Raw genomic sequence first — 121,896 nt, forward strand, 5'->3', positions numbered from 1 at the left:
CATTTTTGTATACTGAAGCAAACTGCTGTATGTGGAATCGCTGTCGCGACATCGTTCCAGACCATTTCTTCCAGCCTGCATTTGAACTGACCCACAGGCACTCGTCTAGGATTTATGGGGGAGAACATCTCTACACCTGTGAGGGTGAATGTAACGTCATCACTTACTGGTATGAACAGAAGAGTTAGAGCATTTACAGATACACGCGTAAAAGAAACCGTTTCAATACTAGTATTATGGGATTATGAAATTGCGTTTATTGTAAACAATGATTATTTGATGGGTAACTGATAACGATTTTTAAATTAATTTCCAATACATTATTTTATATGATGTTATTGTTTTAAATTGCTCGATAAGCCCTACTGTTATTATAGTAGTACAATTGCTCTAACTCACCACCGTAGATTATCTTGAATACTAACTATCGTTGTCTTTCCGACTCAGTAACAGTACAAGGAATATTCAGCTTGCAAAAGCATTCACTAAATCGCAATGTTTAATTCATGTTTCCAGGAAAATTGCCAAAAAAGTTTCAATTTTTCACACCACTTTTGAAATACAACGCCCGATTTTCACTCGATGAAAACTCCCGAAAGACTGAAAAGGAAAACTCCCAGCGTACGCATACGCAGACAATATCCTTGCTGGGCCTTTCCCACCTCCTTCAACGGGGCTGATAAAATTCTCCACTGAGCATATATCTTCACTCGCTCCGTTGGCGTTTCTCTCAAGCGACCAGATTCGGAGAGCATCGATACCGTCATCATCAGGCAGACCAAGTAGGATGTGGAGACGCGGGTGGTTTGTCTAGCATGTGCTCGCGGAACGTCAGCAGCCACAACGAAAACAACTGATGATGACGACTTGTTGTCGCGTCGAACCGGTTCGGAGACACACAGCCAGAGAGGGAACGGCGTCTGTGTCTGTAAGCATGTGCTGTTTTGGGGGGGGGGGGGATGTACGATATACATAAACAAAAACGTCATCCTTATGTGCCCAGAGCATCTCATAGAATGGGATGGTATGCAAATTTCGCTTGGATGAACAGTAATTAGCTTGTTGCACAGGAATAATCCGATGAATATTAAAATTTGGTTTGATAGGGTTCTATGGATCGTCTGTATATTGAAACAGTAATTGTTACATTTGTATGATTTAGAGTGTGAGCCCTATTTTTAACGACTAAATATTAGGGATTGTTAACCGGTTTTACCGGTAATACCGGGTCATTTTTCATTACCGAATTACCGGTAAGTTTACCATCAATAACCGGTAATTTCGGTAATTTAAATTTTACAATAATATTTGCCTTTATGCCGCTTCGAAATATCACTCGAGAATCAAAATAAGATGGTAGTGTTGCGTTGATTCTAGGACTTCCGAGCTTCAGCTGCAGAGCTGCCCGATTTGAAGGCGAGACACAGGATAAGCTTCACCGATGAAGAACAGACAGCGATAAAGCAATTGGTTCTCAAAAATTCTAATAAAGTTCTCATCGCTGTTGAATGGTGAAAGAACTGCACCCTTTATGAACCTGACCGGCAATTTATGTTAGAACAGCCATCGGAGCAACCATCAGAAATTTCGAAGCAGCTGCTTGGAGCCCTGAAGGGAAGGATAAACGTTTTGTATAGGCAGATTTGTTCGCGTATATGAACAATCATTCTGCTCGTGGTCGTGTCTAGGATTGGGCGATCTTGGATCGATTTATAGAAGATCGATCTTTTTTTTCGGTTTTATGGATCGATTTTTTGTACTCGAAAAAATCACAAAAATCGATATTTTTCTTCCGATTTTTTCGATCTTAGAAAAACTTTTTATGGATCTGTTTTTCAGTGTAGCACGAACGAATTCCATGGGATTTTTGCTAGCGGAGTTCTGAACAAATACCAGTTGTTAAAATTCTAGTAATAATTTTCAATAAATTTATTTAATTAATTCCATGACGTTTCAAGATGAATGCCCTGGAAAACGCTGGAAATATTTCTGAGCTTTAAATTTTTTAGTGGCCTTCATAATGAGTAACAAAATTAAATGTCTTTGATGTTTGAAGAGAAATATAAAATTTGTATTCACCGTTTGAAGAAAAGACGACTCTCATATAGAATAAATAAAGAAATTGTAAAAAATACGTTTAATTTTTTAAAGATCGATTCTTTGGTACCGATTTAATTAGTGGATCGATCCCTACGCCGTTTAGAAAATCGTTTCGTCAAGATAGATCTTTTTCTAAAGAGCGCCCATTCCTAGTCGTGACATAATTAATGATGACTTAGGCGCCTTCTATCAAAAGTCACGGAATGCATTGATCAAGCAGGCATATGAAATCGTTCGTGACTTCAAACTTCAGTAGCTGAACAACGAGAGGGAAAAATCCATTGGACGATGCAGAACCTGCAGAATAGATGAGCATCAAGAGAAAACTTGAAACGATAATGGCAGCAATCAAAGATATTAACAGACATGACAATGGTATTCGATGCTTTTCGTACTGCACGCCCAACATTATTGAACTATGAACATACGTTTTCCTCTCCTGGAAATTTCGTTCATGAGATCCGATTAAGATCAGAAAACGATAAAATTAACATTATTTGTGTCCCTAAGTAGTAGCAAAATAGCTACTAAGTAGCAAAAACTTGAAAAATGTTTTCTTGTTATCAATAAAAGTCGTTTCTTCAAGAAAATGGTCTGTTTCAAAGTATTTTTTCACCGGTAATTTACCGGTTTCACCGGTAAAGAAATTTTCATTACCGAATAACCGGTTATTGAAATTTTGGCACGGTAACGCAATCCCTACTAAATATGCAATCATCAATTGCGTCATATTGTTCATATTGCTTGACTGCATAACAAAAGAAATATAACCGTTAATATTTAGATAAGATTCAAGTGATGCAATTGTCTTCTTAATCGTCTGACAGAAAACATCAAAGAGATATCAAAATGACAGATTACGGAGATTCATATGTCGCGAAATACGGCGTCGCAATGAGCCATCATTCGCAATGCATGGCGTCAGAAGTCCACAAGCTGGCAGAAGATCTGAACCCTGTTAACGAATATGTGCTACGAAATATTTCACCCAATTTTTATCTTCAGTACTAAACACAACTTATAGTTATTATAAGAGTCAAAAAAGGATACCAAAACAGAACAAATACTTCATATTTTACAGTTTTACTTCGAAGGCGTAAACGCAGTCTGGGCAGCTGAAATTGTGATCTGTGTTTATAGCCATGATAATGTAGTAGCCAATCAAGTGTAATTTCGTTTTCGTCGACTCCATTTTGGTGCTTTTGATGAACTAAGCTTGTCGAAAAGGGCAAGAAAATAATGTAACAACTATTGCCTAACAACTAAACAGGGCTGGATACAAAGGAATCTGCCATACGAGTAAACAAAAAAAAAACTCATGGACCTACGGTAATAATAGTAATAATGAAGTACTGAAATGTCGTTTACAGTAGTTTGAAATATAAAACTATCATATGGTCGACAGTATATTTCGAGGCAAATCTCATGATGTGTTGCTACGAAGGCATGGTGGTCGATTCAAGGGCACTATGCCCAGAACGTTTAAATGTGTACATTTCGTTTGAAATCCATGCAATCAAAACGTTATCGACAAGTTTAAATTGCATCATCTTTCTCCATTGTAGAATATTTCCATCCATCTCAACCATCTCCATAAAAATTCATACTATTTGTTCTGTCCGTATCAACCTCAAATATTGATATAATTCATACTTTCTCTGAACACCATGTACATACAATGAAATTTGTAGGTAGTCACATTTTCATCGCGATTTTACGTTCATGACTAAATGATTGAGCGTTCCATGAGCTGTAGATAACGTGTTCATATCGGGGTAGTGGGAGTAAAGTGGACACCTGCTTGTTTGGCAATATAATTATTGACTATAGATGTCGTATTGACAGTCACCTTATGTTTGAAGCTTTTCTTGCCTTTTGAGTAATCCTGTACTTCAGCAGAGCTGTCGCATGTCAAAATATAAATAAAAACAGAAATCGATCTCTCGGTAGCTGTTTTGTGCGCATCGTATTTAAGGAATTGTTCGTGAAATTTAGCTTATTCCATCTGATATCTTTCACAAATCACCACATCCAGTTTTGGTCCCAAATTGAAAATTGCCACCAGACGTCGAAACTGTACCACTGTCATCGCGAATGTCCAATTATAGGTGACAATCGTCTCTAATGCGACACTGAGTGATGCCTCGGTTTGTCGAATTAGAGGTAACTTACTGTAACTTATCTCATTCTGCTCTTGAAGAGGTCCCTTTTGTCGTTTTGGCTCTGGAAAAAACCACGCAAACGAAAACCAAGCTTCACTATACGAAACGTTATGTGTTGAGATATATAAGCGTGACAATTAGGTATAAATAAATGATTAAACTTTCCATCTGTAAGATCATGTACACCATTGGTCAGATAATGTGAAAGACATGACCAAAACAAAAGAGCAGGAGTATAGTTCTCATTGACAAATTTCATCATGGTCTTTAGAATAGTTATGGAACTCGCTATCGCGGATAATCTGCTCTCGGATAATCAGGATCCTACTGTATATGGAATTATTTTTCTTTCGGTGTCAAAATACCAGTTTTTGAATCTTTTGAGTAACCAGCTTATGATACGCGTAAACCAGTACATGTTCAAATTTTCTAAAGTGAAATTTTTCTACCGACTTTCTAGAGGCGGAGGAATTTTGTAGTAAAGCCTGCATAATAGGAAAAAAAACATCTCTACCGACTGACTGAGACACTGAGACACGTGTATTCTCGAACTTATCGCTCGGGGTACAGAATTACTGATATGAAATGCTGCTACTATCTGTTAATGTATAAGTGAATTGCGCTCTCGAAATTCGCTTGGTGACATTTTAATTTATTGTCTCAAATCTCAAATTGCGTCAAAAATCGAGACAAAACATTCACCAAAATTTTATTTTTCAATATATACAAAAAACCTACGAACGACGACAGGAAATTTAATGGAGAATCTGGCAAAAAAATAGAACTCCCGCCAGTTTGCAAAACTTAGTTTCGAGAAAAGCGCGTTTTTAATTCTGGTTATGCGCTCCTTACGCAAAGACTTAGGTCCACTAATTGGCTGGTTACTTTGGAACGGAGCATCGGGCAAACCTGAGACAAAAACTACAGTAAAGTATATTTTATTTTTTATTTTATTTTATTTCACCATCTTCGACAACGTCGTACAGACTGAAACCTTAAGATCTAAATTATTCTAAGTTTCTTATTCTAGTACTAAACACATTCTTGGACAGAGTAAAATCAAACACATCACTAACATTGTTAAAAGAACGTAAACACAAATTGAAACTATTGTTGAAACCATAATTCGTTCTATGGAATGGTATAAGAAATAACGATGAATTACGAAAACGACGGGGAGGAATATTCCACGGAACTTGACGTAACAGTTCGGGACAGTCCACATTGCCGGTTATTAAATTATAAATAAATATTCTTTGTAGTTTGGTACGCCTGGCTGATAGTGTTTCCAAGTCAATCAGTTTACAACGATCAGCATAACTCGGAAGATTTATCGGATCATTCCAAGGGAGCTGTCGCAAAGCAAACCGCATTAAACTTCTCTGGATTCGCTCCAACGCAACGATTTGTGTAACGAGGAATGGGGACCAAACCGGTGCAGCATATTCCATGATGCTCCGAACTAGCGCGCAGTATAACTTTTTGAGGCAATACACGTCAGAAAATCCAGAAGCATGGCGACGAATGAAACCGAGCACAGTGTATGCTTTAGCGGTTGTGATTACTATGTGCTCATTGAACTTCAGTTTAGAGTCGATCATTACTCCTAGATCACAGATCGAGTTTGCGCGTTCTATGGGCTCCAGCCCCATGTGGTATTGGTGGCGAATGACATTATTGCAGCGACTGTAGGATATGGCTTTACACTTTTTACTATTCACACGCATACCGTTATCATTGCACCAGATTAGCAAACAATTAATATCATCTTGAAGTTTGATGCAGTCAATGGATGATGCAATCTCACTGTAAATTTTGAGATCATCGGCGAACAAAAGCTTTATTTTTTCAAGTTTCCATAGTGTACTACCCCCTTAAAAGAGTATTCGGACAAGGACGAGACTGCAGGAAGAATACCAACCTACCTCGTATGAAGGTGGAAACGCGGAAAAGGCAACAGCCCGACAACAAATCTTATTGGATCACACCAGTGCGAAATGGTCCAGGAGATGCAGTTATTCAGTTACAACAAGTTTAGTCAAAAACAGTCTTAGACAAAGTTGTTAATCATGATAGAGCGCTCGTTTTCATATTTTCAAAAATAGGGTGACCAAAATTGTCGATGAAATAAAAAATCTAAATTTCTTATCTTTATAGATAGAGGTAAACATAGTTCAACAATGTTGTAGCCTCAGTTATTTTAAACAACTTTGTAGAACAAAGCTCTTTTATATCTTTTAAAATAATCGATTTAACGCTTTTTTCTAAGTTGCATGAGGGTGACCATGAAAAAACTTGTTTTTTTTCTGCTTTAACTTTTATATTTCAAATTCTACATCTAAACTGTCTTCGTACGACTTTTAGAGCTTATCGATACCAACATTTTGCAATGTAGAACTTGTCTATATCTTAATCCTACTCAAATTTATTGATGGTTTTTTACCCAAAAACTCATGATTACAATTTTAATTTACTCAAACACAAAAAATAACATTGTTTTGAAAATCACACATTATGTAGAGTGAAATATGCTCTTTCAAATGCCGCCATCAGACTTTGTTTACGTTCGCCCCAGAAAGAATGACAAACAAATAAAAAGATCATTTTTTTGGGAAGAAATATCAATAACTTTGAGTAAAGTTGAGATATTGACAAGATCTGCATCGAATCGGGATGACTCAATCGGTTCAATACACTGATTTTTTTCACCATGTTTTTTTTCAACCCTGGGGTAAGTGGAAACCAGTGAAAATCGACTATTTTTTAAACATTACTGCAGATACCGGACGTTTTTTGTCGGAGATTGCAACATGAATGAATCACAATAAATTCAAAAAATAAGAATCATTCATATTTCGTTCCTCAGTATGTTCTACATAATTTATGAATACACAGACATGATACAAGTACAATTTGTTAATTTTGCAACTAGGGGTCGTTCAAATATTACGTAACGCATTTTTTACTATTTTATACTCCCTGTTCTCTAATTAACATGATATAAATGGTCATTTGCATAAAAATGATTAGACTTATTTAGATTTATTTCTAAACAAATTTCCTCAAAGCGTCTCCTCCTCCCTTTCTGAGTGTGTTACGTTTTTGAATATTTGAATGATCCCATAAAGCTTATTAGAAGCCGTTTTGAGTGGCTCTACTTTGACATGAAAGCGTGTAAAATAGTATTCTCGATGTTATTGTTTCGTATGTTAATTCCTAGTATGTAGTACCCATTTTGCGTGTATTAAACTCTTCCCCCACATCTCACGTGTACCAAAACCCTTCTTCCAAATATTTGTATGTAACTTTTTCAATTTAGTGTTTCATAAACCAGTTGTAGTTAATTCGAGAAGCAAAATCGCACATTAAATTCATGAAAGTTCCGCATTTCAACTTACCCCGCTCTACGAACAGGTTGAAAAAAGCAACATGAAAACTAAACATTTTTAAAATTGACTTTTTTTTTAAAATACAGTGTGAATTTTTATTTTTTATCGAAAATCGTCTGTTATACCTTGTATATGCTGCAAACAGATTTCAATTTAGTGATTTATTTATTTTTTAGGATAACTTTCAAATTGAACTTCGAAAAAACCGTTCCAAGCCCCGGTGTACCTTATATCGGTTATTTTAAGAGATAGAGAAACACCTTGTTCTACAAAGATGTCTGAAATGATTGGAGCTATAACATTGTCGAGCTATGTTTACCTCTATCTATAAAGATAAGAAAGTTAGATTTTTTATTTCATCGAAAATTTTGGTCACCCTATTTTTGACAACATAAAAATGAGCGCTCTATCATGAGTAACAACTTTGTGCAGTGGCGTAGTGCACAGAAGGCGAGGGGATTGATTCGCCCCGGGTGTATCCCTCAAAGGGGTGACACCCACGACTATGATAATTATATTGTTTCGAGAAAGCAACAGCAATCTTCATTTAAAAGAGTCTTACCTGGGTTTTTTCGTTTTAGGTGGGAAAAAGGGGACGTCATTAAATTCATTGAATGGAGAATTGCGCTATAGATTTTAGGAAGTGTCATGAAGTTCGACAACGCCCCAGCCATGTCAGGACCGAACGGAGGAGTTCAGGTCTCGTTGAGAAAGCAAAACAAAAAAAAAACGCACTCATGGTTTGTAGACCACTCTTAGAACTTATAAGGACAACATGCTTTTAATAAATAAGAAGCAACAGCGAAGAACATTTTTCAGAACTGTTGAATCTATGTACTCGTTTTTCGCAATTTCTTCTCATTGATGAGATACGATTCTGAGTTACACAAGTGTGATGGCAAAAGGTTGCTGAAAAATCGTGAAGTAGATCTAGCGCAGAACTTTTGCAAATCAATGGATTGTCTCTGAGTAACGTTGTGATCAGACTCAATGCACTGGTAGCTTTTCTTCAAGAAGTAGTCGAAATTTTTGAGTCAATTCAAGCAAGACAGTAGCATCTGAGAGCGAACGTTTTCAACGTTGATCTCAAACTTGGAAAAATTTCCGTGGACATTTCAATGTCGCTGGAATTAACCTGAAGATGCCTATCATTAGAATGCGTTAGAACTTTTACAGTTTATTGTGGAATGAAATTTCTAAGAAACGCTTGCAAATTTTACAGTGAGTTTGAAGACGATTAACGTTTCCCAGCAAAAGAGGCTTGTTAACGATTTGCGTTTCCCAGCAAAAGAGGCTTGTCAAAGTTGAAAATTTTATTTTTCATTTGAGAACGAAAACAAACATTTGACTACAGGGGTGACACCCAAGACACCCGTCCTGGGTGTCACCCAGTCACGCTACGCCACTTTATCATACAAAATTATCTTGTGATGAATCCTCTGAGCCTAACATTGCGGTTTTCAACTCCTGTTGAACGAACCATAAGAGATGAAACTGACTCAAATGTTACACGTGAAGCCCACGACACCTTCCGGGACTGTTTCAACGAAGTGGAAAAAAATAATAGTGAGTATCGCGATCAGGGAAAACATCAAAATGCTTGTGAGAACATTTCGAATCGATCGCAATCACGATCCTTATAATTGGTGGTCACTCTAAGGCTTAGAGTCTGCGAAATACTAAGCAATAATACTAGCAATGTTTGCTAGTTTATTGTTCAATTGTAATGTTTGCAGCGATTTTTTTTTGTTAAAACCGAATGAAACCATTACGGGAGATCTCTACTGACGACAATTGATGCATTTGAGCCGTGCGCTGAAGGAAAACCGGCCACAATACGAGCAAAGACACGATAATGTTATTTTGCAGCACGACAATGGTCGGCCGCATGTCGTGAAACCGGTCAAAACATACTTGGAAACGCTGAAATGGGAGGTCCTATTTCACCCACCGTATTCTCCAGACATTCTGTCCGATTACTACCTTTTTCGATCGATGCAACATGGCCTGGTTGACCAGCATTTCTCCTATTTTGATAATGTCAAAAATAGGATCGATTCGTGATTATCCGACAAACCGGCCGATTATTTCCGCAAAGGGATCCGTGAATTGCCAGAAAGATGGGAAAAAGTTGCGATGGGCAATACTTTGAATATTAAATTTGTAATTTTTGCAGAATGAAGCATTAGTTTTTGAAAAAAAAGCGAAGAAACTTACCGGTACTCCTATTTATATATTTATATATCCAAAAATGGTGGCTGGATATGCCGGATACCGGATCCGTCTCATTTCTAATTAAAAGCTAAAAAATCATCGGCTCTACGAAATCGTTCTGAAGAGACTGTATTCCGGCGACTTCAGTGTCATCTGAGCGAATTTTCATGTGAAAGACGGAATAGACTTTCATCAGATAACATCGAAAATATCATGCTTATAAACCAAAATATGCAATAAAGATGATTGTGATGGGAATTTATTTGAGAAAACCTAGGATAGAGTTATATTTTTGCAATTCCATGCACTAATTGATTTTTTAAACTTTATTTTTTGACGTAGAACTACGTCTTTCAGGAAGGGTGCCAAATCAGAAAACAGGTCACGTTTTTTTGAAATAAAGTTAACGTTCATAACTATTTTCACTGTGAACGAATTCTCATGATTTGCATACCAATCGAATCGGAAATTCTCTAAGATTTGTTTTATATGCTATACAACACAATTTGCTAATCTTTAAACGGTTTAAATTCATGAAAACTGGAAGAACTTCCTTTTTCCCATATATTTGTTCTGCCGATTTGTGTGCTAACCCTACCCGTATTTTGAATACTTATAACTCGAACATTTCTTAACAGATCGGAAAGATTTGCATCAATTGATAGGTAATATTTCTATCACAAATAATAAAATGTTATTTTTCATGAGATGAACAATTAACTGTAACTGTAAAATGTCAAGCGTTATCTAAACGCTCTAACTGGCAAGTTTTGATTGGCCCGATTTACGGTTTCCCCAACACAGACTTCAAAATCGATGTACCTTTGAAAATCCGCTTTGCAAATAAACATGCAAGTCAAGGGTATTTTTTCCCACTGAGCTGTGTTTCCCTAACACGGACTTCAACATTAATGCGTCTGGGGGAATCCACTTTGCAAATACATACAAGTCGGGGATATTTTTTGATGTTGAGTACTTTTTTACTCGCTTGTCGTTGTGCAGACCGGAATATGTTTCCCTAAAACGTACTTTTAAGCTGAGAAGTCTGGGAAAATCATCATTTCAGATACTAGAGGTGAATGAATATTCGCGGTTCGAGAGCTATGTAAACATGAGATGTGCAATAATTTCAGAGGGAAATGTAAAATAAAATGATCGTTTGACAATTCTTCTGTTCACATATTTTGGTAGTCCTAGGTATCATATCAAATGTAAAAGGACATTCATCAAATTTACTTGTAACGAAGAACATAATCTATTACAAAAATTTCAATGCATTCTAAAATAATATTCGAAGTGGTAAACAAGTAAATTGCATAATATACTTGCGTAGTTCTACGTCGAAAATATGCGGTCGTGTCCTAGATACAACCCCTTACAATTTTTTGTCTTCCCTTCTTTACATATCCGAATAAATCGCTTCTTGGAAAAAGCCATCGAGCCGCTCGAATGAGCCGGCTCGTTTCATTGAACATATGGCTCTGAGCCATTCACTAAAATGAACAGTTTTGCCCACCTATACCCAGCGTTACCAATGTTCCAGGTTAAGGTGGTATTCTAGTGTAGAGACACGACGTTTTCGGACGTTTTTCCGAGCTGGGTACAAAATAAGACAAAGGATATTTTTACGATCTATTATAATATTATCTTTTTATCTATCTTTTAACAATAAAACAAAACTTGAACGGAGAAAAAATATTCATAACTATTTAGAATAGTTAAGAGCTGACGAAGTGATGGGGTTCAAAAAAATGTTGTGCCACGGCGTACACGATTCCAGCCCATCTGGTTATCTGATCCAAAAAAAATCGACCAGATTCGGAACAAGTAAAGATGCCGCTATCGGATGAACCTCGGACGAGTAAAAAACACCGTTTTTGACAAAATGACGGACGTTTGAAAAACAAAATGCGGTTTAGAAAGATTTTTCTTACGTTTCCCGATTTTTTTTAAAATCAAAATTTAAAAAATATTATTTTTAGAGGTTCATAGGCGATAGAGAGATTCATGCAGATTGTATTCATATAAATTCGACATTAATCGGTTCAGTAGAATTTGAGATATCCTGTACGCCAGTTTGAAAAAACTAGTTTCGAAAAAAACGCGTTTGAAGTTCATTGTTATGGCCGTACCAGGTTGGAAACCGCATTACTAAAATGGCTCTAACTGGTTAAATAATAGGATTTTCGATAAGTCCTTTTTTAGGATATATTCTTGAATGCCTAAACAACGGAAATGTGAAATGGGAAGGAAAAAATTGAGTTTTTTTTTTCAAATTTCTAGACTAGAATACTGCTTTAAACAGGGTTCTCAAGCTGTACCCAAGCTCAAGCTCAAGCTCTAAATAAATTAATTGGGTATGTTTTTATTTCAATTTATATTTTTTATTCGAGCTTTTGTCGTTCAAACGTTTGACAATTCCGCAAATAGTTTAATAGGTTATTTTTGTTTCTCTCATCCAGTTCAGTAGCTTCTGTTTCTATAACTTCAACATCGATGTAGATAAATTTGGCTTCTTTAGATTTGTGTATTGTTCTAAATATATTGCTCGAGAGAAAAATATTATTCTGGTTTCTGAATTAATCTGAGTGAATTTGGGTGTTTCGGTTTGTTTTGTTCAACTTAATAATCAATAGTGAAAAAACATAGTTTCACTATTTAATATTGGTCGTTGTTGAACATCTCCAGGTTATGTCTAACGACGGATTCGAGCAATATCCATCTTGTTGCGGACCGATGGTGCAGACTTTTGCATTTTCTCATTTTAGATCAAGCATGTGAAAACAGGACATCTCGCTACATATGAATGTCAAATTGTAATGATTCTTCTGACTCAAAGTGATACAAATGATTCAAAGAATAAAATAGTTGAGAAGGGAAAAAAAATATTTACATATTTACAAAAATATTCACATACAAGACATAACTAAATTTGAAACGCCATTTGAAAAAAAAAACTGTAAATTCTGTATGAATCAAAAAAAAATCTGTAACTACAGATTCTTGGTTTCAAAAAGACTGAAAAATCTGTATATATGGTAACCCTGATCCCTCCCTCATGCTTCCTATCACCAGATTAGTTTCGTTAAAAACAATAAAATAATAAAAAATATTAAAAATTCATTTCAGTACTGAAATAATATTGTGGGACGATTGTGGCAGTTTTGCGAAAATCTTCTATCAAGGGTTTTATGACAATGAAGCGATAAATACGATTTTTTTGTCCGAATAAACCCGTATTTCCTACAGGTTCTAGAAAAAAGGTCCTCAAATATTGTTTCACAGTAATGTTCGAGTGGTTGGAAACGTTATATTGATCTGCTCGAATGATAGGATTTCTAAATGGTTTATTTCGTCATTTTATGAACTGCATATAAATAATGCACGAAGCTTTAAAAGTTATTTTATTTATCAAGCATCGGAATGGGTGAAAAAATCATTTTAAGTAAATGAAATCCGATATTCGTAAAATAAAATGATTTTACAGGATCCAGTTTTCTTCCAGTTTTTTGAAAAATACTATTGGCAGCCCTGTCTGTACCTCAAATACACCGGTCCTTGTCCTTGAATGAAGTTAGCACAAAATCCTCACTTCACTTTGCATGCTAACGTGCTCAAATCTAGCCGATAACAATTGAACTTGGGCTAAGAAAAACGGGAGTATCCCGCCAAAATCCAACACTCTTTCACACTCCATCTTTCGCTCTCGGAACCGAGAGCGGCACGGGTTCAACAGAAAGGTGCGTGAGATTGTCTCTCACTGTCTCTCACAGTCCTTCCCACGCGCAGATCGATTCAGCTTCGAGAGCACCGGAGTGATGTATTTACAGCTATACATTGACTCCCGCCGATTTTCGTTCAGTCCAATATTCACGATCAGCTGAAGTCAGGTGTTTTGGAGCTCTGGACGTGTAGATCCTCGTAGATGTTTACCAACAGAATGAGCTATTCGATTGAGCATCAGAGAAGAAAGTGAGCATTGTTTGAGCTGAGGTTTGTAACTGTTCGTTGACCCTTAATTCTGTCATTGGCAAGGTAATAAAAACTATGAACATTCAGCCATGAAGTGATTAAATCAATAAAAACATATCTCGAATCGAATGATTAATCAGAAACCAATCAGTGATCAATGATGCAACTAAAATTCACAAGTGTTCGTGGATATGAAGGGGTTTGCTGGATGCAAATGAATGTAAGAGAAGCAGTGGCATTGATTGGTTTAAGTTATTTTTAGGGGACCAAAGCGGTTTAGTGTAGATGGTTGAGTGTGAATGTTGCGGCATAACTTATTCTGCAATCTCCAAAAAGGTCAAGCAATAAGTTGGAGCCAGTAAAAATCCGCGGTTCGATATTCTAGTTACAGTTGGGGGCAGTTTTAGTCGTGAAGGGTCAGCGAAATCTGTTTCCAAATCTTAAAGTTTATTCTGTAGTGAAATTTCGTTGTCAGAAAATGTCAATCATGATCATAAATGCACTAAATAATTTATTAAAATATTGTGATTGATTTGTGATGTTCAGTAGTAAAACTCAACAATGTCCACGCGTACCTATCTATCGCATGAAATCATATAATCAAAACAAAAAGCGGAAATGTACCCCCCGAGGATTTGATTATAAACTATCCCGTAGGAATCTTATCAGCTGTTTTGATTATTATTGGCAATGGAAGTAAATTGCATCAATGCTGTTATCGATAACGTATTGCTTGACAATACACGGCAAATGTTCAACGCCACAGTCAATCCATGCCGATTTATTGATAATTGTAATCATAACATCTACACAATTATGTTTGTCTGATTTCCGCTCCCATTGCAATGACTTCGCTGATTGATTTTGGACAGCAAAATAAGCCACGAGTGTTTTCGACTGCAGATCGAAAAAAAGCTCACAATCTTATCACACTTCTTCATTTTCAGTTGAGTCGACACCAAGATGCTGAACAGTACGAATGGGAAGCGTTCGATATCGTCGGGTGCTACAAGCGCTATCGGCGAAGAAGACGTATACCGACAGCTTACAATTAAGAACAATCTGCACTCGATAACACCGTCACCGGGTTCTACCAAGGGTTACGACGAGGAGAAATCGAATGGATTACACGGATCAATTGGTGAACTTGTTCGTGCTGCCAGCAACCGCTGTAATCGCATGCAGGTAAATGGGGTGATTCATTTTCACACTACATTCGCGATGTTTTGAACACATCGTGTTTGAGAGTGCATTCATTTGAAATACCAAGGGTTTTTCTCTGCTACATGCACTATGCATGCAATTTCGATGATACTAGTGGTTATCATTTTAACTGATAGTTTTTACCGAAATATGTTTACAAAATATGATTTGCATTTTGGATTTAAAATTTATTTTGTTTTAGATAACCATGAGTGTCCTGGCAACACTAACCGTCCTATCGTCTGGTATGGGATTAGGCTATTCAGCGATTACACTTCATACACTGACGAAGGAAGATGATCCGATGCGATTGAATCCCGAACAAGCATCATGGTTTGGTAAGTAATATCGCACACGAAGATTATGCACTATCATTGCACCTGTTCGATATTTCCACCGGCCGAAAGGGTCTTGCTATTTATGCTTTCAACAAGGGTGAATTCTTAAAATAACATATAGTAAAGAGTCGACGGCACCAGTGGTTGTGTGGTTAGCGTAACAGCCGCGTAAACGCGTTTTTCTCGAAACCATGGCGTTTTAAATTTTGGATCCGCACTCCTTACGCAAATACGTAGGTCAACTAATTGGCTTGTAAATTTTAACGGAGCATCAGACAAACCTGGGACAAAAACTACAGTAAAGTAGACATCCCAGAGAACATTTTGAGTCAGAAATATTTTTTAAATTTTCCATCAGGAGGAGAGTGATGCCACTAAAAAGGCGACCAAAAGAGTATCGGCCTAAGGCGCACAAACAGTCTCTTGGTGACACCGCTCATCAGCGCTTTCATGATGAACTTCACCACAACAGCGACAACATGCTCCAATCGTTCAATTATAACTGAGTGGATTCCCGAGCGGCGCTCGCTTATATACCGATTAGTGATTTCAATAACCTGTTTGAAAGCAATTTTAAGACTATTGAAACAAGTTTTTGGATCAAAAAGTAACAAGTATTTTATCTTTCGAATGAAGTGTTTAATATACCAATTCGTTCAGTTGTTTAGGAGCTTCTTCTTCTTCTTCAATGGCACTAACGTTCCTAGAGGAACTTCGCCGTCGTAACGTAGTATTACTTGCGTCATTTTTATTAGTACTTAGTTGAGATTTCTATGCCAAATAACACGCCTTGAATGCATTCTGAGTGGCAAGCTCTAGAATACGCGTGATCACAGTGCATGTCGGAGGAAATTTCTTTGACGAAAAATTCCCCTAACCAGAACGGGAATCGAACCCGAACACCCGGCATGTTAGTTATGACGCTAACTACTCGGCCACGGGAGCACATTGTTTAGGAGCTATTAACGCTCAAAATCTCGGTCTCCAGCGTAACGGTTTCGTTTTCGAAGCTTTGATTACCGGGTTGTAACGGTATAGAAAAGAAAGACGTAGTCATACGTCAAAAATCGCGGAAATCACATACTTTTTAATGATGTTCATAGTGTACTACCCCCTTAAGTGGATAATATGCTTTTGCTGAGAATACAGTATGTCATTTTTTTGGAACTTTTGGAGCTGTTTACTCGTTTTTCGTAGTTTTAACTCATCAACGGAATAAAGATCAGAGCCGTATAGGTGTGACGGTAAAAAAGATATCGTTAACTCTATGGAGTGATCATTACGATGCTGTGAAACCAATTTATGCGAACTTCGATGGGATGATCACAGTCATTGCTGCCAACGCGCCCCTAATTTAAGCTACCGTTTAATCAGCCAATGGCTGTGATACGTATTTATACCTTTTCTGGATTATAACTAGAGATGAAACGGATATCCGGTATCTGGCCGGATAGCAAATATTGGCCAGATACCGGATATTAGAAAAATATCAATAAATTCTCAATAAAACAAGATAAATCATATGTTTTCAAAATTAGATCAATATTAATATGTAACATTAAATCATTAACACTGTTACTTTTATTATGAATTATCTAACCGATCGATTACGCTTTGCTTCGTACACCAGCCAAACGATGATCATTTTTCGGACAAACCATGATCATAATTTCCCTTTGAAGAAAACCGTTCAAAATACATAAAAATTTTAATAATTTGAACACCTTTGGGGCTGTCCACATACATGTGGACAGAAAAGCATGATTTTAGACACCAACCCCCCCCCCCCCCCCCAGTGGACAAGTGTGGACATTTCTTGTACCCCTTCTCCTTATTGTCCACATGGACATTTCTCCAGTTTTTAAAAAAATATATATTTGTTTTCACAAAAATTCCATTCTAAGCTTGTTTCTATTTTTTATTCCATGTTTTTTTTTTATAAATATGATAGTCTTATTAATAGCTACGGTTCGTTTTAAAATTTTTTCAACAGTGTCTGGGAAGCTCATTATTTTCCTACAAATTCCATTTACGGTATCTCCATTTATATATCTCCATATAATATCACTACTCTTGAGTATTTTTATTAAAGCTGGTTGGCTGTTTGGGTTGTAAAAAATTCAGACAATGAAATCAAGCACATTGTTTGAAACAGTTGTTGGCATTTATCGAAGAAAAGCGAATCTCGACACAATACAATAAACAATAAAAAAACGATGTTGAATCAGCGTTGTAAAGTTGTAATGTATTGCTAGTTTTAGATCGTTCAACATACCCGAATTGTCGCTCAAACACAACTGATCCGCAGATTCATAAATAAAATTAGTTTACTATTCGAGTTAACTGCTAAAACTTTGTGCTGCGTTTTTAGGAAGGGATAATTACAATGGATTCGTGGATTGAACACACCTTGAAAATAAAACATTATTAATCAAAACTTCCATTTCCGTATCAATTAACACCAAGTCAAAATTTTTATTCCTTTTTGTTAAATTTAAAATTGGTTTTGAACCTGCTAATCTAATCGAAAGTATTTTGTCTCAAAACCCGGAAGTCACGACCAGATGTGGACATTCTTTGTTTCCTCGTCAAAAAACTGGTCACGGCGCTTTTTACGTTATACAATGAGTTGAAGTTACACCAGGAATCTTAACAGTTGATAATCTGAAGATGCAATATCTGGTAAGTATAGTGGGTGGAGTCTTAGAAGCGTCCTGAAAACGTTCTGGATCGTTGAATTTAATATGTTCAGACTTATTGTATACAGATTTCCCTCCAGTCACATCAGTCCCAGACCATGACTTCAGTCGAAAACCTACTTCGGGGTTCTATTCACTTGCCCAAGCCTTTTTCAATTCTACATCATTGTGAATGACTTGCCTTTCGCAATTCGCTACAAATATTTATTTTCGTTGCGTTTATCATACAGATTGCAGATTGAGATGCGTTTCTTCAAATGTTTTTTGGTAAAAAACCCTTATTCCAGAATCCGGTCGGATTTGAAATTAGCACAATGTTGCATTCTTTAATCTGATCGAGTTAAATTCTATCGGGTTGTGCAAATGTTGCAACTGAAGAGGTCGGTTGATCGTTTGATTAATTCAAATAATCGAATATCTACAATTTTAATCGAGGAATTTTGTATCGAATAATGAAAAATTAAAATATGAATGCATCGAATAATTATCACAGTAATAACGATTAATGAAAAAAAGAACCAATTTTTCAAAAAAAGTACGAGGGCTCATCGGACCATAAGTACTTGGCCTCATCGCCCGATGGTGTCATTATCGCAAGAGAGATTACTTATCGTGTAGTACATTCTCGTAAACGGCTACTGTCAAAATTTCAGCCGAATCGGACTCGTAGTTTGGTTTTGACCGTATGTGAAAGCCAGCGTGTCCGTGGATTTTAGAAAAATGGAAAAAATTAAAATTCCGCTGTCGCCACGGCCAAATTGGTCGAATTGCACTACGAACTGCTGCTCCATCCACCGTATTCTCCAGATTTGGCCCCGTGCGACTTTTATTTCCAAACTTGAAAAAGTCACTTGCCGGGCAGAAATTTGAATCGAATGAGGAGGTCATCGCCGCCACGGAGGTCTACTTTGCAGACCTCGAGAAAACGTATTTTTCAGATGGATTAAAGAAGTTGGAGCATCGCTGAGTCAAGTGTATCGAGCTAAAACGAGACTATGTTGAGATAAAATAAATCGCCACTTTTCCAATTTTGTTCTTGTAGGCGAAGTACTTATCGGACTGCCCTCGTACATTGCAAAATTTGTTTAGCCGTTTTGACGAAATACATCCAATATGGTAAATAATTTAGGGGAACTGGGTGGAAGCCCGTCACTGAGGGTAAGACCGGCATCTCATGAGTTTTACTAGAAAACTCTAATTAACTATGTTTTTGAACACTCCACATGTTAGTATCTATTCTTTCAGAGGTTTTAAATCAAATCCAACCTACCGTGATTCGCCAAACGTTAAAATATTGATAAAAACGAACGCGAGTGTCGATGATGTGCAACCGGATGTAATTTTTCGGTAGTGGAATTTATGTTTTTATTCTTGAATGATCCTTTTTCGTTGTTCTACAGTTTGTCCCCTGGATTGTTAACTATCACTAGGATTCGAGTTGAATTGGGTGAAAGCAATAAATTAATAGAAAGACAATCTCCTTGAAAAATGTATGCTGTTGGAGTAAGACCGTTCCTCTTTGAGTGGAGTAAGCCCGGGATGATCTCCAGTTAGTTGAAGGTTATTGGGATGCCTCGCAGCTCTCAAGTGGTTCCCAGGAGAACTTTACCCTTGCAAAAGAGGCTATCGTTGGTAGAGTTTCTGTCAATCGTGCTTCCAAGTCTTTCCACCGCGCTGGTTGGTGAACTCTGTTTTTATGTCAACTTTGAAATTTGACTATTACTTGAAAAATTGCCGTTTAAAATCACTGATATAACTTATATCTCATGGAAAATAATCTAGACAATGGGTACTTTCACTTATGGGCCGGGCTTACCCCCAGTCCCTCTAAGGTTTTCTGTTATCGCGAATTACCAGTTTACCACCAACTGACACATCGTGATGTCGATGATGAACTTTTGCAGCTTAGAGATAGTGAGATAGGCGGTGACGGTAGGTAGAGTGAGACAGCGAAAATCGTTCCATAAACCTGGTGGAAACACTCTAAATCGGACAAACCAACATCATTTACCCTACTTCTATCTGGCCGGAGACTGATTACACTTTTCTCAATTTGCGCCTTTCCTATTCCCATTGCGCAGACGCTATTTTCCTATCAGAAATGGTGATACACATTTGTACTGTTCCACTGCGTTACGGTTGAACTTTTATTGCTTTGAGGGAAGCTTTCAATCTGCAAGTAACATTTTTTCTTTTCCCGTTTAGCCTCTATCTGCACGATTGCTTGTCCGTTCGGTGGACTAATTTCAGGCTATTTACTTGACCGAATCGGGCGGAAATACACGCTGGTGCTTATCAACGTGCTTTCGATCGCGTCGTGGGGCTTGATAGCTATTTCGAGCAGCGATGACTTCGACCGGATGTACGCTCAAATAATAAGCGCGCGTGTCATAATAGGTGAGAACATGTGTGGATCTATTCTATGTTATAAAGGTTAGTTTTTCTGCATTCACAGGTTTAGTGATAGGACTGGCCAGTGCTGCCGCTTCCATCTACTCCGCCGAAATTGCAACACCAAGGATGCGTGGTCGCCTAACGGTGCTAACGACCTTCCAGATTGCTGTGGGTGTACTCATGATCTACACTTTCGGCTATTTGATCCCGGAAAATTTTCGCCTGGTTGCGGCAATTGCAGCTATATGTTGTGTTTGCTCCTTCCTGTTACTGATCCCTTTGCCCGAGTCTCCGGCATGGTTGATGACAAAAGCACGCGAGGAGGAAGCCGAACGATCGTTGAAAAAAATTCGCGGTTACGGAAGCTGTGGCACAACGATACCAGCTATAGAAAATGAACTGGCGCGTTTCAGGGACAATGTAAATACACAGAGAGCATCTGGGAAGGAACCGCTTTCAGTGATGATGAAACAGCCCCAAGTTTATAAACCACTTGTGTTGATCATAAGCTTCTTTGGGTTTCAACAGTTCTCCGGGACCTTCGTGATTATTGTATATGCGGCGAATGTTTCTTCAGAAGCTGGCGTGTCAATAGATCCATTCCTTTGTACCGTCCTAATAGGAGTCACTCGAGTCATCGCTACGATCCTGGTGGCCTATATTTTGGACACTTTGGGTAGGAAGCCACCGACAATATTCTCGGGAATTGGAATGGCCGCGTGTATGTTTGGTGTAGCGGCCTGTATTCATCACCCACCCTCCGAAAGTTTAAGTTGGATTCCAACAGTTTTGATAATATCCTACGTATTCACGGGTACTTTGGGTTTCATTACGATGCCGTTCTCTATGCTGGCTGAATTATTCCCTCAAAAGATAAGAGGACCAGCATCGGGTGTGACCGTCTTCTCCGCTTACATGATGTCATTCATAATCATCAAGTTGTATCCTGCAATGATCGATACTATGGGAAGCTCGAATGTTTTCATTTTCTACGGAGTTGTATCACTGCTGGGAGTTATTTTTGTGTGGTATTTCTTGCCCGAGACGAAAGGCAAATCTCTCCAAGAGATAGAGGACTATTTCTGCAGCAAGTCATCAATCAAACTTCCAACTCAATTGACGGATGATGCCACCACGAAATTGTCTTCGTCAGCTGTGTAGACTCATCGTTAGATACCCGTATAACACGCACTTAAGTGACTTAGTTGGAAGACATAAATGTGATCAAAATGAAGCTACTTAGAGATGACGTTTACTTTGATGAAACCGCGTTTTGCGCGGTTTTTCGGTATTGCGTGCCATAAACGGATATAAAAGAGCCGATTATTAGAGACGATATCGAGAATTGTCAATTAGCGCTCATGTGTTCTATAAATTAGTCGGCGAAACAACTTATCAATTAAAATTTATTTAATGGGGTTCATGTTGCCCAGAGAACCAGTTTGTGACACAGCTTATGCGGGCATATCATTCCAGTGGAACGCAGTTGAATTACTGCAGACGGTAACAATGCTGTGATAGCGAAACACATCAATTAACACTACTGGTAGTTATTGGGTATAGTTATTGGTAGGCTTAAATAATGTCGAATTTTATGAAAAGTTTACGACAATTATTCGAATCCTTATGTTTTAGTCCAGTAATTATCAATATTAACAGCAATATAAATGAGTAGTACTGAAGTGCGCTATCTTAGTTCTACGAAGAAGAAAGATGCTCATATATCAATAATATGGATTTGTATTAATATAAGTTTACTTAAATCTACAAACGTATAATAAAAATTAGCTCATCGAGAACGAGGATTATCAAACTATCGTGTTTTATTTCAGTAATTGTAAAACATCTTTCAATATGTTTGTGGATTAGCACTATTAAACTTCACGCTAGAGGCGAATGAACTGAAAAGTTTAAAGCAAGTTTAGCAAATAAAATTTAAATTTGGAACTTTAACCCTTTGCGGTCGAATTCAATTTTCCCGGAACAACTTTTCAAGAGCCTAGCATAATTGCTTTTAGGTAGCGGAATTTATTTAAAATTTCAGCAGCGATAACAACTGCGTCCGTGCAGTTCCAAATCTTCGCGAAGACCTTTCGATCATCTCCAATTTATCCCCTTTCAATCCTTTTTTTCCCTTTTAATTTTCAAAAAAACAATTGAAGCTTTTGACCTTATTCAGGTTCCTTGGTAACTTTTCCATTGAAGCCGGTTTCCAATGCCGATGCCCTATCCCTCTTTCGCTACGATAAATAAATAAATAAATAAATAAAATAAATAAATAAATAAATAAATAAACAAATAACTAAATATATAAATAAATATATTTCTTTCCTACTACTAAATAAATAAATACAACAAGACTACACTACGAAAAAAATAACTCTTTGTGAAACACTAACCTGGGGGTCTGCGATTAACTGTTGATTTGGTTTATTACAAAAATTGGACTCATACGTCATCTTTTCTTACATATCCCAATACTACATTTCTTTTTTTTTGTAATTTGCGAAACTACAGGAAAGTCAAACACAAATTGTGGACATTCACTGTTGGTTTCTCATATGACAATACAACACAAACAAATATTTTACCAATTTTTGTCAATAGATAAGGTCCAAACCAACGGTTGGCCTTTTCACCAAACTCCATATTGTAACCCAACGAAAACCAATCTGTGTTTCTGCTCGAGAACGGATCGTCCGGTTTAAGCTGTCTGTTTTGTTGTGTTCATTTTCACCCAACATCCCGTTCATGCGGCGAGAAAAATCGGAAAAGTGAAGTAATATTCGAAAAAGTGATTTCCCATATGCTCTACATATCGTATGTGCTGTTAGTCGAATTGGAATTTGCATTGAGGCATATAGCATCGTGTTCGGTTGAGTTTCAAGCGAAAATGGAAACAGGTTGAATAAACACCTAAAAAGTAAAAATTATAGTAGAGAATTACCTTTTCCATTTCAAACATGTTTTCTCTATAATAATGTAACATGTATTTTCTGGTGTGAAAAATGGTATATTGTGTTCGCTAATGATAATTATCTTATATTATATTGGTGAGTTTTTTTTCTTTATTCCATCCATACATAACTCAGAATTCATCTCGCCCATCTCATTCCTTTTCGGCATTTTCTATTGTGGTATGCACCATCCAGTGACTAATCGCCATCCTTTTGTCATCATCATTGTAAACAATTCATTATCAAAGAGTTAAACGATGTAATTCTTGAAACATATCCAAAATTAGCATGCGACAGGATCCTACGCATGCCTAACGGAATCCTACGTCAGCTATGCGGTCGTGTTTCGAACAAAACCCGTCTGTGACTTTTTACTTTTTTTTTATTTAACACGTTCACTCTGGCACTTGTCATCAAAGGGTCGCACAAGTCTGATTCATCGGGTGGCGTTCACTACCGCTATGCATTTGATTTTGCTATCATAAACTTTTGATTAACTCTACATATTTGCCTCTCTGTGTGCACGCATAACACGCGTGTTAACGATGACGTTGACGTTGGCGTTGGCTTTGTCTTTTGACCGTTGACGTTTGCGTGTGCATTTGTATGGGCACTTTCTTGGTCTAACTCCAAACGCGTCTAAGTTCTTCCACCTCTAGCATTATCTCCCACTCGCTCAATTCCTATCTACTCACTATAAAACTTTTTTTATTTTTTCAATTTTTCGCGCCCCATATGTTAACACTATCATTTACGAACGTATTGTGAGATTTCATGCTATCCGGTCTTTTAGTACCATTTTATCCCAAATAATTAAATTTTGTTGACAAATCATAGAACAAGGTTCATTTGTATGTGTTGAAACGCAAATGAAATTAATAAAATTAAGCATTAATGTTCAACAGTCCGAAACAGCAAAAAATTAGGTGTTTTCACGCCACAAAAGTATTTCACTGACAATAACAATGACCAATGTAACGATAAAATATTTTTCAACTGATGATTCTTGTAGGAAATTTTCTCGATTTCATCGTTTAACTTCTTGAGACAGTTCATACTTCTCTATTTATCTATACCGATCTTAATAATTTTTTTTAGTTTGTTGAACCCCATAGTTTGCTAAATGAAACACAAGTATAAAAATGTTTGGACTTGAGTTAATCTGATAAATCAAAGTTCTATGTTTGTAATTTGACAACGTTTCGAAATACCTCATTTTAAAATGCTTGTTTCTCATAAATTATAGAATAAAACCTAGGTCCACAGCTCTGCAAACAAGTATTCAATTATTCATTCAATGGTGTGTAGACATTGAAGTTTTACTGGGTACGTGCAGAGATATCTCAAGAAACATAAAAATTAAATTCGTTTCAAAGAATTCATATTATAACTAGTGTTTGTTCAGATAAAGTTATAAATTGTTTCCCAAAATTTGGTTCTTTGGTGCATAATCTCATGGAATGGGTCAATATTATATTACTGAGAAGTTCAACTTTTCTGTAACACCGTGCGCGTTATATTAGATTGGGAAAAATAATACCTTATTTTTAGGTGAAGTTCAAATCATATTTGAATATGCTTCGGATTGTCCGATTTGGGTCAAATATGCACCGTTGTTGAAAAATTTGTTGCTCTTCTAAAAATAGCTTCATAATGCCTCTCTCATAGTAATCTTGGTGTTTATTGGCGGGAAACTCTAGCAATCGATTTTTACAGTCTTCTCTCGATCCCAATTTCTTATCACTCAGGAAGTTCTGCAATGCGAGTAAAAGGTGATAATCGTTTGGTACCAGGTCTGGACTATATGGTGGATGCATTAAAACATTCCAATCAAGCACCTGGAATCTCTGGCGAGCCACTATAGACATGCGTTGTCCTGATGGAACACAACACCTCTTCTATTGGCCAATTATGGATGTTTCTGGTCAATAACTAGCTTCAAACCGGTCAGTTGTTGACAGTAGGGATCTTAATTTACTGTATTGCACCAAACAAAATTTAAAAAATTAAAATTTGGAGGGATTGCATCCGAGACACGATGCAATTGGTTTATCGAAATGATAAACACGTTGGTTTATCATTTCGGATATTATTTCGAATACGTCGAAATTTCACAAATAACTCTTTAGTAAAAAAATCCGGGAACCCTGGAAAGGTTTAATGGCTTGCGTGGTTTTGTAGAATCATTTCGAGAAGCAACGATTCTTTATTGCCTTTGCGAGAACAATACACTAATTGGTCATATGTCGCAATGTACGCATTGCATTGCACGAGAGGCATCTTCCGTGCATCGCCATTCAACAAACATCAAATACAGCGATAAAAATGAACATCGCGAGAATGACCGTTTATGAAAAATCGACTCTTCTCGACTCTCGGTCAAAACCGTAAAGAAAGCTAGGAGTCTGTTGCATCAGAACAGAACCGATGCGCACGAGAGCAAATACGAATGGCAACTAAAAGTATCGAAGGTGTGCTATTTACATATACAGAAAATGAACAAGTTCAAGAACACACACAAAGCCAAACACTGATGGCTTGAAGCGACCTATAATCATTTACACTCTTCTCTTTTTTCGCCTGCTTTGCCATGGCTCGGATGGTTGTGTTAATTGCAATGCCAGATGCACTTCAAGTGAAATATTCGCTAGCGTTCACAGCTCGAGGGAAAACATAAATCACAAAACGAGCAGAATAAGCGACCTTTAAATTAAATTTCCTATTAAATTTCATTTATAGAGGCGAATGAACTGCAAAGTTTAAAGCCTCTTAAAAACAAAGAAAGAAAGAAAGAATTTCATTCTAAAAAATCATATTAAACTTGATTGTTTCTATCAATCATATAAAATCTCTCTAACCGCTCTACCAGTTTGGTTTGGTTTGGTTGTGAATTAACCCTTTCACGACCACGGGGACGCCGATGTCCCAAGCAAAAATCATGGATTAATTAAATATTCACGTAACCATTGTAAATTATTTTTTTATTTTAATATTTCGGAATGTACCTTTTTATTATTTTTACTGGCAATACATAATAGCGACCATAGGGACATATTTGTGCCATAAATTTAACAAAAAAAAAGGTAAAAGTTTTTTGAATTTTTAGTATAAATTATGTTTTTAGGGTGCCTATTGATTCATAACATATAGCTAAATTGATTTAATAAGGTACCGTAACCTTATGGTCCTGAAAGGGTTAAAGAGACTTTAAACTCTAAGAGCTCTACCAGTTCTTTTTGACTTCTATATTTCTCAACACATTAAGGACCGCATTTTTTTGGGGCAAACTTGAACGCTTCATTTGTTCTGATTCCACGAAGGAAACGATCTCATCCTTCGATGGTGATGAGACGAAGGCGAGCCATCGGTAGGTTTTGTTAGACTCTTGGCAAACCAAGGATTTGACCTTCAAGTGTAGAAAACACGGGTTATTTCGTGATCCATCCATAACAGACGGAACGCGAAACACGAGAAAACTCATGACCGGTCCGCAATATGTTAATTTCGTTGCAGTATCGATATAAACAATTCCTGGGGAAAATGCAAGCAAAATCTTCAAAAATCACTATTTTTACCCCATTTTACATATGATAGCCGCTTAAATTTCACCTTAACGTTGAAAGGTTACGTTTTTATTTGAAATAAGTCATATTTGAAATGTAAAAAAAATTTCAAACTGTATATAATTGAGTCCAAAATTATATATAATCGAGTCCGCCCTGTATAATGAAAAGATTCAGTAACAATGTTGGAAATGTACAAACAAATGGTTATATAAGAGTCATAAATACTTGTTTCAAGTAAGTAAATAACATGATGTGCAAATTTTCATTCAAATTTTAACATTTTAAAACAGACTAAGATAGTCTTCTAATCTGGTAGCGATTACACTAACGAATTTGGGACTCAAATTATGGCCCCTAATTGAAAGTCGTCAGTCTACCACTGTCATCGCGAATTATAACTAGTGTTTATACAGATAAAGTTATAAATTGTCTCCCAAAATTTGATTCTCTGGTGCATTACTTTTATGGAATGGGTCATATTACTAAGGAGTTCAACTTTTCTGTAACACCGTGCGCGTTGTAATCAGTGTTGCCACATATACAGATTTTTGTGTAATAATACAGATTTTTAGCATTTTTTTTTGACCAAGAATCTGTATATACAGATTATAGATTTTAATATATCTATGCAGATTTTATACAGATTTTGTAACAAGAGAAATAAGAACTGATTTTGTAATGTTTGATCATTTCACGCAACAATTAACAAATTCATTTCTGCGTTAAAAGCGAAGTGCAATCAATCAATCAATTGTTTGTTAAAGGGGATGTGCCTCAGTAAGGTGTCAAACGACGTTAAGACCACATTCTGCAAGACCATGTATAAATACCATGAGGAAAATGAAGAGTGAATGAATGTTTATAACGCGAAACGAAATGGCATAATTCTTTATGGATTTAAAACTCTCAATTTAAATATTAAACATTTTCGATCAAATTAATCCTCTATGCAAGAAAGAATTGTACAGTAAAGGTAAGGTATTGTATTATAGAGACTTTAAACTTTTGCAGTTCATTCGTCTCTAGCCTTGAGAAAGGCCCTTTGAAAACTCTACTCTACTCCAGCGCTACCACCTCTACCCTCTTGCTTTGAGAAAGGCACTCGATCCCTCGCCGTCCAGCTCGTCCAGCAACGATGTTGTCCAGTCGGTGTCCACACAAAGAATGTACAGTAAACTTTTTGCATAGGCCTGAAAATTGAAGAATTTCGAGTGATCACGAGCTTAAAAATATGGGATAAGTAGAATATCTCGGTGCACCCGTGGCCGAGTGGTTTGCGTCTCACATTATCATGCCGGGAATCGAACCCGAACCCGTTCTGGCCGAAGGATTTTTCGTCAAAGAAATTTCTCGACTTGCACTGTGGTCACGCGTATTCAAGAGCTTACCCCTCGGAATACATTCAAGGCGTGTTATTTGGCTTAAGAAATATCTACTAAGTATTAATAAATGACGCTAGACAATGCATACGTTGAGACGGAAAAAGTTCCACAGAGAACGTTAACGCCATTCATGAAGAAGAAGAATATATACACTTTACTGCAAGTATGTAATTATTACTTCGTACTTAATTTTAACGCAAATGTTTTATCCTGTGCAAAATCCGCAATACAAATTCCAATACAGATTTCTATTTTCTCTACAGATAAAAAGTCACAGGAGGGTTGTGTCCGAGACACGACCGCATAGTTGACGTAGGATTCCGTTAGGCTATCTGTTGATTTTGGATATGTTTGAAGAATTACATCGTCCAACTCTTTGATAATGATTTGGTCGCTCTGAAAAGGGCCGTTTTGTCTATTTGTTGGGTATTGTTTGTTCACTCCACCAGTGTTTATCGAGTGATGATGACAGAAGGATGGTAAACAGTCGTTGAATAGTGCGTAGCAGATAAAAGATACCGAAGTGGAACGAGATATGATGAAAATCGCCCTCTGTGATCCTAGATGAGATGCCTCCTGTGTTATGTATGGATGAAATAAAGAAAACAAAACTCACCAATGTAATATAAGATAATTACCAATACCGAACACAATTATCAATTTTTCTCATCAGTAAAAACATGTTACTTTAATATAGAGAAAACATATCTGAAATGGAAAAGGTAATTTTCTTTTATAATTTTTTGACTTTCTAAGTGTTTATTCACCCAATGCGAATTTCAATTGGACTAACAACAACTAATACTATATGTAGAGTATATGGAAAATCACTTTTTCTAATGTTTCTTCACTTTTCCAATTTTTCTCGCCGTAAAAACTTTTCTTGAGTGAAAATGAACACAACAAAACAGACAGCTTAAACCAAACGACCCGTTCTCGAGCGCTTGGTATTTATTTATGAAAATTGAAATAAATCGTTTCGTATATGAAGTCATTTTTAACACAACTGCTACCATACACAATTTTTCGCTTACACTTGTGCTAAATTTTTCACAATATACGATCGGTCATTGATATGAAATTTCACGAGGCAACCAACATTTAAGTTCCAAATTCAAATTTAATTTGCTAGAATGAATCGTATCACTCACCTTACTTGCAATATAAAAATGCCTCCGACTTTCATGTATTTGCAATGCCAATTTCCCCCAGGCAGCTCGATTCTGATGTCTCTGTTAGGGACCCGCCGCATGTGTCGTCAATTTCGACCAATCAGGGTATTTCCGTTAGGATATGGGTTGAGATTTTTGAATTGTTTGATAGTTAGTTTAATGACATATATTATTTTCTTCAATATAAAAAATTGTTATGGAGTGCCGAAATCGATTGACACAAAAATATCATCAATCCATCATGAAATGACTGAGCAATAAGCGTTTGAAATTGGACAATTTTCACGATGTGCTCGATTTTCAATTTTCGATTTTTACCCCAATATGTTCCCGAAAGACGTAATCCTACGTCATTAAACAGTATTTTTTATCGGTTTTATATAGTTTTTGTGGTAAGTGGAAAACAGTAAAATAAACTCTTTTGTTTCAAAACAAATTGATAGTCATGAGAAGGACTGGAATGGTTTAATGGGTTGTACGGAATCTGCTGCGTTTCAGTCGGATGTAGCAGTTTAGTTTTGGGAGCGGTAGCTTTTACGGATTCGCTGATGCTTTCCTTGATTTTGGCGCCATCGGCTTCTGTGCGTCGATTTGCGAGGGTTTGATTGGCACCACCACGACGAGCTAAACGACGGATAGCGGGTGTGACACTTCGCTCCTCTGCCTCCTTTGCCGCATCCAATTGTTGATGTGAAGAGGATCGTACCAGCAATGCACACTAGATTTAATTCGATGCTCTCCGCTGCTTCCTCTTCTTTGCTCCCTTTGCCGCACCGCATCCATCGTTGGTTGCCGATGGCTTCCTCTCCTTTGCCGCACTGTATGGTGTTGGTTGATTTGTAGAGCACTGCACACTAGAAGCCCAGATGTTTGCCGATCTGAGCGTTGAACGAGAATGAGAAATCAATGGTAATAGTAATGGTAATGAATTAGAGAGACTTTAAACTCTGAGAGCTCATTCGTCTCTTGCCCTTGAGGGCGGGAAATTTAACTGAAGGAAAACTAAGAAAAACTATTGAAAAATTCGTTATTCTCGCTCGACTCAGTCCTAGTAACCGCTATGGATGTATGTCGTATCGCCGCACCCTACACGGCTCCGGGGCCAAAAACACAACCAAACAATTGAAGCAGGGAAAAAGCCCCTTTTAGTGTGCTTGACGAGCTCGCTTCTAAAAAGGGCGTAAAAAACCTGCTCATCTTTTGCTGAAATTAGAAGAGAAAACAAACGTAATTTTATCAGTATAGGTAGATTTAGTAATTTGATATTAGATCTGATCGAATAAACCTGTATCCTTTAGGAAATCGATGGTCCTTTTTTGCTCGACGGCGTCGTCCGATAGTGCTGTCCTTATGGTGTCTGCAACCTGAAACTTTATTCTTGAAGCATTAAATTTAGGGCATGTGATTAATATGTGTTCCACCGTGAGTCTTACATTGCACGACTCACATAGTGTTGGTTCCAATCTACGCATGATAAATTTGTGTGTTAAAGATGTATGCCCGATACGTAAACGTGTCAGACATACTTGAGTAGATCGGAGAATACTATCCTTCCAGGGAAGGGTAGTATTCTTGATCCTTCTTAAGAAGAGGTCACGGGAAAAAACCAACTGTTCTCCCAGCTCAATCTGAGGGATTGCATGACCCATTTGATGGTGTCATTTGCTGGGTGGGAGGTGGTCCATAGTTCGGAGAGCCTACCCTCCTTGGCGAGACGATCAGCCTGTTCATTACCCTGGATTCCGCAGTGCCCTGGGACCCAGCAGAAAGTGATGTCCTTCCCTGTAATTTTTTCCTCAATGCTTTGAATCCAAGGGTGTTTACTATCGTCGCTTTGTAGCGCCCGTAATGCACTATAGGAATCCGAGAAGATCACCACTTTACTGTCGTTATCACAGAGTGATGTCGCGACAAGGAGAGCGGCAATTTCCGCGGAGTATACCGAACATATGGAAGGCAGTTGGAATTTTAGCTCCGTGTTATTGGCAAAAACTCCAAACCCTGTTAGGTTTCCATCAAAAGACCCATCTGTGAAGATTTTGTGGTGGGTGTGATACTTGTTATGCAGGTGGTTATTAAAACAGGCCGTAACGATGCTGCTGGCTTCCCCAGCCCTGACAGCATTTTTGATTGACCAGTCGATCTTTGGCGGATGTGCATGCCATGGGCGTTGACCGACTCTGCTTAATGGGGCAATAGTCGGGAGGGTGACTTGGCTAATATTTTGCAGCCAAATGTTGGCTCTGGAGTAAATGGATAGAAGATCCGGGTCTTTCTCGGACGTCCGGATGGCTTTAGTGGCTAGGATATTTGTGAGGAAGTGTTCGAAAGGAACTACGCCGGCCTCCACAAGCAGAGCGTTTATTGGGCTGGTCTGAAGGGCTCCTGATGCTTATCTAATCACATTATGGTAGACAGGCTTTAAGTAATTCAAGTGATCCCAAGAGGCACGGCTGAAAAGTTCGATGCCGTAACGAATTTTAGAAAAGATAATGCTTTTGCCTATGTTGTAGATGGTTTTACGAGAACTCAAGCGGCATCGGCCACCTAGAGCATTCACCAGCCGCAGGCGGCACTTCATACTAGCTTTAGCATTTCTGAGGTGTTGTCCGAAAGATAGTTTACTGTCAACTAGCACTCCGAGAATTCGGACAGAGCTGACTCTCTTAATAGGCCTGCCATTGATTAGACATGTTCTAAACCTTTTCCTATGACCTTTACGTTTGCAGCAGTGCATTATATTAGACTTCTCTGCCGAAAACTTAAACCCGATGGAATTTGCCCAGTTACTAACCGCCGAGATTCCTTCCTGCAGTCTTCTGCGGGCCATTTCTGGGAAAGCATTTCTTGCCATCAGCAGTAGATCGTCTGCATAGGCCAGTACCTCGGTGTTTTTAGGTATAACCTCTAGAACCGACTGCATAGCAACGAGGAAGAGGGAAACTGATCGAACCGAACCTTGTGGTACTCCGTTTTCTAGGCAACGGTGATCCGAAAGTACTCCTCCGAAGTAAACTTGAAAACCTCGATTGGTGAGGAAACAGCGAAGAATGTTGAAGAGGGAGCCTTCAAAACCCCATCGGTGGAGTTGATCGATAATGTTATGACGCCATGTGGTATCGTAGGCTTTGGCTAGATCGAGTGAAGCGATTTCGCTATGTTGGCCCTTTTCGATAGTTTCTTGAAGGAAATGATCGAGTTGACTGAAGTAGGTGCCCGTACCTTTACCTCGGCGGAAGCCATGCTGTCTTGGGTCTAATAGTTGGCATTCTTCAAGGGCCGTCCTAAGTCTTCGATTGATCATTCTTTCGAAGACTTTCCCTAAGCAGTTGAGGAGGGTTATGGGACGGAAGTTGTTCGCGGTCCGTATACTCTCCTTCACCTTTGGGATAGGTATTACCAAGCCCGTTTTCCATGTATCTGGGAAATAGCTGTTAGCCCAACATTCGTTGTATATCTGAAGGAGAAGAATTTTTGCATGAAGAGGTAGATGCTTGATCATCGGATATTCGATTCCGTCTGGGCCAGCTGATTTGCTTTTGGATATTTTTATTGCCCATAACAACTCGTCCAAAGAGAACTTATCGTTGTATTTGTGGACCTGTTCCGAAGCAGGAGGAAAAACTTTAAGTTCCGCCTTCGCCTTAATAGCCTTGAATTCGTTGGTGTAGTTGGAGGTGGATCTTCGGTGAAGGTGCCATTAATCACGAAGGAATAGCAATTTGAAGCTTTCTTGCCACTAAGTAAGTTGACCTTGTTCCAAAGTTCAGATGTCGAAGTATTAGGGTTGATGCAATCAAGAAATTCCATCCAACTGTTTTGCTTGGCTTCGGTTATTACCTTCCTGGCTAGAGCTCTAGCCGTTTGGAAGTTGGTTAGGGCAATCATTTTGCAAGCGCTTCCATCAGGAAGGCGTCGTAGGATACGGAGGGATTTTCTTCTCCTTTTAATGGCCTGTGCAACTGCATCGTTCCACCATGGGACAGCCTTTCGGCCGGGTTTCCCACTGGTACGGTGGATATTTTGTTCAGCCGCCAAAACGATGGCGTGGGTAAATTCTTCCACGGAGCAGCTTTCATGTTCAGAAAGTAAGCTGTTGATTGTGGATTCGAAGCCTTCCCAGTCGGCCGACTGGTATATCCACTTCCTGCGCAAACGAAAGTTTGGGTTTCTTGACAGGGTTCGGATGTGGATGGGGAAATGATCACTACCTCTGAGGTCACTATCAACTGTCCAGCTCAACCTGGGGGCGAGGTCCCAGGAAGCAATCGTGATGTCAATGGCTGATGATGATCCGTGATGGATATCTATCCTGGTATGACGGTGATCGTTAAGTATGATGAGGTTTAGTTTTTGGACGATTCCCAAAATTGTTTTACCTCTTTTGTCACATTTGTTTCCTCCCCATGAAGAGTGGGAGGCGTTAAAGTCACCCATCAGGACGAATGGGTGCGGTAACTGTTTGATGGCATCCGTAAGTTGAGTTTCAATGGCATTACTGTGCAATGGGGGAATATAAATGGAAGCAAGGGTTACCTGTAGAGGTCCCTTCAGTTGTATAGCACATATTTGTAATGATGATGTTATGGGGATGACGGTATGAGGAAGGTCACTCAGGACAGCGAGGCAGGCTCCAAAAAGCCCCGAGGATGGCCCTTCCTTAAAATACCAAGAAAATTTGCCGCTAAATGACCGCTCTAAGAGCGATACATTGATTTTTTTAGCTTCTTGAAAAGCCAGTGCTAGTGGGAGATGTTGTTCCTCAGCTAACATTAGCTTAATTTCATTCATGGAAGTGGATAGCCCACGCAAGTTCCATTGAATAGCAAGTTTTCGGTTGGGTGTTTGGTTACGGGACGAAGGGTTGCTGTTAATAGCTATAGGAGTGAATTTTAAAAAAGAGAAAAAGGTAAGTGGGCTGAGGTAAGTAAATAGGGGTTCGAAGATGGGAGAAGGGTATGAGATTAGGAATGGGTAGATTTGCTGGATTTGTTCTTCAGTCTAGGATCATTTTTGGAAACGTTGGCAATTGATTTGTTGCCAGGTGGGGTGGGTTTGTTTGAATGGTTGGATTGGTTGGAGGTTTTAGTTTTGGATGCGATGGTTGGTTGGAATGAAGTGGATGGTTGGGGGGAAGTGGATGGTTGGAGGGAAGTGGATGGTTTGGATTCGTTGGCTGGTTGGGTTGAGTTGAATTTTTGGTTTTTGGATTTCTTCCTATTGGATTCTTTTCCTCTAAAAATTTCCTCTTCTGATGATTTGAATTCATCTGAGGTTGATCTTTTGTTTGTATTTTTCCTCTTGTTGGAGGGGGTAGTTTCAATTTCCATAGAAATATCTGGGTCGGATTCTGAATCTGACGAGGAGGTGCTGAGTTCCGATTCCTGTGGATTACTGGACGGGATTGGAACTGCTTTTTCTGAAGAAGTTTGCTTAGCCTGATTGCAGTTGCATTTGCATTGAGAACAACCTGTATTTTGAATTTTGACTAGTCTCTCTTGCAGCTTACTTGCAAAGGAAGGACCATTTTTGTTTTCAAAAATGGATTTAGCTTCCTTATACGACACACCTTGGTCAATTCGGACTCTGGTGATGTTATCCTCTGCGATCCACGCTGGGCACTTCCTACTGGTTGAGGCGTGATTTCCCTTGCAGTTCACACAAGAGGCAGGAGCATTGCAAATAAAATTTTTAATTTTATCTTTATCGTTACTATTTGTGTTAAGTTCCGGGTGGGCTACACCGCAGTTACGACAAAGTTGGATTTTTTTGGCGCACTTTTTGGAAGTGTGGCCGAAAGCGAAGCATCCGAAGCATTGCATCAGGTTTGGGTAGAAGTTTCTTGTTGAAGAACGGAGGAATCCGAAGTTAATTGCTTCAGGGATAACTGTTCCGTTAATGGTGAGGATCATTGTTGAAGTAGGAACTCTTTCCTTCAAGACTGGGTCAAATCGTAGAATTTTTTTAACGCCGATCACATTTTGGTCGGCTAGTTCCGATAGGAGGACGTTTTCGTTTAAAAACATTACGTCACGACAGGACACAACGCATTTGCGTTGGTTCAAGGTGGGATGGTATAAAATTTCGATGGGTGTTTCGTCGATCAGCGACTTTGTACCCAGAAGCAGTTGAACAAGTTTTTCATCTCGTAGATGAAGCGCATATTGGAGGCGATTTTTATCGTCACGTTGAGGTTTCGCGTCTTTAAATTCCGTACCGATCACTCCTTGGATCGATTTGGAAACGGTAAAACGATTTGATGGGAGAATATTACCTTCAGTGGCTCTCAACAGTAATATCTGTAAGTTGCCACCGAAAGGGTCAGCCCATCTGGGCAAGGTACGAGTGGTGGTAACACCTCTGTAAATATTGGTTGGCCTTCCGGCGCCGGAGCTGCTGGAAGCCATGATCGGGGCCTGGCTATATCGAAATACAGCCAGGCGCGGAAAAATATTCACGAACCAAGGTAGACTATACGACGTTCGACGGGGGACGAAAACGGCGGAAGACAGTAACGGCGGGGGACAATGCCAACGCAGTTACAAGAAACAAACACCGAAATCACTTGGCGGGAAAACACTGTTTTTAAAAACACTTGGAAAAAATCACTTTTAAATGTCTGTTAAATTAAAATAATTTGGGATATGTAGTAAAAAAAAATTGTTTAACCTATACCCTTTGGGCGTCCTATCTCTCACTAACTCCTGGTATTAAGAAAGGTTTGGTCACTCACCGATCGTGTTGAAGAACCACTCCTAATACACCACCAAATGGTAGTGGGGTAGCGGGGAAGGGACCGGATACCGCCGACGGCAGGGCAATCGCCGCAGCGGTTCGAAGCGACGAAGCGAAGAAAACCTCTTTTCACACCTCCTGAGTTGCTGGTGGTTGAAGCAGAAAATGCGCCAAAATCGCGCGTCACTGGCAGGAAAAACGTTGCTGATGAGACGGGCGCAAACAGCGGGACACGCAAGGGGCAGTGAAAACTGCCGGTCAAAGTGGCCAATCCGACCGAACCAACTTCCTGAATGGCCGTTGGGGGCTTCTCGGCTGCTTCCTCCTTTCCTGGTATCCGGACAACTGTTGCTGAAAAAAACGCTATATTTAGGACCGAAATTAGCTTTGAAAAAAGCTTTGCATCCGGTTGTAGGAGAAAACTTTTATTTCTATGATTCTCTTTTAGAATGGCGCTAAAAACATAACCGTTGCGGTCGAGTGTCAGTAGCACCATGGAGAAATCAATGGTAATGGTAATGAATTAGAGAGACTTTAAACTCTGAGAGTTCATTCGTCTCTGAGAAATCAATGATGATGATGATGTTGAATTAAAGAGGCTTTAAACTTTTCAGTTCATTCGCCTCTAGCCTTGAGAAAGGCCTTGGGTTTTTTTTTTTAAATCAAATTTCGCGCATGCTTCCTCTGCTCTCGTTTCCGGTAAATCATGTATATAGTGTAATAATTGTATAACATAAGCTGGAAGATAAGTACGTTAGTAATGGGAGGCATATTTGGTCACCTGGTAGTAGAAATAAGAAATGATTATATCAAAAACGCTGAAAGAAAATAAAATGAGAAATGATGTCTAGCCCAGGAAGCTGAAAGTGAATTATATGGTAATTAAAAGATGTTAATTGACTTGTGTGCCATCCACGCAAAATTTGAATTCGTATGTCGGAAAAGAGCCTTTTTTTTTTTACAAAAAATTAAAATCTGTGTATTTTGTTGTGAGTGTGTGTCTAAGTGTGTGTGTGGGTGTGTTTGGTTTGTGATATCTAACTACATATCTAACTAATTTTTTTTTTTTCCTGGCAGACTTATCTCACTTCTTAACTAGGCGAACCTAGCCAGAATTTTCACCTGCCCCCGGGCTTCTGAATGCCAAAGGGGGACTAGGCTCTGCGGAATGCACGTATCTGCATGCTCGTGCTGTTTTAGTCCTGACCGAGGAATTGTCGGACAATCGCGCAGGTGCTAAGGATGACCGACTTTTGGATGCCGGCCAATTCCTTCTCGATGTTCAACACCTTTAGCGCTTCCAGAAGTGTCTTCGGGATAATTCCAGTTCCAGAGAGAACGACTGGAACAATTCTTGGGACCTCCCTTAGCCCCCACAGTTCCTTGAGCTCCACGGCCAATGGTCGGTACTTGCAGATTTTGCGACCGTGGGTCTCCTCCAGATTCTGGTTCAGTGGAATAGCGACATCGATGATGGTGACTTTGCGGTCGCTCTTGTCGTAAACCATTATATCTGGGCGGTTGTGGTGGATCGAGAGGTCGGTCAGAACAGTGCGATCCCAGTACAGCTTGAAACGGTCATTTTCCAGGACAGGTGCAGGCAGGTACCGGTAGTTTGGTACGTTGTCTTCCAGTAGAGCACATTGGAGCGCCAGTTGTCGATGAACAATACGGGCCACGTTGTTGTGGCGCTCGGTGTAGGCTGCGTTGGCCAAAACGGGACAGCCTCCCATAATGTGCTCTATGTTTTCACCTGGTTGATGGCACATCCGGCAAATGTCATCAACGTCTTGATGCCAGACGTACCGCCTGCAGTTTCTCGTCGGCATTATCCTGTCCTGGATGGCTATCATGTCGGCTTCTACTACTGAAGAGAGTTCACCACGCGTTAGCCACAGATTAGATGCGGCCTTGTCGACGTGTGGCCGGTCCAGTTGATGGGGGTGGGCACCATGCACTGCCTTCTGCTTCCAAGCTGCAATCTTCTCCTCCACTGTCTGCAGATTGCAGTTGAGTTGGTACTCCGCTTGCGCCAAGTGCAGAGCGCTGTATCCTCTGTCGGCGGCGCAGACAGCCCGGTATAGCGCGTTTTGGTTGGCGCGTTCTGCGAAGTACTCGCGCAGTTGTCGTACCTGGGCAACACACAGTGCAGAAATGTCGACGATTCCAAGTCCCCCTTCTTTGCGTGGTAGTGAAACTCTCTCCAGTGCCGATTGAGGATGGTGCATTCCGGCCTCTTTGAATGCTTTCCTCATCCTCCTCTCAAGGTCCTCTAGGTTAGTTTTGCTCCATTTGACTACACCAAAACTGAAGGTCAGCAGGGGAACCGCGAATGTGTTGATCGCGCGTACCTTGTTCCCCGCGTTGAGGAAAGTCCTCAGGACACAGTTCACTCGACTCAAGAACTTGTCTCGCAGCTCCGTCTTGATGTCGGAGTGGCGAATCCCGGTGAGCTGTCGGAATCCAAGATATTTATAGGATTCGCCACGAACCATGTCTCTTATAAACTCGCCGTCATAGACCTCGTAGCCTCCGGATTCGGTAAGTTGTCCTTTCAGCAGGTGGACACAGCGACACTTGTCGAGGCCGAACTCCATACAGATGTCCCTGCTTATGTCTTCGACAACCCGGATAGCTACACCTAGACGCTGACGTGAATCAGCGTAGACCTTGAGATCATCCATGTAGAAGGTATGGGTCACTTCTTCGTGGGCGCCGTCGCCATACCTTATTTTATAGCCATGACCGTTTCTATTGAGCGTCCTACTGAGGGGGTTCAGTGCCAGACAAAACCAAAGCGGGCTGAAAGAGTCGCCTTGGAATATCCCCCTCTTTATCTGCAGCGTTCTAGACTGCAACACATTTTCCCCATCACTGAGGTGCAGAGACGTACTCCACTGCCTCATCGCATGCTGCAGGAACCTAACGACGACGGGATCAATTTTGTAGAGCTCCAATACCCGGACGAGAAACGAGTGAGGTATGGAGTCATAAGCCTTCCTGTAATCGATGTAGGCCATACTTAGGTTCCGCTGGTTATATACCGCCTGGCCGACTATGGCTGCGTCGATGATGGCCTGGTCTTTGCAGCCATGCGTATTTTTCCTGCATCCTTTCTGCTCTTCTGCGATGATGTGATGCTGTTCGCAGTGAGCAGAAACTTTGGCGGTAATTATGCTGCTCAGTATTTTGTACAGACTCGATAGGCACGTTATCGGTCTGTACTTTGATGGGTTCAATGTGTTGCTGTCTTTCGGGAGGAGGAAGGTGACGCCACGGGTGGCGAATTCAGGAAGGTTGTGTGGGTCACGTAGCACCTTGTTGAAGCACTCAGCTATCTTTGGATGTGCGACGGTCAGCTTCTTGTGCCAAAAGTTCTGGACACCATCGGGGCCCGGTGCTGCCCAGTTCCTCAGGTACCGCGAGGCTTCGCGGACATCGTTCTCTCCGACGATGATAGCTGGCATCTCTCCAATTTCACCACAACTCTCCTCCTCCCGTCTTAACCACATTTGCCCGTCGCGATGTTCTACTGGGGTCTCCCAAATACCAGCCCAGAAGTTCGTCACATCGCTAATATCTGGCAAACCTTCGCGGTAGTCGGGCTTCTCGTCGCTAATGTGGTCGTAGAACGCTTTTTCGTTATCTCTGAACATCCGATTTTGTTCCTGGCGCTTTGCAGAGTCAGAGTAACGTTTCAGCCGTTTAGTTAGGACGCTCAATTGCTGTACCAGTGTGTCGAGTTTTTCCGTCAGCTGGTGAGCTCCCAGCTGGCGAAGTTCAGTAGGCCGCACGATCACAGCAACTTGGCGACATAATTTCGCCGATCTGCTGCCTCTTTTGTACGCCATCAGTCTTCCAATTGCGGCGCGCTTGTTTAGGATCCGTTGCTCCAATCTCCTTCGCCATGGAGGCTCACGCCTTTCACGGAGATGTTGGAGCAGTCCGCCTCTTGGCCTAATACGGTATCCTAAACTTTTGGCGGTCGCCACAGCAGCACAGTAAACTTTCAGTTGCAGCTCCTCCATGTTCTCAGCATCAACCAAGTGCAGCGGAAGAACGTGCTCGTTCATGAGCTTTACTGCACTTGTCAGCCTGCGGGAATGCTGCAACTTCGGGATCCTGGGGCGCGACAAAGGGTCCGTGTCGCGGAACTGTGAGATCGCCTCGTCGTAATGGAAGACCAGATCGCGTAGTAGTTGTTGATCTGGCTGTGGATCTTCCGGCTCAGGGGGTTGTTGTACTGTGGCCTCCACTGGTGCTGATTCGCGTGCCCCACTCGCGAATGAATTGCTCAGCCGTACTGAACTTCGTCTCGACACATCGCTTGCTCTGCTTGTTCTGGAGCTTAGTTCTCTCTGCACCTGCTGCTTGATCTCGTCGACTTGCGTTTGGGAGAGCATATTGTTGCGTACAATCGCTCTACGCCTCGCGTTCATCGCGTTTTGGTCAAGCCTCCCGACGAACTCTGGATACGCTTCCTCGAACATTGCGAGTATTCGAGGGCGACCGCTCATGTCCGTCTCCAAAGCAGTGCAGATGTAATAGGCGCGGATCACGAATTCATTCATTTCATGTGTCCACATGATCCGTCGCCTAGTAGTACCCACAAGTGTGGACGACTGTCGTCTGACAGTCGCAACACGCCTCGTAGGCGCAGCGTTTCGTTGGTGATGTCGATGGCTGCTGTTTCCGTGTGGCGGTAGCTCTTCGGGTTGAACCCGGCTGGTGGCCCGCTCTTGCACATCGCCCTCCAGCCGCTGGCCGCTCGCTCTTACGCCCGTTCCAGGACCAGCTCCAGTTCGGGGACCCTCCTCGGGCGATCGCATTCTGAGTATTCTTCGTGAACGTAGCTCCATTTTCTGGGTGTATCTCCTTTGCCCGGGAGACAGCGGGTTGGCAAGGCCTCCATGACCCGGGAGGCCTTCCCCGGGAGAGATATAGCGCTCTGACTCGCTCGCACCCCCTCACTTAGCCACTTTCGACACCCGTTCTCGGAGCCAAGACCAGGTGTGTGTTTCCAGTTCACGCCCGATCTAAAAATGTCGTCATATGATCTTCGTGGAGGCGTGAGATAGGAACATTTGAGACCAACAGGTAGGCTCCTACCCTAGTGTTGATCCCCATTTTTTTTTTTTTTTTTTTTTTTTTGTTTTTTGTTTTTTGTTTTTTTTTTATATATATTTATTACTTTTTTTAATAAATAAAATGTGTGTGACCTAACATATGTAATACGTTGGTAACACATATATTAGCTCACAAGCAATAGGTGTTAGTATGAATGATGTGGTTAAGTCTGTAACATATAGTAAATAATTGTATAGTGGTTAAATAAGCTCCAAAAGATCCGTCTCCTTCAGGAAATGCAGTAATTTGTCCTCCTCCAAGTTATCTCTTGCTAGGGCTGTCCTTGGGTTGTCAGCTATCTGAAACTTAGTTCTCATAAGGTTGTAACGTGGGCAGACAAGTAGAAAATGTTCTACGGTCAGCCTGACGTTACAGGTATTACAAATGGGTGGTTCGGCTTTTTCGACCAAGAACCTGTGCGTTAATTTGGTATGTCCAATACGAAGACGTGTTAGACATACTTGAAAAGATCTTTGGTTTCTACCCATCCAAGGATGGGTAGTGTTTTTAATTTTTCTCAAAAAAGTATCTCTGCAGATGTTCCATTCGTTCTCCCAGCACGTCATCAGAGATGAGTTAACCCATCTGATTATATCATCAGATGGGACGCTTGTGCTCCATAGTTCGGATGTTCTCCCTTCTTTGGCTAGGCGATCAGCCTCTTCGTTACCGCGGATTCCACAGTGACCTGGGATCCAGCAAAAGGTGATATCATTTTGGGCAGTTTTCTCTTCAATTGCGAGTACCCATGGATGTTTGCTACTTCCGCTCTCAAGAGCAAGAAGCGCGCTAGCAGAATCGGTGAAAATAACCGTCTTTCTGTTGTGTTCGCACTTTGATGTAGCGATAAGAAGTGCCGCTAATTCAGCTGAAAATACCGAACAGATATTTGGGAGTTGGAACTTAACTTGCAGGTTATTAGCAAAAATGCCGATACCTACTTGTAAACCATCAAAGGATCCATCTGTAAAGATCTTGTGGTGAAAAAGGTATTTACTGTGGATGTGGTTGTTGAAAATGGCCAAAACTATGCTGCTGTTTTCACCAGCTCGCACAGAATTTTTAATTGACCAATCAATCTGAGGTTCCCGTTTATACCATGGTCGAAGGTTAATAATGGGAATTGGTGCCATCGTTGGAAGAGTGGTTCGGCATGTATCCTGCAACCAGTTATTCACTCTCACAAGAGAGGATTCAAATGTTGGATGTTTCTCGAGCGTTCGTATCGCGCGCGTGCTGTAGAATCTCGTGAGGAACAATTTGAAGGGTAAATTGCCTGACTCAGCGAGTAGCGCTTTACTTGGGCTAGTTCTAAAGGCCCCTGATGCTAGTCTTATTATCTTTTGATAGCTAGGCCTCAGTTCTTCAAGCGTTTTCCAGGTGGCACGGCTGAAGAGTTCAATACCGTAAGTAAGTTTGGAATAGACTAAGCTTCTTCCAATGTTGAAGATAGTTTTGCGGGATCCTGTTCGGCTTCGACCGCTTATAACGCTAACTAAGTTAAGGCGGTTTTTAATGTCCGATATTGTACTCTTTATATGTTTATTGAACGTGAGTTTTTTGTCCACCATTACACCGAGAATTCGTGCAGAATTGACTCGTTTAATGGAACTACCGTTCAGAAGATAAGAACGTAGTTTTTTCCTGTGACGCTTATTGTTGCAGCAATGAAGAACTTGAGATTTTTCAGCTGAGATCTTAAATCCCACGGAATTCGCCCAGTTATTAACAGACGAGATTCCTTCCTGAAGTCTTCTTCTTGCTAGTACTGGGAATGGGTTTTTTGAAATTAGCAGAATATCATCTGCGTATAGCAAAGCGTCAATATTTTGGGGTATGGCATCAAATAATGATTGCATCGCTATCAGGAAAAGAGCAACCGATAGCACAGAACCCTGTGGCACTCCATTTTCTTGCAGTTTACTGGTGGAGGTGACTCCTCCGAGAAGAACTTTGAAGCTACGATTTTGTAGAAAACTGCGAATTATCTCGAACAAATTACCTTCGATACCCCATTGATGGAGTTGGTCCAAGATATTATATCTCCAGGTTGTATCGTAGGCTTTGGATATGTCCAACAGAGCGAGTTCCCCGTGGAGGTGGTCTCGCGTGATCACGTGAAGGTGTTGATCAAGTTGGCTGAAATACGTGTTGGTACCATTGCCTTGACGAAAAGCATGTTGTCGAGGATCCAGGAGATGACGTTCTTCAAGGTTCGTCATCAATCTCCGTTTGATCATTCTCTCGAAGACCTTACCTAGGCAATTGAGAAGGGTGATGGGACGAAAACTAGTGGCTAGTGGTTTTTTCTCCATCGGTTTAGGGATGGGGATGACTAGCCCTTCCTTCCATGAGTCGGGGAAACATTTGCTAGCCCAAAGGTTATTATAAATTTGGAGCAGCGACGTTTTGACGTGGAAAGGTAATTTTTTTAACATGCTATATTCTATTTCGTCTGGTCCGGCTGATTTGCCTTTGGACTTACTAATGGACCACAACATTTCTTTCATAGAGAACCTGATATTGTAAATATGAGGTTCCCCTGAGTCCGAGGGAAACTCTGTAGTCTCCGCGGCAGTTTTACGAGCTTTGAAGTCGCTTTTGTAGTTGGAGGTGGCAGAAGTACTAGCAAAATGGTCAGCTAGATGTTCAGCAATGGTTCCGGGATCATCGGTAGTGGTACCATTGATCATAATGGAATAGCCTCGCGATCTTTTTTTGCCACTGATTGCATTAACCTTGCTCCACAGTTCACTAGAAGTTGTCTGAGGGCAAAAGCTATCAAGAAATTTAATCCAGCTATTTTGTTTAGCTTCCGCTATAATTTTCCTTGCTCTAGCTCTAGTGGATTGAAAATCAGCTAGGGCAAGTACTTTTGTCTCACTACCGTCCAGTTGTCTTCTAAGCTTCCTCAGCGCTTTTCTTCTGGATTTAATGGCCTGTTTGACATCATTATTCCACCATGGGACTGCCTTCCGGCCGGAGATACCACTAGTGCGGGGTATATTAGCTTTCGCAGCTGCGAAAACGGCTTGGGAAAACTCCTCTACTGAATAGTTACCCTGTGCAGGTAACAGATGCGAAATGGTTGATTCGAAACCATCCCAGTCGGCAAATTGGTACAACCATCTCCTTCGCAGGAGGATTTTTGGATTACTGGTCAGTGTTCGGATGTGAATGGGAAAGTGATCACTTCCTCTTAGATCATCATCGACACACCATCTGACTCTGGGCGCTAAGTCCCATGAGGTAATCGTTAAGTCAATTGAAGAAGTAGAGCCAGAGTGTTCATCCATACGAGTATGTTGGAAGTCGTTCAGGATGATGAGGTTAAGTTGTTCAACGATTTTTAAAATAATTTTACCTCTTAAATTGCATCTTTGGCCACCCCATACAGTATGGTAGGCGTTAAAATCACCCATGATTATGAAAGGGTGTGGTAATTGTTGAATGGCATTGTTCATTTCTGCTTCCAAATTACTGTTACTATGCGTTGGGGAAATATATATAGAAGCGAGGGTTAACCGTAACGGTCCTGTGAGTTGGATTGCGCATATCTGTAACTGTGATGAAATTTGGATGAGGGTATGTGGGAGATGGCTCAAAACAGCGAGGCATACTCCACCCTGGCGTGAGGTAAGTCCCTCACGGAAGTACCACTTGTATTTACCTTGTAGTGAAAGGTTAAAATCGGGTGTAATCTTAGTCACTCTGGCTTCTTGGAATGCAAGTGTTAGTGGGAGATGTTTCTCCTCAGCTAACATTAATTTAATTTCATCCATTGACCTACTAAGCCCACGCAAATTCCATTGAATGGCAAGTTTTCGGTTGGATGTTGAATCTTGGACAACAGGTGTACTGTTTTTGTGTGGAGTGTTGAATTTTAAGAAATGTTATGGAGGCTCTTGAAGGGTTTAATTAATTTGGAAGGAGGTATATCAGAAATTATTTTGACTGTTTGTTACCTTTGGAAGTCTTGGTCTTCAGTCTAGGGTCAAATTTTAAATAATTTGGTATTGTTCGATTCGTGTTGGGTACTGTTTTGTATGAAGTGGATGGTTGAGGGTCGGCCTGTTGTGGGGCGGCCGGTTGAGAGATTTCTGGTTGTTGGTTTTTATATCTTTTCCTTGTTTTATCATTAACACGGAAATTTTCATCTTCAGATGATTTCAAATCATCTGAAGTTGAAGTTTTTGAATTTTTGATCTTACGTTTATTTAATTTTGCTGATTCAGTTTCCATGGGAATTTCTGAATCAGTTTCGGAATCGGAAGTGGAGATGGTAAATTCAATGTCTGGCTGGTTAACTATCGGTGTGGAAACCGTTTGGATGATTGGGGTAGGGTTGGGCTGTGTGCAGTTGCACTTACAGCGATTGCATCCCGTGCTTTGAACTAAGTTAAGTCTCTCTTGGACTTTGCTTGCGTACGAGGATCCATTTACTTTGGCCTGGTAGCTTTGTTTGGCTTCCTTGTAAGATATTCCTTGGTCTACCCTCACTTTAGTAATATTGTTCTCTGCAACCCATGCGGGGCATTTTCTATTCGTAGAAGGGTGGTTGCCACTGCAATTTACACAGAAGGCAGGAGCGTTGCAAATGAAGTTCTTGGCTGTTTCTTCATTGCCTAGTTCTGGGTGTGCTTGTCCACAGTTTCGGCATAATTGGATCTTGGTTCTACATTTTTTTGAAGTATGTCCGAATTTGTAGCAGCCGAAGCACTGCATAGGATTCGGATAAAAATTGCGCGTGGGGGCGCGGATAAAGCCAAAGTTAATATATTCCGGGATTACAGTACCTCTGATGGTCAAAATCAGGGTTGGAGTTGGAATTAATTCCTTCTTAGTTGGGTCCATACGGGAAATTCTTTTGATCGCAATAACTCTTTGGTCAGCAAGCTCTTTTAAAAGTACAGCTTCTGCCATATCAATCACATCCCTACAGGATACCACGCATTTGCGCTGGTTCAAGGTAGGGTGATAAGTTATCTCCACAGGGGTTTTGTCAATTAATGACTTAATACCCAGGAGCGCATCTACATATTCCTTGTTACGAATATGGATCACGTATTGCAAATTATTGTTCTCATCGCGCTGTGGTCTCGCGTCCTTGAAATCGCGATCCGTAACAGCTTGGATGGTTTTGGAAACAACGAAAGGGTTTGATGGTAGAGTATTCTTGCCAGTTGCTTTGAGCAATAAAATTTGGAGCTCCCCACATAAGGGGTCGGCCCAGAGAGGAGAGGTGCGTGTGGTGGGCACGCCATTATAAAGGTTTGTTGACTTACCGGCACTGCTGGAAGCCATGGTAGAGGCTGGCTATACCCGGGAGGTACAGCCAGGGGGGTTGATGTAGAGATACACACTAAAAATGGCACTAATGCAGAATAAAAAAAAAAAGAAAAGGCTCAACAGTTTCGGAGCTTGTTTCAAAAAAGTTTTTAAAATTTCACTAGAAACACTACTTTTAATACAATGAAACACTACTATAATGTCTATGAGGTTTAAAGAAAAACTGTTAAAATATCACTAACACTATGTACTGCTGCTGGGGGGGTGCGCCCCCGCACCGGAGAAACGGTAGTGTGGGTACACCACCTCTCTGCAATCCAGGATCAAACACCAGCTGAAAATAAAAACCACCACCAGAGATAAGTAACCAGTAATAATAATGTGGGGTATATATAAGTGAGCTGAAAAAAACGCGCCAAAAACAGGGACCGACGCTAGGGGCAGTGAAAACTGCCGGTATCGAAAGCCACCAACCGTCTAGGCTATTCGGTGGCCTCCTCCTTGTCCTCGTCTTGTACACCTGTGGGAGAAAACTTTATTTAGGACTGATTAGAGCCTCAAGGAATTTCCTTTAGCATAGAACCAGTTGTATGAGGAGAAAACTTCTATTTTCGCTACTCTTTTCAAAGGGGCGCTACAAACATGACCGTCTCGGTTGAATGTCAGAAGCACCGTGTGAGAAATCAAAAAATGCTACCGTCCTTTTATATCAGTTGGTATGTGAGAAATAGGCGCCCCCACTCGCTCGACATGCAAATATTTGACTTATCGAGGAACGAAAGAAGCGAAGCAGGCGAAAAAGAAATGACGTTAATTTCGACCAATCAGTACCGTTTGGATAGGTGTAAGAAATCGAAAGAATTTAGCAATTTAATTTCAATATCGTAAACGATCGAAAGAAGGACAGAAGAAAAACACTATACGATAAGAGCGAACCGTGTGTAAGATCCTAAAATAACAATCCTATCGGGAGCGGGTGCAATAAAACCTGGTGCAATAAAACCTAGTAGAAAGGAAAGGAACCGAAAACAATCGCACACATTTCTTATCGCGTTAGGCTCCGTTGCTCTTAGAATGCAGTTATGGATATCGTATGTTTTGAAATACAGATAGCGATAGGTAAAGGACTTGTATGAAAAGAAGCAAGGACGTTTATAGTCTTCTCTTTCTTTCGCACGTTAGACTTAAATTTAGGGTAGATTTAGGATAAACTAAAATTGTATAAAAACCCAAGGTTCTCTGAATAAAGCAAGTAGTCTTTGGAATCGTGTCTTACGATTAAGTAGTCCGAAACCACCTCCATTGAATCGACTGACGAGAGTTCTTCAGATTCAAGTCTTCCAACGTTCGCAGCAATAGTTGTATAATTTGCGCTCGGAGTTCGTGAAGATCTTGTACTCGTTGATCCTCCCGCTTAGTTGATGTTCGATATTTTGATCAGCTCCCGTTCGTTGCTCGTTCCGTACGGAATTAGTGCGAAGGCAGTCAGTTCAATTTATTGAAAGGAATAAGTCTGATTAGCTTCCGTTCGTGGCTCGTTCCGTAGGGAATTAGTGCGAAGGCAGACAATTCAGTTTATTCCAGGAATAGGTTATTTCTCGTGACGCTTTTCTTCTACTTCAACTTTGTAAATTGCCAATCCAGACTCAGAAAGGTTGATTCCTTCGCTCAACCGAGTTTGCGTATTGGGCAACTTTTACATTTGGTGGCTCCAGAGAGGAGGAGCCTTTCATTACCAACGAACTCATAAGTGCGTGCTCATCGCCATAAGAATGAGCAAAGGGCCAGTTGGATAGAGAACCCAACAAGATTAAAAGCTTAATAGAAGCTTATGCGCGTGCTCAACGCCATAAGAGTGAGCAAGTTGGATAAACAAATCCAACAGGACTAAAAGTTTAAAAGGCCTTGTGAAAGTGCAAATCACCTTGAAGTGAATAAGTTGGATAAAGAATTCCAACAGGACTAAAAGTTTAAAAAGCTTTCTGAAAGTGTGCTAACCTGAAAGCGAGAAAATAAATCTCTCAAGCTTAAGAAAGCTTAAAAAGGCTCAACGCCTTGAAAAGTGAGCAAAGTGTAATTACAAACAACTGGAAACGGATCCTGAGAATTATACATTATTTCAACGGCTGAGTATCTTGAAAGCAACACCATGATACGTTTCGTGGAAAATCAAAACGGAAATTGCCGTTTGTGCTCGGAACCAGACCATAAACAGGATATGGTTGAATGCGACGATTGTGACCGATGGTTCCACATCGGTTGTGTTAACTTAACGGTCGCGCCGACAGCGGAAGAAAAATGGATCTGCCCGAAATGCGTGCAGATCCAACAAAGATTAGCATCATTGGAAATATCTGCTCGGAAGAAAGATGAGCAGATAAAACAACAACTGGATGCAATGGACAAATTAATGGCGACTATGAAAGGCCAATGCTCAACGTCATCCTCGGGCCAAGTAACAAATCAGCCCACGGATCGATCATTTACCCAAACAGTGAGTATGTCTAGTGACTGGACTATATATTTAAAGAGGCAATCATTGACGACCCTACCCAGATTTTCTGGCGCATCAAAGGATTGGCCAAAATTTAAGAAAACATTCCATGATACAACGGCAGAGGGAGGTTTCTCAAATTTAGAGAACCTCAACCGCCTGGAACAAGTTCTGAAAGGGGACGCGTATAAAACCGTCCAACAATTGATGATTAACTCAGAGAATGTTCCGAAAATAATCGAAAAGCTGGAAGAATGCTTTGGAAGGAAGGATCTTGTATATAAAGAACTTCTGAACGACCTGAGACGTATCAAAAAGGACAGCCGAACCGTAGTTCCGGATATATCAGACGCACTAGATAACATGGTGGTGAATATGGAGGCGCTGGGCCAAAAGGAATATCTACGTGATCATCGTTTAATAGAGGAAATCATAGAGAAGCTGCCATACACGATACAAGTGAAATGGGTTGAAGTGATCCAAAGCAACACTTCGATCCCAACACTCAACGATTTGAATAAGTGGTTATTGCCACATTCAAGAATAGCCCGTATGATGCAAAAGTCTAATAACAGTGTGTCGACTACGGAAAGGAAACCTCGAGTTAATGTTCATCAAACTATGAAATGTGCACTTTGTTCAGCCAGTCATAGGCTATTCCAATGTAAGAATTTCAAACAAATGAAAACATTGGAACGTAGAGAGTTTTTGGCTAAAAAAGGAATTTGTTTCAAGTGCCTAAACTCCAATGACCACATTATGAGAAATTGTAGCATGAAAGGAATATGTGGAATCGATGGGTGCAACAAGGAGCACAATCGCTTACTTCATCAAAGATCGGAGTATAAAAGAAATCAGGATACGGCTGCTGACGTACGACGAGGTCCCGAAGAAACCACGAATATTCATCGACAACGCAAGGAACACCTTTACTATCAAATAGTTCCTATAACAGTCCAAAACGGCGAAAGAATGATAGACACCTACGCCTTCCTGGACACAGGATCATCAGTAACACTATTGGACGAGAGAATGGCTAACATGTTAGAGTTGGAAGGAAAAGTTGACCCGCTTACATTAAAATGGACACAGGATTGTTTAAAATCCTGCTCAAGCAAGAGGGTAAAATTCTGGATAAAGGGCATAGGAAAACCAGTGATGGCCCGGACTATGCATGATCTAAATCTTCCTATCCAAACAGTTGACATGGAACAAATTGCCAAGAATTATCCCTACTTGAAGGACATTCCGCTTCAAGATTATAAGGAAGCTCAGCCTACATTGTTAATTGGATTGGACAACAGCGAATTACTGAGTGCCATCAAAACGGTAAAAGGAAATGGTCCTATGGCAGTAAAAACGCGACTCGGATGGGTGATATACGGAAAGGAGTATAACATAAACCGTCAAGATTATACAATGGTCATCCAGGAAGAACAGGAGATGAGCAAAATGATGCAGCGATACTTCTCAATCGACGATTTTGGAGTGAAATTAGTGGAAAAACTGCCAAGATCACCAGAGGAAGAAAGAGCACAACAGATTCTCGACAACACCATCAAGCTAAAAGACAACCGTTACGAGGTCGGTCTGCTATGGAAAACCAAAGATGTACAATTTCCGGACAGCTATCATACAGCCTTACGGAGATTGGTGATTATGGAGAATAAATTGAAACAAGATGAAAAATTGAAGGATTGGGCTATCAATACCTTCGCTGATTATGTGAAAAAGGGATATGCTAGAAAACTAGCACATTCAGAGCTAATTAACGCGGTTCCGAGAACATACTATCTCCCGCATTTTATAGTTCACAACCAGAATAAAATACCTCCAAAACCAAGATTGGTATTTGATGCAGCTTCAAAAATAAATGGCGTATCGTTTAACTCTAATCTTTTGTCTGGACCTGATGCTACTACATCACTCGTTGGAGTATTGCTGCGATTCAGAGAGGGACGTATTGCAGTTTGTGGAGATATTCAAGAGATGTTCCACCAAGTCAAAATAAAACCGGAGGATCAGCATGCTCAACGATTTTTATGGCGAGATTGTGAAAACAATCGAGAACCTGATGTATACATTATGGAGGTAATGATTTTTGGATCGACATGTTCACCATCATGCGCGCAAGCAGTGAAAAATAAAAACGCTGCAGCATTTATGGAATCGAAACCGAAAGCAGCCCTGGCAATTGAAAAACAACACTATGTGGATGACTATCTGGATAGTTTTACAAACATTCGAGAGGCAACCGCTATTACCAAAGACGTCATCGATATACACCAACATGGCGGATTCTTCATTCGAAACTTTATATCGAACAGTAAGGAATTACTGAGCAATTTATCCAGCGATCGGATCCAATCTACCGACATTAAGGTAATAGAGGATAAGGATTCATGTGCTGAAAAAGTTCTTGGTGTCTATTGGAACACGAAACTGGATTTGATCGGGTATCGATTATCGTTGAAGAAGCTGAGCAATGAAGTAAGACAAACGCTACGATTACCCACGAAAAGAGAGGTGTTAGCATTTGTTATGAGTTTGTATGATCCATTAGGATTGATATCAAATTATACGATAATGGGAAAGATTTTGCTTCAAGAGCTGCACAAAGACGAGTTAGACTGGGATGATGAAGTACCCAAACATTTGAGCAAACAGTGGCAAAATTGGCTTGCGAAAATTCAACAAGCCTCTAACGTAAAAATACCCAGGTGTATAATACCGGATGGAGCAGGAAAATTGGAGCTACATACATTCGTAGATGCATCTGAACGAGCATACGCTGCAGTTATATACTTACGTTGTATTGCAAACGGCTCGGTTTATATACGATTATTGGCAGCAAAGGCAAAAGTCGGACCTATTCATCAGTTGTCTATTCCAAAAATGGAACTACAAGCAGCCTTACTAGGAACCAGATTGACAAATACCATTCAGAACGAGCAACGAATTAAAATAGATAGTATTACCTACTGGACAGACTCGGAAAATGTTTTGTCATGGTTACAACCGAAGAATAGAAGATATAAAATATTCGTCACTCATCGAGTTGCTGAGGTTTTAGATACAACCAATATACAGCAATGGCGTTATATACCGTCTGAATTAAATCCCGCCGACGAAGCTACAAAAGATTTCAAAGGGCAATCTATATGGACAAAAGGACCTCAATTCCTTAAGAAGCCAGTGATCGAATATCCTAACAGGAAGATTAAGGAGTCAACGGAAGAGTTGAGACAAGTAGTGGGATTGCACCAAACAAGTTCTATATTCATCGGAATCAAACGATACTCCAGTTGGAATGTGTTGATACACCATGTATGTGTTGTGAAAAAATATGTTGATTGGCTGCAATACAAGAAAAACCAACGATTGAATATACAATCTAATTTTAATCGCAATATAACATATGAGGATCGAAAAATTGCAGAAAGAGTTGTGTTTCGTAAAATACAAATGACACATTTCGCTAAGGAAATTCATGACATTGAATTAAACGGTTATGTTGATATTAGAAATAAACAGTTATCAGCGGTTACTCCAATACTAGATGAATATAACGTAATGAGAGTTGGAGGTCGTCTCGAAAATGCAACTAAATTGCAAATGAATACAATACATCCTGTGATTTTACCTGCTGAAGACCATGGAACACGTTTGATCGTTGCTGAATATCATCAAAAATACTTTCATCGTTCGGATAACGTAGTACTTGGAGCATTACAATTACGGTATTATATACCACACATGCGTACAGTTCTCAACAAAATAAAAACGGACTGCTCTAAATGCATTATAATGAAAGCTAAACCTTTGCCACCTCAAATGGCACCATTACCGGCAGCTAGAGTAGATTTGTATGCTCATCCATTCACGAATACTGGAGTGGACTACTTCGGTCCTTTTGAAGTATTGGTAAGACGATCAATAGAGAAAAGATGGGGCGTGCTCTTTACATGCATGACTACGAGAGCCGTGCATATTGAAATGGCTGAGAAGTTAGATACAGATCACTTCCTAATGTGTTTTAAAAACTTTCAAAACCGCCGTGGAAAGATCAAACATGTATACAGCGATAATGGCACAAATTTTGTTGGAGCTGAAAAACAACTAAACAAACTAATCCACGAAATCGACGAAAGGATGTCGAAATCTGAAGCTGTAAAACTGAAGATAGAATGGACCTTTAACCCACCAGCATCACCGCACTTTGGAGGAGTTTGGGAGCGACTCATCAGAACTATTAAAGACAATTTATATTATATGATAGGTTGTAGTCGGACACCTTATCCTGAAACGTTACGAGCAGCTCTAATACAAGTAGAGTTTATCTTAAACTGTCGCCCACTAACACACATACCGTGCAATAATGATGTGGAAGAGGCTCTAACACCGTTCCATTTCCTAATTGGACGGGCAGGTGAATACGTTCCACCTCAAAATTTGGACAGCAACAACCTCACTCGAGTTCAATGGGAACTAGTGAACCACTACAGTCAACAGTTTTGGGATCGATTCAAGAAACAATATATACCAACATTAATATCGCGACAAAAATGGACGCATAAAGTTCAGCCCATTGAAATAGACGACATAGTATTGATAACAGACAGTACTATACGTTGGGGCCTATGGTTGAGAGGACGAGTAACTGGAGTTATAAAAGGAAAAGACGGCCAAGTACGTACAGCGTTCGTTAAAACACCCAAAGGGACCTTTAAACGAGCAGCACATAAGCTAGCAGTATTGAATATACGCAAGGATGCCGCTCTGAAAGACATAACGTCTAAAGAAGTAAACAAAATGAACACCTCATTTACCGCACTCCATCAAGTTATTGAAAGAAACAGCAGTGTGAATTGTGAGAAATTTGAGCCGAAGAAAAAGAAACGACGAATCAATCCTTGTACTACAACTGTATTAACAGCGGAAACTTCAAAAGTTTTGGTACAATCGGATTACTCTCAAAAAGGCGAATCTAGAAGGAAAATAAGATGGAAATCAGATACAGTTAACCGGTTAACGCTCATGCAACTGTTGATTGCTGCAATGTTATTCGTGGGATGCAGTGTACTAGGCTCAACATCTCATGGATTGATCGCATACGACTGTGCCAATGCAGATGTAAATATGACTTCATATTCTTTGTTGGATGTGGCATCTTGCTTACCGCCAACAACTAACCTGACAACAACGGAACTTCGGATACAAATGTTACAAAGAAATTCGAAAATTCAAACAAAGGTATTTCAATGTAAAGTCATCATCAAGAGGTCGATTCGACACTGTGGTATGCACTCCCACACTTCTGATTATCAACACGGCTTTGCCTACATCGTGAAGGAGTTTTCATCCGAGGAATGTCGAAAAGCTCACTATAGTGGAGCAGTTACACTAGCCGATAACACTGTTATTCAGGAATTGAATCTCAACAGCACAAATAGAGGTCAAGTATTGGTGGTAGGATCAATAACTGGCAGTTCCTGCAGTGGAGGAGTGTACAAAACGCCGTTATACACGTGGACAAACGCCTTAGTATATTATGAATATACGATTACACTTCAAGATTATGTCGCCTCTGTAGACATTGAAAGTAGCCAGATAATGTTGAAAGGAGGTTTAACGTGTACATACACACATGGACGTTGTTTGGACGCTGAAGAAGGCTATCTAACTTGGGACATCGACATGAACCGTAGATGTGAAGAAAGCGAGTTTGAAGTTATTTTTGAAGGAGTTGTCAACAAAACAACGAATAACCAAATGAAAACCATTGGAGAGGTTGTAGTGTACAGCACAATATCGGAACGACATTTATTTTCGATAAAAACTACAGCAAGGACATATATATGTGGACACGTTGGGTTTAAAACAGACCATCCCAGAATATTAGTTTTGGAGTTATCCAACATGAGATCGCCATTTGTTAGAAAACCTACGTCAGGTTCAAATAATGATCTATTTACTTACTTCAATTCGAAAATAACATTCGTCGAAAACTACATTGGTCAGAAATTAGACGACGTATACAATTCGGTTATGACAGAGATGTGCAAACTAGATAAGGCTCTACTGGAAACTAAATTGACATTAGCAAGAATCAATCCAACGGAGTTTGTATCGAGCATAATGAAGAGGTCAGGATATACAGCAGTTGTTGCTGGGGAAGTGCTTCATGTTATTGAATGCAAACCAGTATTTGTTACGCCAAGATCCGAAGCGCGATGCTTCCAAGAAATTCCAGTTGAATTTAACAACAGGTCGATGTTTTTGGCACCTGTGACAAGAATACTCCAGAACCGCGGGATTGAAATAGATTGCACACCTTTAATACCAGCAAAATTCATGTTCGGAGGAAAATGGTATACAACTGATGGACGATTACGTGAAACAACTCCACCAGAGAAATTAGTGTCGGACATAGTTACAACATGGTCCTACACACCTCTTCCAAATCTAATGCAAAGTGGTGTCTATGATGCAGACAATCTTAAAAAGATGAGGGATATGATTTATGAACAAGGAGATCGTAGAGTGGCAACGAATGTAATACACAAGGTGCTGATTGGACAACGACCCAATGATCAAGGATTCAACTTCGGAGCCTTAGTATCTGGAGATGTAATCGACGATGCAATAACAAGGTATTGGATGCGGCTTATGTCTTGGTCTACATGGCTCGGAAACATCACATCAACGGCGATTGGTCTATATATGATGGGCAGGATGATAAAGTTTATCGTCGATACAATCATGCACGGCAGAATTCTATACGACATATATGGATTCGGCTGGCAATTGATGGCATCTTGCTGGGATTCACTCACAACGTTTCTTTCTCACCGGAATGCAGTACGACATTTACGTGAAACATCAATCAATTCAAGGAAGACTGAACCATCTGATGACATCAATATTGCTACGACTAGGGAGACGGCAATACCTATGGAAGATACGACAACACAACCCATTTGTGGACGAATTTTACCAAGAGTATAAATAATGTGAATTAGTGAATTAAAATAATTAAAAGTGAATTAGATAATAGCTAACAAAAATTTATAAAAAAAAAACAACTGAATACTTATACAATTGCTAATTCTTTGAAGTGTAAATTCGAGCAGGTAGATTTACGGAAGGGGAAATGTAAGAAATCGAAAGAATTTAGCAATTTAATTTCAATATCGTAAACGATCGAAAGAAGGACAGAAGAAAAACACTATACGATAAGAGCGAACCGTGTGTAAGATCCTAAAATAACAATCCTATCGGGAGCGGGTGCAATAAAACCTGGTGCAATAAAACCTAGTAGAAAGGAAAGGAACCGAAAACAATCGCACACATTTCTTATCGCGTTAGGCTCCGTTGCTCTTAGAATGCAGTTATGGATATCGTATGTTTTGAAATACAGATAGCGATAGGTAAAGGACTTGTATGAAAAGAAGCAAGGACGTTTATAGTCTTCTCTTTCTTTCGCACGTTAGACTTAAATTTAGGGTAGATTTAGGATAAACTAAAATTATATAAAAACCCAAGGTTCTCTGAATAAAGCAAGTAGTCTTTGGAATCGTGTCTTACGATTAAGTAGTCCGAAACCACCTCCATTGAATCGACTGACGAGAGTTCTTCAGATTCAAGTCTTCCAACGTTCGCAGCAATAGTTGTATAATTTGCGCTCGGAGTTCGTGAAGATCTTGTACTCGTTGATCCTCCCGCTTAGTTGATGTTCGATATTTTGATCAGCTCCCGTTCGTTGCTCGTTCCGTACGGAATTAGTGCGAAGGCAGTCAGTTCAATTTATTGAAAGGAATAAGTCTGATTAGCTTCCGTTCGTGGCTCGTTCCGTAGGGAATTAGTGCGAAGGCAGACAATTCAGTTTATTCCAGGAATAGGTTATTTCTCGTGACGCTTTTCTTCTACTTCAACTTTGTAAATTGCCAATCCAGACTCAGAAAGGTTGATTCCTTCGCTCAACCGAGTTTGCGTATTGGGCAACTTTTACAATAGGGGTTGAGATTTTTCAATTGTTCGATAGTTAATTACATGATATATATTATTTTATTCAAGGTGAAAAATTTTTATAGAGTGCCGCAATGTTTTGATGTAAAAATCTCATCAATCCGTCATGAAATGACTGAGCAATAAGCGTTTAAAATTGGACATTTTTCACGAAGCGAACGATATTCGTTTTTCAATTTGTACCCCAATATGTTCCCGAAAGACGTAATCCTACGTCAAAAAGATTATTTAGCTCGGAAATACAGATTTCATGTGGCAACATTGGTTGTAATACATATTCAGCCCTATTCTGTATTTCGACGGATTGCCATTTCGTTCGAGTAATAATTTCGCTTTCCCTGTTTCGAACGTTTTGCCCATTTAATGTTCGAAGAGAAACAGATCGAACGAAATGCAAAAACAACTGAATGAAATACAGAATAGAATTTTATCAAGTCGTTCGAAATATTCTGAATTGATCAAAATACAGAATAGGGGTGATTGAGTATGAATTACGCGAGTTCAGGAGAGTCGATCCTTTGAATTGAACACGTATTTAAAAAGTGTAAGATAATAATTCGTTCTTTAATATTTAGAATTAGGAGCCTATCACCCTTGTTAGGAGCGATAGGCAAGAACAAAAATTTAGTTTAGACTCATTAGAGTGTCCCTCTCCACGGAAATCTTTAGTAAAAGGCGAAAGATTTATTCGACAATTGAAGAGAGACCAGAGTACCGATTCAATGCTCCCGCTAGCAAGGTCCATCTAATCGGATATGTTACCATAGCGATGTGTAGAGGCAGTCTTCGCAAGCAAACCGTGCCAAACACAAAAAACGTTATGGATAGGAGCAAAAATGATGCGATAATAGTGTGACGTACTCTGTGGTGCCCATTATATCCGAGCACAAAAAGGAAGCGAAAACGTATGGTAGCGTGAGCGAAACGTTTTCCCTCATGCTTCTCGATTGTCTCTCTCACTCTCTTTTTCGTTCATCACACTGACTGCTGTTCTTGCTATTCATCTTGACGGCATTAAACTTCGTGCTTCGAGTTTGCTAAGCGTGCAAATTTCCAGGGGGAATGAACACTTTTAAAGTTAAAATTATGAATGAAAATTTACATTTCTGTACCTAATATGTATTCTATGAGATAGAGTAACGCGTTTATTCGCAAATTGTACACGAACAAATATTACACGAATACTGTATCTGATGATGATCTAATATTATAGAGGTGAGTTATAGAAACATTAATAAATGTATTGCCAAATGGTTGGGTAAGGCCACGGTGATACTGCCTGCAGCATCTTACGGAAATAAGGCTGCACGAAACGCATATAATCGTGAGAAGTAAACAACCACATAGAATTGTATTGGTGTAGTTACATTGCTTCCCACTTGCTTCGTTCGAATTCGTCAGCTACCCTAAGGCGGCGGTGACACTGGATGCAGAAAAGTGGTCGTACGAATTGTATGCAATAGTGAAGCTAAACAACCACATTGAGTTGTATTGGTGTGGTTACATTGCTTTCCCCTTGCTTCGTTCGTATTCGTCAGCTTCTATCGAACAAAATTGTTTGTTTCTATTCGTACAATCAAATTTTCGTGCGTACTCCTATCCAAAGTAACCTTAGCCTAAGGGTAAGGTTACATTGGCTCGGAGTACGCACGAAAGCTTGATTGTGCGATGAGTGACGAAAAGAAACAAACAATTTTGTTCGAAAGAAGCTGACGAATACGAACGGAGCAAGTGGGATGCAATGTAACCGCATCAATACAATTCTATGTGGTTGTTTACTTCTCACGATTGTATGCGTTTCGTGCAGCCTTATTTTCGTAAGAAGCTGCAGGCAGTATAACCGTGGCCTAAGAGTCGTGTCAGGACGCCAATTTGTTACAAATTCTGAACAAAACATCGTGAATATGTACATCATCTTATTTGTGTGAGTTATTTTGTGTATGAAATTGAGTTGTAAAAAGTCTTCCTTTTGACAACAATTACACAGTATTTAGAGGCGAAAATAACATTTTTTCCCTACACTGTTTCACAACACTGCTAGGTGTTTTAGGTCGCCTAGCAAGTTTGTGTCTGAACCAGTGCTTGGAAATATCTGTATCACATCAATCTTTTCAGCTGAATTTCCGACCGCATTCGATCATTATACCATTGCATTCGGGATACCGAAAATGAACCAACGCCAAACCTCACAATCACAACAAGCTCCGCACAGTTGATTCATCCAGTTTTGTTTATTCTCTATTTCGTTCTGTTCTGCGTTCACGGAATGTGAATAAAAGAAAATATCATTAGTTTTGTCATTCATTGATATTAATATACCAGTTCATTCACTATCAACATCGTTCTCGGACACTGACGAAACGGAGAAATTCGTTGTGGAAGATAACGAAGTACAGAATGCTCATAATAGTGACAAGAAATTAAATTGTTCAAGCATACAAGGTTTCCGTCTCAGTTAAAATGCTTTCATTTTACATAGTGAATATGCAATTCCAATTCCACTTGTCAGAAATGCTTCAAAAGACTCCAATTCCGATGTAAAAAAATACTGTCTTGACTCAAATTTCAAACATTTAATTTTTGACTCAAATTCCGAACACACGAACATAAAATGGTGGTGTCCAAGACACGACAGCAATGCGAATATTTCGAGCTTCCTTTTGCAAACGGATCAAACTATGCTATAGGATTAGCGGATGAAAATGCCAACATCCAGCTTTGGCTGACTCGAATCGATTGTGCAGAATGCCTCCTCGCCGTCCAAGCCTATGCAATCCTTAGCTGTGAGTGTGCATGCAGATCTTGCTATTTTTTTGGCATTTCCTCTTGCGCCACCGATTTGCGTTGTCCTTTCGGAGTAGCTTTAAAAATAACTGAATAAGCAACTCAATGAGAAAATCACATACATATCGGGATATTGAAAATGAACAGTCACAACATTCCTGACCATTCAATGGCAATGAATAAATGTGAATGAATTCTCATGACTCGAGCTTTAAGGAAAGCTCAAATAGCACAGTAGGAATATGAATAAACACAGTTGTAAACTTGTTTGTCGTCGAATGAATGACAGCAGCATCGACAAGCAAAATAAACGCGTTACAACTATATTTTCAATATTACTTAACAAGCTCAATATTTCTAAGCCCAGATTCTGAACCTTCCCTAAAACATGACGACAGACTCCCAAGATAAAGCAGCGAAGGGGTCGTTTCATTATCTCTTTAATCACGAAGGGAAATACACAAAATATTTTTGTTCAACTTGAATAAAATCGACAAAGTGTGTACTCGATTGGAAAACGTTCCGTTCTGGTCGCGTGATGTGTAGGGGAAATGGGGGTAAGACGGGCATGTTAAGAAGGACTTCAATTGTATCTTTGGAAACTCATGGTTTCCAAAACTTAAAAGCAGTTTCTTACAGTTCAATATACTGGTTTTCGAAATAATTGGCCAAATGTTTAATAAAAATGTGTTTTCCATGTTTTTTACTGAAATCAAAACAAGCCGAAAAGTAGAACATTTTTATCAATGTGGATATAATGGACATGTAGTGGGGGGATATGAACAGGTTAAGGTGAAGGTGGAAGCTCAATGCACAATGGCGCTCATTTCTTTCATCTGTCTTCCTCACCCCTCGTCCGAAAATCAATGATTTTGCGAAACAGTGTGAAGAAAATGATCGTTTTCGCACACTTCCCATCAAGTAGTATCAACCAAACTCTAATCGATTACTCACAAGATATTAAATTTTCATCTGCTGTCGCACTGTATAGTGAAAAACGTCGGAAAACTCGAGCTAGTGCTGTGAAAGTTGAATTTTCATTTTTCAATCTTTGGCAATGGTTTTGTTTGTATTGGTGAAAGCATCGTTATTTTTCCGACACTGATGCCAGACAACATCATCGAAACAGCTATAAAAACTACTCAATAAAATGTTATTCCTAATTCATAGCGTTTTATGTCATGAAAATCAATAGAATAAAATTGTGTTGATATCAATACAATTATTATTTTTACGTTTAATGGGTCTATAATGTAAATTTTAGCAACTTTAACGTTGGGTAAGGAAATTGTATTGCAGAGCTCCGAACACTGCCACGGCTGCATATGCTTTTAAAAATAGTAAAGGGAAAAGTATTACATTCAATCAAAATGCGTCGGCCAACGAAGAGAAGGGTTAAGGCTCTCCAACGTGAATATGTGAAAACAATACGATCAACAAAGGAAAATATTGAGGAATTATCAACATCGAGTTACTATGCGGAAGAACTTGTTAATATCAAAAGAGCCCCAATTCGCATGTGTTATAAATTTGCTCATGTTACGCTCGCGTATATTCAGGATTTTACCTCAAATGCAAATGCACCTTCTATATATATTTCTAATTGCTTTGTTCACCGGAACACATCGTTCATACATTTCACTTTAGTATTGAATTGTTATTTTTTTTGCAAATGTATTCAAAGACTCGTGTCAATGAAGCGCCACACAGTCTCATAAGTGAATTGATCTATTTACGTGGGCTTTGCTCTTCTCTCACAAACACTATTACCCCATTTTTACACGTGGGTTTACCTATACTACTACAATGGCTAGCTTCCACCTTCACCTTTATAATATACGAAACGTAGAAGTTTATCGCTCGCGAGAGAAATAATTTCGCTCCCTCTCAGTGTTTGTGTTTCTAGTAATTGAAATAGAAAAAAAAGAGAAAGCAATATAAAAAAGAGTTGAATATTATTCCCTTTACTTTCTATCATGCATTGGATGTAATTATGGATGTGACTGTCCATTTCAACCCCACCAGTGGAATTATTTCAAAAATTAAAAATTTATCACTTACATATGAATTTACTCTTCTGTACATACCTAATATCGCTTCTCTGTCAACTCATTAACCGAAATATAACCATCAGCGAATTCGATTTTGAAATTAAACCACTCAAAATGCTTAATATCGAAGCCGCAAAAACTACACCCACACGCGGAATTATGTTTAATTTTCGGTTTTTGTTTCCCTATTCCACTTTGATTCAGTATTCATTATCATAGGATGGTTTAAATATTACAGAATAGCATGTAGATGAAGTTCTTATCAACAGAATTTTTAAATTCACAATACAACTATACACATCAACGACTTGTCCATTATACCCCCACTGTCCGTCTTACCCGCGGTTCCCCTATGTGCCAAGGTGCCTAGAAATATATCCTAAGGTGAGGCCGTTTCGTCACTAAGTTGGTTAGGGGAGCGGTATATGAAAACAGTACGGAAGAAAGCAGAAGGGGAATTATTTGCTTGAAGCGTGATAGAGACAGACTGATCAGGAACGAGCTTCGGCACTAGCGTATTGTGTTTTGTTTACAAACAAAACACAGTAGACTTTCAAGATGGCTGAAGAGTGGTTTTAGCAAGTTGGCCCACCTTAGGATATACTTCTACGCGCCTTGCAGTACGGAAGAAAGCAGAAGGGGAATTATTTGCTTGAAGCGTGAAAGAGACAGACAGTTTACGAGCGAGCTTGAGCACAAGTGTATTGTGTTTTGTTTACAAACAAAACACAGTAGACTTCCAAGATGGCTGAATAGTGGTTTTAGCAAGTTGGCCCACCTTAGAATATACTTCTACACCCAAAATTGATTTTTAGCTCATGTTTTGTCATACCGATATATGACAATAAATGAGACATAACATAACAGAAAATGTCATGACTCACAAATATCGGTAAGCATTTGTATAATATACATGGTACAGCAATATATAGCGAGATAGATATTGTTTTCCTTCATGCGCTCCTTTTTTTACTCTTAGAAACCCCTTTCCAACTTCATTATGTAATCATGTGCAATATTATTACGTATTTGCTGAACAACTGCTGAAGCATAATTAGCCATGTGGATAGCGTCGTGTTAAATAGCTTTGCATTCCAGACGGCATTAGTTCGATTCCCATTGACGTCGTATGGACTTTATTTTTTTTTGGCACAATCCCAAATGAAATGAAAAAAGAAAACAGAGAGAGATGTCTGCTCGTATACATACAAACTATTTTTAAGCCTTTAAAACAGCTCATTATTTGCGCTAGAGAGTCATCTCTAGCGGAATGGCATCATTTCTGCCAAAGATGAAAAGTTTTCTGCCAACGCTAGTTTGGATGTAGAAATTCATGACAGTAACAGAGTCAGTTCGTTTTTGTTTTTCTTTTATAATGCTGGTCTCTTAACTTTAATGCAAACATAAATACTATCTATAAGATAGATCGACCTGTTCCAACCTTTGTAGGGGTATGAGGTGGGTCATCATCATCATTATCATCACTCCTTCACAAATTAATGTCGATTTCACATGAATTACAATAGGTTTCTTATTTGTAGGTCATTTTTAGTTCTCAATTACTTCAAATAACCCATTCGGGGTGGTTTCGACCAAGCTGCACCACGTTGTAGTGTGTGTCTTGTTCCACGCAGAGGTTACTGATCTGATAAGATCTGAGGATAGATCTACTATTCGTACGATCACTCCTCATAAGTTCTTGATAGGGTTTTGATCTGGTAAACAAGCTGACCAGTCCAGAATCTTTTCAGCCCCTATTCATTCAACCATGCCATGACTTCCCGGATTTTGTGAATTGATGCCAAGTTACTCAATTATCACGGTTTTTTATCCAAAAACAAAAGCGAATGATTCTGAAGTTCTTCATTGCACTTCAGACTGTACATTCGTGTTGATGAAAACCAGGCCACTTGAACCAGGCCTTTCAGAAAATATTTTCCCCAAACCATCAATCTGCCGCCGCCGAGGTTAAGAGTTGAAAAATTACATGACACGTTACGAAAGTCCTCCAGTATGAAGAAATTCAAGTTGAATTTCTTTTTATCAGAGAAGTTCTTCTGGAATACTGAAACCTATGGGATTAGCTTCCACATTAGTTTTTGGACTCGCAGCTTTGGAGATGGGTTTTTTACAGTTTGGGGAGATTTTCTCAACAAGGCCTGTTTTAGATAGCTTTCCATCAACAGTGAACAGTCAGATGTGCAAGGAAGTACTTCAGAATCATTTACTGCTGTTTTTGCATCGAAAACACTGTGATAATTGAGTAATTTGGCATCGGAAGGTCATGGCATAGTTTAATGAATAGGGGCTTCAAATTTTGGACTGATCAGTTTGTTTACCAGTGCCCTCGTGGTCGAGTGGTTAGTGTCACAACATGGCGAATCCTTTGAATGATGTATTTATTGATTTTATTATTCAAATAAATGTGTTTTTCATGCAAAAAAAACGGAACGAATAAAGTTACACTCCCAATATAACCATAATAAAATATCAGAACGATTCTCTGTTTGCCACTATTCCAGATACGAAGATACGGTCGTTAGGTTTGTGCAGATGTACAAAAAGCATGGTTCTATCTCACCAGCTAAGCGATCAGAGCGTCCTTTAGAGACAACTGGTCGAATTGACAGAGCTATCGTGAAGGATTTTGGAGGAAGAGCTGGACCAGGGACTATCACCTCGGAAAATTGCGAAACAGATAAAAAAATGTGAGTTTTCTATTCAACTGACATCACAATCCGTACGTTATAAGGAAGATCATAAGGGCAGAGTAGCACCATTTAACGAGACGTGAGAACTAGGCATCTAAGGGGCTGTCCACATACCACGTGGACAGAAAAAGCACGATTTTAGAATCTCCCCTCCCCCTCCGTGGACAAACGTGGACATTGACTATACCCCTCCCCTGTAGTCCACGTGGACATTCTTATATTTTATTTTAATTGGAAAAAAATAAATAATTGCATTGTGTCTATATTCGATTTTAAATTAGTCTTATTTTTTTTTGTGTTTTTATAGTGATAAAAAACAATTAAAGAAAAAAAAGATGTCCTTTGTTTTGGTTTTTTCGCATTGGAAACTTTTAATAACAAATTTCTAGCGACCATACTGCATTGAATATCCAGATTTCTCTCGGAGTGCTCGTGAGGCACAATTACACTAGACAATTCTTGACTCAGGCAGCGCATCTTTCTTTCGATGCAACGCAAACTGCTTCACTTCCGGAGCCTGCAGCATTGAAATCGTTTTATTCGGATCATAATCCTAAACCCTTTTTTGAAAAGAAAAAAAAATGCGAATAGGCTTTATTAGTAGTTGCGGTTGTTTTCTATTCTTTGATTGATTGCACCTCTTCCTACCAATATATCTTGGAGTTTGAAAATATGTGAAATCGTTGGCTGCAGGAAAAGCTCGGTAATGGTAACTGTATGAAATGGTTGGTTAAAGTTGCTAAAACGAAAATTCGTTCTTTTCCATCTCATTTGTTCTAATACGTATGGAGATCTATTTAATGATTTATGTAATAATTCCGCTGTGATAATTGGTATTATGCCCAAAATATTACTCAATTACAAAATATAAATATTTCGGGAACATTCGAGAAAACCAACGACAAATGCATATCTTCTTTTCTAATGGTTAAAACGGTACGGCAGTAGAACTGCACAATCTAGCAAAAACTTTTTTTGTAATCGTAAAATCACAACTGAATCAATAACCTATAATCAAATGACGCATGAAATAACATCTAAAGAAACTTATTTGGCAATATAATCATTCGCCTGCAGAAAATCTCCGAGAAACAAGTGTCTATCGAACATAGTTTTTCTGGAGACTTCTGAAATGATTTAGCACAATTGTTGTTGTGTTGTTTTGAATGAAGCTAATCAAGATACTATTAAGAAGAGAAACAACCTATGGATTTCAGCATACTTCTTTACTGAACTTTGACAGCGAGATACAAGTTCAGATAATGAAGCGAAAATTAGAACAAATAAAACAATATTTTGGATGCCTAAAATGCTCCAATTTGAAACAAAAATATTTTCGATGCGGTTAATTCCATAAAACGTGGAATTGTCAAGTTCATTTTCAAATATAGGAAGACTTATCGCTTGTGATTTCCACTATACCATTGATCTAATTGATAGCTGTGGTGCAAAATATGTAATCTAATCCCGGATTTAAAGCCTCTTGAAAAAAAACACGAATGTTGTAATAACATGTACTAATTAACGGAAAATTCACTTGTAACATCCCAATCTTTCATTCGGTATGACAAAGTGATCCGCAAAAAACCGCTCTCCGGTGCTGAGCATGCTTAACTCAGCTGTATTAAAGATAACATCGCAAAATTCGGGAAATATTCGGGAACGAGGGTACTCAGAAAAGGTGGACTGAATCTGGTTCTTCTATTACACAAGTGCAGGTATAGAGATTTGGATAGCACTCATTTCCCTAATTATTTAGATAATCCTTCCCAAATTATTTAGATAATCCTCCAAATATTCCGGTCATTTTATCATGTTATCAACACCTCACATGTACTCTGCAGATAAAAATGTATCAACAGTTCGCCATGACTTGAACCTAGAACACAGAGTTCAGTTCATGCTCAAATGACGTAGCTTAAAAGTCGAAAACAATAATCCTCTACTTCCAATGGAAATTTGATCGCTCACCGTTTATGTTAGTTTTCTTTAGAATTGTTGAGCGAAGAAGTTCGCTGATATGCAAAAATTTTCGAAATAACCATTTCATGGATAAATATGGAGTACTCAAAATGGGCGAAAAGTTCAAACATTCTTAAAACTGCAGAACAGATTTCATTCATTTTTGAAAACAGTTCTGAATGTGCTTTTAAAAAACTTTTGTTTAACGTGTCCACGTGGACATTATCTGAACTCCCACCTCCCTCGCCGTGGACAAACGTGGACATTTTCGTTCCCCTTCTACCCCCCCTAAAGTTGTCCACGTGGTATGCGGACAGCCCCTAATCAACGCAAACTCCAACACAACGGCATGTATACAAGTTAAAATACACAAAACATTTTTTTACAATACGCAAAATAATCCAAAACATTGAAAAATTGGAGGTAATATAGTTGTCACTGCCCGGCTAGCGTAAAATGTTGGTGGCAATATAGTTGCCATCTGCCTGTCTAGCGGAAAACACTTGATTTTTTTTCGCATTGTCAAGTTTATCCTGTACATAATTAATTCATATCTAAATAAAATTCCATATTTGCAATATCTATGATTCCGTTAGTGTCATTTATGACACATTTATCACATAGTTACTAAAGATTCTTAATAATTCATCTCTTTTATTTTTTCTTATACAATTAAATGACGGTCTCCACACGATAGTTGTTGCCATCCTCCCAAGCAGTGTTGCCACACGTACAGATTTTTGCGTTATTTTTGGTACAGATTCTGTACGGTTCAGAGTACAGATTTTAGTCAAAAGTACAGACTGGTATGGATTTTTTCCGCTTGTGAAATTTCTTACATTCGAACTAAATAACATTAAGGTACATGACGACTTTTACGCCGCAATATCGTTTGGGGCGATTTTTTTTAAATTTTGAGAGGAAAACAAAATTTTTGAAACAAATTTTGAAATTATGATAGTACGCAATCTAGAGTCAAAAAAACTATGTATAAGCATTATAAAATACACGAAGGACTTGCAAATGTAAATGTAGTATTTGTAGTAAATAAATGAGTATTTTTTCATGATAAAACTCTACAACAAATATTTTCGATGGTACAGATGTTTAGGCGAAAAAGTACAGATGAGAAAGATTTTTAACCCCTTTGGTACTGATTTAAATGTGGCAACCCTGCTCCCAAGATTTCTGTCGTTGCCCGCTGCATTCTTGCCCATAGCTCGAGGGCAATCGCTTATTTTATTCGCTAATGTACCATTCTGAATCATATTTCGGGCAACATCATATTTCGGACACATTGTTCTAATATCTTGAAATGCTTAATGTACTGATAATATAACTATCAAATTAATATCACAATTGCTTCTTTAGATTAATCCCTTGGTTTCACTATCATTTCACACGAGAACTACATTTGGTCGGCAGAAATCTTACAACATTACTTATTATCGTTTGTGTTTGATGTTTCCTTAGCGTGAGCACGTAGAATTTACCCGTTCATAAACATTCAAATTTCCCCCGTGTTTCATCAGTTCTCATCATCGTTAACAGTTTATTGTGATTGATTGGTAAGTGTTTCGCAGTTGACTATAAAATATAATCAAGTGTAATGTAATTTTCGTTCAACAAATCATAAAATAAAGTGTCCGAAATTTGAATTCAATCTGTCCAAAATTTGATTTAGTGTCCGAAGTTTGATTTTTATTCGCTTCAATTGAAAAGCATTTTATTCGACGATTTATTTATGTTTTCAATCAAATGGGTACCAAAGTAGAAAGCTTAAGAGCATATTGAACTAATTTATTAAAAATATCAACCAAATAATACCTGTGCATAAAGTTTGGGCCTGTTTTCTGCATCATATGCTTTAAGCGTCCGAAATATGATTCAGAACGGTATCTTGATGGCTTGATGGTAAACATGTTTTTTTTTGTATTTGAATATTTGATGTTAGTTTCGACAAAATCAACTAATAAAACTCATAATCAGACTCAGCAGGTTCTAAGCAGCTATATGCATTGAAAACTTCAACAAAATGACTGTTTTTCAATGACTTAACGGGAAATTTTCTCTTGCTGCTCTAAGTTGGGAGTTGTTAACACGAAAATGGCTTCAAAATGAATAGTTTTTGATTTTTTTGCGCTTAAAAAAATCAGGCATGTTGCTAGACATCAGAACAAGTTGCCATATAATATTTTAAGTGATAATTTATTGTTAAAGAATAGAAAAAAATATAGGATGTTGTGTCCAAGATACGACCGCATTGTTGACGTAGAAGTACGCTGTTATTCTATATAAGTCGCTTATTCATACCTTCGGATATTATTCTATAATGCTGTGAAATTTAGAATTAGTAGAATAATCTCTGAAATGGTTTTTACATTGTAGAATTTGTTGACGATAATTGATTGATGATTCATTCTTGCCCTCGCAAAACAATATACTAGCAGATCGTAAGTCGCAATTTATTCCATGTCAATGCAATGAAAATTTACTTCGAACGCTTTTCTTTTTTTTTGCCTTTTCCGCAATTGACATAGACTCGGCTAGACTCGATTATATACATGTTGCACCAGCACCATTATTCCACATCTCATAACTACATAAATATATCTTTGACACCGCATGGAAACAACAACAATGACAACACTTGCAAGTATCAAATATCATGCTACATGTTATTTAGTATTGCCTTAAAGGAATCGCACCTCTAGGCATCGTTCGTACAACGTAAACCAAGCGCCAAACAAGCGTTCGCCATAGCATGCATACAGAGCCATACATTGGTGGCTTGAAACTACAAGGAATATAAATACTTCTCATCATTTTACGCTATTCTCAAAAGAAACGCTTCTGTTAATATTACTGGCCTCGAAAAAAATTGTATTTTTTTCTCACGCTCGAGAGAAGCGAAGCTATCACCCTTAGTGGAGGAAGTTTTGCTACTGGCAAGCGAAACCACATACAAAATTCCAGAACGACATTTACTTTCTCGGTGACTAAACAAGCAAAATAAACTCTTTTTGTTAATAACAACCTCGAAAACAGTAGCAATGCTTCATAGCGCTAATGCAATCCTAGCTGAAGGCAGTTTTGCAACTGGCACGCGAACCCAAATAACTTATAACATTCCAGTAAGACATTCAAGATGCTTTGTATTCCCCAAATATTTTTTTGACGCACAACCTTATGATGACGGAAAACAAACAATGTTAACTGCTTGGAAAAACACTGAATTATGCCACACAGCTTGTACTCTGCTGTAACACCCATTGATGCGAATTCGCTGATGAGTTTGTCAAGAACGACCGCCTTCACCACCAGCGGGGGGAGCTTGATTTTGGTTGCTGACTGGGTAACGGCGTTTACACTTTCGACCGACGCGCCGAAATCGCCTACTTCGCTGTTGTGCGATGCGGTGCCACACTCGCGAAGACTCGGTTCAGTGCGAGCGCTTTTCACTGCACCAACATCGCGTGCATCATTGGATAACGCTTGCCTCGAAATATTATTGCTCCTGGCAATGCGTTCGTTTTTTGCGGGGCTCGAGCCTGCCTTCCTCTTCTTCTTGCTCATCTCACACTACGCGAAGCGTCCAATTTATGACGCGGAAAGAAAACCAAACGACGATATCCAAGTTGGATTACCACTGGTGGAGTCAAATCTTAGATCGAAGCGCAGCGAAAGCAAAGGAAGGAAGGAAGGTATTGAATTAGAGAGACTTTAAACTCTGAGAATTCATTCGTCTCTTAGCGAAAGCAAAGTGAACTGGATTGCTCAACAGTCCGATGCCGAATGAAAGTTTGCCTCAGCGAGATCCACTGTTTATACTCTAGACATGTACTCCCCTTCATTCTTCTACTTTTCCTTTGTTCATGGGGACTTTGAATCCTACGATTTCCCCTCCGTTGGTCGTCGACAAGTTGCTCGTTATTGACAGGTCTGTTCGGGAAAGCACACAAATGGACAGAACAAATGTATGGGAAAATGGAAACGCCTCAAGTTTTCATGAATTTTCACCATTTACAAACCAGGGGATTCTAATGTATAGCATATTAAACAAATCTTACGGAATTTCCGATTCGTTTAGTATGTGAATCGCCAAAATCCGTTCGCGGCAAAAATAGTTATTAACGTTAACTTTATTTCATAAAAACGTGACCTGTTTTCTGATTTGGCACCCTTAATGAAAGACGTAGTTCTACGTCAAAAAATCGTTGGTGGCAATATAGTTGCCAGTACCCGTTAAAGGGTTAAGAAGCCATGGTTGTCCGCAAAAAAATGATAGCAGCAATTGTGGCATGTAATCTCAACTGAATGGGAAAAAATCACCCTGGCAACAACTGTTAAGCTTGTTGAGTCGGTACCACGACTACGCCGAGTAGTTATTTAAGCAATGCCAATTAATATATGTGAGCCAGAGGGGTGAATATTCTTTTTTTTTGCGTTATTTTTTAACTTTTTTTGACATCATGTCTCAAATTGAAGAGAATTTGTTTTTGATTTTGAACTCGCATGAATTGGCCTTGTTTTTACATAAATAATAGTAAACTGAACAACAATTAACCGTGTTTTAATTTTTCGGTGGATTTTTTGGAAAAATCTAATTTTTCACTGGGGATGGATAAACTTTTTTTGCGTACTGTATACCGCAATGATTCGAATGATCACGAAAGAGTTCCGAAACATCGAAAGGTATTTGGCTAAAGGCGGTTTGTACATACGTTTCATAGTCCATAGTTCCATTGTTTGAGGGTCCGATTGGGGTGCTCACTTGCTTCATACGACTTGTAACCTTGTCCCTGTACAATAAACGGTTACACTTTAATGCTTAGTTTGCACTTTGCGGACCGTCTCAAGACAAAAAATGACCAGAATAGCAAAAAGTTTTGATAATGCTTCATCACAACAGTAAAATCGTTTCGTTGACTGAGTTTGGTGTGCTAGTATTCTCGCATTCAGCTTTATTTCTTACGAAAAATGGCTTGATGATTGATTTAGTTCTAAAAAGAAACAGTTTTCTTTCTTAAAAACATGTCGAACTTATTAAAAAAAAGAAAATTGTTGCTGAAGCTCGTATACCGTTCTGAATCATATTTCGGACACTCTGTAATAATAACTTGAAATGCTTACAGAGTGTCCGAAATATGAAGCTGTCCGAAATATGATTCAGAATGGTAACTCTTGTGAGACTTGCGGTAAGCGTGTTGTGGTGCAAAAAACGCGCAGATATTTATTTAGATGCTTGAAAAACTTGTGATTACTTTGGTTTCAGAACGATCTAGCGCATCGAAGAAGCAGATTATATAGAGTACACAAATTACGTCACTGTAAAAATACGAATCCCCTCTCCCCCTTACGTAACGCAAATCGTATACCTAACACATAACACGTTACGTGACCTGAATGGTTTGCTTCTAAAAAGGAATAGTTGGAGGAACTGCCAGAGAGATGGGAAAAGTGGATAACTATTGATGAAAATACTTTGATAAGTAGAGTTTTTCATTTCAACATATTGCGGACCGCTCACGAGTTTTCTCGTGTTTCGCATTTCGTCTGTTACGGATAGATCACGAAATAACCCATGTTTTATAGACTTGAATGTGCAATCCTTGGTTTGCCAAGAATCTAACAAGGCCTATCGATGGCTTACCTTCGTCTCATCCACATCGAAGGAAACGATCCCATTCATGGAAGCAGAACAAATGAAGCGTTCAAGTTTGCCCCAAAGCGTGCGGTCTTTAATGTGTTAATGCAATGAACATGGGACTTCGTCGAAAAAAATCCATTTTCAAATGCTTTCACCGAAAACAAAAATGAAATATCACCCGAAACACACGGGAATATCATCTGAAGCCATTTCAACTCGTTCTTCTCCCGCATTAAAATAAATTGTTAGGAACCATAATCTAATAATATTAAAATCATCAGTTATTTTTGTCAACATTATGTATATTATGAATATTCAAACATCACGTTTGCGGGCCATATCATAGAAACAACGCGAAGCAGAAAAGAATCTTGCATTAGTTTGTATTCATATTTAAAAGGACTCGTCCAAATCCTGATCCACACAACAGTGCAATCCCATTCAAGGAAATTTAAATGTATAATGTGGTGCAGCTATCGTGTGAATGCCGTCAAATCATTCAACCGAATGGAACTACAAAGAAAAAGAGAATAACCGGATATTATATAGATTGAAAAATCACATCAAGGGTTGTCTGTATTAGTTTGAATGAATTCTAATGTTGATTACTATGAAGATAAGATTCTGGAAACATCAAATCATCTGTCAGAATGTAAAAATGAACAAATGCAGATGAGTACGCGTGTTAAGGAAGGTTAATATGCGGATGATTAGTGTGAAGGTAGATTAGTATTTCAAGGTGGTTTGAACCGTAGAGGCATTGGTGCAGTTCACCTTCAATGCGAACACGTTAAACGTGATAAGTCCTTTGGGCTCAATTCTTGGTCAGGCTAGGGGACTACTTCACCAGAGAAAATCTTCCGGTTTGATACAAACGTATTTTAAATTTTCACTTTGGAAACAATCGATACATGTTTTGTAAACTAAGTCTCATTCGAGTGCTAATAATAATGACGTAAGTAAAACTATGGATTTTCTTCTGGAGAAAACAATCTGGTTAGGAAGCCAGTCAAAGAGAATATCGACAACCACATCCCTTGACAGCAGCTCTTAATGTTGACTCATTCGTTTGTATTGTTAATTTTCCTTATTAACCAAAAGACCTCTGTCCGGTAAAAGAAATCATTTATTTATATGTCAATCAAATTATCGGTAAATTGCGATATGTTATGAACAAAGTGTGAAAATCATATCATATGAATCATCGATATCCACCAACCAGCAGAGAATCCGCGGACACCTTCATAACGCACCAAAATTAATACGTATCCAGTCAGATGGCAAACACCAAATCCAGTTCAAGTCACGAGCGAATGTCGTGAATATCCAGATAAAAACGAAACTAGACTAGGATTCGCCAAAAGAGGTGTTATAAATAAAATTATGTCAACTGTTGCGGATGATCGAATTTCAAACCTATATCTAGGATGTTCGATGGCCGTTCAAGTTTGCCAACAAATTGCCTCATTTAAATCAAAATAAAACCGTTAGTGGGGCTTCATCTGATAAACAAAGTAATAGAAACTTACCGATTCCAAGTCGACTCCTTGGCAACAAAAAGCATCCACTCAATTGGCCGGCCAGCGTCAACGAAAATCACGTGCCTGAAACATTTATACCATGGCTACGGAAGCAAGATTAAGCCTTTCGCGGAGCGTTGTTTTTTATACCCGCACAATATATTAGGGTTAGCTAGAGATTCCCACAGCCTCCGAACTTTCTTGAATCACCGTCTCTGTTTCCATATGGAGAACCAGTTTGTGGCATTGGACAAGTTTCGTTATGTGTGCTTAGCTTCGCTCCAATGGTTAGATAGGAGAGATGAAAGCCCCCCGGTCAGCAGGTCCATTCGAATGGAAATCCACCCGCGAAAGATGCACAAATACTCGTGCCCGGGGTTTACTTGTTAGCGAAAACAAAACTAGCCATTCGGGTAGCATTCACCTGACAATATGGAAGCAAACAAACCGGTGCAGAAGATGAGATTTTGTTTTCTTATTTTAAGCAGTTTCCAATGATCAATAAAAAGAAAGGTTATTAGCGAATGAGTTGTTAAAAGAGACGATACACTTGAATCTGATTACTGAGAAGCAGGCTTATGCTATCGACACAATACCCAGAAGTATTGGCTGTCATGGCCGAGTGTTTAGCATCATAGTGCAAATTACAATTCACGGGATTTTCGAGACATTTAGGCGACTCGAATTGATTCTGATGATTTAAAGAGCGCATCAACAACGAACTCCTTTCCAAAGTATTGGGTTGTTCGGAAAAAATCGTGTTAATTTTTGGGAGGAAATTCAAAGCAAAAGTTTTATTGATAGACATATAATAATCCAATTTTCTATGTACAGCTTTGTAGCACAATGGCTTTCCCGCGTAACTTGAAAACTCCATCCTCCCAGGACAGAGTTGTGTTCTCGACGAAAACTGCTCATTGTGTTTTTGCACTGTTTTCAGAGTCGAAATTTTTGCACTCAAGGGCAGGAGCCTGAGGAAGTGATAATCTAAAGGTATAATATCTAGTTAGTATAGCGATCCTAGCCGCCACTTGCATATCCCATCCAAAACGTTTTGTTTTTGGGTTATCAAAGAAACATGAGGTCTAGCATTGTCCTGCTGGAACATGACGATTATCATACTGACTAAATGTGGACGTTGGTCCTAGGTTGCTGTCTGCGGTTGGTCTAGTTGTGAGCAGTACTTGTTAGAATTTATCAACTAGTTGGATGGTAGAATTTCTTTCCCATTCCACCATAGCGCATAGAGCATGGCTTCCATTGGATGAATACCAATTACGGGGGAAGCTAATGTTCAAAATTATTGTAAAAATACATCACATATCACTTATTTGATGAATTTTTTTTCAAATTGCAAACCAAACCTTCAATTTTTCAATCAAATTGTTTGGACCCATACATCTTAGTAGTTTACGTAACTAAGCTTCACCAGATGCTCATAAAGGGTGGTTTTAGATATGTGTTGTGATTCAGATAATCCATCAGATGTGGTGTTCTGTGGATTATTTTTAGTCAGCGATTTGGTGATCATCAGTGTTCGAGCTTTTCGGACAACCCAATATTTTCAGTGGTTGAGTGATAATATGACAATGCATTCCGAGTAGGCCAATAAATGTTGCTTGGAAAACGTTTTATTAATCAATCAATAGCGATTACTTCATTTTTCATTAGTCACACCGTAAACCCATTGACTGGCACACACTGACGTACAATTTTACTTTTTTTCTGAAGAATTGTGTAGGCTGGTTTTGCCATCTCAAGTCAGTTGAGATATAAATCATTTATGCCAACCGTTCCACTCTGGATACCCTACTTAATGAATCATTGGTATATCCCAAGAAACTCACTGCAATAATTCCGACGAAGAATTTGTATTAATCTCCACATCGATGGTAAAGGTGGTAATCCTTGTATAGATGCTTATTTTTATTCCAATTATTGGATGTTACTAAACCAGTGTTGCCACACGTACAGATTTATCTGGGAAGGTACAGATTTTTTCGCTATTTTTGGTACAGATTCTATATGGTATTATGGTATATGGTAGATTTTTTCCGCGTGTAATTTCTTTATTTATTTACAATTTCTTTACAAGATTTTTACATTTCTTTACAAGATCTGGAGAATAAATTCCGTACTCTAAAGATGAAATTCCTCCGTGAGCAAATCATAGTTTCAGAAAATGAGCATGTGTAGGATTGGTGGACAAAAATGTGATGTCTAAAAAAATTGATGATTCACTCGCATTTTCGGAGCTTTGATGCGTTGTTTATAACGTTCTCACTATGCCTCACTCCTCGGCAATTTTTTTCTGAATATAAAGATACGATAAACGCTATTTTGAGATCAAATGATTTGATTAAACGTAGTGGCTATGAATAAGCATCATCAAACACACGAATAACTTGAAAATGTAAATTTAGTGTTTGTAGTAAATAATTGAGTATTTATTCATTCTAATAAAATATATTTTTTCTACAACGAATTTTTTCGATGGTACAGATTTGTGGTACAGATTTCTGGAAGAAAAAGTACAGATGAGAAAGATTTTTAACCCTTCTGGTACAAATTAAAATGTGGCAACACTGGACTAAACAATAATCTATATAAATAAAAAAATGTGTTGGTAAGTGAAAACCCTAAAGAAGGAATGGTCCGATGTGAGCCGTCTTAATTTGTTGTATTTGTCTCTTCCCGTAGATCAATGTTATGTTATAGTTAAATTTTGAAATTTTGTCAAACATGTATTCCATGCATCGGAGAAACCTGTTATTTGCAAATAAATCAAGAATCTTGAGCGAAAATTGTGTTTGAAAATAAATTTATACTATAATGACGAGTTTTGATAGAAGTAATTGGAAAATTATAGTGGAAGGAAAGTGTAAAGAGTCTATTAGGAGATTAATGGCGAGTTCTGCGATTGAATCCATGAACATTCGCTTAGTGAGAAAACGTGAATGATCGAATAAGTTCATATAACTCGAGAACTAATCGAGAAAATGGAACCAAATTTGGCATGTAAGGGTTTTTGGGCAAGAGGAATGTTCCTATGATGGTTTGATAACCCTTCCATCTCTGAAAATCTGAAAAGGGGAGAGTGGTCTCATAAAAATATTACACATTTTTCAACCAAACATGACAATTAAATTTTTTTTCGAAAAACTCTGAAAGAAAATGGGAAAATTGAATTCTCATATGTTCTACAATTATATCGTGACAAGCGTTGACAAGCGAAATTGATCTTTGTTCGAAAGTGAGAATGGATTCTCAGGTGAAAAAACGCTATATAAATAAAAATAGATCGCCAAATGTGTTGATAAGCGCAGATCGTCCGATTTGAGATGTCTACATTTTATTATATTTTCTGTATCACACATGTATTCCATGAAGCGGAGAAACATGTTATTTGCAAGTGATTGAAAAATCTTGAATAAGAATAAGAATTAAAAAAAATAATTTTGGGCGGGCGTTTGAAGAGTCAGCTAGTAAAATATAAAAGGAAACTGTTATAGTGAATTAAAAATACTCTTTCTACTTGAAACAAAAGTTTTTGTTTGGCAACAGAATATATTTTGCAAGTTTGTATTCACGTTGTTGAACATATGAATTTATGTCGAGCATATTCATAGCATATTCATATTCATAGGATTCATTTTTATGTTATTTGAAAATATACGAAATATAAAAATACGAAGCATGTTAATCATAAAGCTAAACTGACCAGACGTCTCGCGTTACGCGGGACAGTCCCGCATTTCAACAAAATGTCCCGCGTGAAATTACATCCCGCGAAACGTCCCGCATTTGGCAAAAGAAACGAAAATGTCCCGCGATATCAATATATTTCAATATCACAATTTGATCATGTTGATTTTATTAAATGGATGAACCACAAAAAAAAACTTTTACTTGACAGACTGTTCAAGAGATCTTCCAATGCATCCAAAGATTAACGTTGAGCTGGTTTCATCGCACCGACAGTGGACTTTTTGTTTAGAGTAAAGTGACCAGATGGTCAAAGGTCTAACGCGGGTCACAAAAAACAAAACGTTATGTATATACGTTATGTGAAAATAAACCATAGTTTAGAGAGTCTCATTTATTCGTGACCACTTAACATGTGTCCTTGCAATTAAACCTGTTCTATATTATTTCTTTCTAAGTATCGTCATTCAGTTGTGATTTTTCGGTGGTTTAGATTTTGTTTACGCCGAAAATCACTCGCTCAGTTACAGCACTGGCAAGCACGATTCAAATTCAACAATTTTCTTCAAATTACCGAATGGAATTCTCGAAAATTTCAATCATTTTTTCATCCACGTTAACACTAAACGTATGCATTAAAAAATGAACTATTTTCGGATGGCAATGAAAACAAAACTGCAATAAATAATTTAATGGAACAAATTTTCCTCAAATATTACGTTTATTAAGCCTACAACAAAAAAGGCTGTTGATAAGCAGCAGCAGCACTGTCAAGCAACTTCATGATTTTTTCATATTATCAGCTTCACCCTACAGCAAAGGAGTTGGACATCCTGAGATACTTTGTGTCCGCCAGACATAGCCGATCTGGTATTTACAACATCCTCTCCCTGTCACTCCTTAAGCCGGGAGATCGAAACAACCGGCCAAACGGTGAAGGAGAATCTGGCCAAAATGGACATTTTTATGCGGAAGCGTCATACGAGACCGGCAGTATCCGTGCAGCAGGCAATCACCCAGAAGGATTAGCTTCAGGTGCTGGTGAAAAACTTCTTTCCGGCGAAAGAAGTGAAAAACTTCTTTTCGTGCTCATAATGGAAAACGAGACGTGGTTGATGCTAGAATTCTAGCCCTGACCGAGCTAGAGGACCAAAGATGAACTTTCGTTTGACTCACGTTGGTCCCTGCGGGTCAATAGGGAACTTCTATAAAAATCATTATAAATCTTTATAAAAATCTTTCAAATAAATCTTTATAAAAATCAATTTTCCGATTTTGTTGCTGTCGTTTCCTGTTGACACTCTCTAAACAAAAAGTCCACTGTCGGTGCGATGAAACCAGCTCAACGTATTAATCGTTGAATGCATTGGAAGCGCTCTTGAACAGTCTGACAAATAAATGTTTTATTTTGAGGTTCATCCATTTAATCCAGTTCATCATTTATTCAACATGATCAAATTGTAATACTGAAATATATTGATTTCGCGGGACATTTTCGTTCCTTTTGCCAAATGCGGGACATTTTATTGAAATGCGGGACTGTCCCGCGTAACGCCTGGTCAGTTTAGTTTAGAGAGTGTCAAATGGAAACGACAGTATCAAAATTAGAAAATGATTTTTATAAAAGTTCCCGATTAATCCGCAGGGATCAACGTGAGTCAGACGAAAAGTTCATCTTTGGTCTCCTAGCTCGGTCAGGGCTTAACGTGTTAAATAAGCCGGAATAACTAGTGTATAAGGGACAGGAAGAGACAGGGTTGTTTGACGAAGTATCGTAAATGAAACGCTTGGCGGCCTTTCGGAAATTGGTCGGAATCTCAACTATGGCCGATGAGAAGATGTATGTCAGCGTGTTCTTTTACCTTTTCGTGGCTTTGATGGTCGGCTGTCTCTCCAATTTGGCCATTCGCCCAAAAGTTTTCTATCGGTCGCAGCTAGGGGATGTTGGGAAGGTTGGCGGTTTATCTCCAGCCGATCCATCCTCCAGTGATCTTTTGGCATAATGGGCTGATCCCAGGTTCGACCACATCACCTTCGCAACTTGCGTCAAGCACTTCGTACTGTATATCTCCCACTTTAATATGGTAAAGTGGGAGGTACTCGGAAGAAGGGCGACTTGGACATTCCCTTCTCGTTTGTCAGAGAATGACCTTCTTGGAGAACTTGATGTGAATGATATATTCGTCGCCATCATTTATCTAGGGAACGTTGAATATCCGGTCTTTTGCATTCGTTGAATTCTAGCATCAAGTACGTTTTGTCTTTCAATATGAGTAAACCCAAAATAGCGTTGGCAGAAAAAATGCCATCTTTGGCAGAAAAGATGCCATTTACTGGTCATGAGAGTCAAATGCGCAAAAAATGAGCTATTTTGAAGCTTAAAAATGGTTTGTATGTATGCGTGCAGACATCTCTTTCTGTTTTCTTTTCTCTTTTCATTTGGGATTGTGCAAAAAAAAAAGTCCATATGATGTCAATGGGGATCGAACCAAGGCCGGCTGGAATGCGAAGTTACTTTACACGACCAGGCTATCCATATAGCTGCCAGCGCTATTATAAAGGAGCGTGATAATATTACACCTCATCATAAAATGAAGTTGGAAGGTGTTTTCTAAGCCGATAAAGAAGAACATGAACGAGAATATATCTTTCTCTGTCTGGGCTGTGTATTTGGCAAACTATACGAAAAGCTTTCATTTAAATGTGTCTCCTGTTTCGCTCCCTCATATTGGCTCTAGCATATATATCATACAAATGATATACATGTATTGGGGAGTAGAACATTTTATGTTATCTTTCAGCTCATTTAATGTAATAAATCGGGATGCCAGAAAATGAGCTAAAAATTAACTTTGGGTGTACGAAAAGAAGTTTTTCACTTCTTTAACCGGGAAGGAGGTTTTCACCGGTACCTCAAGCAACTCCTTCTGGATGATTGCCTGCTGCTCAGATACGGTCGTTCTCGTCTGACGTTTCAGCCTAAAAATGTCCATTTTGGCCAGATTCTCCTTCATCATTTGACCGGTTGCCTCGATCTCCCGGATTAAGGAGCGGTAGAGAGAGGATATTGTAGATACTAGATTGGCTATATCTGGCGGACACAAAGTGCCTCAGAATGTCCAATTCTTTCGCTGTGGGGTGGAGCTGGCAGTATGAAAAGCTCATCAAGTTGCTTGACAGTGCTGCTGCTGCGAATCAACAGCCTTGCATCATTTTTGTTGTAGGCTTAATAAACCTCACATTTAAGGAAAATTTGTTCCATTAAATTACATTTTGTAATTTTTTTTTTCACCGCTATCCGAAATTAGGCCATTTTTTCATGCATACGTTAACACTAAAATCGATGAAAAATGGATTGGAATTCCATTCGATAATTGGAAGAAAATTGTAGAATTCGAATCGTGCTTGCCAGACCTAAATGCTCTGATCGAGTGAGAGATTTTCAGGCGTAAGCAAAATCTAAACCACCGAAAAATAACAACTGAGTGATTACAGGTCAGGTTTAATTGCTAGGACACATGTTAAGAGTTTCACGAATAAATGAGACTCTCTAAACTATAGTCGAGTTTCTATTGTATGGTAAAACACGGTCGGATAGTCGGGTTTCTATTGTATGGTAAAACACATCGAAAAAAGTGCATTATTTAGCATTTTATTATTCAGTTACTTTTCGTGGTTGGAATCCCTTTATAGGTCGGACTCGATTATGTACAGACTCGATTATTATTTTTTTGGACTCAATTTTACTGTCGTTCTACGCATAGTTGTCCCATCTGATAAACAGCTAACTATTGTTAAATGAAATATGAAAAGTTCCCCTCACTTGAATCGATCAAGCTGGATTACGGTTTAAAAATACATGGTGGGACAGTTATGCCTAGAATAACTACATGGGACAATGGAACCTGATGTTGATTCTTGAAATACTGGGAACAAACAGTAAGTTTTTTGGTGTTGTCCCGAGAGATTATGCATAAAAACATCGTTTAATGAAGAAGGGAGTGATCTGCAACACCTTTGCAGAATATAAATCTCAATGTTATTACGCATTCGCTAATAAGGTGTACACGTGTTCTGTTAAACTTTTCTTTTTATTTGTTCGAGAATTTGTTCGTTTTTCCAAACCAGAAATGAGTACGTTAGCCCTGCTAAAAGTGTGACATGAAATTCTTGTACTTGAACCGATTCATTTATTATGGATCTACATAAAATACATAGTGGGACAGTTATGTATAGAATATCAACATGGGACAACTGAGCTTGATGTTGTTTTTTGAAAAGCTGGGAACGAACAATAAATTTTTTTGTGGTTTTCTGGAAGACTAGGTATAAAAAACATCGTTTTATGGAGAAAAGTGAAAATTGTGAAAAAGTAACATGGAACAACTATGAGTAGAACGGCAGTATTTACAATTTCAAAAAAAAAGAATTCAAATTATGAAAAAATGTGATATTTCAAAGTTAAGGCGAAATTCAATTTGCTATTATAAGTACAGTGAAGTAAACATCGTGAATTTTGAAGATTTTCATTGAATTGAGGAAGGAAGTGAGGAAGGTGTTTTCTGACTTTAAGGGAATGAATCAAAAATTAAATTCTTATTTTTTATTCCAAGAACAAAAAATATATCTATAAAAAACAAAAAAAAATTTTTTTTGATCTGGATTATACGCAAGATTCGATTCGAGTCCTTCCTGTACTTCAATTGCAATTTAGTAAGAAAATACGATGTATATTTTTTAACGATTTTTGGCGGACAGTAGATGTTGTAATTCAATATTTTAAAATCCTAATTGGAGCTACTTGGTCGTTATAAAGGAACATTATTTGAAAAATATATCTAAAGAATTTTTGGATGAAACAAAAAATAAATGCATAAAGAGCACGCAAATCTTTTTGTTTATACATATTAATTGATCGAGTGAACATATTTTGCAAATTTAAAAAAAACGTACGGATTTTTCAAAAAATGATCTGGTATCCTTCTAACGAACCACAGAAAAAAAACTAGAACAAAAATATTGTAAACCTCAAACTGGAGAAAAGGAAAAAATTCTCTCGTATTTTGAAGCATCGAGCACTTCATTAACGAACTACCACTACGCGATCAGAAAGTGACTTTCTTGGTCGCTATTTATTCGAAAACTATCATTAGATCATTCTTCTTTAGAGCTAACAACGCAGCTATAACCGATCAATCGGCAAATGTTAGTACACTCTGTGTTACTGCAAATCTTGAAAATGTTTGAAAAATGTCTGGTTCAAGTGAGACGGATATACCACACAGCAACCCAAATCATTGGTGATCTTGCCACTTTATTCCGAGAATAATCGAAGTTTCAAAGAATTTTGTCCATTAACCTTTAACCGACAGAATCGTGGCCCATACGTTATGTAATATCACTGTTTCTGTTCAAAACATGTGCATTGCTGAAAACCTGTTATTCTATGTTATTCTTCTCCTGTTTTCAATTGAAATACCTTATACATGTACATACGAATATATTATACCTCAAAAGAATTAGTGGGGAGAAAAGGTAATTATTGCCATCATCCATTACATCACACTGCGCTATCTAGCATCCGTCGAAGTAACCGAATATTCTGTATAATCCATTGATGTATTTAATCTCAAATTTGGCCGTGTCCAGTTCTACAATTCTCGGAGCTTCAGCAGTAGGTGCTGTATTTGGAGAGGCGTAGAACTGTAAAAAAAGTATACTGATAAAACAACACGCCAATGAACGACACGCGGCGTTACACACGCTCATCTCACTTCGCTCATCCATCCCCGTCTCCATCGGATGGCGGCGGTGGTGGGAAAGAGTCCGAGCAAATCCGTTTGCTCTCTTGAGCTGCCCCATGTCTGAGGTTTAGTGCTGCTCTGGCACGTTTCATCAATTGCCCAGCAGAGCTACCGTAACCGAAAAAGCGGGTCCGACGAACCTATAACTTTAGTCACGAGATAACGTGCGAGCTCAGTATTCGATAAGTCGCGCCAACGGAACGGACAGAGGGTTACTCCTGTCCAGCGGACGTGAATCGCAATCGAAAGGACATATTTTTCCATATCAAATGAGATGTACTGAAAGTGAAATTCGAGGGATCGGTCAGTATCGCGATTGAACCGTCAGTAGCGGTAATCGGAATTCGCGGGTATACAAGCACACTGTAGCACATGGTAAAAGTGTGATAATTGTGCGGTCATCCATTGCGGGCTTCGATCCTAACCCACAGTGAGCCATTGTCTAAAGTGGTGGGCTTAAAAAAACAAAAACAAAAAAACGAAACTAGTGTCGTGAAAGTTGGAACGAGTGATTGACTGCGTGTCTGTGTATTTTGCGGTTATTGGCTATTTGCCGGCAGTGCATATCATCGTGTCAGCACGCGTCATATAGAAAAATCTATAATTAGTTAAGCGACATCTCAAGGCTAAATATCGCGTAAGTATACACATGAATAGAGACACTGTTTACGACTCGAAGATAAGTGAGCAGTCGCGATAATATTATGTGTGAAATTAAAAATGTTTTTGGAATTTGGTTGGAAGAGAAATTATGTGTTGAGCGGTGAGATTAATATTTACCGAAATGGTGAAGCGCGATAAATATGAAGTTTTTAAATGACATGTAATCCAAATTTGTATTCAAAACTTGTAGCTCTTGCCAAGCTTACTATAATTATGAACATCCTATTAATTTGGAATCATATGGAATCGTATGTCATATCATATTGATACACTTCTTGTCAGAGTGTCTACATCCTTTTCAGAGTTTCTAGAACTTGGTTAAAACTATACACATACAACCTCTATCTATTTGGTCAGGTACGAAATATTCCACTTTAAGGCTCATTTCACGCAAATAAAACTACCTCTCTTTAACACTTTCAAACTAATTCTTGTCTGCATGTAATCTTCGTACGATCAATCTCTACAAGTTCAGGATTGGGCTAGCCGGCCCGGAATGTGATTCCCCTGTTCAATGGACCATGCCTCGGTCGCCCAGCCTTCATGAAACGATGCGTGATTTTGAAGTACCTCGATTTACTTCTGAATGCTGATTCATGTTGATGAAAAGCAATCTGCATCAGTAGTGTGTGAATATGACTTTGCCTTTTTTGTGCGATAAACCCATTTTATGTTTTAGGAAACGAAAGGATCATTAATTCAATGTATGTTAAATCTACAGCTACGACTTTCGTCGTATAATCCAATTTTGTGGAGTCACACGATCTCGATGGTCACTAGTGAGGGTTATTTCGCGATATGCATCAATACAGTATTTTTGAAATGTATCTGGTCGTACCAGTTGCCATACAAAAATGCGCATTTTTGTATGGATACAAAATTTTCATCACAGATTTTCCACAGAAAATTTGGATTAAATTTATGAGTCCAATCTTAAAGCACACTTAATTAATTCCAAATAATTTCAATTACCTGACGATTATAATTCCGTTGTGTTAGTAAGTAAAAACTACTCTGCTTCTTTGAGGTGGAATGAAAGCATACAAAGTTACGATGAGCTATGTGAATACACTTACTTTTCCTGTTATGTTTTCCATTCATAAGAGACTTTAACTCGAAAGTAATTGTCCATAGCCATCACATACTGATTTAAAATATTGATTGAAATAAATTCAAAAATTGGATACATCACAACCCATGAAAACAGAACATAAAATTGCTTTGAAAACATTTGCTTAGGGCAAAAACAGTTTCTTGAAAAGGGACCTCGTGTGGAAGGTCGAAAAACAATGAATTTTCGGGATTTTTTTTTCGGATGTTAGGAATAAAGTGAAGTGTTCGGGTATTTTGGTTTTTGTTTAAGGTATGTTTGAAGATGTATTTTCCATTTATTGACTGCACGAATAATGATTATTACGTTGCTGACAGATGGATGCGTAGATAGTGTCTGAAAATCGGTACCTTGCTGGTAGTATCGGATATGAATCAACGGGTTGTTGAAGAACGAATCCGAATGAATATTTTGAAACTTTAGGACAATACCTGAAGCTTTACATAGGGCTTTTAAAATTTTGAGAAATTTCCAAAATTGTGGTGCTGAAAAAGCACTAGAAAAGAATTCAACAGAAAATATTCTGAACATAAAACTATAACAAACATTGGAACGTTATAATAAAAAGGTCTGGAAATTATTTGTGATTCCAAAGAAGTGTGTATTCTTTTATTACAGATTCTTGCTTCTAAAGACTCTAAAGACTCAGCAGAAAAAATAGATAGTTTTGTAGTCTTTGCAACCCTGCCGATGATATCAAAAAAACGCACCAAAGCGTATTGGGGGTGTAATGATGATTCATGAATCGTTTGTGGGGTTAATTCACATCAGTAACGGCTGTGCACCTAGTTGGTCTTCTGTCAAAATTGTGAATAAAAAGCCTTGGTCCTCTGTTATAATTGTGAATATCAGCGATGGAGATCGATCCACGGTCGAATGAAGATCGATTCATTCATACAACTGCTCTGCTCTGCAAGAATCAACGGGCTGATGTTCTATTAATAACACAACAATGATCATGTCAACTGTCTCCACTGTTCGATGGTAAAGCACAATGGAACTATGAACAATGGAAGAACAGAAAGAATACATATACGTCTAAATGATTATTGTGTATTGTACCATATGTAATGGTATAGAAGGAATACTCTTACGTCTAAAAATTGTAACTTTGTAACGTGCTATTTATAGATATGATAAACATGTGACATATACACGATTAAAATTACAGCTAAAACGCCAATGAGCCTAAATAAATAAATAAGTGGGATGAAAAAAAATATTTCGATGTAAATTTTCGTCTGCAGAAAATAAGGTTCTTATTGTTAACAAGTAATCTTTTGGGTATTTTTCGTTACGTGAGGGTTTTACCATCACTTTCCTTCCTTGTTTATCGAATCAGCGGTAATTTTTCTCGATTTTACTCCACAAATATTGGTGCTAAAAATATTAAACTAATTTCTGTCTGAATGAATGCTTCAACAAACAAAAATGGTTGTATTTTGCGTGATGAGCATGTGAATACAAGAATTGACTATGCGTCCAGCGAAAAGGGTTCCAGGATTGTTTGGTGCATTAATAGCCGCGCATTTCGCTACACAGCACCGGGAACAATGAACCAATTTAGATGCGAGCTCGATAAGCAATTAATGGGCCTGATTCTCGAATACACTTCACGGTGGAAACGGAATGAAACGTATCTGCGATGACAACGGTACGGTGTCGACATCTGGATACGAAATTGATTTCCCACTAAAACTTATCAATATAATATCAAATTATCTTCAGATGAAATTTTTGAATGAGATTATTATACCGCAAGAAGGAAACAAAGTTTTCCATTCACATTGAACACCAGTTTGATACGAAAAAGTTAATTTTCATTAATGATGTTTTATTTGAAGAGTGCTCATTCTGCCTGGAAACTCATTATCGCCGACACTTCACTAACTCGTAAAACATAGTTCAATGGCGTGCCATTTATTTCGTTTCCACCGTGAAGTGTATTCGAGAATCAGGCCCAATGTCTCGTTTTGGCCGTGTACATTGGCCGCATAGGTCGTGTGATTTGACACGTCTAAACTGATTTTTGGGCCTATGAAAGACAATGCTGCATGGGTCATTGGTGAGATACCAGCAGAAATGCGCAAAAAGTGATGTAAAATAGAGTCTTTTGCACAAACCGCTTTAAGTGTAGTCGCGGCCATCATTTCCATGGAACTATCTTCAAAAAGTGATACCGAACTTAAATATATCACTTCAATAAAAAATTGCATACCCTTTTTGCAGTAGTGATAGTGGGGACAAAATGGTCATTGAGGACAAAGTGTTCACCTACTTATTTGGTAGCTTGACTGTCGCTGCGGTTATTTGGTATGTTCGATTAGTTTGAGTCACCCTGTACTTCAGTAGAGCTGTCGCATGTCAAAATATAAATAATAACAGAAATCTCTCTCGATAGCCATTCGGCCATAGTTCTATGCGCATCGTATCTAAGGCATTTCTCGTGAAATTCAGTTTATTCAATCTGATATCGTGAACAAATCATCAGTTTGGAAAACTGTTTATAGGTAAACAGATATTTAGCATTATCTCAGCGATTAATTCGCATAGAAATTACTTTGATGTTTGCGGGCAAAGTGGTTACCTTAAAATGTTATGTTTACTAATGCTGATTTACCTTATCGGATTCTGCTCTTGGAGGTATCCTTTTTGTGACTTTGACTCTGGAAAAATATGCCACAGTAACTAAGCCAAGCCTCATTGTGCGAAACGTTATGTGTTTCCTACAACGTTTTTGTATGCATGAGAAAGTTTAATAGTTCATTCTAGATGAATAGGTCCATCATATTTCATACATGTACCTACTATTTCAATAATTATTTAAACAAATCTGGATGGAAACGCATAAATCTATTCCATTTAACATGATATACACGAGTGACCACTTTGCCCCCACCAAGAGACCCCTTTTCCTCCACGACAAAAAGTTCGATTTTTCATCTTTTTCCTTATGATGAAAATTGTAGTTTTTAAATTTTTCATAGTAAAAGCCGTTTGCTATCATGAACAACAATAAGTTGAGCTACAATATTATTCGAAAAATGGAGATTGAAGCCCCTCTTGCCCTTAAGTTTAGTTTTATTTTAGAATTAACCCTTTGCGATCGAAATTATTTTTTCACTTGAAAAATTAGTGATGAATAACTTTGTGAGATGGTGAAAGATGAATAAGATTTGTTTATTTTTATGTAAACTTCAGATAAGTATTTACTAAACGATTTGTTTCAATGTGTTGTGTTCATATAAAAAAATATATGCTATTAATATCTGATATGCATTTGAAGACTATTTGGGTGATTTTTTTAGTTTGAACTTTTAATTTTTATCTTGCAAACACCACTTGGCGTAACCCGAACGCACTCATATAACAGGATTTTACTAACCTCATCTATAGGAAATGATAGATTGAATTGATGGAGTTTGGAGTTTCTAAAGGTTGTCGTACACTGTTTGTTCGGAGGTGAAATATTTGACACTTTTTGACAGATAAAGTTTGGTTTGAAATTTGTACAAACACTATTTTGTTTGCCATTCTTTGAATATCATCCTTGGCGAACAATGTCCAACATTGGAAAAATTCGACAAAAAAATTTAAGGTAACCTAACCATGTACCAACAGGTTAGACGAACAGACTGAAAACATATTTTAAGTATTCTATGCTCGAATATTTGCTTGTCGTGTTTTGTGTCGAATATATTTGATCAGTACACGTTGATCAAATTTTATCTGTCAAAAAGAGTCAAACATTTGGCTTCGGTTTATCGAGGGCTCGTTTCGTGCTACTAAGATACGATCACATTGATGTTGTTGCGGCAGCTTATTAGAAAATAAGTTATTCGCATATTGTAAACCCTTTTCCCATTTTAAATCACATTCAAGTACTAGATTACACTGCGAGGGAATTATTTCAAAAATGAAATTTAACAACAGAAGTTACTCTCCCGAGATAAATCGCCGATGAAGCAAAAAAATTTATAAACCTCAAGGGTAATAATTCTTTGTATTCAGTGCCTATTCAACATCCAGTTCAATAAAATTCATCTTCGGGATACGTGTTCAGCGGAGTCAATCTTGTTTTTTTTTTATAATTCGTTTATTTTTACAGGCTCAGTTACATAAGTTTAAAGGAGCCGAATTCTTAAATATGTTTTTAAAACTATATATATACAAACAATTTTCTTAAATCTATGGTTAGTAATGTGGGAAACCGATTACTCGCGGTGGACTCGAGTTTAGAAGGGTGACATAATTTTTCAGGAAAAGGATGGGATATAAGGAAATTATTACAATGTTGATAATCACACACATACACTCAATTCTTAAATCCATTCGTATATCTATTGTGAATTTACATTTCAACTTGTTCTCCTGATGTCAATCTTGTTCAATTTCATACTTTTGAAGTTGGCGTCCACCCAGAAAGCTGCACTTTGGAGATATATAAAATATATTTTTTTTGTACATAGTTTTAAAAACTCCAATAAATTCTGTATAAGGATAATTTGTTACATTGACGAAAAAAATAACATTTTTTTTATCGTTTTCAATTGGTTGGCAGAAAATTATGTTAGTCTACAAAATCTTTGAGAAAACAGATATTTTTGTCCACTACATACACCAAAATAAAAAATTGTTCGTAAAATATTCCAAAACTTGAGAGTTTCAACTGTAATGCTGTACATCCCATCTTTATGCGTTGATTCTATGTACAAAACAAAAGTATTTTGTTTGTAATGAAAAAATCGGTAATTACCTTTCGTGCAATCCAATACATGATGTTAGTCGATTTGAAATGAGTATGAAAAACAACTTCAACTCGGCCAATGTCTGTCAATACCGTACGGAACACTTTCTGAAGTTTACTGAAGTTTGCGAGTTGTCAAACGCTTGACTTATTTTCTGGAAGCTTTCACACAACATCAAATGTGAGCAGCCATTCCAAGCAAAACCGATATAGGGTTTTTTTTTCAGATTTTCGTGGAATTTGGTTGTTTTATGGTTCATAATTATTGATTGTATTTGTTTTTTTTATAGTTTACATAGTTAAAGATAGAGGGGGCTATATATTTTTATTTTTTTTCTGGGAAGCTGAGGTCTGCTAACCGATGGTCCGAAAACAGAGCCTATTGTCAAAGATTTGGGAGCATTGCTAGATTCCCATCTTACCTTTAAACAGCATGTTTCGAATGTCATCAGCAGTGAATCTTCTCTGTTTGGATTCATATTTAACTTTCCAAGGGATCTCAGAGACATCTAATGATGGAAAAGTGTTGTTCTCTAGTTCCCTCAACATTGGAATACTGATCAGTAGTTTTATAATGATGCAGTATATCGAACTTAACCCATACTCTTCTATGGTTACACGAAAGAGATCCAGTTAACCTTCCGAGCTATTAAATCTGATGCATTTTGCATTTTGTTAAGCCGGCAAATCGTCGTGACCTATCCAAGGCAATTTTCATCGCTTATCTCTTATGAATTGTTATCGACTGCCTTGCACTCTTGCATCAGTTGAACAGGCATATTACACGAAGAAATTTACGATCCCTAGCTTTTATTATTAATGTTCCAATTTTTATCAGTCAATAATGGCATCACCGGAAGAGTCCGGTCATTGTCAAGGTCTCACTACCGATATGATGAGGATACAGTTTACTTAAGTTTTGGAAGATTTCCTTCTCTTCTTATGGCCTTGTAAACGAACATGAACCTTCATTGAAGTTGATATACTGAAGTTGATATACTCAATTAAGTCGTTCCTTCATGGTATTCTACTGCTTTGCGAAAAGTCAATACCATATTAACCATAAAATCCAAACCAGAAATTCACTTTACCAGTATATAAGGTAATGTGCGCGAGCTGAAGCAAACCCACGCAAACACACGCGAATTGCCATTGAGTTCAGTATCGATGTTTTTCTCAATTACTTTGGTAGGTCAAGAGAAAGGGTTTTAAGAGCTGCGAGAGGCAGCACAGTTTCTTCTACTCCACGTCGTTCGCTGACTTGGTAACGACCGGTTGAGTTGCAAGCGTTGGGAAAGACCAAAAAAGACTTTAAAGTTTTCTACATGTTGGCGAGTCTGCTCAGGTCAGAATTAGAACACACGTGAATGAAACGAATTAATATTAGATTTTCATAGACAAGAGTAGGGCATTTAGAGACGCAAGACTAGCACTTACAGTCACATCTATTGACACAAAATGAAATATGGTGACGCAATTGGGGCTAATTGAATCGCGTCTCTACACTAGACTGTTTATTTATGCTCACCAATTGTCTTCTCTTACGAGTGTACATTCGTCGCCTTTGAATCAATAAATATCAAACACGCAAAGTATGCTTTTAAGGTTATATAAATTTTACAACACTGATTAGCACTCTACTGTCTTTGATTTGAATTCATGACTATCGACGCTTATCAAACTCTCTGGTACCGCTAGATATGTGCTCATGTGATAATGTTTGCAAATTTCCTCCAGATTTTATATATGACAGCAAAGTAGCGGTGTTCGAATGAAATTTAAATTTAAATCATTTCGTTCGATATTAATATGCTGTGACCGGCGTCCACGAGCACGCTATCAATCCAATTTCACGCCAAAGTGCGGTTCGGTTCGCGCGCGCAAAAGTTATCAAACGAACATTGCCACTGAAATGAATCGGTCACATAGCAACAACTGCCAAACGCCGAAACTAACCTAATTTATTCGTTCGTTCGAAGTGAGTGAGAGACTGCGGCAAATCTTTATGCGTTTCTTCGATTGCTTGTGGTTTATTTTTCATTCTACCGTGACTAAAATCAATTGATACCTGCCTGCGCGCGTAAGATTTGAATTTTGCTCAAACAGTAAGTACACGAATGACAATGATTGAGTGCATTTTCTATGCATTTTCGCCGTTGGCGTAATTATTATACAAGTAGTAACTTGCTGGGAACATGATTTTTCATATGGGCAATTGAGGTCAAACATGATCTGCCTTGACCGCCTGCCTTTGCGATGTGTTTTTTTTTTCATTTGCCTGAAAATAGAATCACATTTTAACGGAGTGCGGTATCAAACGAAAACAACCGCTGTCATATTCTATGTTGTTGGTGCCAACAATTCAATCGGGCCGCCAGCCAAAGGTTCTACAAGTTAATTGTGCGTCGCACAGCTGCAATCAAAACAGCAAACGCTTTGGCTGCTCTAAACAGTCGGCTGTCGGCGCGTTTTTCCTTCATTCAGCGTATTCTGTGTATGCATGACGTACAATAACAGAAAAGTGAACTCGTTTCGGTTCTCTTCTGGCTGGCTGTTTTCATTCATAGTTTTTGTGTGCAGCATGTATCATTCATCGAACGTCACGCGCGGCTCTGTTTGTGTTGTAACCGGTCATGTTTAACGGTTAGATGGGGTGAATCGACCGTTGAGTGACACGTTATTCAAAATGAAAAAAATATTAAATTTTATCACTCATTTTGTTTCTAAATGTTCTTTTGAGTGTTTACGATGTTCGTTGATACTATAATAATTGATGCGAACATATGTTCACATCAGTAGCAAATTCAAGAACAAATTGAATGAATTTTATCTATTTTCCATCATTACTTTTGTTTGTGATCAGGACTCTATGTTTAGAAAGAGAATCTCAGATTTACAAGCCGGTAGTACCGATGTTCTTCAAATGAGTCACATGCGCGTAGTTTTTTTCTCTCTAGAAATAGTAAGAGTACTGAATGTTGGATGTTTTTAAATTTTATTCCATAATCAATACCGAATATTTTACTGTTGTATAACGTGTTTTTACATGTTCCCATACAAAGTAGTGCAACTAAAAGTAACAAAAAAACTTTTTTTTTCAAAATTCATAAATAATTTACACCAAATTTAATTCTACATGGGCTGAAAAGTTTCCCATGTTTAACATAATAGCTCTATTAATTTTATCTAGCGAAAATATTTCATCCTACGATTTGTTCTAGAGATTGAAAAAAAAAGTGGGTTTTGTCAGGAACACGACCGCGTTTCCGACGTACATTATTCAATCCGTTTGTTTATCACTTCGGTTATTGTTGTAGAATGAATCAATTTTTTTGAAATAACTCTTAGTTAGAAAGTTTTAGTGGTGTGAAATGAGCCGTGATTTTGTAAAATCGGCTGAAAGTGTTTGAGTTTGTTTTTTCCCTAACGAGAATAGTACGACGAGCACGAGAATAATGAGCGAGCAACATACGCGTTATTTTCATCCATGGTGTTATAGCTATAACGGTAACGGTTCCAGTTGACATACACAGGTCCACGGGCGATTATTTATTTGTGCCATCACCATCATTATTCCACTTTTCTAATTAACCCCTTCCCGTATTATTCAATACGTCACACATCAAGTGATTTCACTACTATACTGAGCGTTCTAGCGCCCTATGTTATGCAAGTACACCACGAGTGAGACTCGATGTTGTACGGGAAAGGGTTAACAAATCATTAAAATCGTTAACCATTTCAATCACCATTTGGGAACGCGGACAAACTAACAATGTGTGCATGTGCAAGAATACACAAGAACTAGCATGTAACGGTATGAAAACCAAAACCATTCATCGAGTTCCACTTTGTATTTGATGCTACGAACCATCTCGCACCACGATTTCATTCGCAATAAGGTACACTATCGAGTCTCCAAAGAGATGTAGACCGCTCGCTGGGTTATTTAAATTTAAAATTCTGGTTTTACGCTCAGATCGAGCTTACGCTAAGCAATTTGCCATCGGGCTGAGCCTCAATTGCAATATTTTCTCTCTCCACTGTGTCCGTAAAACGAGTATTGCATTTGGATTTGAGCGTGCGATTCGCAGTCGTGTATTTCTATTAGTTAGCACAATTCGATAGTTGTGATGCGACTCATCGAAATCGGCGGGAAACGAAGGGAGCCTGGACAGCAATATTTGCTTTCTCCTCAGTGTTCGTAGAGAAGTCATTGCATGTTAAGCGAGCGATTTACACCTTATCGTTCCGCAGTGATATGAAGTTAAAATGCTCACAAGAAATGCATGAGGGAATGCCATTGATAAAAGCCGTTGATTGAGCGCTGACTGAAACAAGACAATGTGCTAGGAATCGCGAATCGTTTCTTTCATTCCAAATAAGGTATCAATGGGAGGAGCTTAAGTGACAATATTTCCTCTCTCTCCACTATGTCCATGGAACGAACGCTGCATTTGATCCACAGGGGTATATGAATATTTTAACTCACAGATGTATAAGTTAAATTGACAATACGGGTAGGTAAGCGGACAATTGTAAAGAACAAATGTATGGGGCAATGGGAATGCTTCCAATTTTCGTTAATTATAACCATTTACAGATTAGGGAATCGTGATGTACAGCACATTTTACACATCTTAGGAAATCAGATTCGATTGGTATGTAAATCATCAAAGTCCTTTCGGTGCAAAAGTAGTCATTAGCGTTAACTTCTTTTCATAAAAACCTGACCTGATTTCTGATTTGGCACCCTTAATGAAAATCTTGATAGAGCAAAACTATGCGTTTTTTTTTTAATATATCAAGTTTATATTAATGGGTTTCGCGTTTATTGTTTTAGTCTTATTTCACGTGTTTGGCAGCCAAATTCCATTTGGGATTGAATATCTTCTCGTCGCTTATAGTTCCTCCCATGTTTTTCAGTTTCAAAACCACAAAGTATCAATCAAATTCAACAAGTATCAATCGACCTTAGCTTAGCACAGTGACTCCATTGTCGGTTCAACACAGTTCGATAGCTTGTCAAGCCGGGCCAGAAGAGGCAATCAATGCCGTGCTGCTTCAGAATAGCAATATCTTCTGAAGGCACGCTTTTTGGTCAATTACCTGATTCTTGATTCTAGAAGTTACAAAAAAAACTTTACTTTTAAGTCCGCAACTTGCTTGTCAAACGCGATCCTTTTGACGTAGGATCACATCTTTCAGTAAGGGTTCGGAAAACATGTCAATCAATCTCATCTACCATGCTGTCAATAACAAGCAACTAATGTTATGTTGGGCATATATTTCTAGAGATTTTTGCGGATTTATTGAAAGATTTATAGTCTCCGTAGACAGAAGAAAAACACAGTTTTTCAAATCAGTTTCACTTAAATCGGTTGTTCAAAATGCATTGCAACATATGAGCGAACAATGTGCAAAGAGGGATTTTGTAATATAGGCTCCACTCAATGGCAACTCATTGACACAGAGCAGAGCACTTTCGATTTCAATGCACAGCCCTTCCTAATGCAAATGACATACGTATCGTTTTTGCTTGATATGAGGTACAATAGAGAAATGTTTTCAGAGGGTTGATATTGTGTTGTAAGTGGAACGATAATGCAATTTAAGAAAAAGATGGAAAAGGTTTGCGCATTTTGCGCGTATTATGCGTTGCTGAAGGTAGATTTAAGGTGAAGGTGGAAGCTAGCCATTGTAGTAGTGTAGGTAAACCCACGTGTAAAAATGGGGTAATAGTGTTTGTGCGACAAGAGCAAAGCACACGTTAATAGATCAATTCACTTATCAGACTGTGTGGCGCTTCATTGACACGAGTCTTTGAATACATTTGGAAAAAAAAAATTGTTCCGATGAACAATTGCAAATATAAATATATATAGAAGGTACATTTGCATATGTAGTAAAATTCTGATTATACGCGAGCGTAACATGAGCAAATTTATAACACATGCGAATTGGGACTCTTTTGGTATTAACAAGTTCTTCCGCATAGTAACTCGACGTTGATAATACCTTAATATTTTCCTTCGTTGATCGTATTGTTTTCAAATATTCACGTTGGAGAGCCTTAACCCTTCTCTTCGTTGGTCGAGGCATTTTGATTGAATGTAATACTTATCCGTTTACTGTTTTTGAAAGCATAGGCAGCCGTGGCAGTGTTCCGAGCTCTGCAATACAATTTGCTCAACCAATGTTAAAGTTGCTAAAACTTACATTATATACTCATTAAACGTAAAAATAATAATTATAATTATATCAACACAATTTTATTCTATTGATTTTCATGACATGAAACGCTATGACTCAGGAATAACATTTTATTGAGTGGTTTTTATAGCTGTTTCGATGATTTTGTCTGGCTTCAGTGCCAAAAAAATAACGATGCTTTCACCAATACAAACAAAACCATTGCCGAAAGTTGAAAAATGAAAATTTAACTTTCAGAGCACTAGCTCGAGTTTTCCGACGTTTTTCACTATACAGTTGGATAGCAGATGAAAATTTAATATCTTGTGAGTAATCGATTAGAGTTTGGTTGATATTACTTGATGAGAAGTGTGCGAAAACGATCCTTTTCTTCACACTGTTTCGCAAAATAATTGATTTTCGGGCGAGGGGTGAGGGAGGGAGATGAACGAAATGATCGCCATTGTGGCAAGCTTCCACCTTCACCTTAAGTTTTTATCATAATTTTATGTTGTTATTATCAGAAATGCGGGATAATGGTTGGGTTGGAACAAATATATAATCTCTGTGACCGAGTTTGTGTCAACTGAGACAAAAAACGCCGCGATAGCTGCTATAACTATAATACAAAGAGAAAAAAAATCACATAAACGATGCATTCCTGGTGCAGTGCACGCATGGATATAAGGAAACAAATAGCGACATATAACCAGTTTGTATATTGTTCTGATGATAGCAAGAATGTATTATGAATCAACGTCGAATTTACGAAACCAACCAAACCATCGCATTTTTCCAGTGCCACAAAAACTTTCCAGTTATTCAAAAAAGTTCGATGCATTTTTGAATAATATCCGGGTCCAATATCTTCGAAGATGAAACATAAAAATCGACTCTCCTCTCAGTAGCTTCGCTTTAAGTAGAACTACTTCGGCATTCGCCGTCAACATGGCTAGTTCATCAATTATCCTCGCTCTTACCGTTCGTCAAATCATTTCTAGTTGAAGCAAATGGTTATTCTAGTTGACGGGACGAATGAATAGAAATCTGCCCCTTCATTCGCTTCAATATGTCGTGAAGTTCATTTGACGGTGAATAATTAACATTACTTACCTCAGTGAATCCTGATTATCATCCCTCCCCACTAACAACTATCTCTTCCATGATAATCGCTAGGATACCATGCTATAGAAGCAACTATTCTGGTGGCGAATATCATACTAACATTACTTCCCTTCCTCTGGTCGTGATCGGCGTGTTTCGAGCCATGGCAAAGTGCCAGTGTATCCGTGATTTATCCGGGCGCAAAACAAATTGCGCTTGCTGTTGGAGTTTCCCGGTGGATTATAAAAAGAGTTTTGGATCTCAAAAAGTAAGAACAACTATTTACAAGGACCACCTCTGGCTTTGGTATCAAATTCGACATACATCAGCTCTGCATTCAGCTCGCGCAGTCCGAAGACATCGGTCGCAAATTTGTTCGCGTCTATCATATAGTGGAGATTATACCGTTATCAGTGGCTGGTGAAGTTATTTCGCCCTAACGGGGTTCTCTTTATTGCGCGAGTGAGAAGAGCAGCAATCACAACCAGCGTGAGGAAGAAGTTCTCCACCGCGGGCGCGGTGCGTGTGCCATATCATCGCTGTGTGTGCTTTATCATCGTCATCGATTCCATCATCGTGTGGTGGTGCGATTTACCGTTGCAGCTGTACCGAGCGATTGCCACGCGGTTCGATTGGGACACCGTTTCATTTCATTCGCATTGGTGTGCGATTTAGGTATAATATATATATTAGGTTTAGGAAGATAGAAGAATTCAAAATTATATTATTTCATATCTGCCGTAATGGCAGAAGGTCAAGTTGAAATGGGGATTGAAACTACTGTTTCCTCCTCACTAGCTACAACGGGGGCTGGGAAGTCGCTCAAACGCGTTCCCCCCTCAGAAGATGTCTCTTCAGAGAAAGAGTTAATTAACCTCAACAAGCCCCCCTCAAGAAAATTGGCAAACTTTTCCTCTTCGCCCCCTCCATCTCCCGCTTCCGTTCAACTCCCGAACTTGCCTCCCAGTCCTACTGATCCCGCTCCCGCTCAACAATCGACCTCGTCCTCCCCCTCAGTTGTTTCCTCTCCTCGTGTCAAGGTCTATCCAGACGATGCACCTGGAGCTGGTCCATGGGTTGTTTTTTTCCGGCCCAAACCTAAAGGAAAATCTATTAATGTCATTCAGGTTTCGAAAGATCTGGCAAGATTTTATTCCTCCGTGGTCGAAATCTCTAAGGTTAGGCCGAACAAACTGCGTGTTGTCGTGAGTGATCGGAAACACGCAAATGCAATTGTGATCGACGAGAGGTTCACCCTAGAGTATCGTGTCTACGTGCCCTCCCATGACGTAGAAATCTCTGGGGTGGTAACTGAAACGGGTCTGACGTGCCAATTGATAAAAGAAGGAGTTGGTAAATTCAAAAGACTCCCTTTGGTGGGCGTTAAAATTTTGGACAGTCGCCAACTAGGTAAAGTATCCCAAGAAGAGGGAAAAACGAAATTCACGCCGTCAGACTCGTTTCGAGTAACTTTTGCTGGTTCGGCCCTCCCTGACTACGTCATGGTGGACAAATTGAGACTGCCTGTGCGACTCTTCGTGCCTAAGCCCATGACTTGCAACAAATGCAAGTCAGTTGGTCACACTTCAGATTATTGTGCCAACAAGGAGCGCTGTGCAACTTGCGGAGAGCAACATGTGGGGGAATCCTGCAGTGCGACTGAGCATAAGTGTCCATATTGCGGGGGATCCCCACACGTGCTCTCAGCTTGTGAAACTTACAAGAGTCGCTGGGAGAAACAGAAGCGCTCTTTGAAGGAACGCTCAAAACGCACTTTTGCGGATATTTTAAAGGGCGCTTCTCCACTTGCCCAACAACAATCAATCAACACTCAAAATGTCTTCGCCACGTTGCCCGTTGACGAAATGGAAGCGGACACAGCTAACGGGGGCACACCGTTCATTTTCCAAGGGAATCCCCGGCGCAAAAATGTGACCACTCCCAAAGTTCAAGGACAAGCCCCACCGGTTATACCCCCTGTTAGCATGTCTAAAAAATCGAGTGCAGCGGACAAGCAAAATCAGGTTCCTCCTGGTTTCCGTGGGAATGGTTCACCTTTGAACGGCCCAGCACTCGAGGGGACATCAAAAACCCCAACTGTCCCTGTTTTTCCGTCTAGTTCAACTTCCCAATCGGGATTTATAAAGTTGACTGACCTTGTGGATCAAATCTTCACGTGTTTTAACGTTTCCGACTCCATCAGAACCATTGTCATCTCAATGCTTCCAGTGTTAAAGACAATTTTGCAGCAATTGATGCAAACATGGCCCCTTCTTGCAATGATTATCTCTCTTGATGTCTAATTTAAATAGAGAGGTCGGAGATATCACTGTTTTACAGTGGAATTGTCGTAGTCTTATCCCTAAATTGGATACTTTCAAATTTCTAATTCATAAATTCAATTGTGATGTTTTTGCTCTGTCCGAAACCTGGCTCTCTTCTCAAAATGATCTCTCTTTCCACGATTTTAATATAATACGCTTGGACCGCGATGACAGATACGGAGGGGTACTATTGGGGATTAATAAGTGCCACCCATTTTTTAGAATTGAACTTCCACCTATTGGAGGGATCGAAGCTGTTGCTTGTCATGCAAACATCAGAGGCAAAGACCTCTGTATTGTCAGTTTGTATTGGCCTCCGAGAGCTGCGGTTAGCCGCAAGCAACTTGTTGACATGTGCTTACTCCTTCCTGAGCCACGATTGATCTTGGGAGACTTCAACTCTCACGGAACTGCCTGGGGGGAACAGTACGACGACAATCGTTCATCGTTGATATATGACCTTTGTAACAGCTTCAATATGACCGTTTTGAATACTGGGGAAACAACACGTGTACCTAAACCTCCTGCTAACCCAAGTGCTCTTGACCTCTCGCTTTGCTCGAATTCACTATCGTTAGATTGCAAGTGGAATATAATCCAGGACCCCAACGGTAGTGATCACTTGCCAATCAAAATTTCCATCACCATTGGGTCGAATTCTTCTGAATCTATAAACATGGCATATGACCTCACAAGACACATTGACTGGAAAAAATATGCGGACGCGATTGATCTAGCCATCAATTCCAGAGATGCTTTGCCTCCATTGGAGGAGTATAACTTCATTTCTCGTTTGATCTATGACAGCGCGGTTCGCGCTCAAACGAAACCCATCCCAGGCTCCACTATTCGTCGAAGGCCTCCCAATCCATGGTGGGATAGCCAATGTTCCAAGCTTTATCAGGATAAATCGAACGCATTTAAAGCTTTTCGAAAACGTGGAACCATTGAGAATTTTCAAACGTATTTGGACCTTGAAAATCAATTTAAAAACTTGATCAAAGGGAAAAAGCGTGCTTATTGGCGAACTTTCGTGGGAGGTTTGTCACGAGAAACGTCAATGAAAAAATTATGGAAAGTGGCTCGAAACATGAGAAATCGCTCTTCATCGAATGAAAGCGAAGAATATTCACATCGATGGATTTTTAAATTTGCACGGAAAGTTTGTCCCGATTCCGTTCCTGTGCAAAAAATTGTTCGAGATATACCACAAGATAGGTGCGATCTTGATTCCGAGTTTTCGATGGTAGAATTCTCTCTTGCTCTCCTTTCTTGTAACAATTCGGCTCCAGGAACAGATAGAATTAAGTTCAACTTGCTGAAAAACCTCCCTGATGTGGCGAAACATCGCTTGTTGAATTTATTCAATCGGTTTCTGGAGCATAATGTTGTTCCAGATGATTGGAGACAAGTGCGAATTATAGCTATTCAAAAACCCGGAAAACCCGCGTCCGACTTCAATTCGTACCGCCCAATAGCAATGCTGTCTTGTATACGGAAATTGTTGGAGAAAATGATCTTGTTTCGCCTTGATCGATGGGTTGAAACGAATGGCCTACTCTCACATACACAATATGGGTTCCGCAGGGGCAAGGGGACGAATGATTGTCTTGCGTTGCTTTCTTCAGAAATTCAAATGGCTTACGCCGAAAAAAAACAAATGGCTTCAGTATTCTTGGACATAAAGGGGGCCTTTGATTCTGTTTCAATAGAGGTTTTGTCAGACAAATTACACTCTCGGGGTCTACCGCCTCTATTGAATAATATGTTATATAACTTGCTTTGTGAAAAAACATTTGAATTTTTCTCATGGAGATTCGGCAGTAAGTCGGGTCTCTTACATGGGCCTCCCTCAGGGCTCATGTTTAAGCCCCCTTTTGTACAACTTCTATGTAAGCGACATTGACAATTGCCTTACACAAAATTGCAGCTTAAGACAACTTGCAGATGATGGAGTAGTGTCTGTCGTAGGATCAAAAGAATCCGACCTGCAAGAATCCTTACAAGATACTTTGAACAATTTTTCAACCTGGGCCATTGGGCTAGGGATCGAATTCTCCACAGAGAAAACAGAGATGGTGGTTTTTTCTAGGAAGCATAGACCAGCAAAACCAAAGCTTCAACTTTTGGGTAAACCAATCACTCATGCTATGTCATTCAAGTATCTTGGGGTCTGGTTCGACTCCAAATGTACTTGGGGGGCCCATATTAGGTATCTGAGTAAAAAATGTCAACAAAGAATAAACTTTCTCCGTACAATTACCGGCACCTGGTGGGGAGCCCATCCAGAAGATCTTATAATGTTGTATCGAACAACTATTCTCTCAGTGATGGAGTATGGCAGTTTCTGTTTTCAATCAGCTGCCAAAACACACCTCATTAAACTCGAGCGAATTCAGTATCTTTGTCTCCGTATCGCGTTGGGATGTATGCCCTCAACGCATACCATGAGTCTCGAGGTTTTGGCAGGCCTACTCCCACTAAAAGATCGCTTCAATTTATTATCTCTTCGGTTCTTCATCCGGTGTAAGGTCATGAACCCATTGGTGATCGGAAATTTTGAGCAGCTGATCGGGCTAAATTTTCATTCTGGATTCATGACTTCATATCATGAATTCATCTCCATGCAGGTTGATCCTTCTTCGTATATTCCCAACCGTGTTTGTTTTCCTGACTACATCAATTCCTCTGTACATTTTGATCTGTTCATGAAGGAGAAAATCCATGGAATTCCAGATTATCATCGATCGGGGATCGTTCCTACGATCTTCAATGCAAAATATGGGCGTATCAATTGTGATAATATGTACTTTACTGATGGGTCCTCTATGAATGAGTCCACAGGATTTGGAGTGTTCAACGAATTTTTTAGCACCTCACACAGTCTTCAGAATCCTTGCTCAGTGTATATTGCTGAATTGGCAGCGATACACTGGACAGCGTCGCCTCACGACCTGTTGAACACTATTACATTGTAACGGATAGTCTTAGCTCTGTCGAAGCTATCCGTTCAGTGAGGCCGGAAAAGCACTCGCCGTACTTCCTTGAGAGAATACGAGAAATTTTGAGTGCTTTAACCAGACGCTGTTATGTCATTACCTTTGTCTGGGTCCCCTCACATTGCTCAATTCCGGGTAATGAGAGGGCTGACTCATTGGCAAAGGTAGGTGCAATTGAAGGCGATATTTATCAGCGTCAAATCGCCTTCAATGAATTTTATTCTTTAGTCCGTAAAAATACCATCGTTAAATGGCAACGTAAGTGGAACGAAGATGAATTGGGTCGGTGGCTTCACTCGATTATCCCTAAGGTTAGCCTCAAACCATGGTTCAAAAGTCTGGACTTGAGTCGGGACTTTATTCGCACCTTCTCTCGACTCATGTCCAATCACTGTTCGTTAGACGCGCTACTCTTTCGTTTTAATCTTGCCGATGGCAATATCTGTGCTTGTGGCCAAGGTTACCACGACATCGAACACGTTGTTTGGTCGTGCGAGGTGTATCTTGTTGCCAGATCGAATTTAGAAAACTCTCTTCGGGCCAGAGGAAGACAGCCCAATGTGCCGGTGAGAGATGTGTTGGCTCAGTTAGACCTTGATTACATGTCCCAAATATACGTCTTCTTAAAAGTTATCGATCTTCGTGTGTGATTGTCCTTATATCCTTATATTTTCCTTTTCCTTTTCCTTCGCGAGAAATTAAATCCCTTCTTACTAACAATAGAATAAGGTGAAATGTAAATACATGTTAGATATAAGATAGGCTTAAGAATTGAGTATGATGAATGTGAGTGCGAATGTGAGTGTGAACATTGTCAACATATCCTTATATCCCTTCCTTTTCCTGAAAAAAATGTCACCCTTCTAAACTCGAGCAAACCGCGAGTAATCGGTTCTCTACTTCATTAACACTAGAATTAATGAAAAATGATTATATATACTTGTAACAATACAGATAGGAGTTCGGCTTCTTTAAACTTATGTAACTGAGCCTGTAAAAATAAACGATTTATTAAAAAAAAAAAAAAAAATACATCAGCTCTGCCGATAAAGGAGATAGCCGACGAGTATAAAAACGTAGGTTTGGCGAAACATCAAGCCAGAGTCATGTTATTTCGACTGGTACCTTCAGGCGGTAAAAAATTATCCCGGTTTCAATTCCAGAAGGCTATAAAGTTACCACGGAACTGTTCATAGGTATTTTAAGTATATTTTTACTTCCATGGGTCACGAAGTAATTTGGCCACACCTATGTATGAGGGATTAGTATCGAATTCTCATGTTTCTTGCCTTGTCGATTACATGTGTCATGTTCGCGTATTACAAGGTCTCCGTCTCTATGTTTATTTACGCGAAAGACCTCACAACGAAAAATGTTGTTCACTACAAATCATTGAATTGACCTAACATGAGATTTCCTGGACCTCCTAATTGACAAAGTAAATGAAATGTATTGGATCGACTATTGGTTCATTCTATCATTAATTGAAATTCGGGTTGCGTTATATGTTCTCATTCGTGGCTCATGTATGATAAAGGAACGGGAAGAAACTCGAATGTTCGAAATTATTCAAATCGAAAAATCAAATTCGTACGGGACGCAATTCGTCGGGCCTGCTAGATTTAGAGAACCTCTATTTCAATCACTGCATGGTCTGAATCTGAGGAAATAAACAGCAGAGCAGTTTCATTAGAAGGTTATAATCGTGGAATATCTGGTCTGGATTCAATCCGATACCGTCAGGTGTTTTGGGAACATGAATCCGCTGATCGGTTCGTGCTTCGAAAGATCAGTAATGTTATTGACCCAGTCCCTGGATAGACTGCGGTTTGAGTTGGCTAACCAGATTGCAAGCATTCGCGATTACAACATTATAATTTTCAAAAATTGTCGCACTCATATGAAAAATCGAGAGTATCGAGTTAAAAGAAACCTGGTTATGAAATTTGAATGGGTTGAGAAAAAAAAGAAGTTGCAAACGTGCAATAATGAATCAAGAAAATAGTTCAGTTGTTTATAGCTATTTAGTTATATTGGCTCTACGAATTCGCAAGAATTTGGATTGATCGTGAATACGTGTCCACTAAAATTCAAGGCATCGTAGCTTACAAATTGATGCAGTAGATGCATATATAAAACGAAATGGAAAAAATAAATTGTATCTAGTGAATAATTTGATGTTAATTGACTGAAAATTATTGAACCACAATCCTTCAAATTCGCTGCGCTTGTCAGGAGACACCTTAAGTGGAATAAAGACCAATGGGGTGAACCGACTAAACTATTTGAGTAACAATTATCGCATATCGTATCAATTTTATGCTGAAATGTACTGAATCATCGCTTATCACGATTTGCTGGTTGCTCGTTGAGAACATTTTCACTATGATCTGAGGAGACGCGTTCCAAAATTTGCTCGCTTATCAAAATTTCTACAAGCAGCTTCTGTTTTAACCCACATCAAACTGGAAAAATCTAGTTCCAGCAACAAGACACTTTACCCTATAACGTAGACATGCGCATCAGCCAATCGCATCGTTTGATTCCCTCAGTTCCTCAAATATAACATACGTATCGGGAAACTTGCGGATTTATGTATAGAAACTAGTGCACGGTCAATCGTGAAGACGAAGCCTTCTTGGTACTTTTTGGTACGCGTAGCGTAGCGCTTTACACATCAACTTTGTGTACGTCCAGGGTTCCGATACATTAAATTTCACAGTCAGTTTTTGAGCATTTCAAATTGCGGACGTTTACCGAAAACAATTGCTTTGAGGCATTCAGCTAAAAATGTTAGAGCAGTGCGTGATAGACGAAAAAGCTAGAATTATCCAGTGTGTCGCATGAGTCATATGATATCGAATATTTCACACAGCGAAATACGGCATTTTGGTAAGTAGTTCCATTGAGTCTTTGGTTTCTATTGTGGCTACTATATAGCCAAAAATGCTATTTGCAAGCACGTGGTCAGCGTGGAGTCTGGAAGAGGAACGATATCCTCTATCGTAAAGAGTCTACATGTGATTTACCGAGAGGAAATGTGAAGCTTGATAAGAAACTAAGTGTTGTTGGTTCACATTTTGTGCGTGAGGTGTGCGAAAACAACATTAACGGGGTCAGTGTTCTGAGGGAACGCGTTTAACCACACTTAAAATGAACAAAATCATGTGTGATTAAAATATAGCATGTCAATGTCACAGAGAATATAAAAAGAATGACAGCTGTAATCAGTGTTTTTCGTGCAAAATTCTGCAACCTAAGCGTTGTTTTTTTTATCTAGCTCAAGGCAGTTGTCGGGGAATCGGGATGGCGGAGCTTTGTGATTATTTTTATATATTACAACGGCGAGCTGATGTTCTACTAATAGCTTCTCGGTGTGTATCTCTTGCTGCTGACCGACTTCAGCAGAACAGATGTTTTGAAGAATGGGACACAAACAACCTGCTGTTTGAAAACGTATACACAAATGAGTGGTTATTTATCAGTACTTAGCAGTGCTTGATCGTTTTTTGTCAATGTGCGGTACTTTCCGTTTTCATTACAGTTCCATCACCACGACGAAACGAACTTCATTTCGCATTTTTGTGAGCACGCATTAGACGTATGTATAGCTAATCAGTAGGGAGCCGTGAAATGGATTGAACCGGTTTGCACTAGCTACGTTTGAGTTCACTATCTTGGGTAGAACCGTTTGTCATCCCCTGTCCGGAATAATTAACAGTTGAAGCCTTTGTTATATTGGATGTGGGATCAACTGCTACTACTTCAGCTTCATCAGAGCCTTCCTTATTTCATTCGTGATTGTGGAGATAGTTTTATCGGAAACTATTCTCCAGTTTACATTGTAGTACAGTATAGCCTGTTCGATAATTTGTAGATTTTTGATTACACTTTAAATCTTGTTTTGAAGAGACAGAAAATGATTTTGCAAATCTTAGCACGAATAACATAAAGAACGAAAGAAAAATTTTTTTTATCATAGTATGTAAAAACATTTATTGTTATTATTTTTAATTAATTGTTAATTTTTTTGTTGATAACAAAATATAACCAACGAGCTCTTGTTATTGGTAAGTTCAATAAATTTTCATACCTTCAGAATCACATCTCTGTGTTATGTAAAACAAAATGTAGGGGCTGTATACAAGACACGACCTCTTAGAACGTAGGACTACGCATTCGTTTTATTTAATTTGCTTGTTTATCATTTCGGATACTATTCATAAATGAAATTTATGAAAGAAATTTCATAAATCACTCTCTATTAGATTAGTTCCGGTGAGCCTGAAAAGGGTAAGTCATTAACCCTTGGCATTGTAAAAGCAGTGATTCTCTCTTGCCTTCGCGAGAACAGTACACGAAGTGGACATATTTCGCAATTTATTTCTGCATGTCACTGCACGCATTGCACTGAGTATTCATTGCCCTCCCAGCGATCTTATTAAAAGAATGTCTGTAGCTATGAGAAACTGGTCAACAGTTTTTCAGGCAGAAATGGCTGCAATGGTAGAATGTACAAATGTCAACCTTAATAGAAAATGTTGACATGCTAACATCTGCACCTTCTCAGACAGTCAAGCGACATCTATAGCCCTTAATGCCTTCAAGTGCTTTTCAAAAAAAAATCTGGAAAAACATTCGAAAAAAGAAATAGGAAAACCGGGTGGTAAATCGTAGATCGCTCGTTCTAAATACTTATGCACTCCAGGAGAAGAAAACATTGCAACGTAGGTTCCGCCTTTGCACCGGGTAGTACAATAAGAATTCTACTCGCGATATGCATATCTATTCTCGCTTCAGCCAGCGAGCAGTCAACAACCCCACGCATAGACGTTTTCCCCGACACGATGTCCGAGAGTTGCTCCGAAGTTGTTGAAATTTAAAATCTATTGTGAAAGAATGTAAAAGTCTTCATCCCGTTGGGCGGAGAGGGTTTGTGCAGTATTGAATCACTCGGACTTGCACTTTTTTATGCTTTATCAAAGGTAGACGAGGGTGGTGATGAAACATATATACATAATGCTGCGAAAAAATCGCCGCAATAGTTGCTGACTTTGATATTCTAGAAGACAAAAAAGACATTTTGCGATGCGTATTCAGTAGAGTGCGTATTGACCAAAACGATGCAATTCGCGATATATGATTGTGTATTGGGCAAGAATGAATCATGAATCAACTATCCTAAAAAACCATGCAAACCTAAAAAACCACGCAACGGGACAGCGGTTCTTCGAGGCCACTGAAACTTCTACTAAAGAGTTGCTTTAAAAATTTATACATTATTACCCTTTTTTATTCAAGTAGGACTGGTTTGACTCACAATAGAGCATCCATTCCATGCCAAACCGATATAGTGGTTCTCAGATTTTCGTGGAAAGAGGTGATTTTGTTCTTTATCGCAAAATATTAAACCCGTATTTTTTTTATTTATTCATTATGGTGACCATTTCTATTTTAGGGTGGTCCGAAAAATATTTTTCCCCTTTTTTCCAAAAATGACTTTTTTTTTAATTCATAACTTTCGAGCTACGGGACCGATATCGATGATTGATATGCAAAATAAATTATAATTGTTGATTCTATTTGTTTTTCATAGTTCACGTGGTCTCAGTTCCAAGAGCGCCATATTTGTTTATATTTTTTCTTGAAAGCGGAGTGTTTTTACATAACATATCCAAAAAGCTAATGGTGAATATATGTTCTTCGCGAAATACGATGAAAATGAAAAACTGATGAAAAGATGGATGTCGGCAAATTAGAAATTCAAGATTATTGGTAAGGTTCTTCCGTTTGAGGTTCCTCTGAAAATTTGCTATCGGGCGCAGCGAGGGGATGTTGGAGGGTTGGCAGCCTACAACTGAAGCTTCCGCACAAAAATGTCTATTTAGATCTGTTTTTTTATACTAGATTATGTGATCTTCTTTTCCGTTTGGCCGGTTGCTCCGGTTTCTCTTCAGGTTCTGCTGCACTTTACGGTTATGGAACCAGGCTGTATTCGTTTAGTTCGCCGAATTCAACTCAAATTTCGAATTTCGTGAGTAACCGCCCAGTCAAACAAACATCTTTCCAGACACTCAAAGCTGCTTTCACATGAATCTCAAGAAATGGAAAAAAATGAACTCAAAGCATGGTTCAAGTATTATAGAACCAACACTGCCGCCACTAACACGATATCGGAAGCCAAAACTAAATATAAGTGATGCTACGTTGCAAACACGAACACGTGATTCTATTAATAGCCACGATATGTTCGACTCTATTTATATCCCCTTAAGTTCAAAGCCATGTCAACAAAACATAATGTTTACAAACAAACTACTAGTGTAGAGCAAATCGCACATGGCATCGCATGAAAGTAACCGGTAGAACGATTATGTCTCCCAAACCTCCCACTTAATTTGAATGGCATGTGGCTCAGGTACTGTTTTCACTTAACTACCGTTTCTATAGGTTCGTTTAGTTGTACGTTTTCACAATTACTGCCTAGAAGAATACTTCATAATTATTATTGTTCATAGTGGTTACCGGCAGCTTTTGAATGCAGTTTATCAACCCATATGAAAAACACAATTGAAACAAATGTTACTGTTGTAGTAATCGTATTTGAAAAGAAAAGAATAATAGTATTATACAATACATTATTAATTATTATACAATGACTTGAGAAGACAAATTAAAGCATATCTCTGCGAGGCGGGAAGCCACCTCACACAGCAGCTGAACACTTCTGTACATTAGATGGAAGGGATGGTCTGTCTGACCCCTGATATTGACTTCAGCAATTTCACACAAAAACAACATGACGCTATTTAGTCACTCACAAATTACAACCTCTACATGTCTCATCCTTTCCCCTGAGGAATGGCATCCAGTCAGTGAATATTTTATTTTATCTTTCGTTTTGCCAGCCTTGATCTAAAATAACGAACTGATACAGCATCTCCACAGTCACACGCTAGCCGGCGCATATAACGCCACAGCGCGCCATCACGAGAGCTTCTTCTCATGCAATGACGAATGGTTCTCTGGGGGGCGGGGAAAATGAAGGTGGCATTCGGACACGATGAATACAGAATGGGTCATCAACTTTGAATCGAAAAGAGTAATTCAAAACAATCTCAAATGTCACCGCAATATGTTTATGAATGAACGTTATCGTTAGCGGGCCAACTGCAGTAGCACCACCACTACCCTGGTGTTGGGGGCGTCGTCTTCCCGGTATGTATGATAAACATGCCCGATCGTTTGCTGCCGGCCCCTCAATTGAAGCGCGCACTGCTAAAGTGATGTTAATCGAGTCAAATTGGAACGAAAACGAAACGTTTCAGTTATCTTTACGGCGTATGCCTCCAATTTCGCGGGCCATTCTAAATCAAGAATGATAGACAAGGTACGTAACACCACTGAATTGTCGTCATCGATTACAGCGAAACTGGCGATGATGGAGTTAGTCGCACTTGGTTAGAATTTCAAGTAGGATTTGACGCCTTCGAACGACATAATGGCGCTATTAACGTCTCAGCGATAGATAATAGCAGTGGAAGATCGACTGAAGTTTAAACGCCAACACATGGTACCACTTACTGAGTTTCTCTTTTCCGACTAACTGAATTTAATTCATTATGATGTTGTTGATGTTTCGAAATAGCTTCAACAACATAATGATTAAATTTTGTGGAGGTTGGCCCCCTAAATATTATCCTGGGTTTTCGTAATCCGATTGCGAAAAGTTCGTCTTCAAGGATGAAATACAATTGATAAAAAGTTCGAGAAGCATCATATCATCAGATTTTCAAGCGATTTTCGAATGCTGCAGTTCTCAGCTTCAACTTATGACGTGGACTGTCAAGAGAGCGAAACTGGAAGAGAAGTAAAAGTAGTGGTGTTGAATTGTAAGGGAAACCTTCGTCTGCTCGCCGCTGCATTGCTTTTGAGCACAACACAAAATTTGAGACAGTTTTTGATGCTTTTTTTAAAATGAAAAAATCGAAGACAAGCCAAGACACATGCAAGTAAAGTATCTGTCAAAAGTTAACTAAACACTCAAAATGGCTGAACTTGTCGGTATAAGTAAGAGATATTAGTACAAACATAATGGAATATACGCAACTCGCTGAATTTCAAAATTCGAGAAACGTTTTGATATTCATATGCAGTGTTGCCACATTTAATTCTGTTGATTTTTTTTGAAAAAAACCGTATAAATATCTGTATTTCTGGCAAAAAAATCTGATTCGAAGAATCAAATAGAAAAATAGGAAAAAATGTTTTTTTTCATTTTGAATTTATTTTTCTTATGTATGAATAGTTAAAGTAGTATCAATACAATAAAATAGATCATAATTAAGTTTTCTCATAGTACTCCGAATAGTATGATGATTATACATGATTTTGTTGAACTTTGCCTTTAAATTTGTTCGTCAATTTCATCCTTTAAGCTCCTTCGTGAGTCGACACATCAAGAAATTCATTCATCATTCGCTTTCAAAGTAGAGTCCATAATTGTGCGATTGCGATTTCCGGACATTGTTTTTAGGGCATTGTAAAGTGAAAATATTCGCTCAACGCTGATGGATGTTATCAAAAAGTTTCTCAGGAACGAAATCCAACAAGTTATATCTGAGTCACTCAATTTTTGCCCTATAAAATTCGTCATGAGTAGCCTGAATTCGTTATCCAAGCCTTGTCTAAATTGAGAACTTTCTGATTGAAAAGTGTGATTGACGTTATTGATGAGCGGTAGAACAAAGTTTAGGAACAGCATAACCGGTTTAGTCATATGATCATTTGAATGATCTATGTATGCACTGTAATAAATTCAATATTTAAAATTGAATAAAAAACAGGAAGTGGGTTATATCTGTGGTATAATCGCAAGGGTGACGTAGGACTATCGTTAATTTACTGATCATTTGTTTTTAGTTGCATCTCAATCAATTCTGAATGAATGAATAAATGAATATTTGGGGGACTTCGACAACGAGAACGTTACATTGGAGGCACAATGTTCAGCAAAAGAAGCAATCATACAAAAGTTGTATAATACATAATACATTGCTTGTATTGTGATATGATTTGTATTCCATTTCCAATAGACAAAATATCTGTTGCAGAAGAAAGAAGGTGTGGTTTACGATGGCAATTTATGAGGCAAACTAGAGGCGAATGAACTCTCTGAGTTTGAAACTTTTCGCAACTGAGCAATAATCGATTGAAAATTATGATTTTCGCGATGCAAAACATTTTCTGTTGCGCGCGCATTCAATATTGGATACGAAAATATCCTACTGATGGGGAAGAATAATCTTCAGAAGCTTTCCTACTGATTGGACTTGATTGAAAAATCACAAAACCAAATATATTTGGTCGCAGTATTATATGGATAGAAAACATTAAAATAAACTCTTTCGCTTGAATGTATTTTTCAATTCCAAGGGGAACTGGCAGATTATTTTCCAGCAACGGTAACATCTTTCCGGAATCTTCTCGATGCTGGATGGCAACCAAACGAAAAAAGTTCCTCGCGTGTATGCGTGTGTGTGTGTCGGCTGCTCCGATGTCTCAAGCGGAACCGTTTTTCGATTCTGATATTCTCTTGGTCGCCTTTTCAGTGGCATCACTCTCCAGGCTCTTGGTGACACCGTTCATCAGCGCTTTCATGATGAACGAAGTTAGCTTCACCACAACAGCGACAACATGCCCAATCGCTGTTCATTTATAACTGAGTGGATTTCCGAGCGGCGCTCGCTTATATAACGATTGGTGATTTCAATAGCCTGTTTTGAAACCAATTTTAAGGCTATTGAAACAAGTTTTTGGATCGAAAAGTAACATGTATATAACGCGTAGACATTCAATCTTTCTAATGAAGTGTTTATCATACCATTTCGTTCAGTTGTTTAGGAGCTATTAACGCTCAAAATCTCGGTCTCCGGCGTAACGCTTTCGTTTTCGAAACTTTGATTTTACATCCCGGTATAGAAATGAAAGACGTAGCTCTACGTCAAAAAACCTATAAGTTCTTTATCTTTTCTGAAAATCTGTAATTCTGTGTATACGGATTCTGTATCTAAAATTTGGCGAAAAATCTGTAAAATACAGAATATTCTGTATATGTGGCAACCCTGTTCATATGGTATTCGTAATGTTGCAAAATTGACGCGAATCACGTTATTGATTGGCCGTGATCGTGACTCCGACGGAGCACACTGCCGTAGTGAAAGGGTTAAACTGATTTCAACCGAATTACCACTCGAGTTCAACTGTATTCAATTTACGGTTCGACTCGCGTTTGCCATGACAATAAATAGAAGGAAGTAGATGGAACTAATCTCTAATTTTCATACTTCTCGCCTAGCAAAACCTAGTAAGGAATATTTGAGTTTTGGAAAGCCTTCATTTTTTAGCGAATTTGTTTTTGAACCTGGGTTGGTTCCAACCTGACTCTGTAAAACAAAAAAGTCTTCGGGTCCACGAGTGAGGCGATTTGTTGGAGTTTTGTTATACAGTCTGAGCCTCAGGCTGTCAAACTGTGTTGTATATATCTGCGATGAAAAATGTATAATGTCGACGTCTGGTGGCGACATTTATGCTTGGGAGGCAAATTACTCTATCAGATTATGAGGCCCAAAGTCAATTTCAAATTGTTGAAATTTTTGTACTTCATGTTATTTGATTACTTAAAACTAGTAGTCCTGACACTTACTTAACCATTTGTCTGTACAGTTTCCGATACTTCCAAATTTGCATTCATAATTTTTATTTTTAAAGTATGTTTATCTTACCAGCCTCCCAATGGAAGCACACGAAGTTCAATGCCGTCAACGCGAATATACTCTTAAAAATTAGAATCGGAATTAGATTTCGACTCCAATAATATGACAGCAGATGCAGAAAGACCAATAGATGGCTATATCGCTAAAAATTTGATCCATGGGATTACAGTTGACAAAGCAGACCTGTACTGCCGTAATCTCGCAAAGGGACGCAAGCGCCAAAATTGACATTTAACTTTTTATTTTATTTAGTCGATAAAGAATATCAAATCCTTTCAAATGACTGCGAAATTTTACAGAAATCTGAAAAAATGACCCCGCAAAAGCTTGAAAACGGAGTGGCGTAAGCGCCATTTCCACTGTGATGTGGCGCAAGCGCCATCTCCCTTATGATGTGTCGTATTTTGATTGTGATGCGATGTGATTTTTTATCTGTTCTGATGGTTTTGATAGAATAAACGAGCAGGGAAAGCAAATTTCACATAACAACATCTTCCGTAATGAACGTTTAGAGAGTCAATACCTTCTTTCTTTGAAAAAAACGCTTTTCCGAAAAGCTCGTTATGTCAAACATTATAATCGAAAACAGTCGATCCCCATGCAGTGCTACATTTATAATAGTAATTTTGTTTTGGAACTACAAATCATGTACTTAGAAGCACTGTTTAAAAGTCTCGTCAAATATTTGAATTCATAAAATCAAACTCATCTTATAAGAAACAGAATATTCTAGATTGAAGTGTATTGCTGTTCTCACATATTGCACATAACGATTGTGACTGAATAGTTAAAACTCATTAAATTGATTGAAGGGTTAATGTCGGATTTGGTGAACTGCACTCTTCTAAATTCTCCATCGAAACGCATATTATAACAAAAATCAAAACATCCTCGCGTAAACTGAATTTTAACACGGATGTTTTCCATTGCATTTTGGATTGGAAAAAATCGGTGTTGTCTATAATTGTTATAATCGGGTTCTCAACTACGTTAGCCTGCTCAACGCCGGAAAATGTGTAGAACTCTTCTCCCTGATGCTCCCTATTGCTCCGCTCAATGGCGGAATTTTGGAGAAAATAATTGAACACAGATTTTCGCATATGATGGATGGACGCCAATCGGTTGTGGAAACAGCGATTTTGATTTGCTGTTTCCACAACAAACTGGCGTTGGTAACATAGCTTAAATAAAACTGCATTATTTTAAGATTCAAGCCGACGGCAATGAATTTCCATCTAGTGTACACATTGTGTACAGATCAGATTTTCGTAATACACGCGAATGCTGATTCTACATGCAATTTTAAGAAAAACCTAGTACTGAAAATTTTCCCCTCTGGCGCTTGCGTCACTTTGCGAGATTACGGCAGTGTAGTTGAATATGAAGTTAGCCGAAATCAATTTTAATTTGTGTATCGTATATGCGCTGCTCCAAAATACCTGTACTAAAATACTTACATCTCACATTCAAAAACAACGCACTATCCGCTCGAAAAAAGGATTCGTATGGCTCGACGAATGCTGTATCTGGAAAAAGCATTAATATACTAAACACTTCACAACAATTTGCCGTTTTTGTTTTTGTTTTGGTTTCACAGTTGTCTGACTGCTGCGATGAAAATTCGAATTCGAAATTCACCGCCCTTTAGGATTTAAGGCGAACGGGTAGAAGGCAAAATATTCGAACTCGATCGGATTGATCCATTCGCCGAACGGATTGAGATCCAATCGCCGAACGTGTACCGGAATAGAGGTGCACAGCTTCCAATCGAGACACAGAGAAATACATAAAATTCAACTCTGTTGAACTGATTGGTGGTCTTGAAGAGGACCGATGGGTTTGCGTGGCTTTGTAGAAGCAACTGAAGATGGTTGATACATGATTCATTTTTATTCTTGTGTGAACAATACACGAGATTTGTGTCCTTATTGCCAATAAGTATCTCTTCTTCTAGACAATTATTGCCAATTACTACTGACAACGTGTATAATCAACAACGGCTTTGGCTGGCAGCTTCCTTCAAGACTCGTAGACATTTTATCCTTCAAATGAAGCGATTATCATAGGATGACAACAATGGAACCCTCATATCAATCATCCCGCTGTGAACAGTCGAACTGTGAACATTCCAACCATAGGAATATTCTTACGCCGAAAAAGACGACATGTGGATTGATAGAATAGGAATACCCTTACGCTTAAATGGCTACTGTGTAATAGATAAAACAATTGTTTATCGATGGATAGGAATACTCTTACGCCTGATAATAGCTACAGTGTAATATATAACAAAAATTATCTTGAGATTAAAATATACGCGAAAAAATTCGGCTCTGTTACAGCTGTTCAATTGTTGATGGAATTGGCCGCCGTATAGTCCGGATTTAAGTCCGCTTGATTACTTCCTCTGGGGGTACGTGAAGGACTGTTGCTATGCTATTAAGCCACAAAATTTGGAGTAACTTTAAGAAGAAACAACTTGGATTTCCAACAGCATCGTAGTTGTAATGTTAGAGTTGTGCATGGAGAATTTTGTTCACCGTTTAAAACGCGTTATCGAAGAAAGGGATGGTCACATCAAAAATGTCCTAAAATACGCTCTATTTTGTTTTTCTTTTTTAAATAAAAACCGGTTCACTTTTGTAGAAGTTATTGAAATTTGTTGCGTTTAATCTGAAAGACCCTGTAATCAATGTGTCTTCCCGGAGGCGATCTGGCGTAGTGGTAACATCCATGCCTCTCACGCTAAAGGTCACGAGTTCGATTCTCACTCCCGACATTCTTCCAAAAATGGAAGTAAAAAGTGACGAACCAGCCAAATGAGTTGAAAATCACTATAATACAGATAAAAAAAAATAAAAAAAATGTGTCTTCCTTTGACCTTCTGCGCTTGCCTCTTCCAGGACGATCCACCACTGATCCGATCGGTTTTAGTATCAGTAAAGAGTTTTCCCAATCGCTGGCTTGCTGATACTGTACTTCCTAGCGACAGCCCGGTGCAATTCACGGTTCTGCACATCACAAACCACAAATTTTCGGATACACAATGAAATTGCTTCCGGAATCACTGCGTACTCCAATGTTTCAACTGATTAAATGCGATCAAGTGTACGAATGCACCAGATCGAGCTTGTAAATTTGTCAAAATGTCAAAACATTAACAGTAGAGGGGTCTTCCGATTAATCGAATATCGATTTTCAAAGAGGACACTTCCTTGTCACTGTTTTTAAATACTATTTTTTGTTTACTTTGGCAAAACATTTATTTCAGTATTCTATAAGTGAAACTGCAAATGAATATAATAAATAACACATCAAATAATATTACATTGTGTTTACTTTAATTTGAATTTTAAAATAAATTCAAAATAGGATAGAGTGGGCACTTCATTTTGCCTATCAGTGCATGTGTTACACGGTCAACTAATGCTTAGTCCCCAATTTCATAGATAATTGAAGATATTTTTTCGTTACCCTTGCGAATGAATGCAATTATCATTTGAATTTTTCGTCATGTGAATGTAGATATGGTGACAGCGAAAACATACATTGGTCAAAAATCCGAACGAGTTGTAGCTATGGCTGTCTAAGGTTAGTTTCAATTCTTCCCCTCAACATACTTCATTGCTGATTGGACAAAATAGCTTTTTATTGAACATCAACGAGTTTTTAATTCCAACAATAGGTCCAAATCAATCTATCATGCTTCGGGGCCTCATAGCACCGCATTAAGTAAGCTGTTAAGCATTCTCTAAACCCGCACTCGAGCTCGATTAGATATGGACAGACGAATAAGATAAAATACCCTTTCCTAAGTATGATTATAAACGCAAACGCTTTCGAAAACGGTGACCAGTAGCGTCTCGTTTTTGTTCAAGTGAAGCGAGGCTTTGATTGTTCGGTCAACGAAGGTCTAAACATTTTTTTTCTGAGATTTGCGAGGGGCGACGAAACTGACCGCTGTTTTTTCTTCTTTCTAGACTACCACAATGGCGAACCCAGAGAACGGAAAGGAATCACCCACACCCCAAACTAAAATGCAGGAGGAGAAACTCTCGAGTAAACCGCTGCGCTCCAGCTCTGAAAGTCTGACCTCTAATCCGGAGGAAGATTCGAACCTGCTGTCTCGTAAAGCCGCTATCATGCAAATCACAATGGCCGTCGTAGCAAACATCACCATCATTTCGTCCGGAATGGGTTTGGGATTTCCATCCATTGCCATGATTGAACTCACGAATTCTACAACCTCGGTGTCTCTGACCGAGAATCAAGCCTCGTGGTTCGGTGAGTACCATTTGATTGCATTGATTAATCGAAGAAACGATTAACATGTGTATTATTCCTGACAGCTTCCGTTACATCCATCATGTGCCCTTTCGGTGGACTATTGGCCGGATTCCTACTGGATAGAGTGGGTCGTAAAAAGACGCTTTATTTCATAAACATCATATCGGTTATCTCTTGGGCTATGATGGCATTAGCGAGCAAAACTGACTCATTGATGTTGTTCTGCCAGCTGATGGTTGCTCGAGTGATCATTGGTGAGTACTGGGTGGATCGTTGCGTTGTTCGTTGCTTATTTTTTTAACGGTTTTATTTAGCTTGCCCTGTAACATGTTTGTAACGTGTTATTAATAGGAATTTGAAGCTTTTTCAAAAGCCCATTAATGTGGGTATCAAATGAAAGAATTTGACTACTAGAACACAGCTATCTATAAAAATGCAAATCCAAGATGGCGGCCACTACAAAATGACGGACTACATATTCTCTCAAAACCCCATTACCTCATTATTTTGACAATCCTCATTATTTTGACAAAATGGTGGACTACATATTTCCTCAAAGCCCCATCAATATGAGTATCAAATGAAAGTGCTTGACTAGTAGAACACAGTTATTTATACAATTTAAATATATTTTTTCCGAAACCCCATCAATATGGGTATCAAATGAAAGGAATTGACTAGTAGAACGCAATCATTTATTAGAAATGCAAACTCAAATGGCCACCTTTAAAAAACGACAATAAATATATTGTTTTTCAAAACCCTATCAATATGGGTATCAAATAAAAGGGATTGAGCAGTAGAACACGATTATTTATGAAAAAATACAAATTTAAAATAACCACCACCACAAAGTGGTGATACAGTCAACCCACAATTTTATTTTAGTCTCATCAATGCCCTAGATTAATGAAGGAAGGGGTGTGATAACTGCTAACTGCTACTTGCCTAATTATTTTCTAGCTTTTAGTACACTGTTATGTTTAATCGCAATGAAACCGTTTAACTTAAAAAGTTTTTTTTTAATCATTTTTTTTCGTTTTATATCCTACTCAGGCATCGCCATCGGCCTTTCAAGTTCGCCTGCATCAGTGTACGCTGCGGAAATTTCACATCCCGATCTTAGAGGACGCCTAACGCTGTTGACAGCGCTTTGCACTGGCATTGGCATGCTTTGCGTTTACACTCTGGGATATATTTTCAAGGTACTCATCCAAATCAATCAGCTTTCAAAAGATGCAAGACTTCATGCTTTTAACTTCCTTTTTAGGACAACTGGCGTTTCGTGTGCATTCTTTGCGGACTATTCACCTTCTTGTCGCTCCTATCTGTGATCCCGATCCCAGAGTCTCCAAGTTGGTTGGTAGCGAAAAACAAGATTCCCAAGGCGGAGAAATCTCTCAAAAAGGTTCGAGCTATCAAGGAAAACAATCATCCCAAGATCAACGAGGAGTTGGACACACTGGCCGAAAACATTGCTCGCTTCCGTGCCTCACAAACCAGCAAATCCAAGCTGGTGATGCTCCGGAGACCGGAGGTGTACAAACCGCTCACCATTATGTGCACTTTCTTCTTCTTCCAACAATTCACCGGTATCTTCGTCATCATCGTGTACGCAGCCCGCTTCTCGATCGAAGCTGGAGTGAACATTGATCCGTTCCTGAGCGCTGTATTCATTGGGCTCACTCGTGTCGTGACAACAGTTCTCATGAGCTTCATTTCCGATCGCTTCGGAAGACGTCCACCAGCACTATTCTCTGGCTTTGGAATGGCCACCTGTATGTTTGGATTGGCCGCTTGCGCCGTGTACCCAGTGAAAGGAACTCATCTCAACTGGATGCCAACATTCTTACTGGTGGCATTCTTTGTCTGTGCCACTCTTGGATTCCTTACGCTTCCATTCGCCATGATTGCCGAAGTGTACCCAACGAAAGTGCGTGGTTTCGTAGCCGGATTAACCATCTTCGTCGGCTACACCATGTCCTTCATCATCATCAAGGTGTATCCAGCGATGGTTCATATCATGGGGAACGAAAATGTGTTTTTGTTTTTCGGCATCGTCTCCGTGATAGGAATTGTGTTTGTGTACTTCTTCCTGCCGGAAACCAAGGGTCGCACCCTGGAAGAGATCGAGAGTTACTTCCGCGGTAACCAGGACGCCGTCGAGTTAGAACTTAAGCAAAACAGCGACCCGAAAGTATGAAAGTGCCTAACACGAACGCACCTGTGCCACCCAATAATTAGTAAGAACTGTGATACAAAACAAGAATTCGCCTACAATGTAAGCGAACAGCTGAGAAACAGAATGCGTGTAATCGTAGGTGTTAAGCGTTTTATACAATGTGTACATTTTATATCGCTGAAGGATTCCAAACATTTTGCATGTTTTTTTTAGTTAGCGTTTGTAAATTTTGAAACACACAACGGCAAACATCATTCATCGAGAGAAGCACACCGATACTTAGTAGTTTAGTAGCCCGACAACTGACAATAGACAAGAGACAATCCTCAGGTAACATAAGCAAGACGACACTGCCGTGTTATACTCAGAATGGCTTGTTTACTTACCGATTCAAAAGCAATGCTGAGCATGTTAACGCGTTACATATGAAGAAATTAGAAAATTTAGACCACTATGAAAATAAAAGACATTTAAGAACTTTACCCCCCAGGAGGGATCAAGTTCGAAGTTAAGAAATAATTGTTTCTACTATCACAACCACAACTAATATTCGAAGCTAGGAAGACTTCAATGCTATGGTGCGAAATGTTGATTATTGTGTCTGGTTCGATGAGTGTCGATTCATTGTTCCTGGAAAGTACGATTCGCGGTCAGTATTGATTTTCTGCTTTGAAGGGAACCTATTCCTAGGTGTTGTACACAAATTACGTAACGCTTAAAATAAGTAACGTTCGCTACGTTCTTTGAAAGTGTATTTAGCAGCCGGGTGCTATGATTGATGCTAGGATCGTTAGCAATATCTCAAGCAGAACTGTCAGTGGGATACCCAATTCATAAGAAAACAAAGAGAAAATGTCAGTGGGATACCCGATATGTTGGCTCCTGTCAGTTCAATGGGGGTTCTCTAAAGACGTCACCCGGCTGGTATTTAGCAAAGGATCCTCGGTACAACGCCACGATTGTTACGCTCATCTGCCGTCTTATGATATCGACCTTCCTGATCATTTTTCCACATCCGAAGTTCTGAAGGCTCTTGAGGATCTCGACGTTCTGGTTCTGGTTCGGATGGCATTCCGCCATTGCTCTTGAAGAAATGTAGTGCTACACTCGCAGCACCTATTTCTTATATTAGGCTGTCAAAAAAGTCCTGCGGTATTTCCGCGAGGTGTCGTTGTAAGCGCGTAGTTCTAGTTGTATTCATTGTATCGAGTCATACTATAGCTTGTTGGAAAGGTATTTTTGCGCGCTATAATATAGTCCTTGACAGTGTTTTGTTTGGTTAAGTCGTTCGTGAGTTATAGTGTCGCAAATATGGAGCAAAATAATGAGAAAATCCGACATATTTTACAGTACTACTATGAGAAAGGCAAAAATGCATCTCAAGCTGCCAATAAAATTTGTGCAGTTTATGGACCCGATACTGTTTCCTTTTCCACCGCACAACGATGGTTTCAACGTTTTCGTTCTGGTGTAGAGGTCGTCGAAGATGCGCCACGCTCCGGAAGGCCTGTCGTCGAAAATTGCGACAAAATCGCTGAATTAGCCGAGAAAGACCGGCATAGTAGCAGCCGTAGCATCGGCCAATAGCTGGGGATAAATCATCAAACCGTTATTAACCATTTGAAGAAGCTTGGATTCACAAAGAAGCTCGATGTATGGGTGCCACACACGTTGACATAAAAAACATCTTTGACCGTATCGACGCATGTGAATCGCTGCTGAATCGCAACAAAATCGACCCGTTTCTGAAGCGGATGGTGACTGGCGATGAAAAGTGGGTCACTTACGACAACGTGAAGCGCAAACGGTCGTGGTCGAAGCCCGCTGAAGCGGCTCAGACGGTGGCCAAGCCCTCATTAACGGCCAGGAAGGTTCTGCTGTGTGTTTGGTGGGATTGTCAAGGAATAATCTATTATGAGCTGCTTCCCTATGGCCAAACGCTCAATTCGGACCTGTACTGCCAACAACTGGACCGCTTGAAGGTAGCACTCATGAAGAAGAGGCCATCTTTGATAAACAGAGGCCGCATTGTCTTCCATCAGGACAACGCCAGGCCACACACTTCTTTGGTGACGCGCCAGAAGCTCCGGGAGCTCGGATAGGA

The 121,896-nt window shown here is 38.9% G+C and overlaps 2 protein-coding genes and 1 non-coding gene across 4 annotated transcripts in view; 1 reads left to right on the top strand and 2 right to left on the bottom strand.

Moving 5' to 3' along the window:
* LOC129777732 (kelch-like protein 17) overlaps positions 1-576 on the bottom strand; it is an 85,602-nt gene extending 85,026 nt beyond the window's left edge. The window contains exon 1 of one of the 2 annotated variants that reach the window (XM_055784188.1): positions 426-576. The gene's annotated coding sequence lies outside the window, so the exon portion shown is untranslated. Of the gene's footprint in view, positions 1-399 lie in introns of both variants that reach the window. The other variant, XM_055784186.1, reaches the window with a different exon arrangement.
* A 13,098-nt stretch (positions 577-13,674) lies between these two features.
* Positions 13,675-120,286, top strand: LOC129773386 (uncharacterized). Its single transcript, XM_055776984.1, has 10 exons — positions 13,675-13,858; positions 14,785-15,022; positions 15,243-15,378; positions 20,283-20,474; positions 20,533-21,628; positions 48,842-51,899; positions 117,304-117,607; positions 117,673-117,864; positions 118,667-118,815; positions 118,881-120,286. The coding sequence occupies exons 2-10, from the start codon at positions 14,801-14,803 to the stop codon at positions 119,811-119,813; spliced, it is 6,282 nt and encodes a 2,093-aa protein (XP_055632959.1). The 5' UTR covers positions 13,675-13,858; positions 14,785-14,800; the 3' UTR covers positions 119,814-120,286.
* LOC129781036 (U5 spliceosomal RNA) lies at positions 57,809-57,936 on the bottom strand. The gene has a single exon (XR_008744068.1). It is a non-coding gene; the product is annotated as a U5 spliceosomal RNA (small nuclear RNA).
* Positions 120,287-121,896: the final 1,610 nt, after the last annotated feature.

This window comes from Toxorhynchites rutilus, chromosome 3 (assembly GCF_029784135.1).
Source record: "Toxorhynchites rutilus septentrionalis strain SRP chromosome 3, ASM2978413v1, whole genome shotgun sequence".
NCBI classification, from domain to species: Eukaryota; Metazoa; Arthropoda; class Insecta; order Diptera; family Culicidae; genus Toxorhynchites; species Toxorhynchites rutilus.

What these genes read in the sequence shown, in the direction of transcription:
- LOC129773386 (XM_055776984.1), top strand. Translation starts at nt 14,801, where the DNA reads ATGCTGAACAGTACGAATGGGAAGCGTTCGATATCGTCGGGTGCTACA. An exon ending in ACCGCTGTAATCGCATGCAG is followed by an intron (nt 15,023 to 15,242) that starts GTAAATGGGGTG and finishes ATTTTGTTTTAG; the next exon opens with ATAACCATGAGTGTCCTGGC. An exon ending in CTCTGGGATATATTTTCAAG is followed by an intron (nt 118,816 to 118,880) that starts GTACTCATCCAA and finishes CTTCCTTTTTAG; the next exon opens with GACAACTGGCGTTTCGTGTG.